At 53.6% G+C, this 112,546-nt stretch overlaps 5 protein-coding genes and 1 pseudogene across 12 annotated transcripts; 3 read left to right on the top strand and 3 right to left on the bottom strand.

Moving 5' to 3' along the window:
• Positions 1-27,647: 27,647 nt before the first annotated feature.
• LOC133748689 (large ribosomal subunit protein eL33-like) lies at positions 27,648-27,980 on the bottom strand (annotated as a pseudogene).
• Positions 27,981-32,952: 4,972 nt separating this feature from the next.
• On the top strand, positions 32,953-44,657 carry VWA5B2 (von Willebrand factor A domain containing 5B2). Of its 3 annotated transcripts, none has more exons than XM_062210572.1 (19): positions 32,953-33,091; positions 33,178-33,348; positions 35,735-35,954; positions 36,114-36,271; positions 36,778-36,909; positions 37,097-37,221; positions 37,554-37,709; positions 38,143-38,253; positions 38,343-38,551; positions 38,640-38,751; positions 39,219-39,404; positions 40,396-40,567; positions 40,662-40,978; positions 41,434-41,626; positions 41,720-42,070; positions 43,128-43,265; positions 43,359-43,442; positions 43,543-43,742; positions 43,829-44,657. In XM_062210572.1, exons 1-19 carry the CDS (start codon positions 32,953-32,955, stop codon positions 44,375-44,377), a joined length of 3,723 nt encoding a protein of 1,240 aa, XP_062066556.1. In that variant the 3' UTR covers positions 44,378-44,657. The 3 variants fall into 3 exon arrangements, with proteins under 3 accessions (XP_062066556.1, XP_062066565.1, XP_062066574.1); XM_062210581.1 differs by having other exon boundaries at positions 43,359-43,419; positions 43,484-43,742; XM_062210590.1 differs by having other exon boundaries at positions 40,665-40,978; positions 43,359-43,419; positions 43,484-43,742.
• Positions 44,658-44,752: 95 nt separating this feature from the next.
• On the bottom strand, positions 44,753-50,285 carry ALG3 (ALG3 alpha-1,3- mannosyltransferase). 2 transcript variants are annotated; one of them, XM_062210547.1, is made up of 9 exons: positions 49,834-50,285; positions 48,164-48,263; positions 47,922-48,069; positions 47,652-47,812; positions 47,094-47,214; positions 46,458-46,663; positions 46,228-46,305; positions 45,162-45,305; positions 44,753-45,001 (listed from the first exon to the last, which is right to left on the bottom strand). In XM_062210547.1, the coding sequence occupies exons 1-9, from the start codon at positions 50,027-50,029 to the stop codon at positions 44,839-44,841; spliced, it is 1,317 nt and encodes a 438-aa protein (XP_062066531.1). In that variant the 5' UTR covers positions 50,030-50,285; the 3' UTR covers positions 44,753-44,838. The 2 variants fall into 2 exon arrangements, with proteins under 2 accessions (XP_062066531.1, XP_062066541.1); XM_062210557.1 differs by having other exon boundaries at positions 49,871-50,046.
• A 447-nt stretch (positions 50,286-50,732) lies between these two features.
• ECE2 (endothelin converting enzyme 2) lies at positions 50,733-91,817 on the top strand. Of its 5 annotated transcripts, XM_062210682.1 has the most exons (20): positions 50,733-50,950; positions 59,609-59,892; positions 79,290-79,376; positions 79,733-79,868; positions 80,056-80,271; positions 80,712-80,836; positions 80,940-81,086; positions 81,235-81,300; positions 84,971-85,159; positions 85,759-85,901; positions 86,307-86,421; positions 87,459-87,569; positions 88,750-88,848; positions 88,950-89,027; positions 89,907-90,010; positions 90,201-90,311; positions 90,445-90,512; positions 90,659-90,849; positions 90,936-91,031; positions 91,641-91,817. In XM_062210682.1, exons 1-20 carry the CDS (start codon positions 50,752-50,754, stop codon positions 91,815-91,817), a joined length of 2,742 nt encoding a protein of 913 aa, XP_062066666.1. In that variant the 5' UTR covers positions 50,733-50,751. The 5 variants fall into 5 exon arrangements, with proteins under 5 accessions (XP_062066666.1, XP_062066676.1, XP_062066683.1 ...); XM_062210692.1 differs by lacking the exon at positions 79,290-79,376; XM_062210699.1 differs by lacking the exons at positions 50,733-50,950; positions 59,609-59,892 and adding an exon at positions 79,025-79,078 and having other exon boundaries at positions 79,290-79,520.
• On the bottom strand, positions 62,242-63,432 carry CAMK2N2 (calcium/calmodulin dependent protein kinase II inhibitor 2). Its single transcript, XM_062177636.1, has 2 exons — positions 63,245-63,432; positions 62,242-62,355 (listed from the first exon to the last, which is right to left on the bottom strand). Exons 1-2 carry the CDS (start codon positions 63,411-63,413, stop codon positions 62,285-62,287), a joined length of 240 nt encoding a protein of 79 aa, XP_062033620.1. The 5' UTR covers positions 63,414-63,432; the 3' UTR covers positions 62,242-62,284.
• Positions 91,818-99,149: 7,332 nt separating the features above from the next.
• Positions 99,150-107,909, top strand: PSMD2 (proteasome 26S subunit ubiquitin receptor, non-ATPase 2). The gene is made up of 21 exons (XM_062210604.1): positions 99,150-99,307; positions 99,648-99,704; positions 100,028-100,192; positions 100,935-101,056; positions 101,184-101,408; positions 101,691-101,849; positions 102,002-102,146; positions 102,322-102,382; positions 102,626-102,772; positions 102,912-103,018; positions 103,915-104,042; positions 104,267-104,354; positions 105,095-105,257; positions 105,376-105,477; positions 105,668-105,813; positions 106,040-106,123; positions 106,307-106,475; positions 106,563-106,657; positions 106,835-106,961; positions 107,360-107,478; positions 107,617-107,909. The coding sequence occupies exons 1-21, from the start codon at positions 99,173-99,175 to the stop codon at positions 107,797-107,799; spliced, it is 2,727 nt and encodes a 908-aa protein (XP_062066588.1). The 5' UTR covers positions 99,150-99,172; the 3' UTR covers positions 107,800-107,909.
• The last annotated feature ends 4,637 nt before the right edge of the window (positions 107,910-112,546 follow it).

Here is a 112,546-nt window from a genome sequence, read left to right on the forward strand (position 1 = left end):
GCCCCTGTAATACCCTTCCAGCTTCAGACCTGCCCTGCTCATGGGCGATTCAGGGGCCCTCTGAGGTGCTGACCGTGCTGTGGGCTCCTGAGCGCTCTCACCAGCTGTGCACTCTTGGAGTGCTCTGGACTCCTCAGAGTCACTGGAAGTGCAGCTTCAGTGACACAGGATCTGCTTTCGAATGTGAACACATGATTGGGTCTACACTCAGCTCTCGGCCTGATTATCAATAACAAAAAGCCACTGATACTAGCCAAGTAACCATAATGAATGGCTTAACCTTTGAATACCTCCTACTCTGTTTGTTTTAGGATTTATTTATTTGGAAGGCAGACCTTCCATCTGCTGGTTCATTCCCCAAATACCCACAACAGGCAGAGCTGGGTCAGGCCAAAGCCAGGAATTCCATCTATGTCTCCCACTTGGGTGGCAGGGACTGAAGCCCTTGGACTGTCTCCTGCTGCCTCCTAGGCACATTTAAGCAGGAGTCTAGATCGGGGAGACATGGAGTAGCTGGGACTTGAAGCAGGCACTCTGATAGGGAATGCAGGCATCCCAAGCAGCAGCTTCACCTGCTGCACCACAGCACTGGCCCCTTTCCTTGTGTGACTGTTGCGAGCCCAGCGCATAAGCGCTTGTAGTGATTCCTGCGTGACCAGTGCATGACTTGAAGGACTGTCACACAGGAAGGAAAAGAAGTAAATATTCCATGCATGAGTGGCCCCAGAAGTAGACCACAGTGGACTCCCAGGAGGGACAACTTTGAATAGCTGAAGCTGCTTTCTGAAAAGTGAGTTCCCATTCACTGGGACTGCAGCACTTAAGGCTGTGTTGCGTGCCGGGTGGCGCAAGGCTGGCCTCCAGGTTGCCTTGCAAGTTCGTGACTGCAGAGAGGAGTGTGAAGGACCTGCATCTGTGGTCGTCCGAACCTACGCTGCAGGACTCGAGAAAGGGAGGCTGAGCTGCAGAAGCTGAGGAACACCTGCCACTTGGGGTGAATGGGGAGGTGGCAGAAAAAACGCTTTGCCATCCATCTCCTTGTCAGCACAGGACAAAGAAGAGGAATGAATCTGACCTGGGAGGGTGGGAAGTCACCCGTGGTCACTCCAGGCTCATGACAGCCACCTCCTTCACTGGCTCATCCTTATCAGCTGCCAGGTCATCTCCATAGCTGCTGAGCCTGGAGCTGCTGCGTAGACTTGGACCTTTAAGCCAGACAGGAGCTGGCCGGGTTGACAAACCGCTCACCAACATTTCCTGGGCAAACCAGCAGGGCTCAGTGGGAGGCTGGACACCTGTCTACAAGGTACTCAAAGACACCGGTCAGAATTGTTCCTCAAAACGATGTTATTAGCTTGGCCAGTTGCTGAGGACGTTTTGCTGAATTCTCACTGGCTTCTGGGCAAGAGTCAGCCAGCACCATCAGCTGGGCCTGGGCACGCCCCCTGGAGACCCAGCAGGCCAGCAGGGGGGCCAGGCTGTGGAGGTCCTCTAGGAGTCCCTGCATCTGGGCTGATGGACCCCCTCACTCCTGCCCCCTCCAGCTGGGTGCCCATAGTGCTGTCTTCCCTGTTAGGGGATGCACATCTTCATTAACACTGTAGTTCCCACTTATGTTGTCCTTGGATGCTACCCCGTGGCTTACTCAAGTCTGCATCTGAAGTACCTGACACAGGTTCGGGTGTCTAGGAGGGAGGCAGTGTGGACAGGTCAGGATGCAGAGTCAGAGCAAGGAGAGGCTGAGCAGCAATCCAGGCCCTGGGAGAGCCTCCGGCTGGGATCACACTTGAGTGGGGGCAGTGGCTCAGGCCACCGCTCCTGGGGTTTTCAGCCTTTCGATACCTTTGGCTGAGCCTGTGCACCTGAGGGCGGCAGCATGGCTGGCACATTGTCCACCACACTGCCCAGCATGTACTGAGTGCTCAGAGACATCTCACAGGATTCTTGTCCCCATCATGTAGGAGAGGGCATTCAGGGGGCCGGGGCTGTGGCATAGCAGCCCATGTGGACGCCAGTTGGAGTCCTGGCTGCTTCACTCCCCCCCCAGCTCTCTGCTTATGTGCCTGGGAAAGCAGTGGAAGACGGTGCAAATGTTTGGGCTCCTGCACCCATGTGGGAGACCCAGTTGGAGCTCCTGCTTCCTGGCTTCAGCCTGACTGTTATGGCTATTTGGATGGAAGATCTCTGCCTCCCCGCACCCCTTCCCATCCCAACTCTGCCTTTCAAATAAGCAAATCTTTAAAGAAAAGAAAAATTCTGGGCATTAACAGGTGGGTGACAGTGCCAGGGTTCAAGTCCAGTTGGCCCTACTACACAGCTCTTAATGGCCACATTGTAGCCATGACTTGTTAATGCCTTCACTTAAGACTGGTGGTTAATTACATGAGCAGGGGATTTGAACAAGCCTCTCGGGAGAGCAAGCTGGGGAGTAGGAGTTCCTGGCACAGCTGCTGGTGCTGCCGGGTGCTTTGTGAGCAGTTCGCTGAATAAAGGATGCCAGACGCATGGGGGAGTGACAAAGTCCTGCACTGCGGTTAGCCCGCCTCTTACTGATGGCCTGCAACTCAGCCTCTCCTGAGTGGATGAGCCACATCCATAAACTGTCCACAAGGGTTTGCCTCGCCTGCTTCACCCACGTGCATGCACACACACATTGAATGGTTGATTGGAACAAAGAGTGGTTGATGAATGAATTGCTCAGCACTCAGAGGCAGCAAGGATTCCAAGCGCTCCCTTGCCCTGGGGTGTTGTGAAAGACTGAATGAGAGAGAGAATCGTGTGAACTTAAACATTCTGTGAGCTCTGGAGTCCCATGGACCCAGAAAGTATTAAGTCATGTGAGCAGTGGGGTAGCAGCCTGGAGCCCCTCTGAAAGCGTACAGACCCACCAGTGCACAGACGGCTGCAGCCTCCCCCCGCCCTCCAGCACGGGCTCCGCTCAGGGTCTGCATGGGGTGGGCAGGAATCATGCAGCTTATAGGTCACCCCTGCCAGTAAGTCTTGGCCTCTCTTCTTGATGTAAAATAAAAGGGGGGAGGGGTGCTGTGGCGTAGCTGCTAAAGCTGCTGCATTCAGCGCCCGCATCCCATATGGGCACCGGTTTGAGACCTGGCTGCTCCACTTCTGATCCAGCTCTGTGCTGTGGCCTGGGAAAGTAGTAGAAGATGGCCCAAGTCCTTGGGCTCCTGCCCCCGAGTGGGAGACCCAGAAGAAGCTCCTGGCTCCTGGCTTTGGCCTGGGCAAGCCCCAGCTGTTGCAGCCATTTGGGGAGAGAACCAGTGGATGGAAGACCTTTCTCCCTCTTTGTAATTCTACCTTTCAAATAAATATTTAAAAACAAGGGGTCAGTTCTGTGGTGTAGTGGGCAAAGCCATTGCTTGCAGTGCTGGCAGCCCATATGGGCACCAGTTTGAGTCCCGGCTGCTCCACTTCTGGTCCAGCTCTCTGCTATGGCCTGGGAAAGCAGTAGGAGATGGCCTAAGTCCTTGGTCCCCTGCACCTGCTTGGGAGACCAAGAGGAAGTTCCTGGCTCCTGGCTTTAGAACGCCACAGGTCTGGCCGTTGCGGTCATCTGGGGAGTGAACTAGTGGATGGAAGAACTTTCTCTGTAACTCTGCCTTTCAAATAATTAAAAAAAAATGCATATATCAGAAAGAAGCAAGGCTGAAGAGAGAGAGAGAGAGAGAAAAAAAAATAGCTCTCTGGAGCCCCAGGCTTCTGAGATCCAGGTTGGCCGTTGCCAGCTTTGTCCTGTAGCTGCTCGTACTGTGGGTGACACCCTCGTGGCACGTGTGTCCAGGAGCACATCCAGGGACGTGCGCCCTCTGCTCTTTCAGAGATGTGCTTTGTTGTTTTTCCATTCACTTGAAATGCAGAGGGACAGACAGATCTTCCATCCACTGTTTCACTCTCCAAAGGCCCACAACAGCCGTGGCTGGACGTGCTGAAGCCACTGTAGCAGGAGTACTTAAACAGAAATTGTGACCAAGGCTTTAGCAGGAACTGGGATTTATTTTCATACCAGTGTGAGGCTCCACTGGATTCATAACCAAAAAAAAGCCTGAGCCCCGAACAAAGAGGGGCGCTCCTTATATACCTTTCAGCCCCTTTGTCTCCCTTATATGGCTACATACACTTCCATTGGGTGTTCTAATGCCCCGTGGCAGCTCTAGGGATCGCTATAAGGTTATGTGTGCATACAGTTACTGATAATGGTAACTAGTTTCCCTTAATAGGTTGAATATTTTCCCCCTGTACATGGTGAATGATACCCTGAGTGGCTAACGCTGGTTAACACTGCAGCACTGTGCCGACAGGCAGATGCTGCAACTCACAGGCAAGTTGATACTGCCACATTCCTTTCCCAAGATAAGCGCTTCTTTCTCTATTTTAGGAAGGCCCCTATCATGCCAGGAGCCTGGGCTCTCCCATGTGGGTGGCAGAGACTCAAGTACTGGAGTCATTAGCCCCTGCCTCCCAAGGTGTGCAGTAGCAGGAAGCTGGAATGGGGAGTGGAGCCAGGACACAAGCCTGGGCACTCCGATATGGTGTCCTAAGCAGGACCTTCCCACTGTGTCAAATGTCTGCCCCTAAACAAGTATCTTCAACCCGGAAGGAGGGAGAGTGACTGTGAGAATGGTTTGTTCACGTACAGCTCAGGGAGCCCATCCTGGGATTGGAGAGAACTGTATTTGAGTCTGGATTCTAGTCTCTAATAGCTATGTGACCTTGGCACATGAAGCCTCTCTGCACTCGTTTCCTGTTCTGTAAACTGGGAATGAAAAAGGTCCTTGCACTGGAGAGTCCTGGTGGAGCTCAAACGCGCTGGGACAAGCAAGACTCTCCTGATGGCTTCCAGCAGTTTGCCCGTGTTGGCCATTGTGAGGGTTAGCATCTGCTCTGTTGATTTTTATGAGCTATTGTTTGTAGTGCTCTGTGGCTGGGAGCTGCTGTCTGTTCATCGTGACTCAGCCAGGTGAGCAGGGATCCGTGCCTCCCACTTTCTGTGCTTTGGCCCAGGAAGGGCCCTGCCTTGGATTCCTCTCCCACTGCAAGATGTTTTCTTCTGACTCTTACCCAAACATACACCCCTCCAGTGTACATTGCACAATACCTTGCTCCGTTCCTCGACCCTCCATCATTGCAGCAGTGCGGGTTTTTCCTGACTGCAAGGGAGCTTTGAGCATAGCTATCCCAAACCTCTCTCCACCAAAGCTTCCTTCCTCTTCCTCACCCATGAACTCTGCAATCAGAAGAGACACAGAACAGCCAGAGCTCTGGAGGAGAGTGATGTTAAAGGAAAGCTAGGATGAGCCAGCAAACTGGGTGATTTTGCAAACTGTGGTCTTGGTGATGGATGTGTGTCAGGACTGGGGGGATAATTAAGAACTATGGTGGGGCTGGCATTGCAGCGCCACCTGCAGGGACAGAGAGAGAAGGGGAAAATACCTAGTGTGATTGTTTCCCCAAACAAGATACTGTAGAAAAATGAAGCTGCTGTATTCAATGAGAAAAAAAATGCAGCAAAGTTTGAAGCAGTGTGAGTGAGGACGCTGGTGTGAGAGCTGGAGGATGCCGTGGGAGCTGTAGCTTCCCCACGTCTGCTGTGACAACTGTGGAGGATCCATGGGAGCTGTAGCCTCCCCATGTCCCTCCCGACACTGGAAGACCCTGTGTTTCATTTTTTGCTCTCCTGAAAGTCTGGCATGTGCACAAAAGGAAGTCCAATCAAGATAAATTCAAATTAGGTTCTAGTAATAATGCAGCGACCACCATTTATTTTGCACCTACTGGATGCAAAGCTCTTTATCGGGGCTGTACATGTATTATCTCATTTCATCATTGCAGTTCTTTGGTATAAATATTTTCATTGAAAACTCATAGAAGATTGCGGAGTTCAGTTTTCAGCCTAGGTTTCCAAAAGCCACGTTCTTATCTCAACACTAACTTACCTCTTATGCAGGGTCCCTCCCCAGCTTTTTTATTTTATTTTTTTAACTTACTAGTGTTACATTATTTACTATTCCCTCAGAGAGGATCACACATTATGAAACTAATGCCTTTCTGATAGTGTGATTTGAACCACTCTGGTGCCAGGTTGAAGGAAAAACCCCTCCCCACCCCCAGCCCTCCACACACTGAGTTAGCAAACCCTTGCTTTGCAACTACTGTATCCCAGGCATTGTGCCAGATGGTGAGAATGCAGGAACATGTTCTTGCTGCCAGACTCACAGTGTAGTGGGGACACGGGTAAGTAGACAGGTGATGTTGAGGAGGGAGCAGTTAGCCCAAAGGTTAAGGTACCTGTGGCCCACATCACAGTCCCTGGCTTCCAGTCCTGGCTGCAGCTTCCTTCCAATGCAGACCCTGTGAGGCAGCAGTGATGGCTCAAGTGTTGGATTCCTGCCTCCCATTACAGGAGACCTGGCTTGCAATTCTGGTGCCTGGCTTCAGCTCTGGCCCATCTTCCTTCATTGTGAGCAACTGGGAAGTGAACCAGCAGATGGAAAAGCTCTGTCTCTGTCAGTCCCTGTCTCTGTCTCTGTCTCTCTCTCTCCCTCAACTAAATAAAATTTCTTTAAAAAGTGATCCCAGAAGTGTATGCTAGGAGCTATGACAGGGAATGTGCCAACCATCGAGGAGCACAGGTGAGGGGTCCCATGGCCTGGGGGGGTGGGGTTCAGGGATGGTTTCCCATAGCTGTGGGAGTTGGCAGGACGGAGGAATGTGGGAGAGCTCTGTAGGCTGAGGTGCCGGGCTGTAATCAGCAAGGCTGGAAGAGCAGGACGGGGTTGGCATGGGGGTGGCTGGGCCGGCCCTGTACGTGCACCTTGCTCCTGCAGGTGTGCCTCTCACCCTGCCTTTCTGTCTCCCCCTTGGCAGTGGCAGCAACCCCTGGGGCCAAGAGTAGCATCTGAGTGAGTTCTATTGCCAGGACCCAGGCAGGGCGCCTGCACATGTCGGGGATGAATGAGCTGATCAGGATTCAGGCAGATAACGATTTTGGAAGGTGTGGCGAGGGGCTGGGGAGAATGTCTCTGCACACCCTCCATGTCATCATGTGATGGGCCTCTCTCCAGCTTACATCTTCTTCACACTGAGTAAATAAGGCAGAAGATAGGGGCCTGGCAAACCCATTTCGCAGAAGGGAAAGCTAAGCCTCAAGAGTAAGCGTCAAATCAAATGGAACGCTCTTTCCCCAGACACCCAACCATCTTGGACCAACCTTCCCTGTCGTGCCTATGCGAGCACTCATCGGTGTGTGTGGAGTCCTTTTTTTTTTTTTTTTTTTTTTGACAGGCAGAGTGGACAGTGAGAGAGAGAGAGAGAGAGAGAGAAAGGTCTTCCTTTTTGCTGTTGGTTCACCCTCCAATGGCTGTCGCATCGTGCTGATCTGAAGCCAGGAGCCAGGTACCTCTCCTGGTCTCCCATGTGTGTACAGGGCCCAAGGACTTGGGCCATCCTCCACTGCACTCCCAGGCCATAGCAGAGAGCTGGCCTGGAAGAGGGGCAACCGGGACAGAATCCGGCTCCCCGACTGGGACTAGAACCCTGTGTGCCGGCACCGCAAGTCGGAGGATTAGCCTATTGAGCCACGGCGCCAGCCTCGTGTGAGGTCCTAACACACCTGAGCTCAGACAGTTCTGGCTGGAGCAGCCAGGTGAGGCAGAAGGCAACCATCAGGGAAACCAGGGACTGGCTGGCCATTTGAGAAGAAGGCTGGGCCCAGGGACATCATCAGCCAAGTTCAATGAAACAAAGCCCCTTTTCTTGGGACTCACAGTAGCAAATAACTTGGATTGGCAACTGAGATTGGTACCATACTATGTCTGATGCAATTTTTATGGGAAATTATCTGACAAATTAGATTTGCTTCACAGATAAAATCTTTTGAAATGTGGTGGTATGCCCCAGGCATGCCACTCAGATGTGGTCCCCAGGGGCCAAACAACTGCCAAGGTCACCACAGCACAGAGCTGCTCCTCACTGCCCTGGGGGCCCCGAGGTCCAGGTCAGTGTCAAGGCGCATGCTGTGCTAAAGGGGCGAGCCTGAGCCTGGTCCCTCCTGACCTCAGTTTAAGCCTCTGCTCACAACCCCACTAGCTGGATGGACCTAGGCAAGGTTTTCTTTTCTTTTCTTTTCTTTTCTTGAAAGCAATCTTTTTTTAAAAAAATTATTTATTTTAAAGGCAGAGTTACAGAGAGAGAAATCTTCCATCCACTGGTTCACTCCCCAAATGGCTGCATTTTGGCCAGAGCTGGGCCAATTCAAAGCCAGGAGCCAGGAGCTTCTTCCGGGTCTCCCATGTGGATGCAGGAGCCCAAGGACTTGGGCCATCTTCTACTGCTTTCCCAGGCCATTAGCAGAGAGCTGGATTGGAAGTGGAGCAGCTGGGACTCAAACTGGCACCCATATGGGATGTGGGTACTGCAGGCAGCAGCTTTAACCCACTGTGCTATTATACTGGCCCCTCCCCGTTTTTTGTTTTTGTTTTTGTTTTTTTAAGATTTATGTATTTGTAAGGCTCCTCATAGCCTCTCCCATGAACTGCAGGGTTCTACGCTGCAGGTCTGAATCACATTTTACACGCTCCACCACGTGCTCTTCCTCAGCTTACTGTGCCCTGGTCATCCTGGTGGCTCTTTTCCTTCCTTCCTTCCCCTCATCCTTCTTTCCTTTTTTCCTTTCTTCTCTCTCTTTTCAAAAATTTATTATTTATTTATTTGAAAGGCAGAGTTACACAGAGGCAGTCAGAGAGAGAGAGAGGAGAGAGAGAGAGGTCTTCCATCTGCTGGTTCACTCCCCAAATGGCTACAAAAGCCAGAACTGGGCCAATCTGAAGCCAGGAGCCAGGAGCTTCTTCTGGGTCTCCCATGCAGTGCAGGGGCCCAAGGACTTGGGCCATCTTCTATTGCTTTCTCAGGCCACAGCAGAGCTGGATTGGAAGTGGAGCAGCCAGGACTTGAACCATATAGCCTATATTGGATGCCGGCACTGCAATCCAGGCTTTAACCCACTGTACTACAATGGCGGCCCCTCTCTCTTTTAAGATTTTATTTATTTGAAAGGCAGAGAGACAGAAACAGAGAGATCTTCCATCTACCGGTTCACTCTCCAGCTGGTTGCAATGGTCAGTGCTGTGTCAGGCTAGAGCCAGGAGCTTCATGGAAGTTTGCCCCGAGGGTGGCAAGGGCTCAAATACTTGGGCCATCTTCTGCTGCTTTCCCAGGTTCATTGGCAGGGAGCTGGATTGGAAGTGGAGCAGCTGGAGTCTCCAACCGGTGCCCTGATATTGGATGTGAGGTGGGGGTAGGGGAACTCAAGTGGTAGCTTTACCCCCTAAGTCACAGCACTGGCCTCTCTCTTGGATTTTTTTTTAAAGATTTATTTATTTATTTATTTGAAAGAGTTACATAGAGAGTGAGAGACAGACAGAGACGAGAGAGAGAGAGAGGTCTTCCATCCAATGGTTCACTCCCCAGATGGCCGCAACTGCTGAAGCTATGCTAATCTGAAGCCAGGAGCCAGGAGCTTCCTCCGGGTCTCCCATGTGGATGTAGAGGCCCAAGGACTTGAGCCATCTTCTACTGCTTTCCCAGGCCAAAGCTGAGAGTTGGATCGGAAGAGGAGTAGCCAGGACTCAAACTGGCGCCCATATGGTATGCCAGTGCTTCAGGCCAGGGCATTAACCCACTGCACCACAGCGCTGGCCCCATTTGGATTTTTTAAAAGCTAAAAAAGTCCTCTTTTCCTTCTGACCTTCCCTTCCATTTGTGAGCATTTCAGTTGCGAAGTCATCAGGTAAGGTGGAAGAAGATAGGCGCCTAGAGACACGAGGCCTGGGCAAGGTTGGGGTCAGGCTGGGAGTCACTCCAGAGGGAGGTCTGGAGTCACTCCAGGGAAGGGGGAGCTGGCAGGAACCCCAAACTGCTGGCCTCCCATTGGAAACGCTGCTGGGAGATCGGGGTTTTCTTTTTTTTTTTTTTTAATTAAACTTTTATTTAATGAATATAAATTTCCAAAGTACAGCTTATGGGTTACAATGGCTTCCCCCCTCCCATAACTTCCCTCCCGCCCGCAACCCTCCCCTTTCCCGCTCCCTTTCCCCTTCCATTCATGTAAAGATTCATTTTCAATTCTCTTTGTATACAGAAGATCAGTTTAGTATATATTAGGTAAAGATTTCAACATTTTGCCCATATAGCAACATAAAGTGAAAAAAACTACCATTGGATTACTAATTATAGCATTAAATAGCAGACAGAGAACCTACATAATTTTTTTTCAAATTAATTAATTTTCTATGCCATTTCCATTTTAACACCAGGTTGTTTTTTTTTTTCATTTCCAATTCTCTTTATATACAGAAGATCACTTCAGAATATAATTAGTAAAGACCTCATCAGTTTGTGCCCACACAGAAACGCAAAGTATAAAAATACTGTTTCAGTACTAGTTATAGCATCACTTCGCTTTAGTCGACACATTAGGGACAGATCCCACATGGGGTGTAAGTACACAGTGACTCCTGTTGCTGATTTAACAATTTGACACTCCTGTTCATGGCGTCAGTAATCTCCCTAGGCTCTAGTCATGAGTTGCCAGGGCTATGGAAGCCTTTAGAGTTCGCTGACTTTGATCTTATTCAGATAGGGTCATAGTCAAAGTGGAAGTTCTCTCCTCCCTTCGGAGAAGGGTACCTCCTTCTTTGATGGCCCCATTCTTTCCACTGGGATCTCACTCACAGAGATCATTCATTTAGGTCTTTTTTTTTTTTTCCATGATATCTTGGCTTTCCATACCTGCTATACTCTCATGGGCTCTTCCGCCAGATCCGAATGCCTTGAGGGCTGATTCTGAGGCCAGAGTGTTGTTTAGGACATCTGCCATTCTATGAGTCTGCTGTGTATCCCGCTTCCCATGTTGGATCTTTCTCTCCCTTTTTGATTCTATCAGTTAGTATTAGCAGATACTTGTCTTGTTTGTGTGATCTCTTTGACTCTTAGAGGGGTTTTCAATATGGAAAGAAATACAGATGTGTACGTGGGTGGATGGAGTCTGTCCTTGCTCCGCCCTCCCCTGCGCTGCTGATGGCAGTGAGCACACCAGGGAGGACTCTCAGATTCTATACCCCATTCTCCACTATAAAGCACCAGGGCTCCCCTGTGAAAGGCTGACTCTGGGACTGAGAGGGAGAAAGGACACGATGATCCAGGAAGTGTCAGCACTAAACAATAAAAAAGGACTGACAGAGCAGGCGCTGTGGCGCAGCAGGTTAGGTGTTCCTGTGACTCCCTCTTGTCCTGGCTGCTCCACTTCCAATCCAGCTCCCTGCTGATGTGCCTGGGAAAGCAGTGGAAGATGGCTGAAGTGTTTGGGTCCCTGCATCCACCTGGGAGACCGGGAAGAAGTTCCTAGCTTTGACCTGGCCCAGCCCTAGCTGTTGGGATCTCCCTCTCTCTCTGTACCTTTGCCTTTCAAATAAATCAATCTGTTTTTTTTTTTAAAGGACTGAAAGAATGATGGAAATATAAAAGGGACATGAATGTCAGCTTGCAATGTTGCCACTGTACAAATTAGAGTCAGTTTGGGCATCAATATGAGAAATAATAGTAACAGATTACAATGTCTGAATAAAACTGAAGCTAAAAATATAGTAGAATTCTCTTTCAATTCTATTTTCCTACAAACCTTCTTTTTGAAGTACCCTTGTACTAAATACATGAATAAGTGGAGAGTTTGGTGAGCAATGATGTACTTACACATTTTAAAAGTATTTCCACACAAGCATGTATCAATCACAGGGGGAGAAAGAGCGCCTTTGCACAGGAGCAAAGGGGCAGATGCCACCTTAATCGAGTCATCAGAATGTCCCGTCAGCAGTGGGACACCCCAGCATCGTGTGCCCTGGCAGGAGACAATCAGAAGGCAGAACCACATCTGCAATATTCCTGTCCAAGACTCTCAATCCTAAATCTAATGGTGGGGCAGCATCAGGCAGGCCGACACAGAGGCACAGTCTACAGACCAAATATCCCCCACTGTCTCAAAATGCCAAGGTCGGGTCCGGCGCTGTGGTGGAGCGGGTAAAGCCGCCGCCTGCAGTGCCCCCATCCCATATGGGTGCTGGTTCAAGTCCTGGCTGCTCCACTTCTGATCCAGCTCTCTGCTATGGCCTGGAAAAGCAGTAGAAGGAGGCCCAAGTCCTTGGGCCCCTACACCCGTGTGGGAGACCCAGAAGAAGCTCCTGGCTCCTGGCTTCGGATCGGTGTAGCTCTGGCCGTTGCGGCCAATTGGGGAGTGAGCCAGCGATGGAAGACTCTGTGTCTCTCTGCCTCTCCTCTCTCTGTGTAACTCTGACTTTCAAATAAATAAATAAATAAATAAATCTTTTTAAAAAAATGCCAAGGTTGGCCAGCGCTGTGGCTCAACAGGCTAATCCTCTGCCTAGCAGCGCCGACACACAGGGTTCTAGTCCCAGTCGGGGCACCAGATTCTGTTCTGATTGCCCCTCTTCCAGGCCAGCTCTCTGCTGTGGCCTGGGAGTGCAGTGGAGGATGGCCCAAGTGCTTGGGTCCTGCACCCCATGGGAGACCAGGATAAGCACCTGGCTCCTGGCTTCAGATCAGTGCAGTGCACCGGCCGCAGCGGCCATTGGAGGGTGAACCAACGGCAAAGGAAAACCTTTCTCTCTGTCTCTCTCTCTCTCACTGTCCACTCTGCCTGTCAAAAAAAAAAAAAAAAAGCCAAGGTTGTGAATATCCAGAAAAGAGCGAGGAACCATTCCAGAGTGAAGAGATGAAAAAAACCAAAGGCAGTGTGTAATGTGTGTAATGGGCACTGGATTTTTTTTTTTTTTAATTTAAAGGACATTATTGAGAAACAAGACAAGACTGGGTGGATTAAGGATTTGAGGGTGGAGATGGATGGACGCTGAAGCCCTACTTTGGGTGCTTGTGCTGTGGTTGTGTGGGAGACTCCTTGTTTGTGGGAAACACAGACAAGTATTCAAGGAGACGGGCAGCAAGCTGGCTGCCTGCTTGAATGGGTCCTGGGACAAGCGTTCTTTGTCCTCTACTTCATTTCCCTGTGTGCTTGAGATGGTTTCAATTTTAAAAATATTCCAAAATGTAAAAGTGATGCTTGAGTTTTGTAACAAGTTGGAGAATGCATCCAAAGAAAATTAGTATTCGTCTCTGCCTCCAAGCCCAGTTCCCCACTCCCTAAAGAAACCACTGTTACCAGGTCTGTGTGTTTCTTCCCCAACCTTGTCTACAGCCTTGCAAACACAAAGCTGTAAAATCTGTAAGTATGGAAATATCTCCTGTCATTGTGCCAGTTCTTCATCCACAGTGGCCTTGGCTGAACACGAATCCTAATTTTTGTAACACTTCCTTTTGATATCATATTTGGAGCAAAATGTTGCAAAAGATTACAAAGAATGCTGTTTTCCCTTCAGCCAAAACGTTACCATTTCACCCCATTTGCTTTATCATTCTGTGTGTGTGTGTGTGTATTTCCTAAACCATTGGAGAGTTGTTGATAAAATGTTCCTTTCTTTCTAAATACCCCAGTGTGTTGTTTTCTAACGAGGGCTCCCCTCATTTAATCATGGTACAGTCATCAACCTGAGATATAAACATTGGTACAGAGGCAGCTCTGTGGCACAGCAGGTTAAGCTGCAGATTGGGGCACCTGCATCCCATCTCGGAGTACCTAGGCTCCTGGCTACTGGCTTTGGATCGGTGCAGCTCCAGCCATTGTGGCCACCTGGGGAGTTAACCAGCGGGTGGAAGACCTTTCTCTCTGTCTCACAGTCTGTAACTCTACCTCTCAAATAAATAACATCTTTTGAAAAAATTGATACACACTAGCATCTAGACTATAAAGTTTGTTCAAACGTCACCAACAGAAAAACCTGGTTTTGGCTTGGGAGCCCCCAGTACACTGAGCTGTTACGTCTCTTTAGCCGCCTGCTATTTGGAACACTTCTGCAGTCTTTATCTATCCCAACCTTGACATCTGGGAAGAGTACAGACGTGCATTCATTTGGGTTGGCCTGATGTGTCCTCATGATCAGACTCAGCTGATGGGTTTTGGCAGGAACACCACAGAAATGGTGCTGCCCTTCTCGGTGCATCTTATCAGGAGGCTGTGATGTCAATTTGTTCCAGCACAGGTGATGGGAGCTTCGATTGCTTGGTTAAAGTGGTGCCTGCTAGGTTTCTATGCATGCGTTACCTTTTTTTCCCCATGTATAATTAATAAGGATCTCTGTTTTTATTTGAGAGGCGGGCAGAGAGCAAGAAGTACAGATGGGGAGATTAACAATTATCCTGTGGAGAAGAAATACTTCAATTTATGCAACCAAAGTCATCAAAGTTGTGCAAAAGTAATTCGTGCTTTTGTACTTGTTTTTCAGTCCTCCCCACCCCGACCCCCACCCTGGTGACGGAGACTTTTTCTCCTATTAATTGTGTGGTTTCATTTTTTCCTATTTAGGTCTTTCTTTTATTTTTAAAGATTACTTATTTATTTGAGAGGCAGAGTTACAGACAGAGAGAAGGAGAGACAGAGAAAGGTCTTCCATGTGCTGGTTTACTCCCCAAATGGCCACCACGGCTGGAGCTGGGCCAATCCAAAGCCAGGAGCCAGGAGCCAGGAGCTTCTTCTAGGTTTCCTATGTGGGTACAGGGGATCAAGCACTTGGGCCATCCTCTACTGCTTTCCCAGGCCAGAGCAGAGAACTGGATTGGAAATGGAGCAGCCAGGACTCAAACCAACGCCCATATGGGATGCCGGCACTGCAGGCAATGGCTTTACCCATTATACCACAGCACCAGTCCCCAGAATTCATTCTTTTGTTGTTTTATGGGGACATGGTTTTCATCATTTTTCTTTTTAATTTGAAAGATAGAGTTACAGAGAGAGACAGGTCTTCCATCCCCTGGTTCACTCCCCAAATCGCCACAATGACCAGAGCTGTGCTAGTTAGAAACCAGGAGCCAGGAGCTTCTTCCAGGTCCCCCAGGGGCCCAAGGACTTGGGCCATCTTCCACTGCTTTCCCAGGCCACAGTAGAGAGCTGGATCAGAAGAGCAGCCAGGACACAAACTGGTGCCCATGTAGGATGCAGGCACCACAGGTGGAGGCATAGTCTACTACGCCACAGTGCCAGCCCTCATAAATTTTCTTATCAGCTGGATAGAAACCTAAGACTATGACTTGGGAGTAAATGCAGGTTGTGGGCCGGCGCCGTGGCTCAATAGGCTAATCCTCCGCCTTGCGGCGCCGGCACACCGGCTTCTAGTCCCGGTCGGGGCGCTGGATTCTGTCCCGGTTGCCCCTCTTCCAGGCCAGCTCTCTGCTATGGCCCGGGAGTGCAGTGGAGGATGGCCCAAGTGCTTGGGCCCTGCACCCGCAAGGGAGACCAAGAGAAGCACCTGGCTCCTGGCTTCAGATCAGCACGATGCGACAGCCATTGGAGGGTGAACCAACGGCAAAAAGGAAGACCTTTCTCTCTGTCTCTCTCTCTCTCTCACTGTCCACTCTGCTTGTCAAAAAAAAAAAAAAAAAAAAAAAAAGCAGGTTGCACTTTGTCTTCTGAAGTGGCTGTACTGTTTTACATTCACAGTAGCAGTTGGTTTTGTCCAGATGCGCCCAACAGCCAGGGGCCCCAAGGAAGCCAGGAGCCAGGAACTCACATGAGTGGCAGGACCCCGTTTACTTAAGCCATCACTGCTGCCTCCCAGGGTCTGCTTTAGCAAGGAGCTGGAGTCAGGAGCCAGAACCAGCTAACAAACACAGGCACACAATATCTAGTGTCATGGGGGCCAGCGTTGTGCCACAGAGGACTAAGCTGCCTCCTGCAACACTGGCATTCCCTATCAGTACTGGCTGCTACATGTCCAATCCAGCTTCCTGCTAAAGTGCCTGGGAAGGCAGTGGAAGATGATCTGAGGTCTTGGGCCCCTGCACCCTCGTGGGAGACTTGATGGAGCTCCCAAATTCAGCCTGATCCAGCACAGACCACCCCCAACCATTGCAGCCATCTGGGGAGTGAACCAGTGGATGGAAGATCTTTTTCTCTTTGACCTCTCTCCCTGCCTTTCAAATAAATAAAAATAGTTTTTTTATAATAGTAACTGCCTCAGCACTGCTTACAGAGGTGACACCCTTCTACTTGGCATCAACAGCCACCCTCAGACCCCTTGTGAATCCCAAGATCGTCACAAAAGGACCAAGAGGTTCATCCAGCACCTGTCAGACGGATATGTCAAGATTAAGTGTAACTGGTGGCAACCCAAAGGCACCAACAGCAGGATGCAGAGAAGACCCAAGGGCCAGATCCTGATGCCCAGCACTGACTACGGGAGCAACAGGGACATAAAGCACATGCTGCCCAGTGGCTTCCAGAAGTTTCCAGCTCACAATGTCAAGATCTGGAGGTGCTGCTGATGTGCAAGAAATCTTACTGTGCTGAGGCTGCTCATGGTGTTTTCCCTCCGAGAACCTCAAAGCCATGGAACGAGCAGCCCAGCTGGCCATCAGAGTCACCAACTCCAATGCCAGTTTCCACAGCGAAGAAAATGAATAGGGCCAATGTCATGGTGCAGTGGGTAAAGCCGCCGCCTAAAGTGCCATCATCCCATATGGGCACCAGTTTGAGTCCCAGGGCTCTACTTCCAATCCAGGTCCTGCTAATGTGCCTGAGAAAGCATAGGAAGATAGGCCAAGTACTTGAGCCCCTGACACCCACAAGGGAGACCCAGATGAAGCCCCTGGCACCTGGTTTCAGCCTGACCCAGCCCTGGCTGTTGCAGCCATTTGGAGAGTGAACCAGTGAATGGAAGATCTCTCTCTCTCTCCCTTTGTCTCTCTCTCTCTGTAACTCTGCCTTTCAAATAAATAAAGTAAATCCTTTAAAAAATAAACAAAATGAATAGACAACTCATGCACATTTAATTTGTGTTTAAATAAAACCATGAAAGTTGAAAAAAGAAAAATATTCATCATCTTAACTTGGCAAAATGCCTGCCACTCACCCCCTACTGTAGCTTTTTCTGTCCTTTCATTTTCTTTTTTATTATTATTATTTTTTATCTTTTCATTTGACAGGTAGAGTTATAGACAGTGAAAGAGAGAGACAGAGAGAAAGGTTTTCCTTCCATTGGTTCACTCCCAAAATGGCTGCCACGGCCGGCGCTGCGCTGATCCGAAGGCAGGAGCCAGGTGCTTCTCCTGGTCTCCCATGCGGGTGCAGGGCCCAAGCACTTGGGCCATCCTCCACTGCCTTCCCGGGCCACAACACAGAGCTGGACTGGAAGAGGAGCAACTGGGACTAGAACTAGCACCCATATGGGATGCCGGTGCTGCAAGTGGAGGATTAACCAAGTGAGCCACGGCGCCGGCCCCACTGTCCTTTCATTTTCAACTTCTTTTTCTGCTTGTCTCTCTCTCTTTTATAAATCTCTTTTTAAAGATTTATTTTATTTATTTGAAAGAGTTACAGAAGGCCGGCACCGCAGCTCAATAGGCTAATCCTCCGCCTTGCGGCGCCGGCACACCGGCTTCTAGTCCCGGTCGGGGCACCGGATTCTGTCCCAGTTGCCCCTCTTCCAGGACAGCTCTCTGCTGTGGCCTGGGAGTGCAGTGGAGGATGGCCCAAGTGCTTGGGCCCTGCACCCCATGGGAGACCAGGAGAAGCACCTGGCTCCTGCCTTCGGATCAGCATGGTGCGCCAGCCGCAGCGGCCATTGGAGGGTGAACCAACAGCAAAAGGAAGACCTTTCTCTCTGTCTCTCTCTCTCTCACTGTCCACTCCGCCTGTCAAAAAAAAAAAAAAAAGTTACAGAAATAGAGAGAGAGAGAAAGAGATTTTCCATCCACTGGTTCAGTCTCCAGATGGCTGCAACGAAGCTGGGCTGATCCAAAGCCAGAAGCCAGGAGCTCCCACATGGTGCAGGGGCCCAAGCACTTGGGCCATCTTCTGCTTTCCCAGGCCATAGCAGAGAGCTGGATCAGAAGAGGAGCAGCTGGGACTCGAACTAGTGCCCATATGTGATGCCAGCCCTGAAAGCTGGACCTCTAACCCACTATACCACAGCACCAACCCCTTTTGCTCGTGTCTTAAAGACCACATGTTGCTGGATTTTGTTCCTTTTTTCTTAATTAATTAATTTATTTGAAGGCATTGTTAGAGAGAGGTAGAGACAGAGAGAAATCATCCATCCGCTGGTTCGCTCCCCAGATGACTGCGTTAGCTGCAGCTGGGTCAGGCTAAAGCCACGATCCTGGAACTCCACATGGATCCCCCAGGCAGATGCCAGGGCCCAAGGACTTGGGCTGTCTTCTGTTGCTTCCTCACTTGCATTAGCAGGGAGCTGGGTCAGAAGTGGAGCAGCTGGGACTCTTAACTTGTACCATATGGGATGTGCATAATGCCACAGTGCTGACCCCTGGATTTTGTTCTTGATTTGAGATTCTCTTTTGTTTTTGAGAGTCTCTCTTTTAGTATTTAATCCATTATAATTACATATTTTCTATTATTTTGTGAGTTAATTCCCCCTTTTTGTGTTGTATTTTCCATTTACTTCATTTTATTTTTGTGTCTTTTTCTCCATTCTGACATTTACACTTATTTATTTATTTTCATTTTTATTTGAAAGGCAATAAACAAGAAAGAGAGACAGAGAGAAATCTTCCATTTGCCGGTTTACTCCCCAAATGCCCGTACAGCTGGAGCTGGGTAAGGCTGATGCCAGGAGACCAGATCTCAAGAGTACTGAGTTTGAGTCCTACCTCTGCTACTGGGCATTTGGGGAGTGAGCCAGCAGATGGAATCTCCCTCTCTGTTGCTCTGCTTTTAAGTAAATAAATACGGATTTTTAACATGTTATCAATCCCATCCATCAGGGTCTTCATTTTAATTGCAGCTTTCATACCTACGAGGTTCACCCTCATTGAAAATCCTTAGAGGCAGCCAATTTTTAGAATTCCGATATTTCCACTTGTAGAAAGTTAATCCAGTAATACTGTAGGGGCAGATGTTGTGGCACGGTGGATTAGGCTGCCGCTTGAGACGCCTCCACGTCCCTCTGAGTGCTGGTCTGAGTCGCAGCTGCTCTGCTTCTGAGACGGCTTCCTGCTAATGCATCCTGGAAGGCAGCAGGTGATGGCCCCAGTACTTGTGTGGGAGACCCGATGGAGCACTAGACTCTTGGCTTTGGCCTGTCCCAGCCCCAGCTGTTGCAACCATTTGGGGAGTGAACCAGCAGATGAAATTCTCTCTCTCTCTCTCTCTCTCTCTCTCTCTGTGTGTGTGTGTGTGTGTGTCACCCTGCCTTCAAAGTAGAAGAAAATAAACACCTTTTTTAAAGGTGTGAAAATTTTCCCTGAAGCTTAAAACAAAGCAAAACTCTAACGCAATACTGCATGTGTGTAACAGCCCACCCCTGTGGCGTCCGGGGCAGTATCCTGTATTCAGACAATATTCCTGCTTCTGCACAAATTGTAAGAGTACTCGCCCCGTCACTGCACCTCGTGTAGCCCTTGTCAGTTCAGAGTTTGCTTCTCAGTGAGCATAGCCTCAAATTAAAACAAGACAAAACAAAACAAAACTTATTTTTAAAATACTCCTGGATTTCAGGGTTGTATTTTTAAGTTTATCTATTTTTATTTAGTTGAAAGGCAGAGTGACAGAGACGGACAGACTGAGAGACAGACAGAAACAGATCTGCCAGCTGCTGGGTCACTTCGCAAATGCCCACAACTGCTAAGACTGGGCCAGGTCAAGGGAGCCAGGCACCCAGGCATTTAGCCAGCATCTGCTGCCTCCCAGGGTGTTCATGAGCAGGAAACTGGATTGCAAATAGGGCCAGAACTTGAACCCACGCTCTCTGAAACGAGAGGCAGTGTCCCAAGCAGCATCTGAACCGGGTGTCCAAAGCTCATCCCCGCCTGCCTCATTGTTGTTTATGTGTTGGTTTTGAATTGTTGGCAAGGGATTATGGATCAGTAGTGTTTTTTTGTTTTTTTTTTTTTTTTTTTTGAGAGGCAGAGGGGATAGTGAGAGAGACAGAGAGAAAGGTCTTCCTTTTTGCCGTTGGTTCACCCTCCAATGGCCGCTGCGGTGCCCCAACCGGGACTAGAACCCGGTGTGCCGGCGCTGCAAGGCGGAGGATTAGCCTGTAAAGCCACGGCGCCGGCCAGTAATTCCACTTTGTATTTGTTGTTTTATGCTGCTGATATGTTCCTTTCTCTCCTCACATATTGATAAAAACCTATTCTTTTATGGCCAAGGCTGGACTAGGCCAAAGCCAGGAGCCAGAGCTTCATCCGGGTCTCCCACATGGGTGCAGGGAACAAACACTTGGGCCATCTTCCGCTGCTTTCCCAGGCACGTTAGTGGGGAGCTGGATTGGAAGTGGAGCAGCTGGGAATTGAACCAGTGTCCATATGGGATGCCAGCATCACAGGCATTGGCTTTACCTGCTATGCCACAGCGCTGGCCTCAACAAAACCTAATCTAAATTCTTGAGCCATCTTGCTTCCTTTAGAAAGGAAGCCAGTCGTGGGGAGCAGTCGTCTTTCCCCTGGACTCTCTAAGTGCTTGGTGATTCCTGAGCTGCTCAGCCCTCCACCCTCCCACCCCCACCCCTACCCCACAGCCCATAGCAGGTGCTATTAGCCTTATCAGCAGTTCTGTGCCAGAAGGGGTGCTGGGGAGGCTCAGAAGGCTCTGCCGCCCCAGGCTACGGCCGTCCTGGTTAGGCCTAGGAAAGTGAACGGAAAGAGCCCAGGGCAGAGAGCAGCACGCAGTAATTAATCACCCCTGTTGCCACCCACCCAGACCCTGAAACCCATGAAGCTCCTAGGGAGAAGCAGGAGGGAAGGAGGTTATGGAAAGGAGAAATGGAAGAGCGACTGTGGAGACTAGACTGTCAGGCGACTCAGTCCCCTCCTGCTCTCCGAGTCCTCTCCAGGCAGAGCCGTGCACTGCCTTGAGATGACCCCTAGAGGGCTTGGGGAAGTCTGGTTTTGTGAACCTGGAACCGTACCCTACCTCTGGAGTCTGTTGTGGTTTTTGTTTGTTTGTTTATTTTAAGATTTATTTATTTATTTGAAAGGCAGAGTTACAGAGAGAGAAGGAGAGACCGAGAGAGAGAGTGAAATCTTCCCTCCACTGATTGGCTGGCTGCAACGACCAGGGCTGAGCCAGGCTGAAGCTAGGAGCTGGGAGCTTCCTCCAGTTCCCCCATGTGGGTGCAGGGGCCCAAGCACTTGGGTCATCCTCTGCTGCTTTCCCAGGTCATCAGCAGGGAGATGGATCGGAAGTAGAGCAGCCAGGATTCAAACGGGGGCCCATACAGGATGCCGGCACTGCAGATGGCGGCTTTACCTGCTACACCACAGCCAGCCCCAGTATGTTTTTAAAGTTACACAAAATCCATGAAGAGTGAATGAGACTGTGCAAGAGTCATTTATATTTGCAATTTCCCCCCGTGATACCTGGGTGATCACCATTTCAAAGCACTTGGATCTGGCTGCAGCACAAGTTTTCTTCATCGGCCAAAGCCTCTCAGAAAATTGAGACTTTGGTGCCTCTGTCTACTCCACTCTGGCTCTTGACAACTCTTTTGGGAGAAGTAACATCCTCCTGGCACCCCAGGGCGGCCACCTCACCCACTAAAGTGCTGTCCACTCCTCGTTCCACCAGGGCCTCCACTAGGTGGTCATCCAAGCTCCGTCCAGGGACTCTGGGGGGACCGTGTCACTGCTGGGCACAAGCTGAATCCCCTGATAGAGAGCCCACCGCCTCTGCATGGGACAGTCCTGCCCAAGGACCTTCTTGTCATCGCTCTTTCTTGTTTTTCACTTACATGTTTATTGCAGCACTATTGACAATAGCCAAGAAATGGGAACAGCTTAAGTTTCCAACTGAAGGCTGGTTAAAGAGAACATGGTGCATATACACAATGGGATACTACTCAGCCATTTAAAAGGATGAAATCTTGGCTTTTGTGACAGCACGGATGGAGCTGGAGGTCATTATGCTGGATGAAATGAACCAAGCATAGAAAGACAAACATCACATGAGCTCACGCATACGGGATATTTTTAAAAGAGCTGTCACAGAGCGTGAGAGTATAATGGTGGCTGATGGAGGTTGGGGAAAGTAGGGGAAGGAAAGCATGAGGAAAGGTTATTTAATGGGCCTCAGGTTATAGTTAGATAGTAATAAGAACTTCTGGTGTTCTGTCACACAGTACAGTGAGTACAAATCATGATAAGGCATTGCATGTTTTTCAAAGCTAGAATAAAACATCAGTATTTTAACCAGTAAAAACTAATGAATGAGGAGCTATATAAGCCTATCTTATTTGAACATTATACATTGTGTACATTTATTGAAGCATAGGAAATACCACAAAGCATGGACCATTTTTATGCATCAGTTAAAAGTAAATATTAAACTTTTTCAATTAATAAAGACGAAATAAGCTATCAAACAATAGTCAACAAACTGTTCTAACTTTTTCCAGGTCATTCTGAACTTCGCCTTTTTATTCTTTTTTTTTTTTTTTTTTTAAGATGTCTTTATTTATTTGAAAGGCAGAGTTACAGAGAGGCAGAGGCAGCAAGAGAGAGGTCTCCCATATGTAGTTCACTCCCCAGTTGGCCGCAATGGCCGGAACTGCGCCAATCTGAAGCCAGGAGCCAGGAGCTTCTTCCAGGTCTCCCACGCGGGTGCAGGGGCCCAAGGACTTGGGCCATCTTCTACTGCTTTCCCAGGCCATAGCAGAGAGCAGGATTGGAAGTGGAGCAGCACTCCATATGGGATGCCGGCACTGTAGGCGGCTTCTTTACCTGCTACACCACAGCGCCGGGCCTACCTTTTTATTCTATGCTTTAGTGTCTATATGTTAGTTTCCATTTGCAAACAAACAATATTTCAAATGCTTTGCTAGAAAGCCTGTGCCAAAGGAAAAGAGCTGAGGCTTCAGCCCCAGCCGCAGAATTAGGTACAGGTGCCAGGTGCCTGGGGAGCAATGTGTACTCACAACACAGAAGTAGACAGCAGAGGCTCCAGGCTGGGTGGCTGTACTGTGCAGGGAGACGTGTTTGGCCACTTTATTCAGTGAAACAGTGAGTCTTTGGTCCTGCTTTTTTCTCCGTATTTGAACGAATGTCTCTGATGAGCTGGGAACCCTGTCCACATTCTTGTTCGTACCATGGGAAATAGTCTGAGAAACTGGGTAAGTACAGTTGATAACAGAGCTGTCTCCTTCCTGCGCGTTCAGAGTAGAGGATGCTGCTCCACATCACCTCCCTGGCTCATCCACAGACTCTGCCAGGGCACCTGTCCTGACAATACATCTGGGTCCTGACAAACTTGATCAGTTGCTCCAGTGGTTCTGCATTAGAGTTTTTTCTGTGTAGTGATTTCTGGGAGAAAAAGAGTATGAAAGCCAAGTGAAATGACGCTCCTGAAACATCTAGTTTGCAGAAAACACAAAGCATGGGCCGGCGCCGTGGCGCACTGGGTTAATCCTCTGCCTGCTGCGCCAGCATCACATATGGGCGCCGGGTTCTAGTCCCGGTTGCTCCTCTTCCAGTCCAGCTCTCTGCTGTGGCCTGGGAGGGCAGCGGAGGATGGCCCAACTGCTTGGGCCCCTGCACCTGCGTGGGAGACCAGGAAGAAGCACCTGGCTCCTGGCTTCAGATTGGCATAGCTTTGGCCGTAGTGGCCATTTTGGGAGTGAACCAATGGAAGGAAGACCTTTCTCTCTTTCTCTCTCTCTCACTGTCTAACTCTGCCTGTCAAATTTAAAAAAAAAAAAAAAGAAAACACAAAGCAGTACAAAAGGCTGTGCAGAAGCCACTTGCCACTCAGCGCAATGGGTGGGGTTACAGCTGCAGCCCAGCTGCAGAGGACCTGGGAGCCCTGTGCCCCTGCTGCACAGAGGTAGGGGCCTGAGTCTTCCAGCTGGAAGGTCATGATGTGGAGAGTGCTACAGCACTCCTGAGAGTTAATTGTTGTCTTCAACCTTCCATGCTGTTTTGTCCTGAAGCTATGGAGAAAAGATGCACAGGGCTGCTCCCAGGATTCTGTCAGAACCACTGCAAGCTTGTCACAGTGGCAGAAAAATTGCAGCTCAGGGTAGCGCTGGCTCCCTCCTGGACACTCAGGGCTGAAGGACTCTGCTCCACCTGCCGCCCCCTCACCCACTGTTGGCCAAGTTATATGTGTCCTCTTCCTTTTCTTCTGTTTTTGTTGCTTTTCCTCCTCCCCCTCCCCTCCTCCTCCTCCCCCTCCCCCTCCCCTTCCTCCTTCTCCTCATCCTCCTCCAGCCATTGTGGCCATTTGGGGAATGAATAAGCGAATGGAAGATCTCTCTCTGTATTTCCCTATTTTCGGTAACCCTGCCTTTCCAATAAATAGGATAAATCTTTAGGGGCCGGGCATCGTGGCGTAGTGGGTTAAGTTGCCATTGCCACCTGCAACGCTGACATCCCATATGGGTGCTGGTTCGAGTCCTGGCTGCTCCATTTCCAATCCAGCTCCCTGCTAATGCACCTGGGAAGGCAATGGAAGATGGCCCAAGGGTTTGGGCCTCTACCACCCATGTGGGAGGCACAGAGTAAGCTCCTGGCTTTATCCTGGCCCAGCCTTGGCTGTTGCAGCCATCTGGCTATTGTGGCCATCTAGGGAGTGAACCAGCACATGGAAGATCTCTCTCTCTCTCTCTCTCTCTCTCAAATAAATAAATGAACGTTTTAAAAAATTACTGTGGCCGGCGCCGTGGCTCAACAGGCTAATCCTCCACCTTGCGGCACCGGCACACCAAGTTCTAGTCCCGGTCGGGGCGCCAGTTTCTGTCCCGGTTGCCCCTCTTCCAGTCCAGCTCTCTGCTATGGCCTGGGAGTGCAGTGGAGGATGGCCCAAGTGCTTGGGCCCTGCACCTCATGGGAGACCAGGATAAGCACCTGGCTCCTGCCTTCGGATCAGCATGGTGCACTGGCCGCAGCGGCCATTGGAGGGTGAACCAACGGCAAAGGAAGACCTTTCTCCCTGTCTCTCTCTCTCTGTGTCCACTCTGCCTGTAAAAATAAAATAAAATAAAATAAAAAATAAAAAATTACTGGGTAAATACATGAATGACTGAATGAATGAAATCGCCTTCTGACTCAGACTTCAGACAAGGGTTGGGAGTTTAGAAAACAAGCTTTAGGGGCCAGCATTGCGGCATAGCAGGTAAAGCCACTGCCTGTGACACGCATCCTATATGTGTGCTGGTTCAAGAACTGGCTGTTCTACTTCTAACGCAGCTCCCTGCTGATGTGCCTGGGAAAGCAGCAGAGGATGGCCCAAGTGCTTGTGCCCCTGCACCCACTTGGGAGACCTGAATGAAGCTCCTGGCTCCTAGCTTCAGCCTGGTCCAGCCCCGGCTGTTTCGGCCATTTGGGGAGTAAAGCAGTGGATGGAAGATGTCTCTCTCTATCTCTCCTTCTTTTTCTGTAGCTCTGCCTTTCAAATACATAAAAAATATATATTTAAAAAGAAAAAAAATAAGTAGGCTTAAAAAAGAAATCAAGCTTTATTTTTCCTAAAAGAAGGTCTATTTATTTACTTGAAACGCAGTCACAGAGAGAGGAAGAGAGGAGAGATTGATCTTCTATCTGCTGATTCAATCCCCAAATGGCTGCAATGGCCAGTGCTGAACCAGGCCAAAGCCAGGAACCAGGAGGTACATCTGGGTTTCCTACATGGGTGGCACATTAGCAGAGAGCTAGACCGGAAGTAGAGCAGCCAGGACTCGAACCAGTGTCCATAAGGGATGCCGGTGCCACAGGCAGTGCCTTAACTCGCTGAGCCACTACACAGACCCCTAAAATCAAGCTCTGGATGGGCAAGAGGCAACACTGCTGTTTCTCCTGGCCTAATTCTTCTGAGGTGCAAATCTGTGCGTGTGGGAACTTCGGAGGTTTGGGGAAACAAGACAACTACCCCCAGAGGCGGGATGGCAAGCTGCCAGCAGAGGCAGTCTTAACCTGCACCCTCCCTCGCTCCCCAGCAATACTCTTGGTAAAGGTTCACTGAGCTGGGCAGTGCTGTCCTGAGGCGTGAGTTCAAGTCCACTGTCTCGGTGCAGGCATTGTGGTGCAGCAGGCTGAGCTGTTGCCGGGGATGCTCGCATGCCAAGGTGCTGGTTCAAGTCCTGACTCCTCTGCTTCTGATCCAGCATTTTGCTAATGTGCCTGGGAGGCAGATGATGGCTAAAATATTTGGGTCCCTGTCAGCCATGTGAGAGACCCAGGTAGACTTCCTCCTCCTGGCTTCAGCCTGGCCCAGCCCTGGCTGTTGTAGGCATTTGGGGAATGGCAGATGGTCAATGGAAGTTCCCTTCCCTCCCCTCCTCTCCCCTCCCCTCCCCTCCCTTCCCCTCCCCTCTCTGTATGTGTGTGTGTGTGTCTCCCCCTCTGTCATTCTGCCTTTCAATAAATAAATACTTTTAAAAACTCCTGCCTCTTGGGCCAGACCAGAGGAAAAGCAGAGCCCACAGGCCAGCCTGGAGGTGGCTGAGGTGAACAGATGCCCTGGACGGGGATATCAGTGGCTTGGCTGTCCACACCACATGGAGATTAGAAAGCAGGGTCAATTTCACTCATAGAGGCACTGGATTTTTTCCCCTCATGACTGCAACTGATTCATGGTAAACATGTATTGGGCATCCATTGTGTGCCAAGCCCTGTGCGAGTCAGAGAGGGTCTCTCACCACTCAGCCTGGCAGCACCCTCTTCCCTGTCCACCTGCTCCTGTGGCCTGCTGGCCTGGCAACGGAGATACCCTAGTGCCTTCTCTCTATCTGCTCCTCTTTTTTTTGAGGTCAGCCAAGACTGATAGAAATTTTCCAAATGAAGTATATTAAGAGATTTAGGGGGCAGTAAGGAGAAATAAGATAAACATTAAGATAATCATACGGGGGCTGAGACTGTGGCTCGGCGGGGAAAGCCACCACCTACAGTGCCGGCATCACCTATGGGTGCCCATTCAAGTCCTGGCTACTCCCCTTTGGATCAGATAATTTACATGGGAAAGCAGTGGAGGATGGCATAAGGGCTTGGGCCCCTGTACCCATGTGGGAGACCCATAAGAAACTCCTGGCTCCTAGCTTCAGCATGGCTCAGCCCTGGTCGTTGAGGCCATTTGTGGAGTGAACCAGCAGATGGAAGATCTCTCTCTCTCCCTCTCTCTCAACCCTGCCTTTCAAATAAATATTTTTTTAAAGGGGGGAGGGTTGACGTTAAGGCCTAGTAGGTAAAACCCAATGCCAGTGTCCCATGTGGGCATGGGTTGAAGTCCCAGCTCCCCCACTTCTGATCCAGTTCCCTGCTAATGCACCTGGGAAAGCAGTGGAAGATGGCCCAAGTGCTTGGGCCCCTGCACCCATGTGGAAGACTTGGGGGTGGCTCCTGGCTCCTGGATTCAGCCTGGCCCAGCTCCAGCTGTTACAGCTATCTGGGGAGTGAACCAATGGATAGAAGATCTCTCTGCTTCTTCCTCTCTCTAACTCTGACTTTAAAATAAATAAGTAAATCATTTTTTTTACAAATCCATTTTTATTTCTTTACTTTTCAATAGTTTAAATCCTTGAGGGGTACAGCATCACACAGATTCTGTGTCCAGTGGCCTTCACAGGAAGGCTGCTTCGGAATTTGGCACGAACCATGCCAGTGTTTCTGTGAGCATTAGTTACCTTTCCCCAGATTACTGTGATTGTGTTAGGTTTGCTGCCAGGAGTCTCTGTGTTGTTCTTTGCTTTGTACACGTAAGCACACCTCTTGTCCAAGTAGAACTCAGTTTCATCCTGAGCATAAACACCTTCAATTTTAAGAGGCGCCATATGCTCCATTTGGTTCTGGATACCTCGCGTTTAGCCAGCAAAAAATGGCCTTGCACCACATCTTCCAGACATAGGTGCCTTCTAGAAGTCCTGTTCCCAGCAGGCCTCCACAGGCTCCAAGAGGGTGGAAAGAGCTAGTAAATCTTAAAAAAAGGAAGGAAGGAAGGAAGGAAGGAAGGAAGGAAGGAAGGAAGGAAGGAAGGAAGGAAGGAAGGAAGGAAGAAATAATAGAGAAAGAAAAAAGTGTATTCTTGTTGTGGCATAGTGGGTAAAGCCACTGCTTGCAACCTTGGCATCCCACATGAGCGCCTGCCTGTTCATGTGCCAGCTGCTCCACTTGCAATCTAGCTCCCTGCTAAAACAGCCTAAAACACTTTTAGGGTGGTCCAAGTGTTTGGGCCCCTGCCCAAATATGTAGACCTGGTTTCAGGTTCCCAATCCAAGCCCAGCCATTGTAGCCATCTGGGGAGCAAACCAACAGATGGAAGATCTATTTCTGTGTCTCTCCTTCTCTCTGTAGCTCTGCCTTTCAAATAAATAAACCTTTAAAAAAAAAAAAAGAAAAGAAAGTGATCCATATTATCTAGCCATCCCACCATATAGACATACTTCAAAGCAACATATAGTACCCAATATATACACATGATTTTTATTTTTCAATAGTTAAAGGTAAGAAAAACATATTGTCTGGGGCTGGCACTGTGGCTCAGTGGGTTAACGCCCTGGCCTGAAGCGCCAGCATCCCATATGGGTGCTGGTTTGAGACCCAGATGCTCCACTTCCAATCCAGCTCTCTGCTATGGCCTGGGAAAGCAGTAGAAGATGGCCCAAGTCCTTGGGCCCCTGCACCCGCGTGGGAGACCCGGAAGAAGCTCCTGGCTCTTGGCTTCAGATCGGCACAGCTCCAGCCATTGCAGCCAATTGAGGAGTGAACCATCAGATGAAAGACCTCCCTCTCTCTCTCTCTCTCTCTCTCTTCTCTCTGTGTAACTCTGACTTTCAAATAAATAAATAAATAAATATTTTTTAAAGAAAGAAAAACATAGGGGCTGGTGCTGTGGCGTAGCGGGTTAATGCCCTGGCCTGAAGTGCCGGCATCCCATATGGACGCCAGTTCTAGTCCGGGCTGCTCCACTTCTGATCCAACTCTCTTCTATGGCCTGGGAAAGCAGTAGAGGATGGCCTAAGTCCTTGGGCCCCTGCACCCATGTGAGAGACCTGGAAGAAGCTCCTTGGCTCCTGGCTTCAGCTCGGCACAGCTCTGGCCGTTGCGGCCAACTGGGGAGTAAACCATCAGATGGAAGATCTCTCTCTGTCTCTCTCTCTCTGCCTCTCCTCTCTCTGTGTAACTCTGACTTTCAAATAAATAAATCTTTATAAAAAAGAAAAACATATTGTCTATATTAGTAGTTTTAAAATAAGGGTTCTGGGGCTGGACCACCCACGTTGAACATTCTGCCACTTTAATAGCTTGTGATGAACTCTCTGGGCTTCAGTTTTCCCACCTGATGAGATGAGAGTCGTAGCCATCTCTTGGGGGCTATTTGATCATTGGATGACGTAACTCATGTTTGGCTTTATACTGTGCCATAGTAGGTGCTCCATGGTTGTTAACCAAGAACAGCAAACGCACAGTTCCCCATACTTTCCCTAGTCCCTCTGGCCCTCTTGCCTTTTGGCAAGCTGATCCCGCCACCTGAAATGCCTTCCCCTCACTCCTCACTCCCATTTAGGACTTAGCTTGAAAACCTGCCCTCAGCAGGTTGGGCTGCTCTCCCAGAAGCTCCATTGCCCCTTTGCAATGCAGCACTCCTCTAACGTAGGCGACTGTATTTTCCCTTTCCCGACAGTGGGAGCCTCACAAAGGCGGCTCTGCACCCTCCGCTCCCATCCCCTGCACCTAGCACAGGGCAGGCCCCGCCCCCGCTGTCCCTCAGCCCTGCTCAGATCTCCTCCACTTCCTGAAACCTGTCCTCTCCCTCCCTCTGCTGCCATCCTGCAGCCCCACCACCACCTGGGCCTCGGAAACCCTCCTTCCTACCCTGACCCCAAGTGCGGGACAGCCTGTACTGGCGGTCCCATCCTGCAGGCTGCTCCACTTATCTGTGTGGCCGCTGAGCAGCCTCTCCCTGGGTTTGCCTCAGCTTAGGCAACCTTTCCAACAGCACCTGGGGGCTTGTTCCATCTCTGCTCTCCTGTGCGTCTGGCCTCTGATAGGGATGGCACCTTTCCGGGGAACTGTCTCACATCCACGCTCTCCCCATGAGCAACTAAGACAGGACCTCTTTTTCCATTTCCCTGTGTTCCAGGCTCCCTAATTACTGCTCTGCCCCCTCATGTTTGGCCTGAGGGCTCATGCTTCATTTTTTTTTTTAAGACTTACTTTATTTATTTGAAAGGAAGAGAGAGAGAGAGAGAGAGAGACCTCAGGTTCACTCCCCAAATGGACACAATGGCCAGGACTAGGAACAAGCCGAAGCCAGGAACCCAGAACCGCAGCCAGGTCTACTATGTAGGTGCAGGAGCCCAAGCACTCAGGCCATCTTCCTCTGTTTTCCCAGGCACATTAGCAAGGAGCAGATTGGAAGTGGAGCAGCTGGGACTTGAACCCTGCACGCACATGAGATGTGGGCATTGTAGGCAGCAACTTAACCTGCTATGCCACAGTGCCGGCCCCTCATGGTTCATTTGCAGAAGGAGCAGAGCACAAGGCACTAACCAGAAGATGGCCACTGCCTGGACCTCCAGGGTCAGGGCTGATTCTGCCTGGGTGCCTGGATCCCTTGAAGGGGCCACCAGCCCATCCACAGTCTCTCCCCAGCCTCTAAGAGGGAGCTTCATTAAGAATGAGGCTGAGAGTGGAAAGGAAAAAGAAGAGGGGGTGGACAGGATCCCAGCTCAGAAGGGGTGGAAAGAGCAGGGCTGAGTGCTGGCTGCAGCAGCCTGCGTGCTCCCTGGATGGTCCCTGTGCGGCTCCCGCATGGACGTCCCCGGGAAAGGCCAAGCTTGTCTCCAGCTCCTAAGTGCTTCCCACCAGGGACAGGGATGCAATTGAGGGCTCAGGTGTTCAAGGAGTCAGGGATCTCCCCAGGGCGGTCTGATGACCGGGGCTACCATCAGGAGGATGGAGTGAATGGGGAAGGCTGAGAACCCTGGATCGCCCCTTTGATGACACCCCCGCCCCCAGCTCTCCTGAAACTCTGGCAACAGTGTGTGTGGGTGAGGCCCAAACCTCACTTCCCCAGGGCTCCCAGACTTCCCCTCAGGGGTCCCAGGAGAGGTTTTGTAGGGAAGCACTTTCCAAGCACTCATGGAAATTCTGCCAGCCACAGGGGACCTTTTTCCTAGGCAGGGGTCATTTCTCCTGAGGTGCAGCGGCGACTTGGGGGCGCGAGGGGGCGGTCTGCAGACACACACAGCTCCACAGGCTGAAGTGCCTGTGTGCCGAGGTTGTGGCCCCGCATACCCTCCGCACCCACAGCAAAAGCGGGGGGCTGGCACTGCCACGCTCTGAGGCTGACGGCCTCAGAGCGGAGACAAGTCGCTGCAGTGCCCGGGAGCCCCGCGTGGGGGCTTGGAGCGAGCGGGGGTTGAAGCTGGCTCGGGAGCTAAAGGAGCCTGCGGGATGGGGGAGTTTGCTGCAGGAATAAAGGAGCACTTGGCTGGTTTCTTGCGCGAGTTCTGCGCTGGGGCTGGCTGCAGCGCACTGCAGTGATGGAAGCCTCCTCAGGGCGGGGCTGGGGCTGGCTGTGTGCGGTGCAGCCGGGCAGCCGGGGCGCGGGGCCAGGGCGTGCAGGATGAGCGCCTCCGCTGCACTCGCAGGACGCCTGGCTCGCCGAAGGATGGAAAAGGTGGGACCTCGGGGGCCTCGGACCCGCACTGACCAGAGGCTGCGTGGCGGCGGGGAAGGACGCGGTCCCTGCACTGCGGAGCCGTGACTGGCTCCCGCGGCCCGGGCTGGCGCGGAGGCGGAACCGCGCCCGAAGGAGGGGGAGCGGCGCCCTCCGCAGCGGCAGGCGGGGCCGAGGCGGGCCGGCAGGGCGGCCTCTCGGCGCGGGGGCGGGACCACCGCCCGCCGGGTCCGCGCCCTAGCCGGGACTCACAGCTGCCGCTGCAGGAGTCCGCAGCCGGCGCCCCGCAGGTGCCGGGGCCGAGTGCAGCCCGGGGCGCGGGGACCGCACCATCGAACTCCGCGGAGGACGTGACGGTGAGGCGGGGGCTGCCCGAAGGGAGCGAGGGGGATCCCAAGACCCAGCCCGCGTGGAGACGGCGGCGCCTGCAGCAGCCCTCCCTCCCAGATGGGCTGTGCCAGGGTGGGGAGAGGTGCCCCGCATGGATTCCCCCTGCCCCGACACCGCTCCCGCTCTACCCCCGGAAGACCCTCCTCTGGCGCTTCCCTGGCTCGCTCCCTCCACCACCACCCTGGCCTGCAGCCCCTTTCAGCGCCCGGGTCCGACGAGGCACCCAGAGAGGAAGATCGAGGCCCTCCAGGTTGCGTCCCAACCCGCTCCCACTGTCCGCCACGGGCGAGAGGCGCCTGGGAGGACCTGGCCCTCGAAACCTCTGCCCCGCGCGCGCGGAGCATCGTCCAGCGCTCCACCCCACCCCACCCCCGCGCCGCTTCCGACAGCTGGCAGCCGCCGGGGCCCCGGGGGGGCCGGCAGGTACGGGGGTGGCGGCGAGGCCCGGGAGCGGGTGATGGAACAGCTGCGGCCGCTCCCCCAGCCCCCAAGCCCCGGAGGAGCGGGCGGCGGGACTGCCGGGCGCCCGGGGCGCCGGTTAATCATTAACCCTCGGCTCCCCGGGTCTCCGCGCTGCCGGCAGCCGCGTCCGCCCCAGCTTCCCAGGTAACGGGCAAGGATGCCCATCCGCGGTCCCCGGGCTCCCCTCCGCTTATCGCCCCCGCCACCTGTCGGCCTGGCGGAGCCCGGGGCTCAGTCTTGCGCCCCCTGCAGGCGCGCGTCCCGGCGCGGGAGTTAGACTCGCGGCAGGCCCTCCCCAGCTCGGCAAGCACCCGCTCCCGCAACGCCGGCCTCCTGGCACCATGCCTGGCCTGTACTGCCCCTCCAGCTGGACGCCGCTGCCTCTCACCGACTCCTGCGTCCGGGCCTGCGCCAACGGCCCCTGCCTCAGCCTACGGGCTCGGCTCACCTACCACAACCCGCAGCCGCAGCCGGTGGACGGTGAGGCCGGGGCGCAGGCGCCGGGAGTGGGGAGCTTGTGTGCCCCGCGCGCTCCGACGCTGCTTCCCGCCCGCCGCCCCCCGCAGGCGTGTTCGTGTACCCGCTGGCCGAGGCCGAGGTGGTGTCGGGCTTCGAGGCCGAGGCGGCAGGACGGCGCGTCTCCTTCCAGCTGCAGAGCCGGCGCCGCTCGCAGCCCGCCTGCTGCCGCGCGCTGGGCCCCGGGCTGGGCGCCTTCACGCCCCGCCGCTGCGCGCAGGGTGAGTCCCGCGCGCCCGCACCGCGCGCCTGCAGGCCAGCCGCAGCTCAGGTCCCTGCACTCGCTCTCCCCGCATTGATCTTGTCATTCACTCATTGATTCATCTTTTCATTCAACAGTCGTAGACTGGGCATCCGGCCGACCTAGTGCTGGGGAAATGTGACCTAGGTGTGGCCTGAGGTCGCAGGCAGGGAGAGGGACACAGCAGGCAGCACAGGTGCCTATACTGCCCAGATGACCATAGTCCCTGCCGCGTGCTGCCAAGGGAGCACCTCCGCGGCTGTCCCCCCACTTTCCGGATACAGACCTCCTCTCGAATCCCCGTGTGGACCCCGGCTCCTGAATCAAGTACAGACTCCTCTAGCAGACAAGGCCCTCCCTCCTATTCCATCCCTTGAGCCCCTTCCCGCACCTGGTGCCGCACTGGCCACACTGACAGGTCCTTTTGCACCTCCCTTCCCTGTCTTCCCATCTCTGAGAAGAAAATTGGTACCTGTCCTTTAAGAGCCATTCGAATGTCATTCGTTGGGAACCCCTGCCTGACCCCTCCCCAACACACAATGGCTAATTGCACTGCTGCAGTGCGCTCCAGCCTTTTGTGCTACCTTCTTGCAGCCTCACTAGGGGGTCTGCATGTCTGGGTCTCCCGCTGGAGCTTGGCAGCATCTCCTAGGGAACCTAGCAGGAAGGGACCCTGTGAGGGCTGGGGGAGGGGATGGAAACCCAGCCCCCCGCCAGGTTCTGTGGCTTGCACTTCATCCTTTTATTTATTCATCCATACATTCTTTTGATTCCTGCCCATGGGATTTACCATCTGAGTAAGAAGGACAGAATCAGAGAGTTGGCATAAAGCCAGCAGGTGGTTCAGAGCCATAGTGAGTTCTGGGCCAAGGGCCAGGAATATTCCAGAAGGAGACAGAGGCAGCATTTGACTAAAAGGAAGGCTAGGGCTTGGTGAAATGGAGAGTAGAGGCAGTGGTATAAACCAAGGTTTGTAAGTAGATTATATTGGGTAACACAATACTTCCTGTGTGTAGTGATTTATAGTCTACAACGCCCTGTCACTGGTGTCCCTCTTTGAATCCAGTGAAGTCAGTAATGCAAGTGCTAACTCTCTTTCCCTCTTTCATAGGTGAGGAAAATAATAGCAACCTGTTTAGATGCTGGGAGCCTTGTATACATTATTTTATTTATTCTGTGCCACAATGTTTGAGGTATGGTTCTTATGATCCCCACTCTATGGATAAGGAGGCAGGAGTTACCAAAGGACATCCTTAGAAGTCACAGAGCTGGGACAGAAACACCTGACACTGTGCTGTCGCCGCGGATCCTGCCTCCCCCAAGCCTGGGTGGGCTGGGAGGAAAGCCCCTTTCTCCCTCCTTTCCTTTCCTCCCATATTTTTCTTCCCTTCATTTATACAGCAAGGATTTCTCAAAATGAGTCTTGTAGAGGAGTGAGGCACAGTAAGAGCTGTGAAGGCGGGCTGGCGCAGGGCCACATGCGTGGGTCCACACCTGGGCATCATCCCTGTAGCACTAGCAGGGACTGCTGCGGCTCCCCCAGCCTCCTTCCCAGGACACTTGTGTCTAAAGGAAGCGGTTGCTTGGAATAGAGCTGCAGCGCTGTGTGCCCTAAGCTCCTCCTGGAGGCCCCCTTGGTGGGCGCCCTCGATGAGTCATGAGCAGGGACCTATGTCACGGGGAGCTGTGCAGCCCCAAGGCAGAGTCCTTTTTTTTTTTTTAATATTTATTTGAAAGTCAGAGTTACACAGAGAGAGAAAGAGAGAGAGAGAGAGAGAGAGAGAGAGAGAGAGAGAGAGAGAGAGAGATCTTCCATCCGCTGGTTCACTCCCCAATTGGCTACAACAGTTGGAGCTGTGCCGATCCAAAACCAGGAGCAGGACCTTCTTCCGGGTCTCCCACACAGGTGCAGGGGCCCAAGGACTTGCACCATCTTCTACTGCTTTCCCAGACCACAGCAAAGAGTTGGATCGGAAGTGGAGCATCTGGGTCTCAAACTGGCGCCCATATGGGATGCCAGCACTGCAGGCGACGGCTTTACCCATTATGCCACAGCACCGGCTCCAAGGCAGAGTTTTTTAGGAAAAAATGGTGTCCACGGATTGAATGGGAAGGGGCAGGCAGCGGCAGAGGGACACAGAAGTCCTTGGGGGTGGAGTCGCCCCCTGTCCCTCCGCTGTCCACCAGCAGAGGCAGCCGGGTCCTTCCACCAACCGCCTTTCCTACCATCGCTCACCTCATGCCCCATCAGCTTAGCGCCCACCGGCCTCTCCCAGCCTCCCGGAGTCAGTGCCCGCCTGCATCTCCCACCTCCCCTGTCTCCTCTGCTTCCAGCTTCCTCTGACCCCGTTTCTCACTCATCATAGGTCATCTTGTCCTGGATCTGGCCCAGGCCCGCTCTACGCTGGTGCTGCCCACGGGCCTTATAGCTGCAGCTGGCACCATGACAGTGACCCTGTGCAGCAGCCGGGAGCTGCCCTCAAGGCCTGATGGGGTACTGCACGTGGCCCTGCCCACCGTGCTCACCCCGCTGGTCCCGCCGGGCCTGCCAGGGCCTCCCAGGCCTCCGGGGCTCTGTGACGACAGGTTGGGCCTATGGTGATTCTCTTCGTCCCTTCCTCGGCTTCTCTGGGTCTAGTGCGGGTGAGGGGGCTTCGGCAGGGTGAGCAAGGGCTGGGGCCGGTCAGCCAGAGGGCCCGGGGGCCTGGATGGTGGTCCAGTGACCCTGCTCGTGCTGCCTTCCAGCCCCACCAGCTGCTTCGGGGTGGGCAGCCCCCAGGAGGAAGGGCTGGCCTGGGAGGAGCCGGCTGCCCCTCGAGATGTGTTCTCGGGCCCTGCCCGCTGCCCTGCTCCCTACACCTTCTCCTTCGAGATGCTGGTGACGGGGCCGTGCCTGCTTGCAGGTGGGTGCCTCTGGCCTCACCTGCTTCATGCGCCCCCCTCTCCCAGGACAGCTGACTGGGAAAGAGTTTGAGGCTCAGGGAGGGGAGGGGCCTGGGACAAGAAGAAGACAGGGACCTAAGCCTTAGGAACCCCCAGCCCAATAGTAGGAACATCCCCTGGCCACTTTATCAGGGGAATTTGTGTTTCCCACCCTGCCTGCCAGGGGGACCCGGCCACATGGTGCCCTGGACTTCCCTTGGATAAGAAGTGGGGACAGGGTGCTGGGTCTGCGACTGGTTAGCTTCTACCTCTTTGACCAGCCAGACACAGATCTGGGGACTGACTTCCACGAAAGCAGGGAGGTCTCACCCCATCCCTCTGAGCCCGTGGATCAGACTGAGAGCTGAGCGCAGTCAGCCGGGACCCCCGCCCACAGCCGGTGTCATGTGAGAGGGTGGGGTTTGTGCTCTTAGTCCTGGCATGGGGTAGGGGGACCGTCACCTCTCCCTGTCTCTGTGCCCCCCAGGCCTGGAGAGCCCCTCTCATGCCCTGCGGGCAGACGCCCCCCCTCATGCCAGTTCTGCAGCCACCATCTGTGTCACCCTGGCAGAGGGCCACAGCTGTGACCGGGCCTTGGAGATCCTGCTGCATCCCAGTGGTGAGAGACTGCCCAGGCCAATTCCGATCCACTTCAGAACAGCGGGTGGCAGTTGTCGAGGGATGTGTGGGAGGGCACACCAGAGGCAGCGAGGGATGTGTGGGAGGGCACCCTGGGGTGCAAGGGTCCTCCCAGGACGGTGGGACTGGGCAAGCGGTGCCCTGAGAGTGGTGTCCCTTCCTGTCAGAGCCCCACCAGCCCCACCTGATGCTGGAGTCCGGCAGCCTGAGCGCAGCGGAATACGAGGCCCAGGTGAGGGCCCGCCGGGATTTCCAGAGGCTGCAGCGGAGGGACAGCGATGGGGACCGGCAGGTACAGCTGCCTGGGGCCCAGGCCCAGCGCCTGGCTTCATTATTGACTGTGTTTGTGCATAAGGGACCGGCGAGCGTGGGTGGGGACCTGCTTTCTCTCTCCATAGCTGCCACCCCACATCCCAGAGGACAGAGGAGGCTTGGCACAGGAGGGCCCCGTGTGTGTCTCTCTGGCCGCGTCTCAGAGGATGGAGGCAGCCACCTGCCCCTGCCCTTCTGCAAATGACTCCCAGAAGGAGAAAGCCCGCGAGGCCGGGTCCTGCTGCTCCCCTCCCCCAGGGGACAGAGGTGCCCTAGCCGTGGCCCTGGTTGATGTGGGGCTCCCGTGCGCAGGTGTGGTTCCTGCAGCGACGCTTCCACAAGGACATCCTGCTAAACCCAGTGCTGGTGCTGAGCTTCTGCCCGGACCTGAGCGCCAAGCCTGGCCACCTGGGCACAGCGACTCGGGAGCTCCTCTTCCTGCTGGATGGCAGCAGCGCGGCGCACAAGGTCTGTGGGGGCACAGTGTGGGCAGGCCGGGGGCAGAGGGGGCGGCGCGGCCAAGCCAGGGATCTCCATGCGGCAGCTCCACAGGCAGGCCCCAACCCCAGACATACACACTTTCTCATCGACTCACACACACATGCCTCTCCCAGGTCCCACGGGCCTTTCCCACACAGAGTGACCCTCGGTCACCCCGATCACAGAGACCCCAAGCATCTCTGCACCTCCAGAGGCCCCGGAACAGACGTCTCACACACAGTTCCTCGCACTCCCAGGAGCTCGTGGTGCAGGCTATTCCCCCCCCTCCCCCCCAATGCAGCCCTCTCACGTCTTGTCCAGCCCCTCATTGTAATCGCAGCCTGGAGGAGGCAGCAATCCCCTGCTCTCCGCCAGTGTCCGCGGGGCCTGCCTCACTAGCTGCCTCCCTGGCTCTCCCCAGGACGCCATTGTTTTGGCTGTGAAGTCTCTCCCACCCCAGACGCTGGTCAACTTGGCCATGTTCGGGACCTCGGTGCAGCCGCTCTTCTTAGAGAGCCGGCCTTGCAGTGATGTGAGTGTGGCCCATGGACCTGGGGGCTTCGTGGGGCTGCCCCAGCCCAGTGTGGCCCAGTGTGGCCCAGCCATGCCTTTTCTCCACAGGACACCGTGCAGCTGCTCTGTGACACTATCGAGACCCTGCAGGCTGCGAGTGGCCCCCCGGACGTGCTGGCTGCACTGCACTGGGCCATGGGGCAGCCCCAGCACAGGGCCCACCCTCGGCAGCTATTCCTGCTCACCGCGGCCTCGCCCATGGCCACCACTGCCCACCAAACCCTGGAGCTCATGAGGTGGCACAGGGGGGCAGCCAGGTATGGGGTGGGCAGAGCCAGGTGCCTGAGACTTCCCCTCCCAGCAAGGGGCTCCTGACGGTCACACCTGCCTCCCTTTCCCTGCCAGGTGCTTCTCCTTTGGCCTGGGGCCCGCCTGCCACCAGCTGCTCCGGGGTCTGTCTGCCCTCAGCAGGGGCCAGGCCTACTTCCCGAAGCCTGGGGAGAGGCTGCAGCCCATGGTGAGTTTGGGCCTGGACCCTGTCCCCTACTCCTGGAAGTACACATCGAGACTGAAACCCTGGTTATGGAGTCTCCAGGCCCCCTCCCCAGAATTCCTTCCCACTCCAAACCCTCCCCTCCCTGAGATGCCAGTCAGCGGAAGAGCTGCCGGTGCAGCTGCAGGTTTGGGCACACAGCGTCTGCCCACCCCCAAATCTTACTCCCTTTTGTCCCGAGGCTGTGCCTCACCCTTACAGCCTTGCTCCATCCATGTAGCCAGCTCAGGCCAGGAGACAGTCTAAGCCCTAAGATGGAACACGTTCAGCCCTGTTGCTTGCCCTGTTGTTCCTTGTCCCGACCTTAGCTCAACCCTGGTCCCCCTGGACCTGGGGGCCCAGGGGATTGAGTCGGAAGCGTGGCCTTCCTGCTCTGTCACCGTGTGACACCTCTTCCTCTGCCCTGGCCCCCCTCTCACCACTCCCCACAGCTGGTGCAGGCCCTGCGGAAGGCCCTGGAGCCCGCTCTGAGTGACATCTCTGTGGACTGGTTTGTGCCTGATGCCGTGGAGGCGCTGCTGACGCCCCGAGAGATCCCGGCACTCTACCCCGGGGACCAGCTACTTGGTTATTGCTCGCTTTTCAGGGTGGACGGCTTCCGGCCCCGCCCACCAGGGGTAGGCCTGGGCTGGGTGCTGCTGTTGGTGGGCCTGGATGTCTCCCATCCCCTGGGCCTCTCTGCCAAGCTCCCCCACGGTGTCCCCTAGGGCTGCACAGGGGTCGCACAGCTCCCCCAGGCAGCTCCACCCTGCCCTGCGGGGAGTCTTCCACTGAGTTGTCTTGAACAGTGTGGCCCTTGGCTTTCCCAAAGGTCGCTGAAGCACCTGGCCACAGGAACAGCTCCAGCATTTGCTGTGAGCTTTCTGTCAATGCTTGCCGCTCACTACTTCTCACAGTGCCCCGTGGCAAGCTCCCTCCAGCGCGTTTCCTGGGGTACTCAGTGAGACTTGAGCACAAGGCGGGCACCGACCGGCCCCCGCCTCTGCCACCAGCTCGCCGCGTGCTGCGGGCCAGCCACCAGGCCTCTCCAAGCCCAGTTCCTCATGGGGAAATGACGTTGCTCGGGGGTTGTTGTCGTCAGAGGGGCCCCTGGCAGGATGGATCCCTGGTGCTCAGTGCAAGTTCAAGAACTAGGTTTTGGTTTTAAGAAAAGCTGTGAGGATGGCCCAAGTCCTTGGGCCCTGCACCCCATGGGAGACCAGGAGAAGCACCTGGCTCCTGCCTTCAGATCAACGTGGTGCACCGGCCACAGCGCGCCGGCCGCAGCGGCCATTGGAGGGTGAACCAACGGCAAAAAGGAAGACCTTTCTCTCTGTCTCTCTCTCTCTCTCTCTCACTGTCCAATCTGCTTGTCCAAAAAAAAAAAAAAAAAAAGCTGTCTCTCGGTGGCACTGAGCTCGAGGGCTGACACAGACTGCCTCTCTGCCGAACCTAGAGCTATCCATCTGTCCGGCTAGCGTGTTTGCTCATCCCCCTTCCTTAGCGCTGGGCTTTCTTTTCTGCTGTAGCAGCTTTATCGCTCCCTGCTTGTGCCACCTGAAAATCCTGTTTGGAAAGAGGTGGTGTGTATAGCAACAATCAATTTTTTATCCCATGATATTCTCCCAGGGCCAGGAGCCTGGCTGGCAGAGCTTGGGCGGCTCGGTGTTCCCATCCCCGGAGGAGGCACCATCTGCTACCAGCCCTGGCACCGAGCCCACTGGCACCTCTGAGCCACTGAGGACAGGCACCGCATCAGCAGAGCTGTCCAGCCCATGGGCTGCAGGGGACTCAGAGTTGAGTGAGTGCCGGGGATATGTGTGTGTGTGTGTGGCTGTGTTGGAGGACTGGGCAGTGGAAGGGGTCAGGGCTAGGACCATTCCCTCGCCTCCCAGCAGGTACTGATGCTCTGACAGACCCAGTCACGGACCCTGGACCCAACCCCTGCTCAGACACGGCCATATGGCGCCGCATCTTCCAGTCCTCATACATCAGGGAGCAGTATGTGCTCACCCACTGCTCTGCAAGCCCTGAGCCGGGCCCCAGCTCCACGGGCAGCAGCGAGTCCCCAGGCTCCCAGGGCCCTGGCTCCCCCGAGGGCAGTGCTCTTCTGGAACCCCCTTCTCAGCAGGGCTACCGCAGCCTGGCCTGGGGAGAACCTGCAGGCTCCCGCTCCTGCCCCCTCCCTGCACCCCCCCAGACTCCATTCAAGGTGAGTCGGCCCATTCACCCACTGTGTATCCAGCAAATGCTTATTTACCACCTGCTGTGCGCCAGAGTGCAATGTTTATTATGAAGTCTAGCTAGAGAGACTGATGGATGTCTCTACAATGATGACAGCATGCAACAATCAGTGATGGGGACACGGTATCATGGGGTGCAGTCAGGGTAACTCTGAGCCAGGAAAGAGCGAAACATTCCGGGAGTAGGAGTTGATAGCCAGGCAAAGAGGGAGGAGGTAAACAGAGAAACAAGTAACAGCTTCAAGTGGGAAGTAGGGATTGGAGTGAGATGACCCCGGGAAGGGGGGCAGAGCTTGGCCTGCTTCCGGAGGGTGGGGAGCAGACACCCAGGGTTTCACAGCAGGGCCATGTGGCCAGCGGCGTCTGTAGGACAGCCAAGTTGCTCTCCTTTCCTGGATCAGTAGCTCCCACATTTCACAAGCAGGTGGTGGCTTTGAGTACTGAGGTGCTAGGCCATCGGCACAGAGCAGCTCTGGCAGGCCGAAGCCTCTCATCCCCTCCAAGCCGGGCAAACCCAGCCACCCACCGACCACGGCGGCATCCCTCGCTGGGTGCAGCACCAGATGGGCCAGGCCTGGAACCAGGCCAACAGCTGGGACAGGGCCTGGATGACTCAGGTAAGAGTTGGAGGGGGGCCAGGTTTTGGACACCAGGGAAGCCTTGTGGAGGTGGAGCCCAAGGTACCACAGCCGTGGCCCTTCTCTCCCCAGGGAACCTGCTCTCCCCAGCCCCCATGGACTGGGACATGTTGATGGAACCACCCTTCTTATTCACCGCCGCGCCCCCCAGTGGGGAGTCAGCGGCCCCAGCAGTGCCACCACCTCCCCAGGTTCCGCACTGCCATGTGGTGATCCGGGCCCTATGTGGAGAGCAGCCCATGTGCTGGGAAGTGGGTGTTGGGCTGGAGACACTGTGGGGGTCTGAGGATGGCTCACAGCCACCATCACCCCCTGGAAGAGAAGCTGCTTGGGACCAAGGACTCCATAGACTGACCGCAGCCTCCGTGGTCCGTGATAATGAGCAGCTGGCTCTCCGAGAGGCAGAGACCACGGCTGACCGGGGTGAGTTAGCAGCAGGCTGTCAGGGCTGGGGGGTGAGGGGGGTACATGGGGTGCAAAGTGGCAGAGGTAGAGGTCTGTGCTTTTGATCTTTTTTAAAAAGATTTATTTATTGATTTGAAAGAGCAACAGCAAGACAGGGAGAGACAGAGACAGAGAGATCTTCTATCCACTAGTTCACTCCTCAGATGCCTGCAACAGCCAGGTTTGATTCAGGCTGAAGCCAGGAACCAAGAACTCCATCTGGGTCTCCCATATGGGTGGCAGAGGCCTAAGCACGTGGGCCACCTTCTGCTGCCTTCCCATTAGCAGGGATGCTGGACCAGAAGCAGAGTAGCCAGAGTGGAACCAATGCTCCTATATGGGATGCTGCAACACCAGTTCCTTGTTGCTTTTTATACCTCACTTCATTAACAAAGGGTCTGAGCTGGCTCACCATTTTCACAAGACAAAAACTTAAGTAGTGCAGAGGGGAAAAATGAAAATAAAAGGCAGCAGAGAACGAGGTTATATTCCAGACGCATGCCGTGAGGTTACATTTCCTTGAAAGCATGGGACGCAAGACTGGCAAGCTTCCTGGCAGCCAACATGGTGCCCACAACATAAAAACATATCTTTGTCACTTAGGAAAAGATGACTAAAACGGTAAGCTGACATTTCAGTTCCTCAGGTGCCCTGGCCACACCTGAAGTGTGACTGGCAGCTGCCATACTGGATCATGTGGATACAGGACATTTCCGTCCTCACAGAAAGTTCTACTGGACAGTGCTGCAGGGACTGGAGGAAAAGGCACCAGCCAATGCTTCCTCTGGGTGCTGTCCACGCGGCTGAATTTCTGGGTTTCCAAGGAACCCTAGTCCTGCTGTGGGTTGAAGGTTTAGCCTGACCGTGTGTCAATGTAGGAGTGGGGTGCTGAGCTGTTCTGGGCCTCAGAAGGCACTTCTCTCTGTTCCAGAAGGGACACCGAGAGAAACTGGGGGAAGCACTGCTGTTCCCCTCCATGAAGCCCTCCACAGAGGTGGGTGGAGGGACTCCAGCAGGCTACCCCTTGGTTTCACAGTTCATGCTCGGAGGTCCTGGCTTCGAGCCCTTCAGACAAGCAAGGTCAGCTCTGCACCCTCCTGCTTCACCTGCCCCGTAGCTGTGGATGCTACCACCAGAGAGGTCCTACCTGAGGCCCTGCAGGTGCAGAGCTCAGGTAGGGGCCCTTCCTGGTGACCTCTAGGTGCGGCGCGCACTGCGTTGGCCATCTTTCAGACAAACCTCAGTCCTGCCTCTTGTGTTCCTGCAGAGCCGCCCGAGCCCCCCGGTGCCCTTTCTGCCTCTCAAGGCCATCTCACTGCAGCTCCGCTGTACACAGGCATCCCCTCGAACGGTAAAAGTCAGCGTGGGCAGTGAGGCGTGCCCGAGGCACAGAGGCCGCCTGCTAGCGCAGGTGGGTCTCACCACGGGACCTCATGGGGCCTCTCCGGCAGGTGCCTGCAACTCAGACCAAAACGGCAACGCCAAGGCTGCTTTGAGAGACCCCGCATCCCCTACTGGAGGTCCTCGCCGCCTGCCCCCACAGCCTCCCTCTAGGCTCAGCTTGGGCCGCCGGCGCGGACTCCGCAGTCCTTCCCCAGGCCACGCCTGTGAGGCCAGCAGTGAAGGCAGCGACCACGACTACCTGCCCCTGGTGAGGACTCGGGAGGTGGAGGGCGTCGTTGCCAGGGCCAGGGCGCTGTCTCAGCTCGCTTCTCCCCCCACCTCCTCTCTCCTCAGGTGCGGCTGCAGGAGGCGCCGGGGTCCTTCCGCCTGGACGCGCCCTTCTGCGCGGCGGTGCACATACCGCAGGAGCGCCTGTGCAGAGCCTCGCCCTTCGCAGTGCACCGCGCCAGCCTCAGCCCCACCTCGGCCTCGTCTCCCTGGGCACTTCTGGGCCCTGGTGTTGGCCAGGGAGACAGCGCCACAGCATCCTGCAGCCCATCCCCCAGCTCGGGCTCTGAGGGGCCAGGCCAGGTGGACAGTGGGCGAGGCTCAGACACTGAAACCTCTGAGGGGGCAGGAGGGCTGGGTGGTGCTGACCTGCGGGGCCGCACCTGGGCCACGGCTGTGGCCCTTGCGTGGCTAGAGCATCGCTGTGCCGCCGCTTTCACCGAGTGGGAACTGACGGCGGCCAAGGCTGATTGCTGGCTGCGGGCCCAGCACCTGCCAGATGGCCTTGATCTGGCAGCCCTTAAAGCCGCCGCCAGGGGGCTCTTCTTGCTGCTGCGCCACTGGGACCAGAACCTGCAGCTACACCTACTGTGTTACAGCCCCGCCAATGTGTGAAAGCTGCCTGCTCCTTGGGCTGGCTCCCCCAGCAACACGCTCAAGTCACTGCCGCCCAGCGCTGGCCTCTCCGTGCGGGAAAGGGGTAGGCTGGCTCCAGCCGGTCCCCCACTGCTTCTCATTCCCTCCCCAGAATCCTCGTGCCCCCACAAGAAGTGCCTGCCGGTGCTCTCTCCCTCTTCCCACCCCAAACCCTTTGGCCGTGTGCTCTGAGCTCTGTGCAGCACAGTGGAAGGGGAGAGACCCACAGTTCCTAATTCCTATGCAATAAAGTGCCTCTTAGGACTTCCAGAGTGAGTCTTTATCTGCCTGTACATACCTCACCACTGTGTCCACACACCGGCTGCCCCTGCCTCCATGTAAGCTGCAGAGAGGTGGACTTGGCAAGGTTTATTCCCAAGGGCATCGAGTCCAACCCACCCGGGGTCCTGGGAGTGGACTGGAGGAGGACGGGGCGGGTTTCAGTGGCCTTTCTTGTCCTGCTGGACGTTCTTGGGGAAAGGCTGCGGGCCCAGCCACAGCTGCAGCAGGATGATGGCATGGCACGTGTGCAGGGCAGCAGAGCTGCAGGACGTGGATGGGTATGTGTTCCAGGAGAGCTCGATGAGCCCCAGCACCAGCAGCCTGGAGATGAGAAGAGGCTCTGGGTTTTGTCCAGTGTCAAGGCCTGTAGTCCTGCTCCTCGTGCCCTACATGCGTCCATCCCCCAGCCCCTCCATGGTTGCAGCCTTGGCACAAGGAGCTCCCTCGCCCCTCCCCCTCCCCCAGGTGTCCCAGCCAGTACCTGAGCAGGTGTGTGAGCCAGCGTGCAGGTGTGGCCCACAGGAGGTAGGGCAGTGTATGGAAATACCAGACATAGAACTGGTAGTGGAGGGAGCGGCTGAAGCAGATGCCAATGAAGTTGGAGGTGAAAAGGATAGAAACGATCTGTATTTGATGGTCAAGGCCAAGGGCAGGAGCAGAAAGGGGAGGAGTCGAGGGTTCCCAAAACACAGGGGAAAAGTTTTAGGATCAAAAGTCCCCCTCGCTCAGCCATTCCCAGATTCACACCTTTGGGCGAGTTTCTTCACCTCTCTGGATCTGTTCTTTAGTCTAACCTGGAGCCAGTAATAGCCAAGGCCGTAAAGCCTAATGAGTGAGCCCCTTACTAGCTGTGTGATCTTGTTAAGTTCCCTAATTTTTTTTTTTTTTTTTTTTTGACAGGCAGAGTGGATAGTGAGAGAGAGAGACAGAAAGAAAGGTCTTCCTTTTTGCCGTTGATTCACCCTCCAATGGCCGCTGCAGCCGGCGCATCGTGCTGATCCAAAGCCAGGAGCCAGGTGCTTCTCCTGGTCTCCCATGCGGGTGCAGGGCCCAAGGACTTGGGCCATCCTCCACTGCTTTCCCGGGCCATAGCAGAGAGCTGGCCTGGAAGAGGGGCAACCAGGATGGAATCCAGCACCCTGACCGGGACTAGAACCCGGTGTACCGGTGCCGCAAAGCGGAGGATTAGCCTGTTAAGCCACAGCGCCGGCCAAGTTCCCTAATTTTTAACCCCTTAATTTTGCCATCTGTAAATGAGAGTGGTGACAGTACATCCCCACCTCAGGGAGTCTTGTCAGCTTTGAGTGTCAGAATGCACATGGATCTCTTAGGACAGCACGTGAGCACTCATACTGGTGGCTTACTGTTTAGAATTGAGAATAAACTTCAATATGTGAACTGCTCAGCTCAGTGACTGGTACAGAGCAGGGACACTACGAATGGGCTCCCGGTACCTGTCTCAGGTCAGCAGCCATCCGGGACTAAAGACTGGAGCTCCGTCTGCCACTGCAGATGGGAAGACTTACCTTCCAATGATTGAAAGGATATGATTGGGAGTGAGGGGCTGGGGCGGGACCTTCCTTTTGGAGGGATCCTTCAGCAGCGACAGGATACTTTCCCCCGACCTGGGGAGAAGCCATGTAGATATTCATCAGGCCCCCACTGTGGGCCAAACTCTAGACTCGCCCCCATGAGCTTGACCTCTCCCCCAAAGCAGCCATAAGTCCGGGGCCCTTCACTCCTTCCCCCAACTCTGCCATGCCACTCCCTTTCTTACCTGTGCCACCTGCAGAGAGCAAACAGCAAAAGCAGGGTGAGGTGGGCGGCCAGCAGGGCCAGGTGGAAGGCCCGATGCAGGAAGAGGGCCTCGGGGAGGAAGCGCCAGTTCACTGTCCAGCGGAAGAGGAACTGACGGCCCAGGTCAAAGGAACGGGATAGGTAGCCAATGGGGTTCTTCAGCAGGAAGGGCAGCCCCAGCACCACCTGAGGATGGGTCTGATGTGGGCAGAGCTGCCAAGGTTCACCCCACGCATCATGCGAACCACTGAGGGGTGCAGGAGTAGGATGGAGGCCCTAGAGTTTCCCTCATTCCCACCAGGAATAGCAGGAAGCCACCCCCACCCCCATCCCCGGCCAGTGTGGGGGCCAAAGCAGCCAAGGAGGCAGAGAATCGCTATGCCTTAAAGTTTCAATTCACCAAGTCATAAATGGGCAGAGCCAAATCTCTCAGGGACCACCCAGTTCAACATCCTTGTTTGATAGCTACGGAGATGAAAGCCCAGAGACAGCCGCAGCCCAGCCAAGCTCAGAGTCAACTCCAAAACCCCATCCCTCGGCTTTGAGGAAGTTCCAGGGGTCAAAGGAGGCCAGACAGGCGGCTTCCCCTTCACTGGGAAAGGGCAGGGTGAGGTACCTGGAGGACAGCACAGATGCCCAGCTTGGGGAGGGCCCCACGGAAGCCAAACTGGGTGAGGAGGAGGAACAGTAACCCAGGGGCGAAGAGCAGTATGTTCATCTTCACAGAGACTGCCAGGCTGGGGCGGGCAGGGGAGAGGAAGGGGAGAGGTCAGCTCTAGGGCCATGCCTCCCGCCCAAAGACCCAGTTCCCTACTGGCTCCACAGCAACTTTTTCCTCCATGCCAGCAAGCTCCAGGATGGGGCCCACACTCGGAACTGCTGGAGGGAGGGCAAGGTCGTTTGGGAAGAGGTCGGGGTAGGGGACACCTAGCTCTACTCCCAGACTGTGTAAACATATACTGGGTATTTAGAACGCGCTAAGACCAACTCCAACAATGGGGAGAGAGGCGGGAAGAGGGCGTGTTTGGTATGACGGTGGACACTTCCCACAGAGCCTGGACTTGCCTTGGGGGCCCTGAGTAACCCACATTGTTTTCTGGCCACTCCATAACTCCCTCTGCTGCAGAAAACTGGGAAGAGCGAGCTAGAGACGCCAGAAGTGAGGGATGCTGACCTGAAGCAGCAGCAGCCCCAGCCCCAGCGCTGCGCCAGGAGAAGGTTGACACTGAGGAATAGCAGTGCCATGGCCACCGGGTCATTGAAGAGACGCAGCACAAAGATGGAGTGGACACGGTAAGAGGCGCAGCACATGAAGAAAAAGACGAAGGGAGGCACCTGCGGGGTGGGCATGGTGAGGAACAAAGTCAGCTCTACAGACCGGAGCCATCCCCACTCCCCAGGCCTCCCAAGGTGGGGTGCTCGGGTCCTGCGAACATGAACTCACCTTGCAGGTCTGGTGGTAGATCAAGAAGACAAGCAGCAAGGTGGCCAAGTAGAGCACAGCAAAGATGTTCTGTGCCGTGCGTATGTCAGTGCCTCGGCCAGTGGCGTAGTAGAGCCCCATGAAGATGTATACAAAGCCAGCCGGGTACCTGAAGGTAACAGGGGATGTGAGGCTAGGTCAGGCCAAGTGGCCTCTACTCAGCCAGCCCCTCCCATCTTTCCTGAACCTCCTACTGCACTCACACAAGAGGTCCAGTGTCACCCTGCAGCTGGGTATAATCATAGGTGCCATTGATGACGCCCTCCACCTGGGCCATGTAGGCCTTCCAGTCGATCTCTGTGTCTGGAAGAGGACAAGATGAGCTGGTTATGTCCCAAGCACAGAGCTTGTCTGCCCCTACCCACCCATAGCACCAGACGACCACAGAATTCCAGCTCACTTTCAGGGCTTCCATCGCTAAACTGCCTGACATTGTCTGGTGAACTCAGGCATCTGAAGCGCAATATATCTATGATTGAATTCATGATCTTTCTTCCCACTCCAATGCTGACTAGTTTACAAGCAGCGAGCTAGGAGCTGGCACTGTGGCATAGCAGGTAAAGCCACTGCCTGCAGTGCCAACATCCCATATGGGCACTGGTTTGAGTCCCAGCTGCTCCACTTCCGATCCAGCTCTCTGCTATGGCCTGGGAAAGCAGCAGAAGATGGCCCAAGTCCTTGGGAGCCTGCACACCTTCCAGAGACCCGGAAGAAGCTCCTGACTTTGAATTAGCACAGCTCTGGCTGTTGTGGCCATCTGGGGAGTGAATCGGGATGGAAGACGTCTCTCTCTTTGCCTCTGCCTGCCTGTAATTCTGCCTTTCAAATAAATAAATAAATCTTAAAAAAAATAAAATAAAAAGAGCAACAAGCTAAAAGAGTAGAATCAGGATTGGAACTCGACCACCATACTACCACTGTAACAAGGCTCTCAAATCCCTTCCTGCTCTAATCTTAACTTCTGTGAGCCCATCTCTCACAACTATTCGCTCTTGATTTCCACCTCACAGCTCTAAAACATTTGTTTCAGTTCCTCGAAGGAACCAGGCTGGTTTTTGGTACAGGCTCCTCCCTGCCTAGAGTGCTCCTTCACCATCACCCTTCCAGTTGCTAGTTCCTGCTTTTCAGGGGGGCTCTAGAAAGCATCCCCTGACTCCTCAGGCGTGGCTTAAGTGCCTCCTATGCCCTAGACAACATCCTATCTCACTATGAGAAGCATGAGTATGATGTACTGTAACTGCCTGCTCATTTCTTTTTGTCAGCTCCACACACCCAAGTTGGAAATGTGTCTCATTTTCTATAGCCCTGGTACCTAGCATGTTAAGCATATAATAAGTACTCAAGAAATGCGTGTTGAATCCATTTCTTTGGCAAGAAAGCCGAGTGCCTTAAGCCATATTTAGATTCATCCCGGAAAAGAGCCATCAACAATGCTTAACGGACTCAAGTGGTCCCAAATACCATCATTAAGAAGGGATTTTTCTTCAAGTCTTTGGAATGGAGCAGTAGAGAAAATTGAGATCCTGGAGGAAAAATGACGGAGAGGAGGAGCAGCAGCAGTACATTAACTCGGGCCCAGATCTTCCGGTTTGAAGGTTGGTTTGCTTTCCTGGTTTGGCAGGCCTATCTCCTAGGGTCCTGCCCTCCAGTCATGGGGTTAAAAATTAAGATCGGTTTTGGGTCGAGCAGGCTTGGGGCTCGGGAAAAAGACATAGCTCTACAACTGGTGAGTGAGTGGATCTGAAGTCTGGTTTTGGGTCCCTCCGGGCCTGGGTCCCATCTGGGTCCGGGATTCGGGTCTCCTTCCCACCATCCTCTCCCCTCCTCGCCCACCGCCCCCTCCCGCCCTCCCCCGCCCCCTCGGCGCACTCACATGCCACCCTGTGAATGACCCAGAAGGTGATGCCCACCTCCGCCAGGCAGAGGCAGGCGGCCACCAGCAGCGTGTAGCGCGGCTCCCGCAGCAGTAGGCGCCGCTCTTGCCAGACGCGTTGCAGCCATGGCCCGCAGACCCCTGCCGCCTGGGCCGCGGCACCCGCCCGGCCGCGTTTCCGCAGCCCCGCCGCCATCTTGACGGTGCGCCGCTCTTGTAGACCCGCTACTCCGGAAACCTGATCCTACGACACTTAGGTTCCGCCTCTTTCTGCGGGGCGCCGCCCGGCCTGGGAGTTGACCTGAGCAGCCAGCCAGTCCTCATATACTCTACGAAAACTTAGTTCTTCGTCATCTGTCTGCTCCGATGCACCACACGCTCCGTACGGGCAGGAACAAAGTCTTACTCTAGTACGTATGCCGCCCTGGGCACATAGTCATGTAGGACGGAAGCCTGCCCAGCAAACAATTCCTGCCCCAAATCCCCACAGCCCCACAGCCCCGAGCTCAGCACCCCACTTCGCTGTGTAGGGACTGTGTTCTTTTCTCCCCGCCCGCGCCCCTCGACCTCCCCTCAGAGCATTCCGGGTGCTCAATGCGGCTCGGGAAGAAATGAACCTTTCGTTAAATTAGAGACTTCTTGGTGGCAGGAGCCGTTCAAACTGAAAACACGAGAGGGCACAGCGAGGAGCTCGACTGAGCGTGGAGGCACCAGTGCGGCCTGCGGGAATGAGCGGGCAGTGCAGCCGCAGGGCTTCGGCTCTAAACCACACGGAGTCCCCGGCCGGAGACTTCTCGGAGGAGCGCGCCGCACAGGCGGAAGTTCCACGTGTTTGTGTTGAGCGAAGGCGGGCGGTGGGCGGGGACACGAGGCTGCGGCCGCCCCCGGGCCCGGCCCGGTGGCCCGGCCCGGGACAGCATGGCTTCTCCTCCCGGGGCCCCGGCGCCGCAGCCGGAGCTGCCCGAGCGGAACTGTGGGTACCGCGAGGTCCAGTACTGGGACCAGCGCTACCGAGGCGCTGCCGACTCCGCCCCGTACGAGTGGTTCGGGGACTTCTCCTCCTTCCGTGCCCTCCTAGAGCCGGAGCTGCGGCCGGAGGACCGGATCCTCGTGCTAGGTGGGTTGTCCTGACGCTGCCCGGCCCCGGCCGCTGTGCTCTGGGCTGTCTGGTCCTCACAGAGGACTCCGCAGTCGGGAGCCGAGATCCAGCGCCTCCAGAACCCCGGAGGCGTGAGAGAGTGCCCCTCGCGGGGTCCCCCGAACCGGGAGGAGGAGCAGTCTGTCGGGGTGCACGCGTGCGGCTGTGCCAGCACCCTGGGCAGGCAGCCCCTAGTTGAAGTCGCACCGCTACTTGTCTGTGTGACTTCGAACAAGGCAGGGACTCGTTCTGAGCTTTGGAATCATTTCTGAAACGAGGCTGTGAGCACAGGTCAGGAAGGCGCGTCTCCCTGAGCGGGCTTCGGAGAGCCGCCGTCCCCTGTCCCCTAGAGTCGCCGCGCTCTGCGAGCCGGAACCGGCACTTTTTTTCCGCCCGAGGTGAGGGGGAGAGCAGCGCCCTCTGCGGCCCGAGGGGAGAGGGCAGCCGCGATGGGCGCGCTTCCCGCCGCGAAGGTGGGCACCCTCAGGCCTGGGGACCCCGGGGGTTCTGTCCCACAGTCAGCCCTGCAGGCTCCAGTGAGGGCTGCCCTCCAATTAGAGTTTTTATTTTGCTCTTCGTAAAAGACTTTAACTGTTTAAGTGCAATATTTAATAGGTATGAAAGACATCTTTTATGTACATATAATATATATTGTATGTGAGGTATAAGTAACAAAGGCAATGCATAGGTCTACCAGACTGAGTTTGAGAAACAGGGCACTGCGAGGTTTAAAAAGGAAGTATATCCTATTGGACTTCGGGCTGGTGCTGTGGCCTAGTGGGTTAAGGGGTTAAGCCATCACCTGCAGCGCTGGCATTCCATATGACCACAGGTTTCAATCCAGGCTGCTCCACTTCTGATCCAGTTCCCTGCTAATGTCAGCAGAGGATGGCCCAAGTACTTGGGCCCTTGCTACCCACACAGGAGACCTGGAGGAAGCTTCTGGCTCTTGGCTTCTCCTTGGCCCATCCCCTGGCTGTCGTGGCCATTTGGAGAGACAACCAATGAATGGAAGATCCTTCCCTCTCTGTCCCTCCTCTGTTTCTGTAACTCTGCCTTTTAAATAAATAAAATTAACGAAAAAGGAAATAGACTGTGTAGGCAGCTAATTACGTTGGAATGCTGGCACAGCTGATCAGTCTGTTTTTCAGACTTTGATGTGCATCAAGATCATCTGGAAATCTGGATTCTGGGATTCTAATTCCAGGGATGGTCCAAGGTGGGTCTGGGAGTCTATTTTCAATAAATTCCAGGGTCTGGTGCCATGGCACAGTAGGTTAATCCTCTGCCTGCAGCGCCGACATCTCATATGGGCACCGGTTCTAGTCCTGGCTGCTCCTCTTCCAATCCAGCTCTCTGCTGTGGCCTGGGAAAGCAGTAGAAGATGGCCCAAGTGCTTGGGCCCCTTCACCCACATGGGAGACCAGGAAGAAGGATCTTGCTCCTGGCTTCTGATTGGTGCAGCTCATGCTGTTGCAACCATTTGGGGAGTGAAACAATGGAAGGAAGAACTTTTTCTCTGTCTATCTCTCTCACTGTCTATAACTCCACCTCTCAAATAAATAAATAAATCTTAAAAGAATTCCAAAGCTAGTTCTTTAAATGTATATGTTTATATTTGAAAGGCAGAGTAAGAGAGGAGACAGTGATCTTCTATCCACTGGTCCACTCCCCACATGGCTGCAACAGCCAAGCCTGGGCCAGGCTGACGCAAGGAGTCGGGAACTCCATCAGAGCCTCCCATGTGGGTGACAGGGGCCCAAGTACTAGGGTCATCCTCCCAGTCCTATCGGCAGGGAGCTGGGCTGGAAGTGGAGCAGCCAGAATTGACTCAGCGCTTCTTAGTACCAGCTGCCAGTCTCACAGGCTCTGGCTTAACCCTCAGGGCCACAATGCCAGCACCAGCCACATCTGATTCTTATGTTACTTACTGAGAGAGGGACATTCTCTCAACATCTGCCTGTCTGGGAGGTATCCTGGATAGGAGGGCTGAAAAATCTAAAAGGAAAGACTTTCCAAGCAGGATCTCTGGAATCTAAGAATGTGACCCCCAACTGGGGACCCTGTGATTCCTTTGACTTCAGCGGCCATGAGTTGAGAACCTGGTAGGTGCCAAGAATGTGCTGGGCCATCTCAAACTGACTTAATCTTTGTGACGTCCCCTACAGGTGAGAGACAAATTTTTGTTTTTATATCCTCATTTATTCATTGAACTAAGAAACTTTACGCTGTCCAGATGCTGAGTTAATTTCAAGGCAAACATGTTTCTTGCCCCCATGAAAATTTCAATTTGGCAAGAAAGAGCAATCTACACAAAGAATATTGTCTGACATAGTAAATACTAGTGTGAAGTCAATGGATAAAGATTTAAGCATTCCTAGTCCAGCAACAACTCTAATCCCATGAACTATAATTGGCAGAAGCAATCATAAACATAGAACTCCATGTCATCCAGTTATTCATTTGCATTTCTAAATTTTAAAAAATCATACATATACCTGATTGCATTATATATATATATATATATATATATATATATATATATATATATATATATGCTATCTTGATATTAAACATAAGAAAGAATGAAAATGACCATGGAATAATAGCAACTTTGAATTGCCTTCCTTTTTAGACAAGTTATAATCCTATTTGTTCTCTACAGTGTAGATTATTGTTGTAGGTACTCTTCCTCTCTCTCACTTTTTAAAAAATATTAATTAATTTATTTGAAAGAGTTACACAGAGAGAGAAGGAGAGGCAAGGACTTGGGCCATCTTCTACTACTTTCCCAGACCATAGCAAAGAGCTGGGTCCGAAGTGGAGCAGCTGGGACTCAAACCAGCGCCCATATGGGATGCCGGCACTGCAGGAGGCATCTTTACTTGCATCAGCCTCTCTCTCTCTCACTTTTTTTCCCCAGATGACAAATATGGAGTTTTTGAAACTGAGTCCCAAGACAAAAAGAATTTCTTAGACCAGTATTATATTTTTGTTATCCTTTATCCTAGACCTTTTAATGACATTGCCATGAGCAAATTCTAAACTCTTTGCACCTCAGTTTCCCCTTTGTGAACTCATGATTATACTGGATACTGCAGTATAATCATGACATATTTTAAGAGCCTTACTCTAGGTTAGGGGTCTGCTTTCTCTTAAAATGGCCAGATGGCTGATATTTTGGATTCTGTAGGCTGTGCAGCCTCTTTACTGCTACTACTACTAGCACTACTACTCAGTTTTGCTGTTGTAGTGAAAAAGCAACTACAAGCAATATATAAGTGAATAAGAATAGTTGTGTTCCAATAAAACTATTTATGAGAACAGATGGCAGCTGGATTTGGCAACCCCTGCTGTAGGTCACAGGTTGCACCCACTGGAAGCAAATCCTGAGATGAAGGTTCACATTGGAGCCATCTGCTTGTTAACTGCTCCCAGGAGAAGTTGCTAAGGGATTGGGGGAATGAGGAAGAGGAGGCCAAGCAAGGTTGTGATCACTTACCTTTACCCTAAGAGTCACGTCAGAAGCAAACACATGCCAAAGCCTAGGGACATGCAACAACTGGCAAAAGGAGTCCAAAAGAACCTGGTCAGAGCACCGTGTCCACTGCCATTGTGCAGCAAGTACATGGTAACCTAAGGGTGCTATGTGGTGCCTGATCACTGTGGTCATTTTTTTTTATTTGACAGGCAGAGTTAGACAGTAAGAGAGAGAGACAGAGAGAAAGGTCTTCCCTCTGCTGGTTCACCCCCCAAATGGCCGCTAAGTCTGGTGTGCTGCGCCGATCTTAAGCCAGGAGCCAGGTGCTTCTCCTGGTCTCCCATGCCGGTGCAGGGCCCAAGCACTTGGGCCATCCTCCACTGCCTTCCCAGGCCACAGCAGAGAGCTGGACTGAAAGAGGAGCAACTGGACTAGAACCCGGCACCCACATGGGATGCCGGCACCACAAGCGGAGGGTTAACCAAGTGAGCCACGGCACCGGTCCCCACTGTGGTCATATTGAAATAGGTGACTGGGCCTCTTGAAAACTGGGGGCAGTGGAACACTGTATTTAGAGCTCTGGCTCTGGACCGACACAGGCCCGGGTCCAAATTTTGGCTGTAGCAGTGATCTTATTACCTTGGGCAAGTTCCTTATCCATTTCCCTCAACTATCTCATCTAGAAAATGGGAATGGAAATAACAGTATCATATATATATGTGTGTATATATATATATATATATATATATATATACCTACTATCAAAATAAACAGGTAATTCTTAGAAAAACACAGTACCTGGTGTTCAGTGACTGCTACTGGAAATTAGAGAAGCGGTTTATCCAGGGCTGTTCAGAGAACTCTGCCTGCGCCTGGTCCCTGTGGCTGGAACACCCTGTGGCAGGTGACTACACATGGCTGACTGTCACAGCTCTGCTTCCATTACTCTTCATTCTCTACCCTTGCCTGACCCCATCCTTCATAGGGATCTTTTGATAATTTGACTTCCAATTTAGATTTCCTAGAGAGAGAAGGGCCTGACCAGAGGATTCAGTTGTGCAGTGCCCATGGTGGCTAGCTCTGTTACAGACGAGTGGATTGGTTTACATCTTACTTCCCAAGTTCTCAGTGTGCGGTTAGCGTCTTCGTAGCGCTGGGGCCCTGTGTGATGTGTTCTTGGATGTTTGAATTGATCCTTTCTGGCTCTGCTTTCCTGGGCCCCCACCTTGGCAGTCTGTAGCCTTCCCCATCTTGGTTGCTGGCTCCAAATCACTGAGGCAGCGGAATCAGAAATCAATGCTTTATAAGCATGACTGGCCCTGTGATCAGGTTTTGATCTCCCTTCATCTTTGGTACAAATTCTCTTGGAAAATGCAGTCCTGTTCCAAGGGGAACAAAAGGGAGAAACTTGGGTTTGTCCACAGTGGGCAGAGCTCTGCAGGCATATGAGGCTAAGTAGGGGTGAGGAAGGGTTGGTGGGGCAGGTGCCCAGTGAACCCCACTCCCACCCCACCCATGTGCTGTTATCTACCAGTGCTTGTTGTGGCTCCACTGAGGGGAAACAGGTTGGGTTTTCCCAGGTGAGACAGTATTCTCCCGAACCCAGGGCCTGAGGAGGAACACAGGAAGCAGCCCCTGAGGACTGGCCAGCTGCCTCTGTGTGCCCTGTCCAGGTGCCCAGCCCTGCTAGATTAGGGCTATCCCAACAGCTGATCCTGTGATCCTCTTAGGGAGGCAAATGCCTAATTCTAAGAGCTGGGGATCCCCCATGTGGGGCTGCTGAAAGCTGTCATCAGCTGTGTTTTCAGGCCGAGGCTGGCCAGTGGAAGGCCTGGCGAGACTGCTGTGTCTTCCGAAGAAGTAGTGCCCATTGGGCCATAGATCCACACCCACAGCTCTAACCTCCGGCCCCCGTCTAACCTGACACTGCCCTCTTTGAGACTGCTTCCAGGCACTTCCCACCAGTGTTGCCATTTGGTCAGTTTTTTCAAGATCCTGCTTGGTTATCAGCTCCCCTGAAGATTTCTGTTGACTCACTCTCCTCTGTGCTTCCACAGCCTGTCCCTATGGAAACACTCCTCACATTAGGTGGCCAGCACCTGATTCCACATTGGTTTTTCTCATGAAGCCTGAGCTCTTTGAGGACAGAGACTCTTACTTGGCAGCAGAGCCAACATGGAGTGCTCAATACAGGCATGAAAAATTACAGGGATCAACTCCAATGTGTGTCCCCACCTTCACTTGTTAATTCTGCCTTGAAAAACAAGGTAGGGGGGCCAGGGCCAATGGGGTTGTGGTGAAGACGGTAAAGCTGCAGCCTGTGAAACTGGCATCCCATATGACCACTGGTTTGAGTCCCAGCTGCTCCACTTCCAATCCAACTCCCTGCTAATGCACCCGGGAAAGCAGCAGGAAATGGCCCAGGTCCTTGGGTCCCTGCTACTCACAAGGGAGACCCAGATGAGTTCCTCAATACTGGCTTCAGCCTGGCCCATCCCTGCCTGTTGCAGCCATTTGGGGAGTGAACCAGTGGGTGGAAAACCTCTATGTCTCTTCTGCTTTCTCTGTAATTCTGCCTTTCAAATAAATAAGGAAGAAAAATAAATTAAAATAAATTTTAAAAAGAAAAAGTAGGAAAATCACCTGACGTGAAGCCTTCCCAGGGTTGATATCTTCTGAAGTTCTCTAAGAGATAAGATATTATCTTTGTCTTTAATATTTATTTATTTATTTGAAAGGCAGAGTTACAGGGGCTGGCGCTGTGGCGCAGAAGGTTAAAGCCCTGGCCTGAAGCGCCAGCATCCCATATGGGCGCCTGTTTAAGTCCCAGCTGCTCCTCTTCTGATCCAGCTCTCAGTTATGACCTGGGATAGCAATAGAAGATGGTCCAAGTCCTTGGGCCCCTGCACCCACGTGGGAGTTCCGGAAGAAGCTCCTGGCTCCTGGCTCCTGGCTTCAGATTGGCACAGCTCCAGCCATTGCAGCCACCTGGGGAGTGAACCAGCAAATGGAATATCTCTCTCTGTCTCTGCCTCTCTCTGTAACTCTGTCTTTCAAATAAATAAAAATAAATCTTTTTTTTTTTTTTTTAAAGGCAGAGTTACAGGAGAAAGAGAGAGATCTTCCATCTACTGGTTCACTCCCCCAAATAACAGCAGCAGCCAGGGCTGGGCCAAGCTGAAGCCAGGAGCCAGGAGCTTCTTCCGGTTCTCCTACATGGGTGCAGGGGCCCAAGCACTCGGGCCATCTTCTACTGCTTTCCCAGGCACATTATCAGGGAGTGGATCAGAAGTTAAGCAGCCAGGACTCAAGCAGTGCCCATTTGGGATGCCAGTGTAGGTGGTGACTTAACCCACTGTGCCACAATGCCAGCCCCTAGATATTATCTTAATAATAATACTATAGGGAGCTGGCATTTAGCCTAGCAGTTAAGACACCCACAACAAGGTACTGGATCTGGCTCCTGGCTTGGCTCTCCTTCCCGTTTGCAGCTTTCTGCCAGTGCAGGTCTTGAAAGGCAGTAGTGATGACTTAGTAAGACCAGTTGGGAGACTTGGATTATATTCCTGGCTCCCAGCCCCAGCTTGGCCCAGGACATTTGGGGAATGTACCAGCAGAGGAGAGTGCCTGCTCTCTCCCCCCATCTCAGATAAATCCGTAAATAAATAAATTTTGAAAATAATGGGGCCGGCGCTGTGGCGCAGTGGGTTAATGCCCTGGCCTGCAGTGCCGGCATTTTATATGGGTGCCAGTTTGAAACCTGGCTGCTCCACTTCCAATCCAGCTCTCTGCTGTGGCCTGGGAAGGCAGTGGAAGATGGCCCAAGTCCTTGGGCCCCTGCATCTGCATGGGAGACCCAGAAGAGGTTCCTGGCTCCTGGCTTCAGATCGACACAGCTCTGTCTGTTGCGGCCAATTGGAGAGTGAACCATTGGATGGAAGACTTCTCTCTCTTTCTGCCTCTCCTCTCTATGTAACTCTGACTTTCAAATAAATAAATAAATCTTTTAAAAAAAGAAAATACCTTTCTCTCTGTCTCTCTCTCACTATCCACTCTGCCTGTCAAAAAAAAATTAAAAAAAAAAAAAAGAAAAGAAAATAATATAGTCCTAATAGTGGCAGCATTATCCCCATTATCAGAGTGAGGCAACTGAGGCTTGAAGAGTTTAATGATTTGCCATGGCCGTGTGACTAGGGATATCCTAAGTTCAGAGCTCCCTCAACTACTCCTGAGAAGTTTTCTTTCTTTTTAATAGTTTATTTATTTATTTGAAATGTAGAGTTACAGAGAGAGAAATTGATCTTCCATCTGCTGGTTCATTCCTCAAATGGCTGCAATGGCCAAGGCTGGGTCAGACCAAAGTCAGGAGCCAGGAGCTTCATCTGGATCCCCCACGCGGGTGCAGGAGCCCAAGCACTTGGGCCATCTGCTGTTTTCTCAGGATCATTAGTCAGGAGCTGGATCAGAAGTACAGCAGCCAGGTCTTGAACCAGCACATATAGGTGATGTCAGCACTACAGATAATGGCTTAACTTACTACGTCGTAGTGCTGGCCCCTTCCTTTTTTAAGGCTTTATTTATTTGAAATGCAGAGTTACAGAGAGAGGAAGAGACAGATTTTCCACCTACTGCGGCCTGTTGGCCGCAACAGTCAGGACTGGGTCTCCCAAGTGAGCGCAGGGGCCCAAACACTTGGGTCATCTGCTGCTGCTTTTCCCAGGCCATTAACACGGAGCTGAATCAAAAGTGGAGCAGCCAGTACTAGAACCAGTGTGCATATGGGATGCCAGCACTGCAGGCGGTGACTTTACCTGCTTTGCCATAACGCCGACCCTGATGTTTTATTTCTTAAATGTAGTGAATCACATCCTGTATGTGAGTAAGAATTTCCTGCATTTTTATGAACAGGAAGCCCACATTCTTAGCATGTAAGCAGCTTGCCCTAGTCCTCACAGCTGGGAATGATGGAGCCAGGGTTTGTGCCCAACCATGTGTGTTTGCAAGGCTGATGCACAAGCCTGCACTCTGCTCCCTCTTCCTCAGTACTGGGGGCTTTGGAGTGAGAAAAAATGGGGCCAAGAATAGAGGGATAATCAGAGGGAGGTGAGAACCAAAGGCAACCTGGCTCTTTTGCCACCTATCCCTTCCCACCCTAGGTTGCGGGAACAGTGCCCTGAGCTACGAACTGTTCCTTGGAGGCTTCCCTGATGTGACCAGCGTGGACTACTCATCAGTTGTGGTGGCTGCCATGCAAGCTCGCTATGCCCATGTGCCCAAACTGCGCTGGGAGACCATGGATGTGCGGGCGCTGCGCTTCCCCAGTGCCTCCTTTGACGTGGTGCTTGAGAAGGGCACGCTGGATGCCCTGCTGGCTGGAGAACGGGATCCCTGGACCATATCCTCTGAAGGTGTCCAAACCGTGGACCAGGTGCTGAGTGAGGTGAGGGAGCAACAAGAGAGGAGGGTAGATGGTCGGGTGGGGATGAGGGGCTGACGCTTCAGGGGATTGGAAGAACTTAGAAGCCAGAAGATACAGTTTAGATTAAGTGATGGGTCACCCTTTGGAAAAAGAAAGGTTAAGTTGGGTTGACATTAGAGGGAGCTAAGGTGGCCAGCCTCACAAAGGCTGATGTTTGGCTACTGGGTTGCAGAGGGATGAGGTGGCGCAGGTTTCAAACAGGAGACACAGACTGGGAGGTGAGCAGCTGGTAGGAAAGCAGTGCCCCCTGCAACTAACATCACTGCCATGCCCCTACCTTTCTAGGATTTAACTTTACTCCTGTTATGGCAGGAGCAGAGGCAGTGGCTTCCTCTTAGCCATGGGAAGTCTGAGCTGCCAGATGTAGAGTGCCTGAGGTCTGACTGGGAGGGCACCTGGGGAAGTACTGACCTTCGAGAGTCAGGAGATGACTCCTCACTGGTGGCTTCTCTGTCTGCCTTGCAGGTGAGCCGGGTTCTGGTCCCCGGGGGCCGGTTCATCTCCATGACCTCTGCTGCACCCCACTTTCGGACCAGACACTATGCCCAAGCCCGTTATGGCTGGTCCCTGAGGCATGCAACCTACGGCAGCGGTTTCCACTTCCATCTCTATCTCATGCACAAAGGCGGGGAGCTCAGCGTGGCCCAGCTGGCACTGGGGGCCCAGATTCTGTCACCTCCCAGACCCCCTGCCTCACCCTGCTTCCTTGAGGACTCAGATCATGAGGACTTCCTCAGCGCCATTCAGCTGTGAGGCCAGAAGCATAGCCCTGCAGCCTTCCTGCCTTCTGCCCTGGACTTCTCGGGGAGCTGGGATTCCTGACTCAGGCCGGGTCCAAGGTGCTCACATCCCAGCAGCCTCATGGCCAAAGCAGAGCTGCTGAGAACAAGCTCACATGAACCAATACAGCTCAGGTCTAACTGGATTCCAGATCCCAGGTTTCTAGCTTCCTTCTTGGGTTCCTTACATCTCTCCTGGGTTCCCCAACCTCCTCCCCCAGCATACCAAACCACCAGAGATTTCATCCCCGTAGGTAAAGCCCGGCATAACCTCTCTGCACACCAGCCGCCTTGAGACTCCCATCCAACCTGGACTTATGCATCTGAGGCTGCTGACTTGGACTCCAGATTGCTTTATGCTTCTGACTCCAACTCTAGACCCTACACTGGTGACCTGTCCAGCTTAGGTTGCACATGTACCCAAGGAAGCCACAACATAATGATGTCCCCAGGCCAGGCTGGCCTGCCCATGTTTACTGGGCAACCCTCCCCTGCCAGCAACATGCACCTGAGATTCCCACGTAGCTGCCTCCCTCCCGTTCTCTCCTGGCTCCAGAGCAGACAGAAGCAGCAGGCAACACACACACGCGCGCACACACACACAAGGAGGTCTGTGTTTATTCACACACTCCTGGTACAGTGAAGATGGAGGGACATTTACAAAGGACACCCCTGGATTGAGAACATCTCCAGGACCACAGGTGTCATCCGAAGGTGCAGAGCAGTCTCCTGGGATCTCAGGGACAGGACGCAGGGGTCCAAGGTACAATTAGATCTGGGCCCTTAGGTGGTGATACCTTGGTGGGAGGGGTCTGCCCGACAGCCTCCTGGGGTCCAGCCTGGACAGACTGGCCATGTGGTTGGATACCATGTTGGGGCTTCTCCCACCCCAGCCTCAACACCCGTCCTTTCTGCCAGGCGCAGAAGAGCATGGTGGAGACTAGGTTGGGGGGTGAAGGGAGGGGTACGAACCATGAGTGGAACCAGTAAACAAAGAGTCGGATATAAAAATACAAATGTGCTGAGGAAGTCCCTTAGAAAGAGGCTGAGGTTGGGGTCACGCCAGACAGGGGAGGGGTTGGAGTGAGGAGCGACCCGGAGGGCTGGGCTCAGGTGGGTGGGAAGCTCATGCAAATACGCAGCCAAACATCCCCGGCCGCGCGGTCCGACACCGGCAGCCCCCGGTCTGCAGACCGGACTGGCCGGAGGGGGGCGGGGCAGGGGAGCCGTGCAGGAGGGGGCAGACCGGGAGCTGGGGCCGTGGGTCTCTGTGTCCGTTCCGGTGTGCGGGGTGGGGCTGCGGCCCGAGGTTCTAAAGTGCATGAGCGCGGCGGCGGGCTCCGGGCCGGTCCGCGCCACCGCCGCCGCCGCCGCCGCCGCCGTGGTGCTGAAGCGGACAGCTCCGGAGTGTCTGGCAGCGGCGGCAGCGACACTGACCCGGCGGCGGCGCGGCCCTGCAGCCCCCGCCCGCGGGCGCCTGGGCCGGGGCGGGGGGCGCCGGCAGCCGCATCGCCGGCCCGCGCTCCTGGCCGCTGCGGGGCTGGGCCCGGAGCCCGCCGCCCGAGCCGGCGCGTCTACACTCCGGACGGCGGCTTCTCCCCCATCCCTTTCAGCACGTCGTCTATCCGGTCATCCTCGATCACCACTGCGCAGGGAGAAAGCGCGTCAGCCGCGCGGCCTCGGGGGGCGGCGGCGAGAATGGGCTCTGCGTCCTCGCGCCCCGCGCGCCGGCTCGCCCATGGCCCCGCGACTCCCCGCGGCTCCCCGTGCCACGGTGCCCTCTCCTGCCGACCCGGCCGCGGCCAAGCCTCGTTCCCGCAGACCACCCCCCCTCTTGCCATGGAGGAACGCCCCTCTTCCAAAGGCTCCAGCTCTCCGTCCCCCCTCCCCCCGTGCGAACCTCCCGCCGCTGGAGCCTTCCTTCGTCAGAGATGATCAGAAACCTCTAGCTCACGGAAGCCCCCTCTTCAACCCTCAACTCAACAGGACCCCTTCCTCGAATGGGGCTCAAACGGAATACCCAGCTAGTTTAGCCCTCCCCCAAACCAGAACTCTTGCCGCTGGAACCCTTCTTCCGACCCTGGTGGCAACAGAGCCCCTCTCCCCATGCAAACAACCAGGGCAACCGACCCCCCCCCCCCAAGGCTCCCAGCCCGACGCCCCACTTGGCCCGGCCCGAAGGTTCTTGCATAGCATCCACCAACTCAGCTTTGATCTCAAAGGCTCGGCCCACCCCGCCTTCCACTTCCAAGCAGCCCCAAATGCCCCGACCGGCCCCTCCCCCTCGCCCGGGCACCAGGGCTCTCTGCTTCCAGAGGTGGCGAGCATCGAATCCGGGGCACTGTGTTCCCGGGAGAGGGGAAGAGAGGGACACAACACTGCAGCGGGGACACCCCCTCCAGCCCGGGCCGGAGAGCGACTGGCTGCGCTGGTCTGCGGCAAGAGCTGCGGGAGCTTGGCGGGGAACAGGAGTCGGGGGGCGCCCGGCAGAGGGTTTCTGGGTCAGGCGGCGACTCCGGGCCCGGGCCGCGTACCTCGCTTGGCTCGGCCGATCTGGCCCAGCTTGGGGGGTCGCTTGGCCTGGTTGCCCGCGAAGAAGGAGTTGGTGTCCTGTAGGCGGCAGCTGAAGGAGAGATCGGAGCCCTCGGGGTCTGCGCCGAAGCGGCCCATCTTGTCTTCGCTGTAGGGCAGGATCTCGGACATGGCGGGCGCGGGGTGGGCGCGGGGCGGGCGCGGGACTGCGGCGGGGCGCGGGCGGCGGGCTGGCTGCCGGACCGGCCCTAGCTCAGCAGGGGAGCCGGCGGAAGGATGAAGTCATGCAGCATCCGGGGCTGCGGAGCCAAGCGGGGCCTCCTCCCCCGCGCCTCCGCCTCCCGGGCCGCTGGGCAGGCGGCGGCGGTGGCGGGGACCGGGCGGGGGCGGGGGCGGTGCGCGGGGGGCGGGGGCGGCGGCGGCGGCGGCGAGAGCGGAATGACGATGAGCGCCCGACTGCGGCAGAGCACGGCGGGCGGGGCGCGGCGGAGGCGGGGCGGCACTGGCCAGGGGAAGGGGCGGGGCCGGGGGCCGGAGCGCGCCCGGCTGTCCCGGGAGGGGAGGGCGCGGCGTTGGTAGGGTCCCGCACGGTGGCGGGAACGGCCCACACGTGGGTCTGAGGGAACGGCACCGGCCAACCCGGGCGCGATCCGGCGAGGGAGGCGGGACCGGGGTGGGGGAATGCGGGAGCGATCCTGGTGCCTAGGGGCTTCGGGGGAGGGTTTGAAACCGAGTCTAGAAGTGTGCAAGCGGGACTGGGAGCTGGGGAGCCGGAGGCCCGCAGCGAGGCCAGCAGAGCAGCAGGGAGGGTTGGGAACCGGATGAAGAACGAAGAAGGCACGAACGCGCGGGACGCGCGCCGAGAGTTCTCGGGCCAGTGGGTGGTGCCCGCGCCATTGGCGCGCTCTGAAGCCCGGTTGCTTTGCGGGTCTCACCAGGGTCTGTGCACGTCTGCCTAGCTGTGTGTCGCTCTGTCTGCGTGTCCGTATCTTATCTCTGCGTTCCTCGTCCCGTTACAGTGTCTGTTTACATCTGTCTCACGTGTCTTTACCCTTCGGTATCTGTCTCGGCGCCAGGCCGCTGTGTCTCGGTGTCGTTGTGTCCCCCGAGTCTCGCGTATTTCAGGCTTTCCTGGTGGGGTGGAGGGGGCTAGAAACGGCCTACGGGCGCTCCCCGAGGCGGACTCCCGGCTGCGAGGCCGGCTGCCGGCGCGGAAATCCGGACTCAAAGCGCCCGCCGAGCGACGCAGCTTCCCCGCCTCGGAGGCCCGCGCTGCGCTTGCCGTGTAGGAGGAATGAATGGCAGCGTCGCAGGGGGCACCCGGCTGCGGTGACGCGGGGAAGCCCGGAGCGCCTGAGGACGCGGCGCGCGCTGCTGTGTGTCCCGAGGGAGTGGGGTGGGGGGTGACGCAAGGTGCCCCCCGCCCTTATTGCCGGGGACACGGAAGGGTCCCCCCACGCACCGATGGGAACCCGCGCTCTTCTTCCTCCACCCTCTGTGCCCTCACCGCACCCCCGCTCCGGCCGGCCGTCAGCCGCAGCGTCACCTGCCCGCTCGCAGGGGCTCTGGCGCAATCCCTGAACGTGGAGGGGCGGGATGTCGCCCGTGTGGCCTCAGTGACGACAGCTCCGAGAAGGTAATAATCGCCTTGTGGATTCAACCCGCACCGGGCGGAGGCGTTTTCCTCCCTTAGTCCAGCCAAACCGCTCGGCCAGTGGGATGCTGGGGGTCGGGTCTCCTTCTCCCGACAGCACCTCCTCATCTAATGTTCTCTTCGGGAACACAGAGGCAAACGAAGAGCTGCCTGCCTTCGGGGGAAGAAGGGTCAAGGGGTCGTGTCAGAGGGAGCCCGGGTCCCGTGCCTGGATCCCCAGCCCTATCAAGCCGGCTCCTGCTCTGTCCCAGCTAGCAGGAGGAAGGTTGAAGCTGGAGGCCGAGGACCAGGACAGGACAGAGGGAGCTCAGCGGCGGTAGCAGAGTCCAGAAAATCCCATCCCCACTGGAAGTTATGCAGCAGTAAGTTCCATCCTGACCTGGCCGCTTTCTGGGGGATCTTGAACTGGAGGGCCCTCAATTATGGTTTACAAAGAATCAATCCGTTGGTATCTGTAACATTTTAGGAAAATAAGGTAAGGCACACAAAACATTAGATATGTGTTCTTTCAGTCTTTTCCTGTGCATTTGCATATAGGCATGCCTCCCTGAGCCCCATGCTCCAGTCCAGGATATTAAAACCTACTTATTAAGGACCATTCTGTGGATGAAACGAAATTGTCCCAAGGGGAAGTGTTTGTCTTGGGAGATAATGAGCTAAAGGACAGTGCCAATGCTAACAGGGAGAGGAATGCGGGGAGGAGAGGGACGCGCTTTGAGAGTGCTTGCCAACCATGAGAGCTGCACGGGACCTCGAAACGATTGCCATTTCTCTCCCCAGAATCAGGGAGATTGGAGGAAAAATAATTTAATCCACAATTCAGTTGGTTGTTCTTCCTTAAATAATCCGATTCCTGTCCTTGCTGTGCTTGGTGGGGCAGAGCTGAAGCAAAAGAGCCAAGTCAACATTTAAAGATACTGCAGTACGGAATATGAGCTCCGACTGTGTTGTGAACCTGTCAGAGGACGCTCTCCAACTCTAATCCTCTACAGAACATGCTGAGCTTCTGCATCCCCGCCCATGAGATGAAATTCACTCTCACAGCCAAAATGAAGTAAAGTGTGCATGGAGTTGTGTGAAAGCGCCTTTTAGAGTTTCTCAAGTGAAAGAATCTCCTTTGGGCCAGCAGCTAAGATGCCACCGTCACATATGGGAGTACCTGGGTTCCAGTCCCAGGCTGACTCCTGACTGCAGTGTTTCTGCTAACACAGACCCTGGGGACAGCAGGGATGACTCAAGTAATTGGGCTCCTGCCACCCACAGAAAAGACCTGGATTGAGTTCCCAGCTCCCAGCTTTGACCAGACCTAGCCATGGTCATGCTGGGTATTTGGGGATTGAACCAGTGAGTGGGGCTCTTTTCCTCTCTTGACAGAACCCCCCACACACACACACACCTCTGTCTCATTCTTTCTCTCTGTCTCTCTGCCTCTCAAATAAAGTATTTTTTTAAATAAGAAGCTAATAAAGTATAAAATATCTTAAAAGAGTGAGGCAAGGGCTGTGCTGTGGTGTAGTAAGTTAAGCCTCGTTCTGCAGTACTGGCGTCCCATATGGGGGCTGGTTCAAGTTCTGGCTGCTCTACTTTCAATCCAGCTCCCTACTAATGCACCTGGAAAAGCAGTGGAAGCTGGCCTGAGTGCTTAGGTCCCTGCCACCCACATGGGAGACCTGGAAGAAGCTCCTGGCTTCAGATCGGCCCAGCTCTGGCCATTGCAGCCATTTGGGGAATGAACCAGTGAATGGAAGACCTTTCTCTCTGTCTCTCCCTCTCCCTGTCTGTAACTCTGCATTTCAAATAAAAAAAAAAATTTTTTTTTGGACAGGTAGAGTGACAGTAGAGGGAGACAGAGAGAAAGGTCTTCCTTTTGCCGTTGGTTCACCCTCCAATGGCCGCCGCGGTAGGCGCGCTGCTGCCGGCGCACCGCGCTGTTCCGATGGCAGGAGCCAGGTGCTTCTCCTGGTCTCCCATGGGGTGCAGGGCCCAAGAACTTGGGCCATCCTCCACTGCACTCCCTGGCCACAGCAGAGAGCTGGCCTGGAAGAGGGGCAACCGGGACAGGATCGGTGCCCCGACCGGGACTAGAACCCGGTGTGCCGGCGCCACAAGGTGGAGGATTAGCCTGTTAAGCCACGGCGCTGGCTCTCAAATAAAATTTTTTTAAAAAGATAATAATGGTTTTTTGTTTTTTGTTTTTTTGACAGGCAGAGTGGTCAGTGAGAGAGACAGACAGAAAGAAAGGTTTCCTTTGCCGTTGGTTCACCCTCCAATGGCCGCCGCGGCCGGCGCACTGCGGCCGGCGCACCGCGCTGATCTGAAGACAGGAGTCAGGTGTTTCTCCTGGTCTCCCATGGGGTGCAGGGCCCAAGCACTTGGGCCATCCTCCACTGCACTCCCGGGCCACAGCAGAGAGCTGGCCTGGAAGAGGGGCAACCAGGGCAGAATCCGGCACCCCGACCGGGACTAGAACCCAGTGTGCCGGCGCCGCAAGGTGGAGGATTAGCCTAGTGAGCCGCGGCGCCGGCCATTTCTTTAAAAAAATAAAAGAGTGAGGCAGAGCTGTGTGAATAGACTTAGTAAGGCCTCCTTGCCTTACCAAAACATCACCAAATGATAAGTGTAGATTATAATTTCATATAGATGGGGAAAGTACCTATACACACATATATGTGAGTATACATTGTCTAATGTATGTGTGTAAATGCATATAAATGGCTATGATTATCTCTAATCATGGTGCTGGGATTGAAGCAGCAGCAGAATGAATTTCACCTATTTTTAAAAAAGATTTATTTATTTATTTGAAAGGCTGAGTTATGGAGGCAGAGGCAGGAAGAAAGAAGAGGTCTTCCATCTGCTGGCTCACTCCCCAAAGTGGACCTGGGCCAATCAGAAGCCAGGAGCCTGGAGCTTCTTCCAGGTCTCCCATGCAGGTGCAGGGGCCCAAGGACTCGGGGCCATCTTTCACTGCTTTCCCAGGCTATAGCAGAGAGCTGGATTGGAAGAGGAGCAGCCGGGACTTGAACTGGCACCCATGTGGGATGCTGACACTGCAGGCGGCGGCTTTACCCATTACACCATAGCGCTGGCCCCAAATTTCATCTCTTATTCTATATACTTCTAGGGTGTTTTATGTTACAATAAAAAAGTTTGAATGATTTACTAAAACAGATTTATGCAGTTCATAGACCAAGCATCCCACTGTAGCCCTAGACCAGTTAGTCAACTTTGAAAATAGAATAGTTTAGTGGTTAAGAATCTGGAGTTAGATACAGATCCAGGCTCTGCCTTCCCTCTGCTTTGTGGCTTTGGGCACATTACCACATTTCCTGTGCTTTAGATTCCCCATCTCTAGAATAGGGACAGTGATATTGACAGAATGTATCTTACCAGAGCCTTGCAAGGATTAAACAAATTAACATATAAAAAGTGTTTAGGTTAATGTTGGACTACAGAATGCTAGCTATTATTATACAGAAAAATAAAAAGAAGGAATTAAAAGTAATAGTATAGGGGCCGGCCTTTTGGCACAGTAGATTAATCCTCCGACTGTGGTGCTGGCATCCCATATGGGCGCTGGTTCAAGTCCCGGCTGCTCCACTTCTTATTCAGCTCTCTGCTAAGGCCTGAGAAAACAGTAGAAGATGGCCCAGGGACTTGGGCCCATGAGTGCACAAGGGAGACCCCAAAGAAGCTCCTGTTTCCTGGCTTCAGATTGGCTCAGCTCCGGCCATTTGGGGAGTGAACCAGCAGATGAAAGACCTTTCTCTCTGTCTCTCCCTGTCACTGTCAGTAACTCTACCTCTCAAATAAAAATAAATAAAATCTTAAAAAAATAATAGTATAGTGGTGGGCACTTAGCCTCACAGTGTAGGCACCCAAGTCCCATATCTGAGTACCCGGGTTGAATTCCCAGCTACAGATTCCAGCTTCCTGCTAATGCAGCCCCTGGAAGGCATCAGTGATGGCTTATGTGGCTTAGTCTTTGCTGCCCACTTGGCAAACTTACACTGAGTTCTCAGGTTCCAGGTATGGCCCCGCCCAGTCCCAGCTATTGCAGGAATTTGGGGAAGTGAACCAGTGGGAAGAAGCTCTGTCCCCCCAAATAAATAAAAAAGAATTTAAGTAATGTTATCACTAGATATGTTCTCCCCTCCCCCCAAAGATCCATTTCTATTTATTTTGAAAGGTATAGTGACATGGGGAGAGGGAGAAACATTTTTCCATCCAGTGGTCTACTCCCCAAATGGCTGCAATGGCTGGGGCTGGGCCAGCAGAAGGCAGGAGCCCAGAACTCCATCTGGGTGTTCCATGTGGGAGGCAGGGGGCCTAGCACTTGGGCCATCCTCCACTGCTGTCCCAGGTACATCAACAGGGAGCTGGATCAGCAGCTGAGCTGCCAGGACTCCAAGTGGGCTTGGATGTGGGGTGCAGCTGCCAAAAGCAACAAGCTCAACCACTGTGGCACAGTGCTGACCCCTAAGTATATTATTTGCCTTCAGTTTCATATCTTTCCAATCATTCTTCAACCTGAGCTTTTATACATTTTCTTCATAAAATGATTTTTAAATTATTTACTTATTTATGTGAAAGGTACAGTGAGAGAGAGAGAGAGAGAAAGAGAGAGAGAGAAAGGGAGGGAAAGAGAAATCTTCCATATACTGGTTCACTCTCCAAATGACTACAACGGCCAGGCTGGGCCAGGCTGGGCCAGGCTGCAGCCAGAAACATTATCCAGGTCTCCCACATTGGTGGCAAGGTCCCAAGTACTTGGATCATCTACCGTCACCTTCCCAGGCACATTAGCAGGGAGCTGGATCAGAAGCCGAACAACCAGGACTCCAACCAGCATACCATACTGCATGTGCTGTGCTCCAATGTTGGTTCCAGATTTTTAAAAAAATATGTACTCGGGGCTGGCATTATGGTGTGGCAGGTTAAGCTGCAGCCTGTGATGTCAACATCCCATATGGGCACTGGTTTGCATCCCAGCTGCTCCACTTCTGACATATTCAGCTCCTTGCTAATGCACCTGGGAAAACAATGGAAGATGGCCCTAGTGCTTGGGCCCATGCACCCGCATGGAAGACCCGGAAGACGCTCCTGGCTCCTGGCTTCAGCCTGGCCTAGCTCAAACTGTTACAGCCATTTGGGGAGTGAACCAGTGGATAAAAGATCTTTTTGTCTCTCTGTAGCTCTGACTTTCAGATAAATAAATCTATAAATAAAAAATTTACTTCTGTTCATTTTAAAGGCAGAGAGACAGAGATCTTCGATCTACTGGTTCATTCACAAAATGCCCGCAAAAGCCAGAGAAGGGTCAGGCTGACATGGGGAACCACAGTCACAATCCAGGTCTCTCACCTGGGTGGTGGGAACCCAAGTACTTGAGCCATCAACTGCTGCCTCCCAGGATGCACATTTGCAGGCAGCTTGATCAGAAGTGGAGCAACCAGGACTCAAACCAGGTGCTCAACATGAGATGCAGGTGTCCAAGCTGACTTAACTGCTGCACAGAACACCTGGCCCCAAGAATTTTGGTGTGTGTGTTTAAAGGTTTATTTAGGGGCTGCTATGATGCTGGTATCCCAAATGGGTGCCAGCAGCTCCATTTCCCATCTTTGGATTTATTAATTTTATTTGAAATGCAGAGTTATAGCAATAGAGGGAGAGGGAAGGGGAAAGAGAAAGGGAAAAGGGGAGAGAGAGAGATTGATCTTCCATCCACTGGTTTACTCCCCAAATGGCTTCTTCTGGGTCTCCCATGGAGGTGCAGGGACCTAAGCACTAGGGCCATCTTCCATTGTTTTCCCAGGTGCGTTAGCAAGGAGCTGGATCAGTCAAAAGTGGAGCAGCTGGGATGCAAACCAGTGCCTATATGAGATTCTGGCATCACAGGCTGCAGCTTAACCTGCTATACACAATGCCAGCCCTGAGTACATATGGGTGCAGGGGCCCAAGCACTTGGGCCATTCTCCACTGCTTTCCCAGGCCCATTAGCAGGGAACTAGATCAGAAGTGGAGCAGCCAGACCTCAAACGGTCACTCATATGGGATGCCGGAGTCACAAGCAACAGCTTAACCCACTTTGCTATAACACCAGTCCCACCCCACAGAATTTCTTAACTTTCTCTTCTCTTCCGCTTAACTCTATGTGGAAAACATATCCCCATTATATTAACTTATAGCATTTGTAAATGTTGTGTACTATCCCATGTTAGGGATGTTTGATTTATTCACCAAGTCCTGTAGTCTTGGACACTGAATCCACTCTCCCCCCTTTAAAAACATTATTTAACTTTAGAGGCAGAGAGATTCTTCCATTTGTACGTTTATTCACCAAATGCCTACAACAGCTAGGCTTCTGTCAGACCAAAACCAGGAACCTGAATATCATTCTGGGTCTTTCATATGGATGCAGGGACCCAACAACTTGAGCCATCACCTGCTGCCTCCCAAGGTGTGCATTGGCGGACAGCTGGAATTGGGAGCCAAGCGAGACTTGAGCTCAGGCATTCTGCTATGGGATGTGGGTGTCCCAAGTGGCACCTTAACTGCTACACCAAACACTCATCCTTACACCCTTTTTTAGTATTTTGAATAGTGCTGTGATGAACAAATGTAGGAAAAAATGGACACTATTTTTCAGGTCCCCCCCTCAACAAAAAGTTTAGTCTGGGGCAAGCATTGTGGCATAGCCTGTTAAACCTCCTCTTGCAACACCTGCATCTCATATTAGTGTAGATTCAATGCCCAGCTACTCTGCTTCCAATCCAGCGTGCTCCTAATGCACCTGGGAAAGCAGCAGAAGATGGCCCGAGTGCTTGGTCCCTGCCATCCACATGGGAGGCCTGGAGGGAGTTCCAGGCTCCTGGCGTTGGCCTGGCCCAGCCCTGGCTGCTGTTGGCATTTGGGGAATATAACAGCAGATGGAAGATCTCTCCCTGGGGCCGGCGCTGTGGCACAATAGGTTAATCCTCCTTGCGGCACTGGCACCCCATATGGGTGCCGGTTCTAGTCCTGGCTGTTCCTCTTCTAATCCAGCTCTCTGCTGTGGCCTGGAAAAGCAGTAGAAGGTGGCCGAAGTGGCCACTGCACCCACATGGGAGACCGGGAAGAAGCTCCTGGCTTCGGACTGGTGCAGCTCCAGCCATTGCAGCCATTGGGGAGTGGAACCAATGGACGGAAGACCTTTCTCTCTGTCTCTCCCTCTCACTGTCTGTAACTCTACCTCTCAAATTAAAAAAAAATCTTTTTAAAAAAAAAGATCTCTCCCTGTCTGTCTCACTGTTTCACTCTGTTTTTCAATTAAATACATCTAGTTTTAAGAAGTACTTGTTTATTCATATATTTAAGAGTTAGAATTACAAACAGAGAAGGAGAGACAGAGTAAGATCTTCCATATGGGTGCCAGCAGCTCCATTTCCCATCTTTGGATTTATTCATTTTGTTTGAAAGGCAGATAGAGATAGAGATAGAGATATAGATATAGAGATAGAGATACAGAGAGAGAGAGAGAGAGAGAGAGAGAGAGAGAGAGAGAGAATGACTATTCACTGGTTTACTCCTCCAGTGGCCCCACTGGCCAGGACTAGACTAGGCCAAAGCCAGGAGCCTGGACTTCTATCCAGGTTCCCATATGAGTGACAGGAGCACAAGCACTTGGGCCATCCTCCCTGCTTTCCCAGGCTCATTAACAGGGAGCTGGGTAAGAAGTGGAGTAGCCAGAATACAAACTGGGCCCTGTATGGGATGCTGGCATCCCTGGCAGTGGCTTAAGCTGCTGTGCCACAACCCTGCTGACCCTCAATGAAATCAATCTTTAAAAAGAAAAAACTATGGGCCAGCGCTGGAGCGCAGTAGGTTAATCCTCTGCCTGCGTCGCTGGCTTCCTATATGGGCTCCAGTTCTAGTCCCTGCTATTCCTCTTCTGATCCAGCCCTCTGCTGTGACCTGGGAAAGCAGTAAAGGATGGCCCAAGCACTTGGGCCCCTGCACCCAAGCAAGAGACCTGAAGGAAGATCCTGGCTCCTGGCTTCGGATCGGCTCAGCTCTGGCCATTGCGGCCATTTGAGGAGTGAACCAGTGGGTGGAAGACCTTTCTCTCTGTCTCTCCCTCTCACTGTCTATAACTCTACCTCTCAAATAAATAAATAAAATCTTTAAAAAAAAAAAGAAAAGAAAAAATAAAGTCTACTTCTCCATTTCTGAATCTGGACTTGACCCTGTAATTTGCTTTGCCCAATGGGGACACTAGCAAATATGTGAGCATAGGCTTAAAAAACTGTGTTCTGGGGCTTGCCACATTTTTGTTGCTGAGAATTCCAAGACCACCCTTTCTGCTGGAAGAGAGACCACATGAAGACAGTGTTCCTATGACACATGGAAGCAAGACCTTAACAAGCTATCCCAGGCCTCCCAGCTCCAGCTGGGCTGGCCCAGTCCTGAAGAACCACCCAATCAACTCAAGAACATGAAAAGTAATACATGTTTGTTGCTTTAATCTTTTAAGTAGGAGTTATTTGTTATATAGCAAAAGTTAATTGATACAAATGTCCTGTAAATATTATTTCCTGGAACAAGTTCCTAGAAGCAGTCTTTCTGGATCAAAGAGTGTGTGCACACTGCTGTACCTTTTAAAATATATTTATTCGAGGGGCTAAGCCTCCACCTGCAGCACCAGCATCCCATATGGGTGCTGGTTTGTGTCCTGGCTGCTCCTCTTCTGATCCAGCTCTCTGCTGTGGCCTGGGAAAGCAATAGAAGATGGCCCAAGGGTTTGGGCCCCTGCACCCACATAGGAGACCTGGAAGAAGCTCCTGGCTCCTGACTTCAGACCGGCTCAGCTCCAGCTGTTGTGGCCATTTGGGGAGTGAACCAGCAGATGGAAGATTTTTCTCTCTGTCTCTCCCTCCATCTCTCTTTCTGTAACTCTACCTCTCAAATAAATAAGTAAATAAAATATGTTAAAAATGTGTTTTAAAATATATATATATATATATATATATATATATATATATTCGAAAGGTAGAGCAACAGAGAGAGGAGAGAGAGAGAGAAATCTTCCATCTGTTGGTTCACTGCCCAGATGGCTGCAATGGCCTGAACTGGGCCAGGCTAAAATCAGGAGTCAGAAGCTTCTTTGGGTCTCCCATGTGGGCACAGCGGCCCAAGCACTTGAACCATACTCGACTGCTTTCCCAGGTGCATTTGCAGGGAGCTGGATCAGAAGTAGAGCAGCTGGGATTCAAACCAGTGCTCTGATATGGGATGCCAGCATTGCAGGCAGTGGCTCAAACTGCCACACCACACAGCGGCCACACACTTCTGTTTCTTTTCATTCATCACTGCCAAATCCATCCATTTCTCAGCCATCAGCACTAGAGTGCCCGTATTGCCCATCTGTGTCGGTACTAGATGCGAACGGTCCTGTTATCTTCATGACTTCATTGTGTTAGCACCTAAACTGTTGTCCATACCTTCTCAATTCACAATCGATTTAGGGAAAGGCAATATATATATATATATGTGTGTGTGTGTGTGTGTATCACCCATATAGGAAACGAAGGGCAGAAAAGAGGGAGGAAAATATGAGAGGAAAAGATGAAAAAACGGAGGAAAGAGAATTACAGCATAGAACCATCCCCAAACCTCTTATGAACAGCATCCTTAGCACATAGTCAGGAATGATTCTGAGTCTGGTGAATCATTTTGGTAATGAAAAAGACACGAAAGGAGAATGTCCATTTGGGCCAAGCCTAGCGAATCTGAAAACCCTGAAAATACATACCGGCATTTTCACGCCTGAGCGCAGCTGATTCTCACAGCAACTTTCTGAGACAGGTTCCCATTTTACAGATGAGGAAAACTAAGCATCAGATATTTCAAGTAACTTGATAGAAAGCATACAGCTGATAAAGAATTGAACTCAGAGTTGGGTCCAGGTTTGCCTGGCTTAAAAACCGATGTGTTTTCCAGTTACCCTTTTTGGATGGAATGTGGCAAAAGACTAGCAACTAACGTTGGGAGTACAGCCTCCGTGATTCGTACTGCTGACCCGCTCTCAGGAAACTCCCTGGGTTTGAGCTGCAGCTCTGCCACTTGTTAGCTGGTGTGGCTCTTGGTACTCTGTGCCTCCATTTCCCCATCGGCAGAATGGTTAAAAATATCAGGTGGGGGCCGGCGCCGCGGCTCAATAGGCTAATCCTCTGCCTTGCGGCGCCGGCACACCGGGTTCTAGTCCCGGTCGGGGCACCGATCCTGTCCCGGTTGCCCCTCTTCCAGGCCAGCTCTCTGCTGTGGCCCGGGAGTGCAGTGGAGGATGGCCCAAGTGCTGGGTCCTGCACCCCATGGGAGACCAGGAGAAGCACCTGGCTCCTGCTATCGGATCAGCGCGGTGCGCCGGCAGCAGCGCGCCTACCGCGGCGGCCATTGGAGGGTGAACCAATGGCAAAAAGGAAGACCTTTCTCTCTATCTCTCTCTCACTGTCCACTCTGCCTGTCAAAAAAAAAAAAAAAAAAAAAATCAGGTGGGGGGGCCCGCGCTGCGGCGCAGCAGGTTAACACCCTGGCCTGAAGCGCTGGCATCCCATATGGGCGCCGGTTCGAGACCCAGCTGCTCCACTTCTGATCCAGCTCTCTGCTATGGCCTGGGAAAGCAGTAGAAGGTGGCCCAAGTGCTTGGGCCCCTGTACCCACATGGGAGACTCGGAAGAAGCTTCTGGCTCCTGGCTTCAGATCAGCTCAGCTCTGGCCATTGCGGTCATTTGGGGAGTGAACGATCAGATGGAAGACCTTTCTCTCTCTCTCTCTCTCTCTCTCTGTAACTCTTTCAAATAAATAAATAAATCTTTAAAAAATAAAAAGTATCAGGCGAGTGAGTGAACACGTAGACATGAAGCATCTGCAACCGTGGCCAGCACAGAACACAGTGCTGCCTGAACTGACTTTTTCCAGTACAGTGTTGCAGAGGCCCTGAGCCTTTTGTATTTCTTTTTTTTTTTTATTAAACTTTTATTTAATGAATATAAATTTCCAAAATATAGCTTATGGGTTACAATGGCTTCCCCCCTCCCATAACTTCCCTCCCGCCCGCAACCCTCCCCTTTCCCACTCCCTTTCCCCTTCCATTCATGTAAAGATTCATTTTCAATTCTCTTTGTATACAGAAGATCAGTTTAGTGTATATTAGGTAAAGATTTCAACATTTTGCCCATAAAGCAACATCGAGTGAAAAAACTACCATTGGATTACTAATTATAGCATTAAATAGCAATGTACAGCACATTAAAGACAGAGATCCTACATAATTTTTTTTCAAATTAATTAATTTTCTATGCCATTTCCATTTTAACACCAGGTTGTTTTTTTTTTTTCATTTCCAATTCTCTTTATATACAGTAGATCAATTCAGTATATAATTAGCAAAGACCTCATCAGTCTGCGCCCTCACAGAAACGCAAAGTATAAAAATACTGTTTCAGTACCAGTCATAACATCACTTGGCTTTAGACGACACATTAGGGACAGATCCCACATTATTTATTTATTTATTTAATAGGTAGAGATATAGATAGTGAGAGAGAGAGAGACAGAGAGAAAGGTCTTCCTTCTGTTGGTTCACGCCCCAAATGGCTGCTACGGCCGGCGCTGCGCCAATCTGAAGCCAGGAGCCAGGTACTTCTTCCTGGTGTCCGATGCGGGTGCAGGGGCGCAAGGACCTGGGCCATCCTCCACTGCCTTCCCAGGCCCCAGCAGAGAGCTGGACTGGAAGAGGGGCAACCAGGACTAGAACCTGGTGCCCATATGGGATGCCAGCGCCGCAGGCGGAAGATTAACCAAATGAGCCACGGCGCCGGCCCCCGAGGCTTTTGTGTTTCTGACTATTGCATTGCCAGGACGTCCTTTGGCTTTGGTTACCACAGTCACACCCACACACCCGCTGGGGCAGGGCCCACTCCGCTGCCATGCCGCTTTTCATTCGTTTGAGGAGGAGGGAAGTGGTGAGTTGGTGAGTGTTGTCATCAGAGAGAACACAAACAGCTGCAGAGACCTGCTCCACATCGATTTCCCAAGTCCTCGCTGCTGCCAACTCCAGTACGGTTGCCTGTAAACACTGCTTGCTCTGGGAACCCCTGATTAGCCTACAACCCCTGGTTCCTACCTCACTATGGGAAATAGAACAGGCTTCCCCAGTCCTAGAATTCCCATACCCAGTTAGAGTTTACAGAGTGATCGCAATCATCATGAAGTGATAATAATACACGTATGCCCACCAGCAGCCAGTCTCCTTAGCCCTTGACAAATCCTGTTGCTTAATTCTCCCAACTGGCCGGCGCCGAGGCTCAACAGGCTAATCCTCCGCCTTGCGCCGCCGGCACACCGGGTTCTAGTCCCGGTTGGGGTGCCGGATTCTATCCAGGTTGCCCCTCTTCCAGGCCAGCTCTCTGCTATGGCCCGGGAAGGCAGTGGAGAATGGCCCAAGTGCTTGGGCCCTGCGCCCGCATGGGAGACCAGGAGAAGCACCTGGCTCCTGTCTTCGGATCAGCGCGATGCAGGGGCCATTGGAGGGTGAACCAATGGCAAAAGGAAGACCTTTCTCTCTGTCTCTCTCTCACTATCCACTCTGCCTGTCAAAAAAAAAAAAAAAAAAATTCTCCCAACCACCCTTTGAGGTGACTCCTATTCTTGTTTCCATCTTGCAGATAAGCACACTGAGTCTGAATGCAGACTCTCTCTCACTAATCGTGACACCATTCTTCCTCCTGCTTGGGGACCTGAGATTCCGGGGCGGGCAGTGGCTCAGAAGGCAATGGCATGATTCTCAGCCTCATCTGGTGACCATCCACAAGCATGGTCCACGCTGGAGCAGGAGGAGGTCAGAGGGCGAGCTGGGCGTCAAGACATAGTTTGCACATTTGCCACTACTTCAAGAAGCCATCCCCCTTTCAGGAGGCCTGGGAGGCAGGGAGTGGGGCCATGGAACAGTAGCAGGGTTCAGGCCTGGGAGGAAGGAAAAGTCTTCTTGCTCCATTGCCATCTCCACGCTGAGAGCAGGACGAGTCAGCCCCCTCCCCCCAGCACAGAAAACTGTGGGCACTCTTCCACCAGCCGACTGCAGCAGAGCCAGGCCTGGTGACGGAGTGACAATATGGAAGGCAGATGGCAGATGCATGGATGCCACACTATTGCCTCGCAGTTAAATATTGCTTAGTGTTTTTTTTTTTTCTTGTAAACCTCCCAAATAAAATGGTTTGCTTTCCTCAAGTTAGAAGTGTTAGCACGTCTTTTCTTTAAATATCTGTGTGTGGCTGTTTTTTTCCCTGCCAATTTGTCACCATCTGTAACCCTCCCTTTATGAGATGATCTGATGACAGCACTTATGGTGGAGAGTAAAAGTGCATCTTGAGGCAACAGGGGAGAGTCAGTGGGTGTGCGCTGTGTGTGGATGCTGGATGGCCCCCTGCCCTGGCATGGGGATGGGTGGGGTGCCCAAGGGCCGTGTGCTTCTCGTGTTGGCTCTGGGTGTGTTGTGCGTACACATGCGGTGTGAGACTGTGCCATGCGTGTGCTGTGTGCTGGGCTGTGCGTCTGTGTGGTGCTTGGAGTCTCGGTGCTGGGGACACCCTGCTTGTGGGTGAACTGCCTGTGCGCCCTGTGGGGGCTGACCGATGAGGGGCTGGGGGCTACTGGGAGACTACTGGTGGTGGTGGGGGGCTGTTTCTCTAGGGTGTTTGAAGGGCTTGGCGAGGGCCTGGAGTTTGTGGGACTGGGGCCTAGGAGAATTAGCACAGTTGGATCTTGGCTCGAAAGAAAATAAGTGATGGGCGGCTCTCAGGAGGGTGCCCCCGAGATGGGGGTCCCGGGCATTGCCGAGGCGCAGGGGCTGCCCGCCAAGAGTCCCGCGCGCACTCTCCCGTCCCCTTCGCCACCCGCGCCCAGGGCGGGGCGCCGCGGAGGAGGGGGACTCGGCGGGCGGGGCGGGGGCGGCCGCGGCAGGGCGGGGAGGGGCGGCGGCGGCGGCGGCTGGGATGGTGGGCGGTAGCGGGGCCGGGCGGGGGTCCGGGGCCGCTGCCCGGGAGAGGGCCAGCCGCGGGCAGCCCTAGGCGCCGCCCGGCCCGACTCCACCATGAACGTCGCGCTGCAGGAGCTGGGCGGCGGCGGCGGCGGAGGCGGCGGCAACGTGAGTGGGGGCCCCGGGTTCCCCGGGGAGAGGACCGGAGTGGAGGGATCGGGCTGAGGACGGGGTGTGGTGGAGGCAGAGGGCACCAGGCCGGGGAGTCCGGCAGGTGGGAAGGGGCTATGGTCGCCGCCGGGCTAGGGGCGCAGGGGCAGGGCGGGGGGCACCCAGCCCTCTCTGGCTGACCTCGGTTGGCGCCCCGACTGTCTGGCAGATGGTGGAGTACAAGCGGGCCACGCTTCGGGATGAAGACGCACCCGAGACCCCCGTAGAGGGCGGGGCCTCCCCGGACGCCGTGGAGGTGGGCAAGGGGGTCCTCCCGTGCTCAGCAGGCCCCAGCCCTGGCGTGACGCCTGGCCCACTCAGGAGCTCTGGGCTGTTCTGGAGGGTCGCCTGCCCCCACCCACCTCCGCTCCATCTCGGGCCTCTCTGCGCTGGGACTATGGTGAGGCGAGCTCAGCCATGACGTTGCACAAACGGGCTCCGGCTCGGGGTGCCGCTCGGCCTGCCTCGTGGCTCCGGGTCCGAAGTTAACCCCCTTGGCGTCTTTGCTCCGTGGCTCTGGACGCTGCCCGCGCCTTCACCCTCTGGGAAGACATCTGCGATGGCGGATCCCCGGCCTGCAGCTCAGGCGCTCGCTGTCCCTCTCTTTCCCAGGTGGGATTCCGCAAGGCGACGCGACAACTCCTGGGCTCGCGCACGCCGCTGGAGCTGTCGCTGGCCGGGGTCTCTCTACTGCTGGCGGCGCTGCTTGTGGGCTGCCTGGTGGCGCTGGGGGTCCAGTACCACAGAGGTAGGTGGGCAGTGGGCACCTTTTCCCACCCTCAAGGCTGCTCTAAGATTTTCTAAGACTGGTTGGGGCCAGCATTCCCCACGGAAAAGTCTATGGCTGCCCCCCTTCTGCTGTCGTGGTCCTTGGGACAGTTCGCTTGCTTCTCCCCAGACTGTCTCCTCCTCTCCGGCCTTGTCCCCTGCCACAGACCCATCCCACAGCACCTGTCTCACCGAGGCCTGCATCCGAGTGGCTGGGAAAATCCTGGAGTCCCTGGACCGCAGGGTGAGCCCCTGCGACGACTTTTACCAGTTCTCCTGCGGAGGCTGGATTCGGAGGAACCCCCTGCCCGATGGGCGTTCTCGCTGGAACACCTTCAACAGCCTCTGGGACCAGAACCAGGCCATACTGAAGCACCTGCTGGGTGAGGAGCCCGTGGGAGCGGCTGGCCGTGTGCCTGGACCGCGCCCAGTGCCCAGCTCAAGGCCTGGCACTGGGCAAGGACTCAGGAAGTACCCCTGCGTGGAGAGCATTCACTCAGGGCTCTGTGAATATGCTGGGGGGCGGGGGGGCTGGAGCAGGGGGCTCCTGACACGTGGGGCCAAACCGAGGGGGGCAGATCTCTGAGTGTAGTGGAGCGGTCCGCTGGACCGCTGTGCTGTCCTGCATGCCAGGGAGGCCGTAGTACTTAGGTGTTTCTGAATGTCTGCGTGGACCGGGAGAGGAAGCCGTGAGCTGCCAGTTGCAGGCAGCACACCACAGCTGTGACTCCGTGAGAGGACTGCTCGCTGAGGAGGCTGGGAGTGGGCCACCCCCTCAGCTGCTCACCTAACTGCCACCTGGACGCCGCGGTCTGCCCCACAGAAAACAGCACCTTCAACTCCAGCAGCGAAGCCGAGCGGAAGACACAGCGCTTCTACCTGTCCTGCCTGCAGGTGGAGCGCATCGAGGAGCTGGGAGCCCAGCCCCTGCGAGACCTCATTGACAAGGTAGCCCCGCAGGGTGGTCTGCGGGGGGGTGGGGGGGGCGCTGCCACCCAAGAAAGCTGTGGGGGCCCCTGTGCCATGGGTGCCACCTGTGGTCTGTACTCAGATCGGTGGCTGGAACATCACGGGGCCCTGGGACCAGGATAACTTCATGGAGGTGCTGAAGGCAGTAGCGGGGACCTACAGGGCCACCCCATTCTTCACCGTCTACATCAGTGCCGACTCTAAGAGTTCCAACAGCAATGTCATCCAGGTGCCAGGCTGGGGGAGGGACTTAAAGACCCTTTGCTGAGCCCAGACTCTCCTCCCCTGCCCCTCCTCCCCAGTCCCCACCCTGCTCCTCATAGGGGTCCGGGTTCTGTATGGGAGGGAGGACTCAGATTCTCTCCTTGCTGTTGCAGGTGGACCAGTCCGGGCTCTTTCTGCCCTCTCGCGATTACTACTTAAACAGAACCGCCAACGAGAAAGTAAGGGTCATCCTGAGCAGCCCTGCCCACTGCTCAGTGGGGCTAATGCCTGTTGAGTTTTCCCTCAACTCAGGGTCAGAGCAGGGAAAGTGAGCCTGTCCTGTTGCCTAGGGAGCCAGTGGTCCTTCCTTCTCTGTTCTCCCGGGAAACCATTGCACAGGCACCCACAGGCATTCCCTGGGGGAATGTCCATTTCAGGGCCATTGTCACAGGAAGCTTTCAGTGTTGATGAGTTCGTGGGCACAGACAGCTGAGAACAAGGTTGGAGGGAGAGTCTGTCTCTAGGGCTCAGGAAGCCAGAGAAAGTTTCCCGAAAACATCACCTTTAAGCCAGGCCCTTCAGAATCCAGAAAGTGGAGGCAAGCATGCTGGGTGGAGAGAACAGTAACCCAAAGGGTTGAAGGCCTCATGTGCATGGACCATGCAAAGGAGTCCAGTTCGGCTCAATGTGGCGGCCAAAGCAGCCAGGAGGCTGGTTATAGAGGGGGCCTTGAATGCCGTCACTACAGAGTTTACTCGGAACCCTTGGAGGGCCACTGCCCACTGCAGGACAAGGAGTGACCTGGCTAGTGGTGCTGGGCTGGGAGACGTGGACACTAGACACACACCAGGGAACCTGGACGTGAACTGAGAGTCTCTACCCTGCTCTGGTCAGAGGCAGCAAGAGCCCACGAGGCCATGGCGAAGGAAGTGTCAGGAACACGCGCGTTGAGGGCACCTGGCTGTAAGAAAGGGGAAGAGAAGGGGGAGATGGTTCAGGCTGCCAACCTGGTGAGAACAGCATGGAGGGCTCCTTAGAGAGGCAGGGGTGTCTGAAGGACGACGGCTTCGGGGACCTGAGGAGCGAGGAGGCAGTACGATGTCACAGGAGAGACTCGAACTCAGACCTGGGTTTCCGTCCCAGCTCAGCTGCTTGGTGCGAGTGAGTTATTCTCTCTGAGGTGGCTTCCTCATCGGTGAAAGGGGATCGACCACAGTGTGTGCTCACATGGGGCTTGGGAAGTGTGCAGGGGGGCAAGCCTCTGCCCCGGCACGGGGCAAACCCTCGGGGTAGGGGGCTGCTCACTTGAGATGTGGCATCTGGGGGGCCGGGCACCTTCCGCAGGGAGGAGGCAGCAGATGACTGTGCGTGGGGTGGTGCAGAGAGGAGACCAGGGCTTCAGGGGGCCTCTCCTTAGAGAACCACACAGGGGCTTCGGGGAGGTCAGGGCAAAGGACAAGCGGACAGCCCAGAAGGGGAGCTTCGTGGTTTGAGGGCAGCGGGGAAGAGAGTGCTGCAGGGCAAGACAAGCAAGAGAGCCCTTTGGCCTGTCACTCATCTGCCAGCTCTCCCCAGGCATTCCCGGCACGTGGCGCCAAGACCCTGCCATTGCCCCTCCGTGGGGAGAGGACGTGTGCCGGCTCGCTCCTCAGCTGCCTTGTTGGCGGTGTTGGGACTGTCGCAGGGGAGAAATGTGGGCTTCGTAGAGGAGGCACGGCCCAGAGTCAGCCTAGCTCCAGGGCACAGGTGCGCTGTGCTGAAGGGAAGAGTTCCACGACGGGGACAGCCCGTGCCAAGGCTCTGGGGTGAGAGGGGCCCAAGCCGTTTGAACAGACGTGTAGACTTGTGAGATGTGGATGCTGTGGGTCAAGTTCAGGATGTATCCTGCACGAAATGAAAAGGGATGTGAGGCAATGTGTGTGTGATCGGACTTCATGTGACTCAAGATGGCAGAACCTTGGGAATGCAGGAGAGCTCTGCTTCATCCGATGCTTCGGGAGGGGCGAGGGGACGCCTTGGCACTGGCCAGCCGGCAGCATGTCCCTGGCTACCCCGGGGCAGGAGGCCACTGGTGCTGGGATGCGGGGGATGCTGAAGGTAAAAGCAGGGTGACAACTAGGTTACAGCAGGGCTCAGGGAAGCTGCCAGGGTCTGAAGCTGAAAGTCAGGAGGTGGGCAAGGGGCTGGTGTGAGACCACCCACTGGTTGTGCTCACCATCCTGGGTAGGAGCCGGAGTGCCTCGGGTCAGAACCCAAAGCCCCTCCTCTAACTCCAGGAGCTGGAAGAGGAGAGGCGTGGAAGAGGAGAACCTCTAAAGGGCATAGAATGGATACCAAGGGCCGTAAAGAGGAGATGGCCTTGGCATTGGAGGGAGCCTGGCCAGGGCTTCGGGCTAAGAGCAGAGAGTGATCTCTGGGTGGAAGGCAGCAAGGCACTGGGGCTGAGCAGAGCAGGTCCTCATCCTTTTAGCCAGCAGTTATTTATTGAGCAGCTACTCTGTGGCAAACGCTGTGGACTACAGGCCTGAGCAAAGTGAACACAGTCCCTGCCCTTGCGTAGCCGGCGTGCCAGCAGGGGAGGGCGCAGCTTGAGTCTGCTCTGGGCTCAGGTGGTGCTGTTGCCCTGGAGTCATCTGGGCTGGGCTACGTTCTGACCCTGCCGTCTTCCAGTTTGTGATGTGACTGGAGTCGTCTCCTCCCCCCTGGAGCAGAAGACACATTAGCTATCAAGCTCTTAGCAGAGATTGAGCTCTGGCTATGCAAGGGGCTGCTAAATATTTCTTTTCTGTCCTGTGATGACCAGAAAAGAGTAGAGAAGTAGCAAGCATGAGGCCTGGCAGAATGATTGATAGAAAGGACTTGGGGGACAGTGGTGTAGCATAGCTGTGGCATAGCGAGTAGGGCCTCCACCTGCAATGCCGGCATCCCATATGGGTGCCGGTTCGGGTCCTGGCTGCTCCACTTCTAATCCAGCACTCTGCTATGGCCTGGGAAAGCAGTGGAGGATGATCTGGGTCCTTGGGCCCTTGCACCTACGTGGGAGACCTGACTCCTGGTTTGGGAACGGCGCAGCTCTGCTGTTGAAGCCATCTGGGGAGTGCCTCTGCCTCTCTGTAACTCTGCCTTTCAAATAAATGGATAAATCTTAAAAGAAAAGAAGAGAAAAGTAAAAGAAAGAAGGGACTTGGGGCTGCCAGGGGCCAAACTCTCCATGGGGCCCACTGGCGGGTCACTGATGGACTGGGCCGACTCACAGGGCTGCAGGGAATAAGGTAAAGCAGCAGGCGAAGTAGCTCCATCCCTTGGACAAAAATTTTTTCAGCTTTATTATTTAATTGAAAGGCAGAGTTAGAGAGAGAGAGAGAGAGAGAGAGCGCTTCACCCTCTAGTTTACTCCCCAATGGCTGCAATAGCTGGATATGGGCCTCGCTAAAACTTCTGGTCTCCTACGTGGGTGCAGGAGCCCAAAGACTTGGGTCACCTTCTGCTGCTTTCCCAGGTTCATTAACAGGGAGTGGGATCGGAAGTAGAGCAGCTGAGTCTTGAACTGGCACTCATGTGGGCTGCTGACATCACAGGCGGTGGCTTTGGTGGCTTAACCGGCTGTGGCACAACACCCCCTGCCCCTGCCACTTCCCCTCTTCCCCCAGACAAATCTTTGCAGAGCACCCATCCTGTGCCAGCCCCATCTTACAGTGCTGCAGGAACCTGGAACAGTGCCCTCTTGGAACATGCCTTCTCTTAGGGAAAAAGGGTAATAAGCAAGTGCACACATAAATAAGATCTCGCAGACCGGGGTAAGCTGTAAATAAAGAATGGAACGGGGTCATCAGGAAGCAGGGCCAAGCAGCCAGATCCCAGCAGCCTCGGGCAGGATCTGTTGCTGGGCTCAGGGGGTGACTTTGACAGGTGCTCACTGCCTACCTGGACTACATGGAGGAGCTGGGGCTGCTGCTGGGCGGAGGGCCAAGCTCCACGCGGGAGCAGATGCAGCAGGTGCTGGAGCTCGAGATCCAACTGGCCAACATCACTGTGCCCCAGGACCAGCGCCGCGATGAGGAGAAGATCTATCACAAGATGAGCATCTCGGAGCTGCAGGTGGGGAAGGCGGGGGTGGGGGGGCTGGAGACATCGGGAGGGGCTGGGGCAGGCACTGTCTCCAGGCAGCCACCCACGGCTTCCCTCCTTCCCTCACTGTTCTCAACTTCCCAGCGTCCCATTCTAGCCCACCCCATGCTTTCACCTCTTTCTTGTCATGGATGGATTGGGTTAAAACTGTGTCATTGCCCATATGAGATGTGCACAAACTTCTCAGAACAGTGATGGGGCCCCTTCCTGTGCTAGAAACCGGCCTTGAGGAGATGGGTTCTGGAGAGGTTGGGGGGGGGAGCTCAGCAGGGGAGCCCAGGGATGCCGGGGTGTCCCGGGGAGTGGTATTTTATCAACTGTTATGACAATATTGGAATATCTGTGTCCCAGCTGAATATCACACATGGTTTTCCTTGTACAACAAGTGGTTGGGGCGCCCAGATTGAGGGGCGCTCAGGCTTGGGAAAGGGTTTATTGCAGAAAGGAGTTACCAAGCAGCCAGTAGCTGTTGCCATGGCAATGGGAAGGGCTCCCAGGCTGCAGCCGCTCGGTGGGGTGGGGGGAGGGTCTGCTGGAAGCCCAGCGGCCTGAGATGTTCTCACTCGCAGGCTCTGGCACCCTCCATGGACTGGCTGGAGTTCCTGTCGTTCTTGCTGTCACCGTTGGAGCTGGGGGACTCGGAGCCTGTGGTGGTATATGGGACTGACTATTTGCAGCAGGTGTCAGAGCTCATCAACCGCACACAGCCAAGGTAAGGGGGACCCGAGGTGCAGGGGCTGGGACTCAGGGCCCTTTGGGGGTCTCCAGGAGGGACTGGGCAGAGTGGCCTGGCACGGGCAGACAGAGCAGCGTTTGATAAGGCCCCTGACCTGCCAAGCGTCAAGTCAGAGCACCTGCAGCCCCTCCTTCCAGGCCAGGGTCGCAGGGTGCCCACTGCGATCTGTTCCCACGCCTTGCTCCGCCCTCACTTCTCTAGGCAGGATTTTGGTCCCAGGGGGAAAGAGAGACTCTGGCAGGGGGAAAGAGAGACTCTGGAGCAGCTGCCACATGTGCCTCCCGGGACTCCTGCTGCCTGCACATCCCTGGGAGTCGGTTTAGGGTTGGGGGGGGAGGGTGCCCTTGCCACCTTCTCCTTATTTTCCCTTCTGACTGCCAGTGTGCTGAACAACTACCTGATCTGGAACCTGGTGCAGAAGACAACCTCCAGCCTCGACCGACGCTTTGAGTCTGCCCAGGAGAAGTTGCTGGAGACCCTCTATGGCACCAAGAAGGTGTGCCCTCTGCCTGCGATCTGGGCCAGCTGCTGCTGCACACCCACAGTGTGCCCTGGGTGCGCAGGTGCAGACTATGCAGAGACAGAATGTGCCATGGAGCCCTCTTGGGGGCCAACCCCAGCTCCTCCATTTATTTAACCTCTGGGGCCTTAGGCATGTCACGCATAATCTCTGACTCCCCCTTTCCTGGGCTGTAAAACAGGAATAACCTGCAGGGTTGACGTAAGGATGAACCTAGTTAATTAGCGTAAATGACTCGCCTACCCAGTGTGTGGTGTGTGCAGCCGCTTTGGGGCGGTGGGGGAGGGCCTCAGGAAAAGCTTCCCAGGAGAAATGCCCGATGAGAAGTGAGTCCACTAAGAAAGCGGGGGAGGGCGTGCACGTGCCCAGGGGACAGAAGGAACACCCCAATTCTCAAACAGGGAGACAGGGAGGCCAAGTTTGGTCGGTGTGGGTGGGCACGGGGCAGCCCATGCAGTGACCTGACTGCTGTGTTTGGTTTTCTCAGACATGGGGGGCCATAGGGGTGATGGTGGTTACGCAGTGGTGGCTAACTGGAAGGGGGACGTGGAATCAGGGTGTTGAGTTAGGAGGCAGCTGCCATCTTCAGGCAAGAGCTGGTAGTGTTGTGGGCAGGGAGGTGCCAACGGGGTGGACCCAGGAGAGTCCATGGAAACTGGCACTGGATTGAATGCGGGGGTCAGGGAGGTGGAGGAAGCTGGGGTGCTCCGAGGTCTCTGGCATGGGGGTCTTACCGGGTATAAGACTGGGATGTGGAGCTGAGCAAAGAAGCTTCTGGACTCCCGTGGGCCCCATTAGAGACGGAAGAGGACAGTGCCGAGTGCAGGGTGGGCAGCGTACGCGCTCCAGCTGAGGCCTTGCTGCCGGCACTGGCATGCTTTGACATGCTGCTCCTCCTTTGCTCTGGAGCATGAGATGGGAGCCAAACCCAGGCCTGTGCTGCCAGCGCTGAGAGGGGCTTGTCCCAGACTGAGGGACAGCGCTCTCCCTGGGGCCTCTTTGTCCCTTCACAGTCCTGCCTGCCGAGGTGGCAGACCTGCATCTCCAACACAGACGACGCCCTTGGCTTTGCTCTGGGCTCCCTCTTTGTGAAGGCCACGTTTGACCGGCAAAGCAAGGAAATTGTGAGTCGATGAGTTTCTTCCAGCACGACCCCTTGTTTTGTTTCAAACTCACTCTTGTATGTGTGTGTACGCGTACAAAATAAAACTGCAAGGACACTCATAAACACAGAAGCAGCAGTTGCTTTAGACAGTTGGATTAGGAAGAGGTTTTTTATATATATATATAAATATCTATTTTAAAAGCAGAAATACAGAAAGAGAAGGAGGGAGATAAACAGACATCTTCTATCTGCTGGTTCATTCTCCAAATGGCCACAATGGCCAGGCCAAAGCCAGGAGCGCGGAGCCTCTTCCAGGTCTCCATGTGGTTGGCAGGGGCCCAAGCACTTAGGCCATCTGCTGCTGCTTTCCCAGGTACTTTAGCAGGGAGCTGGATCAGAAGTGGAGCAGCCAGGTCTCCAAACTGGTGCCCATGTTGGATGTTGGCACTGCAGGTGGAGGCTTAACCTATTTTTCCACAGTGCCGATCCCAGGAAGAGTTTTTTTTTTCCTTTAAAATTTTCTGTATTTTCCAAATTTTTAATAGTAAGTTTCTGTTTCCTATATAGTTAGAAAATATAAACTTATTTATAAGGAGATGATAATGGCTGTGTTTAAAACATTACCCACAAGGTGTTTATGGTGGTGTCATTCATAATCGAGGAAAATGAATACAGCTTAGAGGAGAAGGGAAAAGTAAATTGTGCATATGGTAGATTATGAGGCAGCCTTTACACTAAAGGTATGTATACATCTTTAGGTGAACAAAGTAGGTTACCAAAAAAGAGACTATTCAGTATAATTTTATATGTATATTGTGTGTGTGTGCACTTGTGTGTTCAGGCGGGGAAAGAGCACGAGAAGTAGAACATGAACGTCGGGAAGCCATCTCTAAGTGACTGTTCTCTTCAACTCTTCCCAATTTTCCAAGTTTCCTATTGATGGCTTCCTTTTATGCTCAGTGCTCCATGGAAATGCTAATGTTGATTTAATTAACACATTGGCAATTAAAAACCGATTGCAACAGAAGCCACCTCCAATCCCAGACCCTTCACAAGCAGAGAGCCTTCCTTCTCATCCTTCCCAGATACCGCACAGCCTGAGCTCCTGGGTCTGAGAGGGGGCGGGGCTGTGGAGGGGTGGGGGAGCAGAGAGGCAGGAAGTGCAGGGGGAGGACTGAGTCATGTCCCCCGTCTCCCAGGCAGAAGGGATGATCAGCGAAATCCGGACTGCCTTTGAGGAGGCCCTGGAACAGCTGGTTTGGATGGATGAGAAGACCCGCCAGGCAGCCAAGGAGAAAGTGAGCGGTGGCTAGGGTTGGAGCGCCATCTGGAGGTGGGGATGGAGAATACAGTTTTCCTAGGAACCTGGACAGGGAAAGCCTTAACCTGGTCTTTTCAGGCAGATGCCATCTATGATATGATCGGCTTCCCAGACTTCATCCTGGAGCCCAAAGAGCTGGATGATGTTTACGATGGGGTGAGTACCAGTGCTCGCCAGTACTGAACTTCAGCCCCGGGGGGAGCACTGTTCCTTGGGCTCCGTCACTGGGGCTTGAGCACTCAGAGGGAGGGAGGGAGAGAGGGAGGTACTTCTTGGCCCCTTCAGGGGCAGATGAAAGCAACCAACACTAGCTGAGGGTCTGTGCTGGGCCTGAGGCCAGGCAGTGTGGAAATACCATGTGAACGCATAGGGGCTGGGTGTCAAGTTGGAGTCACCTGTTTCTGTCCCTAACTAGTTATATAACCTAGGGCAAGACCTCTCAGAGCCCTAGTCTCGTTACCTGCAAAACAGATGTCCTGCTAGCACCTAGCTCGTAGGTTACTGTGAGAAGGAAGAAGGCAGTATGTACAAAGGACACGAGGGCGGGCACTTGGCACAGTTTTAAAAGGCCTCCTGGGACGTGTGTGTCCCATTATACTTCGAGTCCTAGCTCCAACTCCTAGCTTCGAGTTCCAGCTTCCTGCTCATTTGCCCTCTGGGAGGCCGCAGGAGATGGCTCAAGCAGTTGGGATCCCTGCTATCTGTGTGAGAAACCTGGATTGAGTTACTGGCTCCTGGCTTCAGCTTTGCCCAGCCTTAGCCTGTGTGAAGTGAACCAATGAGTGGGATCTCTTTGTCTCTGTCTCTCTCTGCCTCTCAAATAAATAAAAAGTTGAACAAAGTCAAAACAAAAAGCACACTGCCTGCAATGTAAATGCTGTTTATTTCCTGGCAAGCACCATTTACTAAGCAGTTTACCCCATTTCACAGCTGGGAAAACTGAGGTTTGCAGAGGCACTAATTAGCAGCCATGCTGGGACTATTATTTTCTCTAACATGTTCTCACTCGCATTCTGCTTCCCAACACTCCCGTAGTACGAAGTCTCTGAAGATTCCTTCTTCCAAAACATGTTGAATTTGTACAACTTTTCCGCTAAGGTGATGGCTGACCAGCTGCGCAAGCCTCCTAGTCGAGACCAGTGAGCGTGGGGGCTGGGGCGCAGGCAGTTGGGGCAGCAGGAAGGGTGGGGGGAGGTTTGCAGGGAGAAGGGCAAGGGTGGCAACGCCGATCCCAGACCGGAGGCACAGGGCCCTTGCAGGAGATCGGGCAGGGCAGCTAGGCAGGGAAGGGCCACAGGAGCCTTGGCCTCTTGCCTCCTCTTCCCCCAGGTGGAGCATGACGCCCCAGACGGTGAACGCCTACTACCTGCCAACCAAGAACGAAATTGTCTTCCCTGCTGGCATCCTGCAGGCCCCCTTCTATGCCCGCAACCATCCCAAGTATGGCTGAGGCAGGAGGGCCTGGGGTGCTGGCACCTGGGGCCTCTGGGTTGAGCTGGGAACAGGGCTGGGGGTGGGATTCAGCAGGACCCCTCCTACCACGGTCTGACTCACCCCGTTCCTCACCCACTAGGGCCCTGAACTTTGGTGGCATTGGTGTGGTCATGGGCCACGAATTGACACATGCCTTTGATGACCAAGGTAGGGGCCCTTGGAGCTGTACCCTCCAGCCCAGAGTTCCCAGTGGCTCCCGCAAGGCTTTGGGATATTCGGGGCCTGGTGGGGGCACTCCTGCCCCCAGGAGTTGAACGCTGGTCCTGCTGGGTGCAAAGGTGAGTTCTCCACAGGGCGCGAATATGACAAGGAAGGGAACCTGCGGCCCTGGTGGCAGAACGCGTCACTGGCGGCCTTTCGGAACCACACAGCCTGCATGGAGGAGCAGTACAACCAGTACCAGATCAACGGCGAGAGGCTCAACGGCCGCCAGACACTGGGAGAGAACATCGCCGACAACGGGGGGCTGAAGGCCGCCTACAATGTGAGTGGCCCTACAGCCGGCCTGAGGTGGGGTGCGCGGGGTGTGTGTGTGCCCGAAGCACTTGCCGAGCCCTGTGCTGACCCCAGGCTTACAAAGCGTGGCTGAGAAAGCACGGTGAGGAGCAGCAGCTGCCGGCCGTGGGCCTCAACAACCACCAGCTCTTCTTTGTGGGATTCGCCCAGGTATGGGTTCTGGGAGGGCCTGGGGCCTGGGCATCTCTCTCACCTGTCATGGCCTCCTGCGCAGGTCATTAGCGTCCTGGGCATGCAGCAAAGAGGCTGGGAGATGAGAGCGATGTTGGGGTGCGGATTGCGGGCTGGGAAGGCCTGGTGCCGGGAGCCTCACCCCCTCCCCGGGAGGGAGGGGTCTTGGGTGGGATTTTGCAGATCTCATGGGGACAAGGGGAGGGAGCAGGTGTTGATGCTCAGCGTGCCTGTGAGGTAGGTGTGGAGAAGACCCTGAGCTCAGGGCCACCAGGAATAAAGCAGCAGAGTGAGGGCTCGGGCAAGGGCTGCCCTGGGTGCTTGGGCCACAGCAGGAAGCCTCGGGGGCTCTGCTTTCCGCCCCCTCCACCCCCCAGCCATATCCGGCCTGGGCAACCCAAGATCCAGTACAACTTTTGAAGGGCTTCGGGGGTGCTGGGGAGGAGGGCGTGGTCCCTGCCCTTGGTGCTGGTGGCAAAGGGTCAGGGCAGAGAGGCCGGCTGGGCCAGGAGTGGCTCTGTTACAGCTGAGTCTGTGGCCCAGCTCCACACCAGACACCTACGTCCCCATGTCTGTCCCGGCCTGCAGGTGTGGTGCTCGGTCCGCACACCAGAGAGCTCTCACGAGGGGCTGGTGACCGACCCCCACAGCCCTGCCCGCTTCCGCGTGCTGGGCACCCTCTCCAACTCCCGTGACTTCCTGCGGCACTTCGGCTGCCCTGTGGGCTCCCCCATGAACCCAGGGCAGCTGTGTGAGGTGTGGTAGGCCTTGGGTCTGGGGTGGGGGTGGGGGTGGGGCGGGATGGCCCAGGGCAGCTTGTCCGGCAAAGCTGTCTCCTCCTGGCCCTGGAGTAAGCTCACGTAAGCTGGGCTGGGTCCAGTCCCTCCACATCACATGAGTCCCGGTCCCCTCTCAACCATCACGTTGTGCCTCTGCACTGGGGGTGCCCCTGCCTCCAGCAGAGCCCCCACCACTCACTGTGACATCCTTCCGTGTCACCCTGCCCGGAGAAGGTCTGGGCGGGGGGGGCCAGTCCTCACAGGAAGGAGTCTGCCTCTTCTGGCCCCAGGCTTGCTCAGCTTGGTGGCCGAGGGGCCTGCTGTGCCTGCCCCACTCTGCCCATGCAGGGCCTGGGCGGTGGGCCTCGCCCACTTCTCCCCCAAGCTCGCTCAGTGCTCATTTGAGAGTGGACTCAGCTCCCTTCAGCCCTGCCCTCAGCGGCTGCCCCTGCCCCGCGCTCTTGTGCTGCTGCTTCCAATATGGCTACCAACCCTCACCAATGGACCAGCTGTGCCCAGCGATTAGTGGGAGCTCCGAGGCCTTTAAATGCCTTCCTGCTGCCCCCCGCCCCGTCATTTCCCTGGGCTGAGAGGGGAAGTGTGTATGTCAGGGGGGTCCTGGGTCCTGTGTCCTAGGGCCCAGACTTTGGGGGCTGATTGATTCTCCCTGGACCAAGCAGAAAAGCAGACAGGGAGAAGGAAGGACAGAGTTTATTTTTACAGGGAAGAGGGCGGGGAGGGTGTGGTCTTGGCCCTGTGGGACCCTGTGCCAATAAAATAGCCACACACCCATCGGCCTGTCTCTTCCTTCAGCCCTGTTTTCATTTATCCACTTACCCATTCCACCAGCACTTACTGAGCATTACTGTGCACCAGGTCCTCTCCTCTCAGACACTTAGCAACTCACTCACCAGGCCCAGAGCACCGAGAGCTGAGGTGCTGAGAAGCCAGAGACAGCCAGGCAGCATGCTGCGGTGGCAGCCGGTGGATCTGGCTGACAGAGCGCCTCCTCCGCTCGCTGGTGGCCACATGCCGATGGCTGGCTGCCCTGCAGCGGATGCGCTTGTTGCTCCCCTGCACTGTGGGTGCAGCTATGCCTGACCCTGAGTCTGGCCAACCACTGGGCTAGGGCCGGCTTGGAAGACAGATGGTCCTTCCCCTGCCGCAGAGGGAGGCCCTGTCCAAGGCAGTGCACCACCGCCTGCGGTGCCGAGCTCTGGCGTCTGCTCATGGCTGAGAAGACAAGTCCATCTTTCCACCTGCACACATCCATCAAGGCCTACCAAGTGCCAGGCGCAGAGACTGCAAATGTGGCCTCCGCCCTCCACAGTGAGGGAGGGAAAGCAGCATTTAGTGAGCACCTCTTGTGTGCCAGGCACCTGGGCTAGGTGGCTCATTTCTTTACTCATTCATCATTTATTAATGCACACATTCATAGATGGCTTTCTCACAGATGCGTTGGTTATCAGTCTTGTGTCAGGCTCTGGTGGTGAGTGACATGGCTTCTTCCCGTAGGAGACATCGTCTTTGGCACTTTCCCCTTCATGAACTCACCTAATCCTCAAGGCAGCTGCATCTTAGAAGTGCTGGTCGCCATCATTTAGATCTAACCCCTCTGCCACAGTCAAAGTAGCCTGGATTGAAGGTGAAGCTCTGATAGTTGTATGACAGAGAGAGAGAGATCTTCCACCTTCTGGCTCACTGCCCACACAATGGCCAGGGATGGGTCAGGCTGAAGCCAGAAGCCTGGAACTCCATCCAGTCTCCTATGTGGGTGGCAGGGGCCCAAGCACGTGCGCCATCTCCCGCTGCCTCCTTAGGCACATTAGCAGGAAGCTGGCTGGGAAGTGCGGCAGGCAGGACCTGAATGGGCCCTCCAGGACGGGATGGCAGTGTCGCAAGCACTGACTTAGCCAGCTGCACCACAACACCCAGCCCTGGAATTCAGATGTTCTTAGTCACCACCTGCTAGTCTTCCAAGTCACGACAGAATTTCAACTCCAGCATCTTCTGGGCAGTTCCATCACATTTCTCAGTGGACCATCACCAGCAGGTGCATTTCGTGCAGCCTAGTTCCCCTGGGCCAGGCACATGTGACAGGCAGCTGCAGGGAAACCAAAGCATGTGTTGACCTAAATTAAGCCAAGCAGCACCTGTTTGTTGAGCACGCCAGAGGCAGGGCCAGGTGACCATTAGGTGACAGGTGTAACCTTCACCCTTGTCGCCCTGTCAGGGTGATGAGCATGGATCCGGGCTGTGTTCGGATGTGTTCAGGCAGAGGGGAAGTAGGGATCATGTTCCTAGACAGACACATGACAGCAATTATTGGTGAAGCGCTGAGTCAGCCTCTGTGCTGTGCCATTGGGAACTCTGACGAATTCCAACCCACATAAGACAACGTATGCAAAAAAAAGAAAGCCTGGTCTCACACTTGGGAGCACTCTGGAAATGGCCAGTGAAAATAAGCATAGTCCCAGGGGGACTATCATCATCCACACAAGGAGAATCCTGACAGTTTCCCGATGGCCAGGCCTGGGTTCCAAAGAGAGTCGCCCATAGGTCATTCTTGCACACAATGACAACCCGAAGATGAATGCAAAGCCATTCTTTCATTCATTCATCCATTCAGCAAATATTTGTCAGGGCCTGTCACCAGCCAGGCATTAGGCTGGGTGCTGGGGGCACAAAATGAATAGGACACAGTTCCTGTCCTCCAGGAGCTCAGAGCCTAGGGAGTGAGAGATATGAGCCAACTGTGGTGCAAGCAGAGGAAAGAAATGAACAGGTTGAAAGGTAGGATAGGAAAAGCTTCCTAGATGGGTGACAGCAGCTCAGAGGATAGGTGAATTTGCTAGCTAAAAGAGCTGGGGCCAGTGGTGTGGCATAGTGTGTAAAGCCACCACCTGCAGTTCCAGCATCCCCTATGGGTGCCGGTTCGAGTCCCGGCTGCTCCACTTCCAATCCAGCTCTCTGCTATGACCTGGGACAGCAGTGGAAGATGGCCCAAGTCCTTGGGCCCCTGCACCCACGTAGGAGACCCAAAGGAAGCCCCTGGCTCCTGGCTTCGGATCAGCACAGCTCTGGCTGTTGTAGCCATTTGGGGAGTGAACCAACGGAAAAGGAAGACCTTTCTCTCTGTCTCTCTCACTGTCCACTCTGCCTGTCAAAAAAAATAGTAAAGAGCATTCTATATGGAAGACATAGCAATGCAGAAAGGCTGATCAGCTCAAGAGGCAAGGCATGGTCAGAAGTGGAGAAATGCTTAGGACGATCAGAAGAGGAAGTGAAAGGAACACAGTGAGAAGTCTGGAGAAAAGGCAGCAGTAATAGTAGGTGTGCAAACAGATTGTAGCATCCGCTGTGAGTCCTGGGAATTACCAGTAAGATGAGCCACAAGGTAATCTGGATGTTTGAAGAGTAGCACATAAAGTAGCAACCCAGTGGAAACATGCAATGCTGCCTGCCACCAGGGGCACTGCTGGTATTGCAATAGTTCGTGGTAGCTTCAGGTTGAATGGATCGCAGACAATCAGAGTTATCCATAAGTTACGTAGCTGTGCAGCTCAGGCCGTGCTCAGGGGCAGCGTGGCAGTCTTATGGCCATTTGAGGGAAGCAGGAAGTGGCAGCTAATGGGTTGGTGCCCAGGTGGAGGCAGTTTGGCCACAGAGTTGAAAGTTTGGCCAAATGAGAGCAAGGACTGCTTCTGGGAGAGAGCTTTAGCTGAAATGAAGTGTGAGGCAGGACTTTGATGTTATCGAGTGTCCTTGAAAATACCCGCCAGGCATTTGCGTTTGGCTAGAGAGGATTTGGAAGCCTGGTAGTTGAAAAATAAAATGAACACTGCTTCCTTTCTAGTTGCCAGGCACTTGATATACACTGTCTCCTTTCACTCACATTTTACACAGGCAGCAACCAGGCTGATTTAGATAGCCTGCCATGTTGTACAGCTAGTGAATGGCAGAATTTGTTTATTTATTTATTTATTAATTTGAAAGGCAGAGTTAGGAGGAGAGACAGAGAGATCTTCCATCCACTGGTTCACTCTTGGACCAGGTTGAAGCCAGGAACTGGAGCTTGCTCCAGGTCTCCCATGTGGTTCAGGGTCCCAAGCACTTGGGCCATGGGAGCTGGATCAGAAGTGGAGTGCTGGGACTCGAACCAACACCAATACAGGATGCTGGTACTGCAGGCCACAGCTTAACCTGCTGCACCAGAGTGCTGTCTCCAAGAATTTGGTTTAAACACCAGATCTATCTCCAGAGCTTGTGTGCCCCCCTATACCCAACAAAGTTTTTTTTGTTTTGTTTTTATTTATTTTTTGACAGGCAGAGTGGACAGTGAGAGAGACAGAAAGAAAGGTTTCCTTTGCCGTTGGTTCACCCTCCAATGGCTGCCGCGGCCGGTGCGCTGCGGTCGGCACACCGTGCTGATCCGAAGGCAGGAGCCAGGTGCTTCTCCTGGTCTCCCATGGGGTGCAGGGCCCAAGCACTTGGGCCATCCTCCACTGCACTCCCGGGCCACAGCAGAGAGCTGGCCTGGAAGAGGGGCAACCAGGACAGAATCTGGCGCCCCGACCGGGACTAGAACCCGGTGTGCCGGTGCTGCAAGGCAGAGGATTAGCCTAGTGAGCTGCAGCACCGGCTTTTGTGGTTTTTTTTTGTTGTTGTTGTTTTTTGTTTTTTGTTTTTTTTTGACAGGCAGAGTTAAACAGAGAGAGACAGAGAGACAGAAAGGTCTTCCTTTTTCCATTGGTTCACCCCCCCAAATGGCTGCTACGGCCAGCGTGATGGGCTGATCCAAAGCCAGGAGCCAGGTGCTTCCTCCTGGTCACCCATGCGGATGTGGGTGCAGGGCCCAAGCACTTGGGCCATCCTCCACTGCACTCCTGGGCCACAGCAGAGAGCTGGACTGGAAGAGGAGCAACCGGGACTAGAACCCAGTGTGCTGGCGCCGCAGGCAGAGGATTAGCCAAGTGAGCTGCGGTGCTGGCCCAAAGTTTTGTTTTGAAACGTTTCCAAGCTACCAAAAAAAATTTGAAACATAATACAAATATTCACATACCCTTCATCTGGAGTCACCAGCCGGTTAACAGCTTGTGCTTTATGCCACGTATCTTGCCAGTTACTGGTTTGGATATGACTGAGACTCAATAAAAGGAAGCCATGGAGAAAGGAGAGATCTAGAAGAAATCCCTCTACAGATGCTTGAAGAAAGCATGGAAATGTAGGGACCCGCTGAAAGCAGAGACAGAAAAAGCAGACCAGCCACCAACTGTCCAACTTCTGTCCAGAGACCAGTGCTGGGGGAGTCACTGGCAGTGGAAACGGAAGGTTATTTCTGGAATCTGAGTACTGAGGAGAAAAGAGCAACAGTGTTGTTTTAAGATTTATTTATTTACTTGAAAGCGTTTACACAGACAAGGAGAGGCGGCGGCGGCGGTGGGGGGGGTGTCTTCCATCTGCTGGTTCACTTCCCAATTGGCTGCAACGGCCAGAGCTGTGCCCATCCGAAGCAAGGAGCCAGTAGCTTCTTTCAGATTTCCCATGCGGGTGCAGGGGCCCAAGAACCTGGGCCATCTTCTACTGCTTTCCCAGGCCATAACAGAGAGCTGGATCGGAAGTGGAGCTGCCAGGACTTGAACTGGCGCCCATATGGGATGCCGGCACTGCAGGTGGTGGCTTTACCCATATGATACAGCGCCAGCCCCAGCAACAGGTTTTTAAATTGGGCTTTAAGAGTTTTAGATCTGTAGCTATACAAACATTTGGCCAAATTAATTCAGTGCTAGCTATGTTGTGTAGATTAAAAAATATATATATTTATTTGAAAGGCAAAGTGACAGAGATAGAGGTTTAGACCCTGGATGCCTGCCAACAGCCAGGTTGGGGCCAGGAGAACTCCATCCTGGTCTCCCACAGGGGTGGTGGGTGTCAAGTACTTGGGTCACCATGTGCTACCTTCACAAGCACAGTAGCAGGAAGCTGAGTAGCTGGGACTCAAGCCAACACTGTGCTGAGAGAGGTCCCTGTCCCAAGCAGCAGTTTAACCTGCTCCACCACAATGCTGGCTCCTGTGTTGTATGTTTTTAAACACTTTCTACATTCTTAAATGCAGCAGAATCCGTAAAAGAAGACTCCAGGCCACATGGTTAGTGTTCCCACCAGGCAAAGGGGAGGAGTCACTTCCTTGTATCTCACCCTTGGGACACCGGCACACACACTGCACAACCTGAGCTGAGGAAGGAACTTCAGGGTCTGCCTGACACAGTCAAGATCTGGAAGGCTGACACTCAACTACTGATGTCAAATCATTCTGTATGTGATTTCCCCTGCAAAATGGACACAATCCTACCGATCTCAAGGGCTTATGGGAACTCCATGTGATCACTAAAAAAGCAATCCTGGAGCAGGCGTTTGGCCTAGTACTTAAGATGCCGGTTAGGACAGCAGCATCCCATATTGGAACGCCTGGGTTAGGCTCCTGGCTCCCGCTTCTGGCTCCAGGTTCTTGCTAAATGCAGACTCTGGGAGGGAGCGGGGATGACTCAAGTGCTTGAATCGTTGCCACACACCTGGGAGATTTGGATTGAATGCCAGGCTTCCAACTTGGGTCCCGCCTGGCCACCACAGTTGTGGGTACTTAGGGAGTGAATCAGCAGGTGGGAGATCAATTTCTCCCTTAATACTACTACTAAGGCAGTCCTGACTCGGAGCACGTCAGCCACGCCCCTTCTTACACAACTTGGCACTGGAGCATAAGACTTCCCGGTTAATCGGCTCCTGCCTCCACCTTGCTCCCAAAAGGACCCAGGATGGTAGCCACATCCTCCCGGTAAACCCAGAACATCCCCCATGCGGGGGGAAGCGTTATGGGTTAATATTTCACAGTGGTATGGGGCTAGACATAGGTCACTCAGATGGCAGCCAAGTGTCTCAAGAACCCCTTCTGTTTGTAGCACCAAGCGGCCAACTGAAACGCCACTGGGGGTTTTATTCACACTGTTATGAGAAAATCCCGCAACACGGGTGAGGAAAATCCTTACCCATGGGATCTCGGCTCGCAGCCTCGTCATCTCCTACACCAGCGAGCGCCTGTGGCGTTCGGGAAACTCGAAGCAGGCCGGAGCCCCGCCGGCGCCATTGCGAGCCGAGGGCTGGGAACCTCACACTCCCACTCCCGGCCGCCCGCGAGGCCGCGGGGCTGTGTGGGTCGAGCCGTCGCTTCCGGGAGCGTCGGGGCCTGGAGGAGGCGGGGCACCGCGCACGCCGCGCGCGAGGCAGTCTGGGAAAGGGGGCGGTGCGCGAGGGTGCGCGCGCAGCGGGCCGGCAGCGGCGGCGGCGATGGAGGAGGGTGGCCGGGACAAGGCTCCGGTGCAGCCCCAGCAGCCCCCAGCGACGGCCCCCGGTGGCGCGGATGAGAAGTCGAGCGGCAAGGAGCGGCGGGATGCCGGGGACAAGGACAAAGAGCAGGAGCTGGTGAGGCGTGGCCCCGAGAGCTGGCGGAGGAGGCCGCGGGGCTGAGTCACGGCGGCTCCTCAGGCCTCGGGCCCGGTCCCCAACGGCCCCACCGCGCCCGGGAGAGGGTAGATGGGGCGATGGTCGGGGCTTCCGGCACCCCCGCCTCTGTGCCCCTCGTTCTTCATTCTCCCGCTGTCACCTCCACCAAGCCTCACCACCGCCTCGTGCTGGGTCATTGTCACTCCCCTTGCCTGGCCCCTCCCGAGGAGGTGGGCTCTCACTCACCTGCTCCGGGGTGAGTGGGAGGAGCATGTGGTTGGGGTTCTTCCTTTGATGAGCTTCCCCCCTGACCCCGCAGTCTGAGGAGGACAAACAGCTCCAGGATGAACTGGAGATGCTCGTGGAACGCCTGGGGGTGAGTCATGACGGGAACGTGGGGGGCGGTGGGCTCTCTGGATCTTTTCCACTTGTTTATTCCGTTTTTAGGCAGCAGCTCCTGTGTGAAGTGGGCTGCATTTTAGGGTCAGCGTTAGGGCCGTGTTGTGAGTGAGGACAATGACAAGGAACATGGGGAGGCTATTGGCTTTGGTGCCGGGCAGTGGTGCGGAGAGTTGGGGCGTCACAGGTGCATAGCAAACAGTTCTGTCCACGAGGGGGTTGTTAGATAAAGGTCTCTGTCTCGTGGTTTGGAGGGGTGTCTGCTTCCCTTCTGTCTGAGCGCTCACGTCTCCTAACCAGGAGAAAGACACATCCCTGTACCGACCAGCCCTGGAGGAGTTGCGGAGGCAGATTCGGTCTTCTACAACGTCCATGACGTCGGTGCCCAAACCTCTCAAATTCCTGCGGCCACACTATGGCAAGCTGAAGGAAATCTACGAGAACATGGCCCCTGGGGAGAATAAGGTAAAACTAGTTCAGAAACTGGTGGAAGCCTAGTTGAGGGGTCCTCTCACCTAGACCACAGGGATCATGGCGAGTCTCTCAGGGTCTGACAGACCCAAGACCTGATCTCATTGAGCAGAGTTCATCATAGTCACAGTACCCATGAAAGAGCTGGAAGGAGGATTTGCTTCTCGGAAGACGGTTTCTGGGATGCCTGTTGGACCTTGGGGTTTCATTATCGTGATCTGCTTTAACTTGTATTTAACCCTGTATTTGCTCTTCCCTTTTATCCTGTGTACACTGATTTCTTTTATCTCTAAGATATACCCCCAGTTAAGTCTCTTCTCTGCTAATCCAGGAAACGTTCAGCTCTCTGGTCTATTTCGGTCTGGCTGGCCTTGCCCTTGACTCTCTACGGTACTTTCATATGGCAGTCAGGGATGTTTTTTCTAGATTGTGAGTCTTCTTTCTTTCGATAGCTTATTGTTGCAATTCAAATAAAATTTGGAATTTTATCTTTTCTTTGCTTTCCCTTTTGTTTATCATTCATCAACTTTGTTGGTTTAAGAGGGAGACAGCAGCACCAACCTTTGGGTTATTGTGAGACTCAGCTTGGATAACATGGAAATTTTTGTGCAGAGACTGATCTGTAGTCACTAGTTGATTTTGGAGATAGTGACCACCGTGATCTTGACTCCATAAGGTTACACTGCCCTTAGCCTGTACTGTTGGGTTGGACTTCTGAGGACTGGTTTCTTTGCAGCGTTTCGCAGCTGACATCATCTCCGTTTTGGCCATGACCATGAGTGGGGAGCGAGAGTGCCTCAAGTATCGGCTGGTGGGCTCCCAGGAGGAACTGGCTTCATGGGGTCATGAATATGTCAGGTGAGACCTTTTCTCGGGAGCCCTGTCTGGGCGTACCCGTGTACTAAGTATCCCACACTGAATCCTCCACCATGGGAAGGGCTTCCGGTGAAGTGGTGCTTCCTTCATGGTCTGGGCCTGTCCGCAGGCATCTGGCAGGAGAAGTGGCTAAGGAGTGGCAGGAGTTGGATGATGCCGAGAAGGCACAGAGAGAGCCGCTGCTTACCCTGGTGAAGGAGATTGTTCCCTACAACATGGCTCACAACGCGGAACATGAGGCCTGTGACCTGCTCATGGAAATTGAGCAGGTGGACATGCTGGAAAAGGACATTGATGAGAACGCATATGCGAAGGTCTGCCTCTATCTCACCAGGTGAGTGAGCGTGGTGGGATGGGGGTAGGCCTGCCCTCCACCCCCATTTGTGCCCTCTCCATTCTCTTGGAGCATCCGCTTTGAGAGTAGCACAAAGCCATCGTTCATTTGTTGATGTCTGTGAGTTTCTTGACAAAGACATGTGTGTGTCTTGTTAGTTGTCCCAGCATCTAGCATAGTGTCTGATAAATAGTAGGGATTCCATGTTTGGTATGAGTAAATGAATTAAATCGAGTGAGTGTCTGAGACTTTGTGAATTGTGTATTACTTTTTCTTTTGCAGTTGTGTGAATTATGTACCTGAGCCTGAGAACTCTGCCCTGCTGCGTTGTGCCTTGGGTGTCTTCCGAAAGTTTAGCCGCTTCCCGGAAGCTCTGAGATTGGCACTGATGCTCAATGACATGGAGCTGGTAGAAGACATCTTCACTTCCTGCAAGGATGTGTATGTAGGGAAGAAGCTGGCAGAGGAGGAGAGAAGCTCGTGTGTGGGGCATTTGTCTGAAGAGCTAGGACTTGTGGTTCTGGTTAGGGCTTGAGGGACTGTCCTGTGCCCTTGGTGGATAGGGTGAACAGATGTGATGGTCTCTCCCACAGGGTAGTACAGAAGCAGATGGCGTTCATGCTGGGCCGGCATGGAGTGTTCTTGGAGCTGAGTGAAGATGTAGAGGAATATGAGGACCTGACAGAGATCATGTCCAACGTGCAGCTCAACAGCAACTTCTTGGCCTTGGCTCGGGAGGTGAGACTGCCTTTTTCCGTCCAGGCTTTTTGATTCTAATTCTGCCTGCTGTTCCACCTCCCTGACTATGTCTGACTAGACTTTCCTTGGTTAGAATTGCTATTCAGTGGGATAGCAGAAGGGACAGCTGGGGGAGTGCTGGGGCAGCAGTGGTGACCCTCTGACTTCTCTTCAGCTGGACATCATGGAGCCCAAGGTGCCTGATGACATCTATAAAACCCACCTAGAGAACAACAGTGAGTAGCCCTCTCCCTTGTCTGTGGGGATTGGAGGATTGTTGGTTATGCCTCTTGGGAGCAATCACTTGACCAACATGCTGTCCTGTAGTGCTTAGAATTCCTTTGAACCTTTTCTCCAGGTCACTGCTTAGGGGCATGGATAGAGGATCCTAAAAAGTCAGCTTGGAACCAGAGACCAGCTGTTCCTTTCTTTTCCTACTCTGAATTGGCCTTTTTTCCCCTCTCTTCTCCTCCCTGCAGGGTTTGGGGGCAGTGGCTCTCAGGTAGACTCTGCTCGCATGAATCTGGCCTCCTCTTTTGTGAACGGCTTTGTGAATGCAGCCTTTGGTCAGGACAAGCTGCTGACTGATGATGGCAACAAATGGCTTTACAAGAACAAGGACCATGGTATAACTCTGTTCCTACTTTATGTTCATGCTTGTCCCTTACCTGTTAAGAGATCCACAGGGTGTTCTTTGAGAGTCCTTTGAAACAGTTTCCTCAGAGTAGGGCCGTTTGAAAACGAATGGATTCTTCCTTGGTATAGGGATGTTGAGTGCAGCTGCATCGCTTGGCATGATTCTGCTGTGGGATGTGGATGGCGGCCTCACCCAGATTGACAAGTACCTGTACTCCTCTGAGGACTACATCAAGGTTGGTCTGGGCCTCACCCGCTCCTGGGGTAATTCCCTCTCCTGTGCTCCTGTGCCCGGCAGTGAGTGCCTCCCAGGGTTTTTATTTGTTTTTGTTTTAAGATTTAGTTATTTAAAGTATTTTAAAGTTAGAGAGAGAAGGAGAAACAGAGAAGTCTTTCATCTGCTGGCATATTCCCCAGATGGCTGCAACAGCCAGGGCTGAGCCAGGCTGCAGCCAGGAACCTGGATCTTCTTCTATGTCTCCCACATCGATGGAGAGGCCCAAACACTTCTGCCGTCCTCCACTGCTTTTCCCAGGCCATTAGCAAGGAGCTAGATCCTAAGTGGAGCAGCTGGGACATGAATTGGCACCCATATGGGATGCTGGTTCACAGGCAGCAGCTTTACCCTTTGTGCCATGATGCCAGCCCCAACTGTCTTTAACTTCAATTAAGGCTGGTGCTGTGGTGGGATGGGATCTGTGTTGCATTCTTTGTAGAAGGTAGAAGTAGCTATAGCTGTAGAAGTAGCTGTAGAAGGTGGAGTAGCCCGAGTGAAGAATCTGCTTGCTTTCTTTTTAAATACAGATTTATTTATGATTTTGAAAAGCAGAGTTAGGAAAATCTTTTATCAGCTGATTCACTCCCCAAATGGCTGCAATGGTCAGGGCTGGGCCAGGCCAAAGACAGGAGCCCAGAGCTCTATCCAGGTCTCCTTCTTGGGTGGCAAGGGCCCAAGCAGTCAAGACATCTGCTGCTTTCCCAGGCATGTTAGCATGGAGCTGGATCAGAAGTGGAGCAGCCAGGACTTGAACTAGCATTCATGTAGGAGGCTAGCTAGCATTGCATACGGTGGCTTAACCTGCCATGCCACAATGCTGGTCCCTTATTTATTTATTCTGTTTGGTCTTTGTAGTCAGGAGCTCTCCTTGCCTGTGGCATCGTGAACTCTGGGGTCAGAAATGAGTGTGACCCTGCTCTGGCACTGCTCTCAGACTATGTTCTCCACAACAGCAACACCATGAGACTTGGTTCCATCTTTGGGTAAGGCTTCTTGTTCTCCTGGTGGCATTCATCCTATTAGCTCTGGAGAACAGGAACTAGGCCTTTTTCACCTTTGTATTGCCAAGGACTACACTGTGCCTCTGGAGTATTTCATATGGCTTATTGAAGTTGAAATGACGAGAATGAGTGACAGTCCTGTTTGTTCCTTTCTTGCCCCTATCCTTGGTTATGTGTTGGGAACTGCCTCTCCGTGACTTCTGCAGATTAGGCTTGGCCTATGCTGGCTCAAATCGTGAAGATGTTTTAACATTGCTCCTGCCCGTCATGGGAGACTCCAAGTCTAGCATGGAGGTGAGTAGATGCTGTAGGTCATTTAGGGTAGGTAGGGAAGGTATTCTGCGTCCTGCTACTCTGCCATAAACAGTGAAAAAGATGTGTATGAATGGGTGCAAAAGGGTGAGTGGGAAAGTAGATGGGGCAGGGTGGGTGTCAGCTCAGTGAAATCCCTTAGAGTTGGTGTTGAGGCTGAAGAGCTAGTATGCTGGTGTTGAGTTCCAGCCTTTGGGTTCCCTGAGGAACTACTGGGACCAGAATGAGAAGTAGTTAATGCAGCCTGGGGTGGATGATTCACACAGTATTTTAGCCATTTGCCAACCTTAAGTTTTCTTACTTGTGCAGAGTCAGTTTAGTGATGTTTGAATATGGTAGGGCTGCGGGAAAGCTGAGGTTTTTAGAGTCAGGCCTGAGTTCAAATTCTGCCATATCTGCTTATAAGCATTGTGATCTTAGGCAAGTAACTTGCTTATTTCAGTGTAGCTCTCGCTTTGCTCGTTAGTGAGAGAATAGCAGCAGGCCCTGTTCCCGGGGGTGGTTGTGAGGCTTACAATGTTAACAGTGTGTAAAGCGGTTAGCGTAGTGGCTGGCATATTGTCAGTGCTAAGTGAGTGGTTGCTGCCATTTCTACTTTCCATCAGAAAGGGATCTCCTGACAGTGGACTGTGGGAATCAGCCATCTGAAAGGGAAATAAAGAGAAATTAACAAGCATTGTAGTATCTTGCCCTGTGTGTAATGCTGACTTTCCTATTTCTAGGTGGCAGGTGTGACAGCCCTAGCCTGTGGCATGATAGCAGTGGGATCCTGCAATGGCGACGTTACCTCCACTATCCTTCAGACCATCATGGAGAAGTCAGAGACAGAGCTCAAGGACACTTACGCCCGTTGGCTTCCTCTTGGACTGGGGCTGAACCACTTGGGTGAGGGGATGTCTGTGTGCGGAGGACTGACAGAAACTGGACACACAGGGAGGGCTTGTGTGTCGGGCTGTGCTGGGGGGAAGAAAGTGTCCTCATACCTTTTGAATCTGTGCTGTAGGGAAGGGCGAGGCCATCGAGGCAATCCTGGCTGCACTGGAGGTCGTGTCAGAGCCGTTCCGCAGTTTTGCCAACACACTGGTGGATGTGTGCGCCTATGCAGGTCTGTGACTTTGCTTTTCCAGTGATTCCACTTGTTTCGCAGTCCTTTTTCCCCTCCAAAATTGTTTTCCCTTTCTCCTGTATTCCAGCCTACCCTATAGATTGCAGAGGTGTCTCCTGTCCCCTCCAAAGTAAGCTTTTCTGATTGCCTTCTCGTTCTGTCCTGTCCCGCCCGGCCCGCCCTGCCTCAGGCTCTGGGAACGTGCTGAAGGTGCAGCAGCTGCTCCACATCTGTAGTGAGCACTTTGACTCCAAGGAAAAGGAGGAAGACAAGGACAAGAAGGAGAAGAAGGACAAGGACAAGAAGGAGGCCCCTGCGGACATGGGAGCGCATCAGGTTCTGGCCTTCTTGGAGGGGCTCTGAGAAGAGAAAAGCATGGCGGGGAGCAGGAGAGCTGGATGTGGTTTTGTTCTAGAGCACCTTTGGGTGTTGCTCTGTTTTGAAGTAGCAGGAGACTGGGCTGTGTACAGGATGGCCTATTTTTCTTTGCTGAAACTTGAGTCAAGGGTGGCTGTTTTGTATTCCTTTAGCTTAGGGGCTTCTGCTGCTGCTTCATTTGCAGGGCGTGGCTGTTCTGGGGATTGCCCTGATTGCCATGGGAGAGGAGATTGGTGCAGAGATGGCACTACGAACCTTTGGTCACTTGGTGAGTATAGTAACTGGTTTTGCTGGCCTGAGGTGCCCCAGAGGAGACCTTCCTGATGGATTTTCTCAGGAGGAAGGTGGCCTTTTGTCTTTTCTCTAAAAGGTTTTTAACACCCCTGTTTTACCCATCAGTCTGTTACAGCTAAACTTTGACTGCTTCCCTCTTGTTTTCTTCCATTTCCAGCTGAGATACGGGGAGCCTACACTCCGCCGGGCTGTGCCTTTAGCACTGGCCCTCATCTCTGTGTCAAATCCACGGCTCAACATCCTGGATACTCTAAGCAAATTCTCTCATGATGCTGATCCAGAAGTTTCCTATAATTCCATTTTTGCCATGGGCATGGTGGGCAGTGGTAAGTATTGGGCAGAAGACCAGTTGGGAGGCTGGGGGAAGAGAAGAGGCCTTTTTTCTAAGCCTCTGTTATTCTTAACATTTCCAGGTACCAATAATGCCCGCCTGGCTGCGATGCTACGCCAGTTAGCCCAATATCATGCCAAGGACCCCAACAACCTCTTCATGGTGCGCTTGGCACAGGTAAAGGATAGAATCGTCCTGTGAGTGTGCCGAGGGAATTACCCATGATGATGGAAGGGGGGTATGGAGTCTTGGCCTCGGAGAGAAGATGTGAGCAAGTTGTGGAATCTCTGGCCAGGTTAAGTGATGTCTCCTCAGATATGATGTACTGCCTTTTTTTTGTTTTTTGTTTTCCAGGGCCTGACACATTTAGGGAAGGGCACTCTTACCCTCTGCCCCTACCACAGTGACCGGCAGCTTATGAGTCAAGTGGCTGTGGCTGGGCTGCTTACTGTGCTTGTCTCTTTCCTGGATGTTCGCAATAGTGAGTTGCTGTCAGAAATCTTACACTGTGGCACAGAGTGCCCTGTCTCCATCCCTGCCAAGGCCACCTTGGCAATTTAGGATGAAGACCCCAGCTTAGCTCTGTGCCATTCTGGGTTACTGAGTAGGCCACAGGAGACTTGTCCCCTACACTTTAGGTCTGGCCCAAAGAGATTTGAGCTTAATGAGCCCAGTATCTTCTCTTAAGTGACTGGGGGGAGCATGATTTTTAAGTGTGAAGTTGTAGGCCAAGGGAGGTGAGAGTAGGGTACCTGAGGGGAGGAGTGTGGGTTTAGTTGTAGGATCGAGTGTTAGAAGGCCAAGGCTGGGGTTGAATGTCCAGGTTCAGGCCAGGCCTACCCTGCTGTCTCTAAGTATTTGTGCTGTGTACTCCCTCAGTCATTCTAGGCAAATCGCACTACGTACTGTATGGACTGGTGGCTGCCATGCAGCCCCGAATGCTGGTTACGTTTGATGAGGAGCTGCGGCCGTTGCCAGTGTCTGTCCGTGTGGGCCAGGTAAGGGACTGGGTAGGTGGGAAGGCTCTAGGACTTGGAGAATGCACATTTACTTGCTTCTCTGAAGCTGAGTGAGCAGTGGGTTGTTACTTCTCTCCCGGTCTGGAGTCCCTTCATTTCATTTCTCTCATCCTGCAGGCAGTGGATGTTGTGGGCCAGGCCGGCAAGCCTAAGACCATCACAGGGTTCCAGACACATACAACCCCAGTGTTGTTGGCCCATGGGGAACGAGCAGAATTGGCCACTGAGGAGTTTCTTCCTGTTACTCCCATTCTGGAAGGTTTTGTTATCCTTCGGAAGAATCCCAACTATGACCTCTAGTGGCTGCCAGGGATGGATACTGCTTTAGACTTTTGGGGGGAATTGTGACCTTCTGATCTTTTGTTACTAAGTGAGATGACTTTACTGAATAAAGAACTTTATCCCCAAGGTCTCTCTGTCTGTTTTCTAAGGTGCCATGGCTGGAGGCTAGCCTGGGATGAGGAGTAGATGTGAGAGGGCATTGTTTGGAGCCACCCTAAGTTTAAAATAGCAGGGAGGCTGCCCTCAATAGAAACTAGCCGCTGGGGCTGGCACCGTGGCACAGCGGGTTAAAGCCTTGGCCTGAAGCGCCAGCATCCCATATGGGCTCCAGTTCTAGTCCCAGCTGTTCCTCTTCTGATCCAGCTCTCTGCTATGGCCTGGGAAAGCAGTGGAAGGTGGCCCAAGTGCTTGGGCCCTGCACCCACGTGGGAGATCCAGAAGAAGCTCCCTGCTTCAGATCTACACAGTTCCAGCCATTGCAGCCAGCTGGGGAGTGAACCATCAGATGGAAGACTTCTCTCTCTCTGCTTCTTTCTCTGTGTAACTCTGCCTTTCAAATAAATAAATCTTATAAAAAATTAATCTTTAAAAAAGAAAGAAACTGAACCCCTTTCCCTCCTTCCTTGTCATCTTCTGATTTCGTTTTTCTAGAACGCTTGAGAAGCTGATAATATAATAAATCATTCTAGGCAATGCACATATGCAGATTTTTATACCAATTACAAATAACTTTCCAAAGGGCTTGTGGATCTGTTCTTCTCTTCCCTCAAGGATACATCCCATTGGAGCCTGCTATCTCCTGACCTTGAGCTAAGAATGTCCCAGAGTGGCAGCCGCACTCTTCTGTAATTCAATCCTGTACTACTGAATGAATGAATGAATGTTTTTGGCTATTGGAGAGATCTGGTGATGTTAACATCTACTTCTGGACTACCCTTGTAGGAGCTGAATTTGAGAAAGGTTGACCCTGACCTTCATCCTAGTGAGGCAGTGGGAAAGAGGAGTGGCCTCCTTCCTGGAATGTAATCACTCCCTCTGCAGTGCCCCTTCCTGGTCTGGCTGGTGTGGATGTAGCTGCGCTGCCACCTGGGGCCTGGATGCAGTGGCGGAGAACATGGCTCTGCCAGCTAATCGTGGCTGGCATTTACCCAGCACTCATGGTGAGCTTCACCTCGTCACAGTGGCTGGCACGAAATAGAGATTCTGTGCATGTTGAAGGAACTGTTATATATGCTTTTGAGACTTCACCACAATTTGGGGAGGTAGGTATTAATCCCATGTTTTGGTAAGGAATATGAAATTTGAAAAGGTTTGATAACTTGCTCAAGGTTACATAGTAAGTGGTAGAGCTAGGGTGGGAATCCTTTGTATTTTAGGTCTTTTTTAGAAAACAAAATTGCTTTTAAAGATTTATTTACTTGAAAGGGTTACAGAAAGAGAAAGAGTAAGAGAAATCTTTCATCTGCTGGTTCACTCCCCAAATGGCCACAACTGTGGGCTCTGGTCAGACAGAAGCCAGGAGCCAGGCTCATCTGGGTGGCCCATGTAGGTTCAGGGTCCCAAGCACTTAGGCCATTTTCCACTGCTTTCCTAGGCACATTAGCAGAGAGCTGGATTGGAAGTGGAGCAGCCAGCCTTGAACTGGTGCCCATATGGGGTGCTTGTTTCGTGGGCAGTGGCTTAATTTCTGCCACAAGGCTGGCCCCTATTTTTATTTCTTTGAAAGGCAGAGAGAGATAAAGAGTGTCCTCTGGTTCACTCCTCGACAACATTTTCTGGGCCCAGCCAAAGCCAGTAGCTCAGAATGCAATCTGTGTCTCCCCTGTGGGTGGAGGGACCCACTGCTGCCTCCCAGTGTGTTTGATAGCAGGAAGCTGAAATTGGAAGCAGATTTAGGTCTCATTCTTAATAGATACAGGTATCCCAAGCAGTGTGTTTGCTGCTGTACCAGTCTGAGAGAAAGCTTCCACTGATGGTTCACTCCCCAAATGCCTGTGATGGCTTGGACTGGGCCAGGCTGCAGCCAAAAGCCAGGAACTTAGTCTGGCCTACGTGGGCACCAGGGTCCCTACCACTTGACCCATAACTGCTGCCTCCCAGGGTCTGCATTAGCAGGAAGCTGGAGTCGGGAGCCAGAGCCAGGAATCTAACCCAGGTACTCCGAGATGAGATGCAGGTGTCTGAACCCGCATCTTAAATCCCTAAGCTAAATGCCTGTTCCTAGGGTTACAACCTTGAATCCATGTGACACCAAAGCCCATGTGTTAGGAAAATGGTGCAGTTTAATCTATGGCGCGATCTACACCCTGACACCATCCTAGGCTCTATCCCCCGCTGCCATTGCTGGTAGCCAGGTAGCCACATGGCCCAACCACCATTGTCAAGTTCCACCCCCATCCTAATGGGATTCACTATTCCTACTTCCCTGCCCACCCCTGGAAAAGGGATATTAGACCTGCTTCCCAGACACGCGCTCTCTTTTTTTACACGTGGCTCTCACTCTGTCTTCTCTGTACTCTCTGCTCTCCTCTCCTCTCCCCCTCGCGTCTCTCTCCTCTCTGCTCTCTCTCTTCTCTCCTCCCTAGCTCTTCTCTCTGTCCCTCTCTTATACTCTCCTTCTCTCTCTTTTTCTCTCTTTGCCCCTTCCCTCCAGTCTGCTGGGTTTTCCCCAATAAACCCTTTCCCTTACTCTGATGTTTGGTGTGTTTTGTGACGGCCTAACTCCGTGGTCTTATTCACGATATTAATCCATCTCTTTAGCCTTAGAGACTTGAGGGCCTCTTTCTAACCTGAAGTCTTTTCTTGCTGGAGAATAGCAGCAACTTTGGATTGAGTCTCTCACTGTCTTCTCTGCCTCACTTGGCCTCTTGTACAAAAGATGGAAGCGCTGGTGTGGGAATCCTCAGACCGGTGAAGCCCTTTGACGACTGCTGTATTCTCCGCGATACTGATTGCTTTACCTGATTTCCAGTGGTGCTGATGATAATTTAGGAAGTGAGTTGTAAACTGAAACATAAAAGGAAAAATCCCCAAATCCATGATTGTGCTTTAGAGTAAAAAATGTTCTTAATGGCCCTTAACCTTTCATATTCAGACATTCAGCAACAACAATTTCAACAGAGCCTTAATCTGCATGGGACATTTCTCTGGCTTGTAAGATTAAAAAAAAAGATAAGAAAAAAATCCTATCTTCAAAAAGCTTAAGGCAATGGAAAAGGAAGTCACCTGAAAACAACTGTGGGGGCCGGTGCTGTGGTGCAGCAGGTTAACACCCTAGCCTGAAGCGCCATCATCCCATATGGGCTCCACTTCCAATCCAGCTCTCTGCTATGGCCTGGGAGAATGGTGGAAGATGGTCCAAGTCCTTGGGCCCCTGCATCTGCGTGGGAGACACGGAAGGAGCTCCTGGCTCCTGGCTTTGGTTTGGCTCAGTTCTGGCGATTGCGGCCATGAACCATCAGATGGAAGACTCTCTCTCTGCCTCTGCCTCTCTGTAACTCTGACTTTCAAATAAATAAATACATATTTAAAAACATATTTTTAAGGGATAAAATCAATAGGACTTGATTTTGATTCAAACACCAATAGGACCTGGTGTCTGATTAGATGGGAAGACATGTAGGCTGAATCCTAGATGTTCAGGTTGGACACTATTCACTGAAATGATGAGAACTTTTCTAATGCCATCCTTACCTACCACACCAAGGCCCATGGTGTCATGACACGGTGCATGACAGGGCCAGGCTGTGATAGCAGGAAAAGTGGTTTTCAGAGTAGGATCTGGGTGCCAATTCATGTAGCTTTCTCTGAGCTTTAATTTCTGTATATAGTGGGAATGGTAACACGTGTATTTTATAGGCAAGTGTCAGGATTCATTGGTGCTGAGAAAATGTCTCATTACCTTCTGGGATTATGTGTGTATGAAACAGGATGGAGTGGAGAGAGGAAACAGCCTCTGTGCTACACACTGAGGCACTGTTTTAAGTATTTTCTTTTTTTAAAAGATTTATTATTTATTTGAAAGAGTACACAGAGAGAGAAGGAGAGGCAGAGAGAGAAAGAGAGGTCTTCCATCTGCTGGTTCACACCTCAACTGGCTGCAATGGCCAGAGCTGCACAGTTCCGAAGCCAGGAGCCAGGAACTTTCTCTGGGTCTCCCATGTGGATGCAGGGGCCCAAGGACTTAGGCCATCTTCCATTGCTTTCCTAGGTTACAGCAGAGAGCTGGATCAGAAGTGGAGCAGCCGGGTCTCAAACCGGCACCCACATGGGATGCTGGCACTGCAGGCAGCAGCTTACCTGCTGTGCCACAATGCTGGCCTCTTTAAGTCTTTTTTTTTTTTTTTTTTTTTTTTGAAGAGTTACAGAGAGAGATAGAGACAGAGAGGTCTTCCATCCACTGGTTCACTCCCCAGATGGCCGTAACGGCTGGAGCTGCACTGATCTGGAGCCAGGAGCTTCTTCCAGGTCTCCTACGTAGGGGCAGGAGCCCAAGCACTTGGGCCATCCTCTACTGCTTTCCCAGGCCTTGGCAGGGAGCTGGATCGGAAGAGGAGCAGCCGGGATTAGAACTGGCACCCATATGGGATGCCTGCGCTTCAGGCCAGAGCTTTAACCAGCTGCGCCACAGTGCCAGCCCCCTCTTAAAGTATTTTCAATGAACTCCTTTAACCCTCACAATCCAATAAAGTGGATGTTATTGTGAGAAAAAGCATGGTGGTTGGGGTGGGCCTCCTGGCACAGTGGGTTAAATCACCCCTGGGGA

The sequence above is a fragment of the Lepus europaeus genome, chromosome 2, assembly GCF_033115175.1.
Source record: "Lepus europaeus isolate LE1 chromosome 2, mLepTim1.pri, whole genome shotgun sequence".
Classification (NCBI taxonomy): Eukaryota; Metazoa; Chordata; class Mammalia; order Lagomorpha; family Leporidae; genus Lepus; species Lepus europaeus.

Excerpts from the sequence above, each read along its gene's own strand:
- PSMD2 (XM_062210604.1), top strand. The coding sequence starts at position 99,173 with ATGGAGGAGGGTGGCCGGGACAAGGCTCCGGTGCAGCCCCAGCAGCCC. Across the intron at positions 102,147-102,321 it reads TCTTGGCCTTGGCTCGGGAG|CTGGACATCATGGAGCCCAA; the intron begins GTGAGACTGCCT and ends ACTTCTCTTCAG. Across the intron at positions 105,814-106,039 it reads CGGACATGGGAGCGCATCAG|GGCGTGGCTGTTCTGGGGAT; the intron begins GTTCTGGCCTTC and ends CTTCATTTGCAG.
- ECE2 (XM_062210682.1), top strand. The coding sequence starts at position 50,752 with ATGGCTTCTCCTCCCGGGGCCCCGGCGCCGCAGCCGGAGCTGCCCGAG. Across the intron at positions 59,893-79,289 it reads TGGACCAGGTGCTGAGTGAG|ATGGTGGAGTACAAGCGGGC; the intron begins GTGAGGGAGCAA and ends ACTGTCTGGCAG. Across the intron at positions 85,160-85,758 it reads TGAGCATCTCGGAGCTGCAG|GCTCTGGCACCCTCCATGGA; the intron begins GTGGGGAAGGCG and ends TCTCACTCGCAG.
- ALG3 (XM_062210547.1), bottom strand. The coding sequence starts at position 50,029 with ATGGCGGCGGGGCTGCGGAAACGCGGCCGGGCGGGTGCCGCGGCCCAG. Across the intron at positions 48,264-49,833 it reads GGTCATTCACAGGGTGGCAT|ACACAGAGATCGACTGGAAG; the intron begins GTGAGTGCGCCG and ends GTCCTCTTCCAG. Across the intron at positions 46,664-47,093 it reads GCATCTGTGCTGTCCTCCAG|GTGGTGCTGGGGCTGCCCTT; the intron begins GTACCTCACCCT and ends ACCCATCCTCAG.
- VWA5B2 (XM_062210581.1), top strand. The coding sequence starts at position 32,953 with ATGCCTGGCCTGTACTGCCCCTCCAGCTGGACGCCGCTGCCTCTCACC. Across the intron at positions 38,254-38,342 it reads AGAGCCGGCCTTGCAGTGAT|GACACCGTGCAGCTGCTCTG; the intron begins GTGAGTGTGGCC and ends TTTTCTCCACAG. Across the intron at positions 43,420-43,483 it reads CATCTCACTGCAGCTCCGCT|AGGCCGCCTGCTAGCGCAGG; the intron begins GTACACAGGCAT and ends CCCGAGGCACAG.
- CAMK2N2 (XM_062177636.1), bottom strand. The coding sequence starts at position 63,413 with ATGTCCGAGATCCTGCCCTACAGCGAAGACAAGATGGGCCGCTTCGGC. Across the intron at positions 62,356-63,244 it reads GATCGGCCGAGCCAAGCGAG|TGGTGATCGAGGATGACCGG; the intron begins GTACGCGGCCCG and ends CTCCCTGCGCAG.